The 121,896-nt window shown below is 36.9% G+C and overlaps 4 protein-coding genes and 1 long non-coding RNA gene across 8 annotated transcripts; 4 read left to right on the forward strand and 1 right to left on the reverse strand.

Annotated features, from left to right (window-relative positions):
* Positions 1-23,689: 23,689 nt before the first annotated feature.
* LOC140164590 (putative nuclease HARBI1) lies at positions 23,690-26,859 on the forward strand. The gene is made up of 2 exons (XM_072187903.1): positions 23,690-24,225; positions 26,363-26,859. The coding sequence occupies exons 1-2, from the start codon at positions 23,810-23,812 to the stop codon at positions 26,634-26,636; spliced, it is 690 nt and encodes a 229-aa protein (XP_072044004.1). The 5' UTR covers positions 23,690-23,809; the 3' UTR covers positions 26,637-26,859.
* Positions 26,860-42,648: 15,789 nt separating this feature from the next.
* Positions 42,649-47,937, forward strand: LOC140163961 (uncharacterized). Its single transcript, XR_011860444.1, has 3 exons — positions 42,649-42,771; positions 46,861-46,948; positions 47,810-47,937. It is a non-coding gene; the product is annotated as an uncharacterized lncRNA (long non-coding RNA).
* Positions 47,938-70,772: 22,835 nt separating this feature from the next.
* LOC140163566 (uncharacterized) lies at positions 70,773-77,983 on the forward strand (the record flags this gene model as incomplete). Its single annotated transcript, XM_072186880.1, has 4 exons — positions 70,773-70,966; positions 72,698-72,822; positions 73,710-73,822; positions 76,547-77,983. Coding segments are annotated over 4 exons (753 nt in total), but the record flags the coding sequence as incomplete, so codon positions are not given.
* Positions 77,984-79,694: 1,711 nt separating this feature from the next.
* LOC140163567 (putative nuclease HARBI1) lies at positions 79,695-88,790 on the reverse strand. The gene is made up of 3 exons (XM_072186881.1): positions 88,762-88,790; positions 84,567-84,944; positions 79,695-81,342 (listed from the first exon to the last, which is right to left on the reverse strand). Exons 1-3 carry the CDS (start codon positions 88,788-88,790, stop codon positions 81,105-81,107), a joined length of 645 nt encoding a protein of 214 aa, XP_072042982.1. The 3' UTR covers positions 79,695-81,104.
* On the forward strand, positions 86,679-121,112 carry LOC140164597 (cytochrome P450 1A1-like). 4 transcript variants are annotated; one of them, XM_072187913.1, is made up of 10 exons: positions 86,679-86,842; positions 89,101-89,282; positions 90,220-90,393; positions 91,285-91,378; positions 92,470-92,628; positions 94,934-95,142; positions 95,413-95,538; positions 98,215-98,454; positions 99,702-99,800; positions 100,143-103,105. In XM_072187913.1, exons 2-10 carry the CDS (start codon positions 89,117-89,119, stop codon positions 100,403-100,405), a joined length of 1,530 nt encoding a protein of 509 aa, XP_072044014.1. In that variant the 5' UTR covers positions 86,679-86,842; positions 89,101-89,116; the 3' UTR covers positions 100,406-103,105. The 4 variants fall into 4 exon arrangements, with proteins under 4 accessions (XP_072044014.1, XP_072044013.1, XP_072044012.1 ...); XM_072187912.1 differs by lacking the exons at positions 98,215-98,454; positions 99,702-99,800; positions 100,143-103,105 and adding exons at positions 118,743-118,982; positions 119,769-119,867; positions 120,595-121,112 and having other exon boundaries at positions 86,681-86,842; XM_072187911.1 differs by lacking the exons at positions 92,470-92,628; positions 94,934-95,142; positions 95,413-95,538; ... (1 more) ...; positions 99,702-99,800; positions 100,143-103,105 and adding exons at positions 114,342-114,500; positions 116,919-117,127; positions 117,399-117,524; ... (1 more) ...; positions 119,769-119,867; positions 120,595-121,112 and having other exon boundaries at positions 86,684-86,842.
* The last annotated feature ends 784 nt before the right edge of the window (positions 121,113-121,896 follow it).

The following is a 121,896-nucleotide window of genomic DNA, read 5'->3' on the forward strand; positions in this document are numbered from 1 at the left end:
TTGCCAGCCAGAAGGGACCTTAAAGTGGGATGTAAGGGTCACGACGCTTCTAATACAAAGGCTTTTGAGTGTACCAACTACACACAAGTACAAAGAAAGAATATCCAAGATTCATATTTTGGACTTGCTGATCTTCATCTTCAGAGAGCATGGATAAAGAGACACGTGCAGGTCACTTCTCCAAGTAAGAAAACAGGAAAACGTAAACCAAAAGGTCGGATGATGAATTATTACTTACCAAATCCAACTAGTGATGGTAAAGACAAGGAGGTCATTCTTGTATGCAAAAAGATGTTCCTGACAACCGTCGGTATCTCGGAGAGACAGGTTAGAACTACGCTTAAAAAAACCAACCCCAAAACTGGTATACTACAGAATGAAGGACGCGGGGGAAGGAATGACAAGATGGAAGATGAAAGGAAACCTGTAAGGCAAGCTATTCTTGACCACATCGACCGGTTTCCGCGAGTTGAATCTCATTACTGCCGAGCAAGTTCCACTTATATGTATCTAGCCCCAGAGCTGAATGTGGCTAAGATGCATCGCCTCTTCAAGGAGGAAAATCCTGATATGAGAGCATCTGAAAGTTTGTACATGAAAATCTTCCAAACTAAAAGGCTGAAATTCCATAAACCAAAAAAAGACAAGTGCGGGCTATGCGACGCATATCTCAAATCATCGGAAGAACAGAAGAGAAGGTTGGAGCATTCTTATAAGAGACATATTGAAGAAAAGGAGAGAGTTCGCGAAATAAAAGATGAGGAAAAGGCACGTGCCGACGTAACAAAGAAAGTAGTGGCCGCTGTCTTTGACCTCCAGCAAGTTATTTTTTGCCTAAATCGAACAGATCTGAGATATTTTACAAACGGAGGTTATCAAACTACAACTTCACCATATACGAATTATCATCCAGGAAAGGGGTTTGCTTCTTGTCACATGAGGGAATAGTGGGAAGAGGGGCTAACGAGATAGCCAGTTACCTATACACATTCCTACAAGAAAAAGAGTCAGAAGTTTGAAAAGCGGTTTTAGTTCCACATGTGTACACTCGTGTTCAATTATACCTTTCAATGCAATTTGCATGTTTACCAGGTCTTGAGATACCAATTGGGTGTTACTTAGGGGCTGTGCAATAATTATGAGCCCTGGGGAGGGTAAAATGGGGGAGAAATTTTGGCGAGCCGAAGAGGGGGGGGGCGCAAACAATTTTTGGCAAGCCGATTTTTGGCACACATTTTTGGGGCGCCTTTTAAATAAAACGCTCTAAAAAAGCTTAGGAAACGTACGGAAACGATTAAATATGCAAATTTTCCTGCTCGCTGCGCTCTCAACATGTATATAGCCTAGACCATTTAAGGTTTGTAAATTGGGATCCCAAAAATTTGGCATGTGCAAGGGGGTGGGCAAAGATTTTTTGGCGGGCCGAGAGGTTGGGGGGGGGGCAAGCGATTTTTGGCGAGCCATTTAGAAATTTTACCCCCGGGGGCTCATAATTATTGCACTGCTCCTTATACGTCTCTTCAGAGTCGTCATGGTCACTATCACTGTTTTTATACTTCTTTTGAAATAGCATATCCATTTATATAGAACTAGAAATTCAATTATCGCGATAGCCTTGCATGTTATTTCTGCAGTTCACTTCAGTATACTATACGTTATAAGCTACTTAATAAAGGTCCTGCAGTATCTCTTGTATTTTGTTTGTCACAAACAAAATTAAAAAGGTATCATTGAGTATACTATTTTGACAAAAAAAAAAAAAAAAAAACGGGGAGGGTGTGCATGGGTATATGTGTACATGTTAATACGGGTCACCATTAAACAATATTTTTATATCAAACTGCCAAAACTCAAATATCTTTGATTTATTTACTTATTTTATGACCTTCAATGCAATCAAGACAGACCGTGACCGATGACATTGACCGAACAAATACAATGCTGTATTTACAATGGGTTTAACTCCTAAAATACTGTGCATGTAAACATCTCAAAAAAAGTAACTAACCCCCCTTAAATAATGGCCATTATTCAAAAGGGGGCTATTGTATTACAAATCTGTAAAATGCGTTGGAAACAGAATTTATTATTGCGCATTTTGACACCTCATTTGATACGATAGCCCAGAAAACAATAAAAGACCGCTCAATTTAATGTAGTAAGGTCCCGATTTGAAAGTTGCACAGTTTACATACAAATTTTTACAATACAAAAACACTCAGATACCATTACAAAGATTTCCTTCCATTACATTGAATGCAAAATCAATATAATTTACTGCAACTTTCAAATCTTGGGCTGCATTGATTTAAATGTACGCTGTGACGTCAATGTTTAGTCAATTGCCACAAACGAGGTGCCAAAATGTGCATAAATAATAAATAAATTCTGCTCCCAATGCAATTTACAGATTTGTAATACATTTGCCCGTTTTTGAATAATGGTCATTATTTAAGGGGGTTAGTTAATTTTTGAGATGTTTATATCACTACACAGCGAGAATACCCCAAGCAGAAGCCCAAGAAGAAGCCAACGCTGTCACTTACAGAGGCAAAATAACATTCGCCGTACAGTTGGTAACTTAAATAGGGTAAGTTTGAGTTGTTTTGAGAATGCATGGTCCTATTCCCAGTTCCAGACAAATATAGCACTAAATTTTTTGAATTAAATTAATTATCCTGTGGCGTTTTTCACTATAAAAGATGTACGTAAGTATGGTTCCTACGTACAGTATTTGGCGTTACTTACGAACTGTCCCTAACGACTGATCGTAGCCACGTACTGTAAAAATATTTTTCACGTGGCTACGTTAACTGTGCGTGTAAATATGTTGATCATCAGTCTTTATATCATATTTCAGCTGTTGATCTACAAAATGAACACCCTTCCCACGCTTCAGACCATTTGGCCAACGTTTGATTACATACTAACGTATAGGTAGATCAGTCAACACTAATCTTATTTTAACGTTACTGGAATTTAACAGAATGATGTTTTATTGCCACATCTTGAACAAATTATATCAAATAGTTAAATGTCTGGGATCCATCCCCTTTAGGGATTTTTACTGGATCATAATTGCAGAAGTGACACTGACATCCTGAATTTTCAATATACCTGAACAGCCCTTTACAGAGCTACCATATTACAAGAATTAACCTTGAGTGCTTGCTTACATTTGGCACCCACAGGCTTATCACCATCACAATGTTGCTTAGTTTTGTGGAGACCATCTTTATATCCGGCAATGGAATGTATCACATTGCCGTGGTATTGCTTACCATCCTCGCATCCCTTATTTATTGGAGTATTCGGAGGCCAAACGGAATGCCACCCGGACCTACAGGACTGCCTATTGTTGGGAATATGTTCGGTAAGTTCATCGTTGACACAGGCATATTACTAGAATGATGAGACAGATCATCATCATCTTCTTCTTCTTCTTCTACTAACAACCATGCACTGCTGCCTTTCATAGCGTAGTGGGGTATAGATTCTCATTTGGTTCTTCTTCTTCTTCTTCTTCTTCTTCTTCTTCTTCTTCTTCTTCTTCTTCTTCTTCTTCTTCTTCTTCTTCTTCTTCTTCTTCTTCTTCTTCTTCTTCTTCTCCAAACAAAGGCGATACCTCCCATGCACACACGAGCACCCAACACACCCTCCTCATAAACCTCTAACTACCCAAAACACACATATATCCTTCGCATACAACCACACGCACACCCACATACCCTCCCCATTACCGCACACCCCCATAACATCCTCATACACCCACAACCACCCCACACACCCTTCACATACGCCCACATCAACACCCCTATATACAGACCATCCTCATACACCCACCCTCATCCTACACACACGCTCCAAAAAGAGATTTCAATTCTATAGATATAGCTGCAGCTAATTTGCCATCAACCGCCTGTAATTTTAAATATAATATGATTTTAAAATAAGTAAAAGTAGTAGCACGCATGATGTTCGAGGTAACAATAAATATTTCTGCAAGGTGTTTACTTTTAGCAGAATGTTACGAATTACTTTCGTTGTCCTAGGTAATAATGTAAAATAAACATTTAAGTGTTTGTTTTAATAAAAACCAATGGGGTTTCTTTCAGATTTCGCAGATAAACCTCATGTGAAATTTAAGGAAATGACAAAGAAGTATGGCAACGTAATAACCGTGAAAGTGGGACAGCGATGGATGGTAGTTCTCAATCAGATAGATATAGTAAGAGATGCACTGCTCAGAAAACCGGATGAGTTTGCAGGAAGACCTGACTTTTATTCATGTATGTATGTGTGTAAGGGTGGTTAAAATAGAGGCTAAAATAGTCTGAAATTGAAACTGATTTTAGTGCATATTTAAATATTTCTAATTTAAGAATATACGAATTTTGGTATACAAAAAGTCACCAAAAGGGTGATTTTTAAGTTGTAACCCAACGCGCCAAAATGTTATTTCATATGGATGGCGGATATCTTTTAAAGACACCTAAGATAATACGCCTAACCTTTCACGTCTAAGAATTTCGCGGTAGACTTAAATCAACGAATCACAGGGCCAGAAATCGCAAACAGCCAATCATCTTAAGCGTATTTAATTATTGACCAATGAAGTCTAAGACGCGTAAGATTTTACACGCCTAACATTTCTTACACGTCTAAGATTGATAAGTGTAGTGATGGACGTTAAAAAACTTTGAAGACCACTGGCAGCTCGTGCCGAAAATCATAATCATATTATTATCCGGCATAATTATGGCAAATCATAATGGGATTGGATTCAGTCCCTTCATTTAGAGACACTAAAAGTATATGAATTAATAAGACCAAAAAGTATGTCATAGATAAATGCAAAGTGATTCATAGACTAGATTTTTTAAGAATTGGTAGGTAATTTATATGGTATTGGAAAATTGAAATAGTATCAACATTAATATTATACACAAGTACGCTAGAAATTCCGTGTCATTTTTTTATATGGAAAACACCTAGCTACTCTTTTGATGTTTACTGAGGTATGGAGAGTGTGGCCTTCAACTCGTAAAATTGGGATTGTATTGTAAATACACTATTTTAATTAAAAATCCTTTTCTAGCGCATTTGTGTATAAATGATCTGTCGTGAATAAGGGATTGTTAAATAGATAGATATAAGAATTGATAATTAAAAAGGCACCACCGGGTGCGATCCTATTAACATGATTAATTAATGGTAGCAAACAACAGCAAAAAGTAGGTATAAAGAAAGTCAGCATCGCAAAGTCTACGTGGCACATCCCCGTACAATTTTTTGTAAGAACACAGAGTGGGAGCACTCCCACTTTGGAGGTGACGCGTATGTAGAGCTGTTAAGACCCCTTTTCAGCAGCACTGTCACCCAAATTCTATGATCACATGCTCTGTCACCCGAAGAAAGAACCCTTATTTTCTCTTTTGATCTGTCACCCAAAGAGCCTTATCAACAGCAATGAGTCGTCATGGTCATCTATCACTGCTTTTGATACTTCTTTTGAAATAACACAGCCATTTAGAACTAGAAATTCAATTTTCGAGATTTCTTTTGGCTCTCACCTAAAGACCCCAAAATGTAATATTCTCTTCCAATGCGCCTCTAATGTGAAAGTGCCAGCCCTACATCTACTGTATATCCATTTAATATTGAAGTGCACCCCCAGGTGCAGTGCATGCTTCATACGAAATAATTTCGATAAGTTAAACTGACTTTCAGCACAAAATTTGAATAAAATGTTAAAATTCAATTAACCTTGAAATACTTTTTACGAAAGACTTTTACGGACTAACTTTTGTTCTATTTTGCCCCACGGTTTTCCACACTTGGCGCTATAGCTGAAAGACAGTAAGGTAAGAAAATATCAGATTGTATATACATGTAAACCTGTAATTTCAGATAGAGTATCTCAAGCTATGCTCACGGCACTAGAGACATCATGTTAGTACGCCTGATATCAGCGAGAAATTTATCTGATTGTACCACCATTTTTCAAGTGGCACTCGCCTAAAGAGCGTCCGTCGGTACGTTTTGATCGAATTTGAGATACCGTCCATCACGGTCTTAAGAAATCTTAAGCGTGTAAAATCTTACGCGTCTAAGATTTCATTGGTCAATAATTTAATACGCTTAAGATGGTTGGCTGTTTCGGATTTCTGGCCCTGTGATTTAAGCCTACCGCGAAATTCTTAGACGTCTAAGATTGCATCTTACACCTCTAAGATTACATCTTAGACGCATCTTAGACATGTCAGGTTAGGCGTATTATCTTATCTCATGTACAAGATATGTAACAACCTTGTGGCAGTCAACCCAGCTCTTTACATGACTCTAATGCTTCCATCCTCTACAAGAGCCTACCATCCTACATGTAGTAAATTCAGTCCACTACCAGCCCGTATCCAGCTCCTCGAAGCTTCGTTCTTCCCGCGTACAGTCGCCTGGTGGAATACTCTACCAGTGAGCACCTTGTCTTCTCCAACTTACGAGGTGTTCAGGGGAGCAGTTACTGGTTCTATGTAATTCCAGGTCCATTTTTACTCGCACTTTGTATAATTTATATCGGCACCTTCATTACCTGCACTGCACGGGAGCAACTAGTCTTCTTCTTTGGCACTACAACCAGACTTATGGACCTTGCCAAGTATTTACGTAGAGGTAGAGGTAGAGGTAGGCGTCTTTAGAAGGCATCCGCCAATATAACCTAGGACATCGAAGATTGGATAGTAATTCGTATTATTCTGCTAAAATTTCTTTTACTAAACGGTTGTGCAAGTATGATCGTACAATTATAGGTGGTTGCTTGTAAATGCTCCTAGCGGTGTTTGTGCTCAAATATAAAGTAAAAATAAAGTCCCCACTCATAGTGAAACGTGTTGGTTCAACATGTGAAATTCTTAACCATATTATTTTACCCCGTGTGCATGATTTTCACTGGGTGAGGGAATTTAAAAACTTTACTTTACCTATTATTTGTCATAACTCAATAACTGCAATACATATTGAATATAAATGTGACCAGTGGCTTCCTTTGCTCACTTTCTCTAAGATGTATTATTCTGGAGAAATAAATTATTTGACCCAAATATATCCACTGAAGGCTTCGACTCGCCTTAATCAAACCAATATTGATATCCATTTTAATGCAATTTATTCAGTTGCCTTATTCAGCGAAAATCGCAACAACATTGTAGCAGCCGACTACAGTGCCAGATGGAAACTTCACAGAAAATTGAGCCATTCGTCAATAAGGTAAGCATGGTAAGATGATTATAAGTTCCAGGCAAAGTAATTTCTAGTTTTGATATCTTTCATGTAAAAATCCCCTTAATTTTCCTGAATTAAATTCCCAACATTCCGTAAAGTTTCGCCTAATTGGGCTCCCAACAATGATTTAGGGTCCGTGCCCATATTTGTGGTGGGAGTGTTACTGGAAGGTAGTTTTAATTTGTGCCTAAAATTCCAGTTTTAATGTCAAGGCAGCCCATATGCGCCATTAGGCGAGTCTTTACGGTATTTTACACGATTGAAATGTTCTGATAACAACGTTTGCACAGTATTTGTTCTAGGACATGAGAGCACATCAGATATATCGAATTACATTCTGAATACGAGTGATGTCCTTCTGATATCAAATATTCTTTTGAAATTCTCGATATAATACACATTTTATGGCAAATTATTAAAAATTGATATTTGTTATACTTATCAATCTAGTGATATGTACTTAAAGTGTGTGTAGCTGGGAGGAAAAACCGACAATCATTTCAATATTTTGACCTTTCATATTGAAGATGCACATTTGTTTTGCCAAAAACACCTAAACTTTTTTAGGCCTTTTGGGGACAAAATGTGTACCTTCACCACAAGTTCTGTTGGTCTTTCAGAACATAAGAATTTCCTCCCAGCTACATCACTTTAAGTACATATCATTAGATTAAAGGTTTACTTCGATGATTGTTTTAAAATGTCAAAAATATAAATATATCACATTTTAATAATTTGCCATAAAATTTGTATTATATCGAGAATTTCAAAAATCAAAATTATTTGATATCAGAATTATTTGATATCGTATTCAGAATGCAATTTGATATGTCTGATGTGCTCTCATGTCCCAGAAAAAACTGTTATACTGCTCATTGTCTCTCTACGGGATATTCATAACACATTGAACCAATGTACCTTATTACCGATTGACTGTGACACGTATTGGCGATATATAGGCACTGGAATGGAATAGGGATTTTCTTATGTTCGACCGCATTATTTGTTCATATATGTTCATATATTATATATGTATATGAAAACTAAAACATACGGTGGTAAGAATATGAAAAAATGTATTTCACGGAAACGTTACAATATTGCTTTGATATATTTCCAGAAATTTTGCGACTGGAAAAAAGTTGGAAAGTATCGTTCACGAAGTCACAGATCGCATAGGAAAACGAATAGATGAGCAGCATGGGAAGCCTATCGACCCTAAACAAGTGGTATGCCTGGGTATCTACAATATTCTGGGGAGGCTTTGTTTTGCACACAAGTAAGTGAAAAGATAAAACATGACAAGCCACAATAACATGCAAAACTCTCATCAGAAATAAATTGCCAGACCACATCTATAATAACATTATATATCATACCCAGAATGCTATGCGCGATGCACTTCCGATGTAAACAAAGACAAATCGGGAAACACCGGCAACTGAAGGCTAAATCGTCGCAAAGTAAGGAGGCAAATTCTGATGAAACGCTACCGGATAATATCGATAAATGGGTGATCAACCTCTCTGATAGACCGCTAAGGGTTCCAGAGAAGAAATTATTGTCTTAAGGCTTGAACTTTGCAGTCACCCCGCCGCATATCCCTGTGGATGATTTAATCGTGTGTACGGAAAACGCTGCTCGCATTCTGGGTCACAACAGTGACAAGTCTGCCGAATTAGGTGCCAAGACCACCGACATTCTCAAGCAAGCCAAACCTAGTACCTTCACCTAGCAACATTTCTCGCGAGGAACGCAAGGCTTTACAAGATCTGAAAGCGGACAAGTCTATTTCTATACTGCCAGCTGACAAGGGTAGAGCCTCGGTTGTGTTAAACAAGCAGGACTATATCAACAAAGTCCATCAGCTTTTGGATGATCAGACGACCTATGTTAAACTGAAAAAGGATCCTACCACCCAATATAAAAAGAACTTGATTAGTATCTTACAAAACCTGGAGAAGGAAAAGGTTATTACTAACATTGAAAAACGCAAACTGTATCCAAGATCGGAAGATACGCCGCGAAGTTTTACGGACTTCCAAAAATCCATAAAGCGAATGTTCCACTCCGTCCAATTGTGTCGTGCATTAGTTCAATATCATACAATGTAGCCAGACTGGTCGCGGACGTCATTGGTCCTTTAGCTGGTAGGACGACACACCACCTTCAGAACTCACAGGATAGGAATTAGTTGAAAAGCTTAGTGGAATTAGGTTAGATGACAATGAAGTGTTAGTCTCGTACAATATCTCGGCATTGTTTACTAGTACTCCGGTGGATGAATCCATAACGATCATTCATAAGCGGTTGAAGAATGATGCTTCTCTCGCGGAACGCTCAACGCTCAACACTCAACCCTGACCAGATCATCGAACTGTTAATTTTTGTTTGAAAACAACCTACTTCCAGCACGGTTGTTTGATGTATATAGAATTGACTTCATTATTAAGTAAATGCAACCTATAGGTGGCGCTAAACTGTGTAGACTCTCATTCATCTGGGTATGTTGAAATAAGATTTGATTTAAATCTGGTCAACCAGACATACCTATTTTGACGGACGAACCGACGTTGCGACTGAAACCTTCAGTCTTCAGCTGGGTTGTGACGCAAATGACCTTGAGTACCGGACACTTCCGGTATTGCTGACAATCGACGAGGAATGTCCTTTATGATTCGGTCCCAGCCGAATAGTTCACAGTGCTGAACGCAAATTGTTAAACGAGAGAGTTAGACAGGTTAATTTTACGATCAAGAATTTAAACAACAAGAAATCTGACATTTCCCGCGAGTTGGGTGCTCGGTTGCCAACGGAGATAAACAACAGGGTCACGCAGTTCACTGAGCATGCGCAGCTAGCACAACACGAAACAACAAAATCTAGACAGGTAGAGAAATTAGGCAGGCTTGCAGCGGTTTCACGTGCCGATAAAGATAGGAATTGGAGACAAAAGAGAGCTTAATTGATCATAACATCAAAGATAGATGGGTGAGAAATTTATCGGATAGAAAACTCTCGGTAAGTGAGCAAAGTTTACTTGAAAAGGGGCTTAATTTCGCGGTTGCATCTAAGCGAATTCATGTCACTGACATTATCACTGCCACTGAATCGGCGATCAGAGGAGCTTCTATCGGGCCAGATAAAGCGGAAGAATTACGTTCGCGAGTGAGTGCCAGTATTAAAAGTGCCAAACCACCTCAATATAATCTGAGCAAAAATGAATTTAGTGCGCTAGAAAGCTTAAAGAAGGATGAAAACATCACTATCCTTCCGGCTGATAAGGGCCGTTGCACTGTGGTTTTAAATAGCAAAGACTACGATCAGAAGGCTAAAGCACTGTTAGACGATGCTAAAACTTACACTCCTCTCAGAAAAGATCCAACGAGTGGTATAAAGCGGAAGTTGACTTCTAAACTTGGTGAGCTTGAGAAAAATGGGTCAATTGATTTCAAGTTAAAACATCAGCTTTACCCGACATCTGAAACCATCCCGGGTTTTTACGGTCTCCCGAAGGTTCACAAGGACACCATCCCCTTACGTCCGATCGTGAGCAGTATTGGCTCAGTTACTTATAACATCGCCAAATATTTGGCTAGAGTTTTGGGTCCTGTGGTAGGCCTATCGGACCACCATATTCTGAACTCTAAGGATTTTTCGGATAAAATCCAAGGCCTATCGTTGGTACCGGATGAGACTATAACATCTTTCGATGTTACCGCCCTTTTTACGAGCATTCCTCCGAAGGACGCAGTCTCAGCGGTTTGCGATGTTCTGACTCAGGACACTAATCTTCATGAGCGGACAGCCTTATCGCCTGATCAATTATGTGATTTACTTAGTCTCTGCCTAGACAATACCTACTTTACATACAGCGGCAATTTTTACCAACAACGTCATGGATGTTCCATGGGATCGCCGGTGTCACCGATAATTTCAAACTTGTATATGGAAAGATTTGAACGCATTGCTCTGTCATCGTTTCCTGGTATTGCGCCCTCTAGATGGTATCGATACGTGGACGATACATTCATCATAATTAAATCTAATGAACTTGACAGGTTTTTCAACCACATCAATCAAATTGATCCTCATATCAAGTTTACGCAGGAAGGTTTGTCGGACAACAAACTCGCTTTTCTCGACTGTCTAGTGTCCGTGGAAGTTGATCGCACCCTCACTGTGTCTGTTTATCGAAAAGAGACACACACGGACCAGTACCTACAATTCGGTTCCAATCACCCGCTAATTCGGAAACTAGGCGTGGTTAACACCTTGTTCCACAGAGCTGATTCCATCATTACTAAGGACTCCGACAAGATCACGGAATATCAGCACCTGCGCAAAGCTCTGGGTAATTGCGGTTACCAGGACTGGGCTATAAATAAGGCCCTGAACAAGGACAACACCAAAACAGCTGCCACGAGTTCGAATCAGACGGGGAAACCTACAAGCATCACTATCCCATACCACGGTGACTTGTCTGAGAAACTCAAAAGAATTTACCGCGACCACGGGATCACCACTCATTTTAAACCCACAAACACTATCCGCCAGTCCTTAGTGCATCCCAAGGACAAACAGCCTAAGGGTAGGATCAGTGGTGTGGTCTACGGGGTACGCTGTTCGGAGGAACAAGCCTGTCAGGACTCCTACATAGGAGAAACCGCCCAACCTCTTCACAACCGCATGCTACAACATCGCAGAGCCAGCTCAGGTGGTAACGACTCAGCGGTTTTCTGCATCTAAAAGCCAGGGGACACCATTTTGACACCAAGGACGTCCGTATTCTAGACCGCGAGCAGCGTTGGTTTGAGCGGGGTGTGAAAGAGGCTATTTGGGTGAGAGCGGAGCAACCATCTCTCAACCGCGGGGGAGGAGTCCGGGCCAAGCTGTCACACGGCTGGGACCGAATCATAAAGGACATTCCTCGTCGATTGTCAGCAATACCGGAAGTGTCCGGTACTCAAGGTCATTTGCATCACAACCCAGCTGAAGACTGAAGGTTTCAGTCGCAACGTCGGTTCGTCCGTCAAAAATAGGTATGTCTGGTTGACCAGATTTAAATCAAATCTTACATAGGTGGCGCTATTTATCCTAAATCATATTTCTTAATTTGCAAGGGGTAAGTGATCATTACTACCATTAAAACAGATGGAATAGGTGAAACAAACAACAAAGAAATTTTATAAACATATTTCATCAAAAAGTGAAAGGAATTATTTGTATTAAAAGCTTGAGCTAGAACTTGAACTAAGAGCTTCAAGTAATATCCAATAACTAAATAGCGCCACCAAATTTGGTCATAAATAGATACATTTTATTCCTTAGCTATGCTGGACACTAATATATGTAGACATCCGGATAGCTCATTGTCGTGTGTGGTATATAGGAAACGACCCACACGGATCAGTATTTAAACTTTAGATCCCATCACCCCTCAACACAAGTTAGGTGTCGTGAGAACATTCACGCACAGAGCAAATACCATCATCACACGGGATGAAGACAAACAAGAAGAACTGACTCACATTCAAGACAGCCTCCAGAAATGTGGTTACGAGCCTTGGGTGTTTAATGTAAATGACAATAAGCAGCAAGATCTTCAGAAAGCAAAGAATAAAAACAGACCACTTGCCAAGGGTAATGTAGACCTCCCTTACATCCTGGGGGTGTCGGAGGAGACAATGGCTCGCTTGTTCCAAGCTAAAGGCATCAGGACTCATTATAAACCCAAAGGACAAGACTAAAACAGGCACCACGTTTTTGTGGACACACCCTGTAGAACCAATGATGATGATGACTACGAGTAATTCTTGTTGAGAGTGATCAGTTCACACAAAGGACTGTAATACATACATTTGGTATTATAGCATTGCTCAATAAAAGCTATATGTGACGTGTCATGTCAAAAGCAGACACTTTTGGGCAGGTTATCAATTTTAAATAACCAGATATTTTGCTCCACAACATCGTTTTCCCCAATGTAACCAGACATTCCTAAGCAAAGATATTGAGTTCGTAAGTTATGGTATTATAAAATTGGAAATTGAGATATCGGCCATTGAGATATCGGCTTTTAAAAATCTTATTGACAATGTTGAGAGTAGGAATTACCTTAAAAAATGTCTCCAAAATACAAGATGCCAGTTATATTCCGATCTGAAATATGATCAGGCAATAATTTTAACATAAAAGCATCACAAATTCGCAACAAACACAAATTGTGAAAAAATCACCCGGGCAGATTTTTGGCTATTTCTCCATTTACGATCCTGCCCAAAAGTGTCTGCTTTTGACATGACACGTCACGTATGCCCTTTTCAACTGTACATCAAGGAGGAGTAAGTCTGGTTTTATATGAATAACATTAGCATAAAGCGGTGTCGAGTTGTAATTCAGCATGTTACCTGTAATTATCTTGTTTACATACACAATGACCTGAGGACGGGTATTGGTGAGTTCAGAATGAATGTGGTTAATGATCCTGCCGTGCCCCCGGGCTGTCGTGACGCTTGATGTACATGTTATTGAAAATCATGCAACCATTGAGAACATGAGAAGCAGTGTCAAATGGGTTGTTACATAGTAAGCATGTCTTGGGATAAATACGAGGATAATAACAGTGCAACAGAAAATTACATTCAAGAAGTTGCAGACGTGCCTTAAAGATGAACCTTACCAGATTAACATCGATAGCAGTATTGGTGAGATAATTGTTCGAGATTGCAAATTGATGCAAGGCGTGTTTGAAAGGCAAAACAAAACAGCAAACTGAAACAAAGCCCCCAGATTATTATGGAAACAGGAAGGTTTTGAAACCTTTCTTGAAACTTGGCAGAGAAACAGCAGTACGGAGTTCAGATGGAAGTGAGTTCCAGAGTGTAGGTGCGGTGAGAGAAAAACTCTTGTCGAAAGCTGATTGCAGGCCTTTAGGGTTGAATTTTGGTACAGAGAGACGTGTGGTGTCCTTTGCAGAACGCAAGTCAGGACGAGTTTGGTTGTACAATGAAATTGATTCAATGAGATAATTTGGTCCATATCCATGCAGACATTTGAACACTTAAATCATGATCTTATATAAAATTATCTGCTTCAGAGGGAGCCAGTGAAGTTCTTGTTAATACTGGCACACATGGTCATACTTAGAAGCAGCGAAAATTAATTTTGCAAGCGTTGTAATTTCATGATGTATGTTGTATCAGTTCCAGCTAATAGTAAATTCCCATATAATACACGTGACAGCACAAGAGAACGAAAGACATGGTTACATGTTTCATTATCAAGAAAGCGACGGATCCGAGTAATATTGCGTAAGTGATATGTGATGTTCTTTGACAATGAGGTTATCTGCGACAACATGTTCCTAACATCATCAAAGATAACGCCAAGGATTCTGACACTAGTGGAGGGGTGGACAATGTCATCCCCAATGCGAATGCTTACGCATCTGGCGTTTGAAGTGAGGTGATGATATAACCAAGAATTTTGTTTTGTCGCTGTTTAATTTCAAGAAATTAGATGTCATCCATGTTCTGATTTCTTTGATACAAGATGTAATTGATGACAAAGCAGTTTCAATTGATGATGGGTTAGATGGCTCAAAACTACAGAATATCTGTATATCGTCCACATACATGTGGTATGAAAGCGAGTGGCTTTTGAATATCCTGCCTATTTGAAATGTATATACCGTGAAACCTTGGGGGCCCAAAATTGAGCCCTGAGGAATTGTTATGTTCAATGTTAAGTTGGTGATGGACTTCAAATATTGTTTTTCTCCACTTCTTCTCATGCTTACGGCGGAGTCTACAAGCATGATGTTTTTCTGAGTTGTACCAAGGCTGTCTGATGCGTGCATTCCGGGTTCTCGTAACCAATGGAGCATGCTGGTCTAAAACTTCAATGACAGTTTTTTTTTTTTTTCAGGAAGTTCATCTACATCTGCAGCAGAATTGACTAATGATCTAAACCGGTGAGCAATGCCATTTTCAAAGGACCATTTGTCAATATTGCTAAACTTGCTTGCAGTAAATGTCTCAACGTTTTGAGTTGGTTTCTTTAAAGGCAGTTTACAACTAACAATGTGGTGATCGGATCCACATCTGATGTGCGTAGGGCCATTCACCAGCACCCGCAATGATAGCAAGGAGCTTAACAACAGCTGATTTAGCAGTTAACTCAACATGAACGTTAAAGTCAACAATGTACTTATCATTATTAAGATTTTCAAAGATACAAAACAATGTCTAAAATTTTCCATTTTGAGTGATCCTGCTTGCCACCTTAAAACGTGACGTAAGCTAAGATATTTAGGTTGAAAAATGCAGTTTTTGTGATTTTGTTAGAACATTGGGAAAATCCCAGATGGGTGATAAAACACAATGTTAATAATAATTCTTAGCAGACCTGTATCGATGTGATTGTGTGGTTGGTGTAGTTTCCTCTCAAAAATGAGAGCAATAATAATTAAGGTGGGTACTCAGAGAGTATTAAAAAGTGTGGCCATGGAGGATTCCTACAGAGCTACAAGTTCAGCCTTTGAGCGATGAAGATTATGTAGATAGATCTCGTCAAGTGCGGAAACCGTTGTTTGCCCACGCGGCAGTTGTTTTGTCCTCAATGACATGAAATTATGGTTATTATTTCGGAGCAACGAAAATGGACCAAAGTAAGACATAGGGTCTACTGCGGATTGTGTCGGACTTTATGGAAAAGGGTTACAATTATTACCATCTGGATACAGATCTGACAGGCTGCAATAGCCTTTATCATTGAGACAGTTTATAGTGTTGATCTGGGCTAGCTAATAAGCTTACAGTCCAATTCCTTCAAAGAAAGGAAATTGCAAACCAGAAATATTTTATGTAGTCAAAGTACTACTATTTGCCAGTGTTGTCGGAGAAGATCTAGAATACGTCAAAGAACGTACTTCTTCCAAGAAAGGAATATATATTCTTCTGTCGACTTGCTGAAGTCTGGTGTTTTGATTCAACGCAACTGCCAAAATAAGTGGGGACAACTGCATTGCAGTCCTGCTTCCTGAAGATATTGTGTGAAATGTGGAAATAGCACCATTTTTGGAGAAAGCAGCGCAAGGAGTTAAGTTTGGAGAAAGCAGCGCAAGGAGTTAAGTTAAGAGAAAGCAGCGCAAGGAGTTAAGTTTGGAGAAAGCAACACCATTTTTTGTGAGGATTTTACTCGCAAGGATATTTATCAATGCAAGTGTACAAAGGACTTCGCTAATTTTCGCAGGGCAAGAGAATAAGGATTATACATCAGCCGTCCAGAACATTGCAAGAACTCTTTATGATCACTAAGAAGAAGAATGCTGGCTAAGTACTAAACAGTTAAAGAGTGATTATATTTATTGTGTATGTGTATTTGTTTTCATATATTGTACCAATCATAACTTGCTTTCGATTAAAGACTTAGATTTTGTTAGGTTAATCAAACAGTGTATTTGTGTTGTGCATTCGTGTGAATTTGGGTAAAAGGTGATTTTGGCCTTGAGTCAAGTACGACTCGTAACATATTATTGCCAGTTATTAAAACAGGCATAACATTGAAAGTAAATAAAATATGAACTTCATATTTGCAGTGGAGAATACATTCACATGTATATTCAATATTCGTTGACAAAAATTCTTAATCCAATATTTTGGGTGAAATGCATTATTTTGATGATTTTGTTCAAAAAACTTAATTCTACAAGACACAAATTCGAATTTAAAAAAATTAAAATATTTGAAATAAAAAGTATACCAGTGCATTGATATGGATGTGTACATGAAAACAGTCGATCATGACAACTTCCTTAAACCAAAGTTTTTGGCATTTTGCTACCTGGGTTCTGCTCTCAATCCAAACACTGTGGCAATTCATATTTCCAGGTACGAATTGGATGATCCAAGGATTACGTGGTTCGTTCGTATGAGCCATGAGACAATTGAAGCTTTTGGAGTGGGCATGCTGGCTGATTTTATCCCTGTCTTGCGATTTCTTCCGACCCCTGGTGTCCGAAAACTGAAGCAGCTTCGTGGAGAAAGTTTTAGCTTTTTGTATGATGAATTGAAACTTCATCGCGAATCGTTTGATCCAGGTAGGTTTTTGATGTTAAAAATCGTATACCGGTATTCGTTGATCCTCTGTCTGCCCAGCACACTCTGCCAAAGGCATGATTTGGTGCCCTGTTCTCGACTACGTCTCGTCTAATATTTTAAAACTCAAAGCTCGACCAATACATATGGGCTCGATCGATCGAATTTTATATCAAAATATTGTAATGCATCCGGGAACTTTTCAAGAAATATACAATATAAATAAATAATAATAAATTTTGGATTTATAAAGGTCTCCAGATCTTAGAGGACTCAAAGCGCTGTAATTTCGCTGCAATGGTGAATCATCACAATCAGATCGCATCAACTAGGTTGCTGCCGACCGGCGCACACCTATCCGCATTTAGATTGTAACATCCACCAATTATCTGTGCAGCTCCCCAAATTCCATTGGGTGAAGGAAGTTTTTGATAACCAAACAACTAATCACCGATTTTTGCGATACAGGAGGAAACCGGAGATCTCGGAGGAAACCTGCGAGAGCGAGCATGGAATCGGGATAAAGCAAGTACACATGAGTCCTTGGGCCGCGCCGGGGCTTGAACCCGGGACCTCAGTGGTGCAAAGCGAGGGAATTACCGCTGCGCTAACTCGCCCTCCCAATACGCAGTCTTATTGTATTGCTCAAAAGCCTGATATGAATATTGTTGTTTCTGCAGGCAATATTCGCGACATATTTGATTCGTTGCTTCTGGCACAGAAGGAAACTATAGACGAAGGCAGCGATCTCGTGGAATCACTCACTGATACACACCTGGTAGGAACCATCAGTGATCTTTTTGTAGGTAAATATTGTGTCTAATACATGGGTACGAGCTGGTAAAATCCCAGAAGTAGGATTATAATACAGTGACAATTCATTAAGGGAGTACTACACCCCTTGATAAATTTGTGACTATTTTTTGCATTTTTCTTAAAAAATAGTAACACACTGGTAACAAAAGTTATACATATTACAGGGGCAAGAAACCCAATTATTTCACTGAAATTTCAGTGATTCAAGACAAGTGGTTCATTATATATGTTAAGAAATGAGGTACATTCTAGCGGAACCTCTTTTCTTATCTTAAATAACGTACCGTTTGTCTTGAGTCACTGAAATTACAGTGTTGTAACTGGATTCCTTGCTCCTATAATATACATAACTTTTGTTCCCAGTGTGTTATTATTTTTTGAGAAAAATGCAAAAATAGTCACACATTTATCAAGGGGTGTAGTACCCCCTTAAACTTGTGCGGGACACTTATTTTCTTTCTCAAACCGTAATGGGCCGCGATATATCACTAACCGCATAGTCCGAGGGTTAGGGTTAGGGTTTAAGGTTTAGGGTTAAGGTTAGAGTTAGGGTTTAGGGTATAGGGTTAAGGTTTAGTGTTTAAGGTTTAAGATTTAAGGCTCAGGGTTAAGGGTAAGGGTAAGGGTAAGGGAAAGGGTTAATTATATACGTAATTTGGTAATTATACTAGTCATAGTATGTCGTATGTATGCACTATATTCCGTAATCAATAAGTATGGTCCTCTCTGGCAGAACAACTCGTAGCATAGTTGTATAGACTGTGGAATATGGATCCGTAGATTGTGGGTTCGAATCCCCAGGAAAACCTGGTAGAATTTTAATTCCGATCAATTTATTTTTAATATTATATTAGGTAAGAGGAAATAATAATGGCAATAAAGCCGTGTTATATCTAGCCTCATATTCCTGTAATATCATGGTGTTATCGTATATCAGAAAGAAATTGCGCGTGCGGGACACCCTCGCTGTGGATTCAAAATGTGCACAGATTCCTCTTATGTTTACCGTATTAAGATTATTATAGAATAGAAAGATGAAGATTGTATCTTATCTACAATCATATACATGATATATACTTTCATAAATGGGCCAAGTTTTAAAAAGGGTGAAAAGCCACACAGGAAAGATTTTTTAAACTTGGCCCCTTTTTACGTTTTGAAACCTTTTTTTGTAGATAATTGAGGCTTTTTTTAAATTAAAGTTATTCTTGCTTTCTTGTCCTAATGAGCCCCTGGAGTGTTTAGTCGTCGTATGGTCGTCGCCGGTCTCGGCCCTGCGGTCTTGATGTTTTTTGTTGGGCACCCATTTCATACTTTTTCAATGAAATTATTTTTGTGTCAAAACTGAAGCATCCTTTGTATAAAAGAAAATATGAATATTAACTGCACATCATATATAACGTTTCGTGATACCCAATTGTGGCATATTTGATGTCGTTTAAGAGCCAAAGAATTTTATTTCAATTTTATATACGCCGAAATATTTTTTTTTTGATTAAGTGAGAATGACGATAGAAAAACAGTTGAAAATTCTATGTAAAGATTACATTCTAATGTGGATTTTTTTTATATATAGTGATAAAAACATCGACGTGTATACAAGAAAAATGGTAGGCTCCATATACTGACCCATATGTATTATACGAGTAGCGCACTTGCCCGGCGAGTCAAAATCGATGTGTATAGAGGCTCATTTATTTCTGTATGTAGAACACGCAGTTATCAACAATTGAGCGCTATCAATACACATTAATGTTTTTAAGCAAACAAAATCCCAAAATATGGTACTTTTTCTGACTTTGCTTGTCACGTGGTAAGCCTATGTTGAAGTTGCGATTATATGTTCAAATAAGTTTCAAGATGGATACCAACAAGTCAGGTAGCCGAGCGGTCTAAGGCACTAGGCTCATTCAGAATCCATGATAGCGGTGCGGCGTGAGTTCGAGCCCCACCTCTGCCGAACTTAATTTCCTTTTTTTAAATTTTATAATTACGATTGTTTATAGAGAAATGTGCCTGGGAGTAAGGGGTAAGATGCGTCGTAATGGACCGTACGACGCATCTTAGAACTTAGTGTAAGACGCATCTTACTCTGGGTTTCACAAAGACTTGTAAGACGTGTAATGGGTCGTAGCCCGTTCTCATTACGTACCATACAGGTCGTACCCTACGTCTAGTCTGAACAGGACGTAGGGACTGATCTTAATGTGATTATCATGTGACAAATTTCGCGCCAAATATTCAAAACAAGCAGAAATGGCCCTCCAACTCATGATGGGGGATCGTGTAGCCCGAGGGCTCCGCCGCGAACGAGTATTTCGAGATCGGCTTAACCCATTAGATCGATTTAATGATGATGAGATATACGAGAGATATAGATTTACCCGCAGAGGCGTCTTGCATGTAGGCCCTACTCGATATTTTAACACCTCATTTACGACACCAGACTAGAAGGAGTCTAGACTTGATCCACCAGTCCTTCAACTGCTTACGCACGGTCATCGGGTTGTGCTTGCAGGTGAGGACTGGTAACGATTGCGTTCGAAAAGTGTCGAGCGCACGCCCTCATGAATAATTAATTAGTTGTGATCACGTGGGTGTAATAACTTTTTTATGAATGAATTTACTACGAAATACGATGAATGGCAAACAAATAAACAAGATTTAAAAAAAAAACCCAAATAAATAAAGTGTTTACTATTTTAACCGTATTTTAAATAATATCATTTCTATTTTATTGATTAAAAAATAAAGTTACTTTTAAATAACAAACCAAGCAAATCAATTCAGTATCCCATTTTAATAAATTTCACTACTTTTTCAACCCGGTTTCCAAGAGATTTTTTTAAAGTTTTAGTTATCACCTTTGGCTAGTTCTTTGCCTTTGCCGTACGGCAAGTGTATGAGTACTATGACTATGACTATGTATGAATATGATCACAGATCTTTTTATGGTCTGTGGACTGTGGTATGACTCAATTTTAAAGATTGAACAATATTTTGCATAGGTTTGCATGATTTTTCAAATAATTATTGCATAGCCCCTAAGGGGGTCGTAAAAAAAATTAGCCCGCGATAGGGGTCATAAAAAATTTTTACTCCAGTCACCGACATATATGTGACCCCCCTTCCGAAGAAAATGACATCCCCCTTAGATTATACCGTTTGTAAGTCATGTATAAATGTGCAGTTGGGAGTGGGCCTAGGACTACGGTACGGGATTGGTAGTCAGTATAGTGTTACGGTACTGTAGTCACAATGTTACGCAACTTACGTCACACAACTAACGTGACGTAACTAACGTTACGTTGCATCGTTAATTTACGCAACATAACTTGCGTTGCTTTGTGCAACTTACGTTGCGTAACTTACGTTTCATTGCGTTGTTAAGTTATGCAACGTAAGTTACGTTATGCAACGTAACTTACGTTATGCAACGTAACTTACGTTATGCAACGTAACTTACGTTATGCAACGTAACTTACGTTGCGTTGTTAATTTATGCAACGTAACTTACGTTATGCAACGTAACTTACGTTGCGTAATTTACGTTGCATTGCGTTGTTAAGTTACCCAACGTAACTGACGTTGCGTCGTGCAACTTATGTTGCGTCGCGCAACTTAGGTTGCGTAATGTAAGTTTCGTCACACAACTTACGTCACACAACTTACGTCACACAATGTTACGCAACTCACAGCGTTACGCAACTTACGTCACAATGTTACGCAACTTACGTCCTAATAACAGTAGGATAACAGTAGGTCCACGGCTGTAGACTACAGCAAGTGTAACACCATGCATACATAACGATACGATGTGTGTATAATAGGCCCAGTCTTAGACTAATGTGTGTATGCGTAGACTACGGCGAGTATAATGCCTGCCCCTGACAGTACGGTACGATGCATGAGGGCCCAGCCATAGACTACGGTAACTTGTAATGCCTAAATGGTGAAATGTGTGCAAGGCCCAGCCGTCTTGGAAAAGGTTAGGTAAACAGAATTACATGTACCGTACAGAGTCATGGTACTACTACTACTGCTAGGCCTAGCAGGACCAGTATTTTGTCATACATTCATGCAAAACATATCATTCTTCTAGGCCTACTCACATTTGAATACTTTGTGGCTAAGCCTAAGCCATAAAGCCCGAGGCCTAGTCATAATTTTGGGACTCCGTTTTTGGATCGAGTCTTTGTCTTGTAAAATTGAGACTTGGAGATCCAACCCATGATTTGGCATGAAGACATGAACTTACCTTTTGTAACATGAAGAATACTATCCATTCGATTTCAAGTGCAGTGCAGCGTCTGATGTAGGAGACGTGCAGTTGCACAGCACAGTTCTCGGTGAGGCAAGTTACAATGTATTGACAGGTTGGCACTAAACTTTCACAGCGGGATTGACAGTCGTGCAGTGACAAGCATACTCAGATTCAGACATGACAAACACTGGGACATCGTAATGGTAATTTAAATTTGTAAACCAGCACCATCACGATCACACTGTTCATGCTAATGCTATTCCCCGGTGCTATTCATTCATTGTAGGCCTATTCATGGTTTGATTTAATATGACATGAAGACCTGGGCGGGTTCAAGAACATGACAACATTCTGCTCTTCGTGCAGCATATTTGTCAATTATGCATGTCTGAATCTGATGTACATGATTGATGCCATACTCAGGATACTATCTATCATGCCATGGTATGCAATCATCATGATCATTCATGCATTCATGACCATCACGACAATGAATTTTTTTGTCTGTCTTGAGACCGTGCATGACTGAGCTTTCTGTAGTACTTACATGCTTAGGTGCCTAGCCTGCACTGACCAATGAATAACATACAAATCACTCGGTGTGTTTACAATCCGTATAGTTGAATTTATCAGGCTGCTTGTTGACAGTGCACATCCAATTCATGAATTTGTAAACTAGAAAATGCCGATCGCCGTCTACATGGCACAAAAATGCCTCCTATTTTGCTCTAAAAGAACCCATGACTTCAGATAAACGGTCTAAAAGATAACAAGCAACGTCACCTTCAACTTCTCCAGCCAAAGTTTCACCATTGACAATCAGGTTTGAAATTAAACATATTTTGGTTTTTTTTCTATGCACTTTCACACAGACAAGCTGATGGCATCTCTCTGCTCTGATTTCACAAAAAAATTCAATTTCATGAATAATCATGTAATCATCTCTTTTACAAGCCCTTACTGGCCGTACAACAAGTATTGTACAGGCGTCAACGATAATACTGCTGATGAGTTTGACTAGTTTCTATTGAGCTACTGCGCATGCACCCCGGAATTCCGTCGTGAAAACAATAAAATACAAAAGAAATTTCTCGACACTTTTTTGCATGTTTCGTTCTCAGGCCCCGAACGAGAAACGGCCATTTTATTCCGCCATTTTGAATTGTTTCGAGGTCGGGGCCAAGGGACTCAGGCTAGAAGGAGTCATGCCATTGACCCCCGAATGCAAGTTTTCGTGGCGCTGAAGTTTTACGCTCAAGGGACGGTGCACAACAATCACGGTGATCACCATGGAGTGAGCAAAGCAAGCGCTTGTAGAATTGTGCGTCGAGTTACAAAAGTACTCACTGGAATGAAACGAGAATATGTCAAGTTCCCATCAACGCCAGAGGAAGTAGCGACCACTCAACAAGAGTTTTTGGATGTTGCTGGGTTTCCGCAAGTTGTCAGCGCCGTAGACTGCACACATGTACTGATGAAAGGTGCCAAATACGGAGATAACGCCTACGCTTACGTAGATCGGAATAGAAACAAGTCCATCAATGTTCAGCTCATGTGTAATTCAGCTTTTCGTATCACTAATGTCGTTGCCAGATGGCCCGGCTCATCCCATGATTCTCGGATTTTGCGCCACAGCACAATTGGGCAGGAATTTGATGCAGGACGAAGAGATGGGATACTCATTGGCGACGGTGGGTACGGGTTGAAACCATGGCTCTTAACACCAATTTCACAACCGCGTACACCTGCTGAATATGCGTACAACAGGTAAGCTCTTATTTGACAGTAGGCCTCTATGTATTTTGTAGGCCTACATTATGTTATTTGCTCTACCGTGAACACGTGGAAAAAAAAAATTCATCACGAAAATTTTTCGCCCCCCCCCCTTTCAGATCTCAAAATTTTCAGCCCCCCCCTTTTTTTGACATGAAAACTATGGGTCAAACCCATAGAAAAGCATATACTCAATTTTCCAGGGGAAATTTGTGGTCAATTTTTTCAGGCCCCCCCCCCCTTAGGAGGGTCAAAACTGTTAATGCCCCTCCCCCCATTTTGCATCAGGACCCCCTTACAAGTGTTTGTGAATGGTCCATAACTCACTTGCTTATTTACTTGGGCTTACATAGTACTGACTAATCTTTTGGTGTAAATGGAACGCTTAAGCAATACATCACTTACGGTCGGGAGGGTATCCATATATGACTTTTTTGTTTCAATAAGTAGATAATAATTATGTTTTTACAACTAGTTTTAACATATTAACTCCCATTTTATGCTTTGTTTCTTGTACTCAGTTCAAATACATACATGGTCATGGGGTTCCAGTTAGCTCAACAAATTGGGGTAAAATAAACAGTGGGGTGGGTAATTGGAACAAGGGGCATTAGCACTTGCAAGGAGACTACATTCATCGCTATTATTAACATTGAAAAGATATTCTATTTAACACATATTTTGTGACTAAACAAAAGAATATGAACAATAATTTTGTTTTCATGATTTTTTATAAACATGGTAAAATACCACGTAAAATGCACTTTCTCTAGGTACATAACAGAAAAATGTATAACATAAAATCAGCCATTTTTGTACTTCTACTGAAGATAGCTTTATATATCTGATAGCATCAATATTGCTTTCTACTGAAGATAGCTCATATCTGATAGCATCAATATTGCTTTCTACTGAAGATAGCTAATATCTGATAGCATCAATTTTGCTTTCTACTGAAGATAGCTCATATCTGATTGCATCAATATTGTTATCTACTGAAGATAGCTCATATCTGATAGCATCAATATTGCTTTCTACTGAAGATAGCTTATATCTGATAGCATCAATATTGCTTTCTACTGAAGATAGCTTATATCTGATAGCATCAATATTGCTTTCTACTGAAGATAGCTTATATCTGATAGCATCAATATTGCTTTCTACTGAAGATAGCTCATATCTGATTGCATCAATATTGTTATCTACTGAAGATAGCTTATATCTGATTGCATCAATATTGCTTTCTACTGAAGATAGCTCATATCTGATTGCATCAATATTGCTTTCTACTGAAAATAGCTCATATCTGATAGCATCAATATTGCTTTCTACTGAAGATAGCTAATATCTGATAGCATCAATATTGCTTTCTACTGAAGATAGCTCATATCTGATTGCATCAATATTGCTTTCTACTGAAAATAGCTTATATCTGATAGCATCAATATTGCTTTCTACTGAAGATAGCTAATATCTGATTGCATCAATATTGCTTTCTACTGAAGATAGCTTATATCTGATAGCATCAATATTGCTTTCTACTGAAGATAGTTTATATCTGATTGCATCAATATTGCTTTCTACTGAAAATAGCTTATATCTGATAGCATCAATATTGCTTTCTACTGAAGATAGCTCATATCTGATAGCATCAATATTGCTTTCTACTGAAGATAGCTTATATCTGATAGCATCAATATTGCTTTCTACTGAAGATAGCTAATATCTGATTGCATCAATATTGCTTTCTACTGAAGATAGCTCATATCTGATAGCATCAATATTGTTATCTACTGAAGATAGCTTATATCTGATAGCATCAATATTGCTTTCTACTGAAGATAGCTAATATCTGATTGCATCAATATTGCTTTCTACCGAAGATAGCTAATATCTGATTGCATCAATATTGCTTTCTACCGAAGATAGCTCATATCTGATAGCATCAATATTGCTTTATATATCTGATTGAATCAATACTGCTATCATAGATTATTATTTTTCTTTTTACTGAAGATGTGTATTAATTTTATTACTTTCAAATAAATATTGAAAAAAAAAAGAATTGTTATAAATAATGTTGTTATAATTCCTCAGTGTTATTTCTTTTGTTTGTTTTTATTTCCAACAGGGCTCACCCCAGAACGAGAGTGTTCATCGAGCAAGTAAATGGTCAAATCAAGTCTAAATTCATGTGTCTGAAGATAGGTATACGCTCAAGTCCGAAGGAAGCTTGCCGTACAATAGTTGCCTGCACAGTTCTGTTCAACATAGCCAAAGAATTGCGGGAACCATTCATCATAGACGACAATCTCCCTCCAGATCCACCAGTTGAAGATTTCCAGGGTCAACCTCCTGCAGATGGTGTAATAGTGCGTGATCAAATTGTTAGAGATTTCTTCTGAAACAGTAAACTTCTTCTGAAACAGTAAACTTCTTCTGAAACAGTAAACTTGCAGCAAGATGTTATTGGTTCCCACATGAAGTATTATCATCTCTGACTATGACTATTGTAAAACAGGGACGTGTTGACTTTCTAAACCAAAGGAACCCCATTCGATTAGAGGGTGTTTGAAGTTGAGGTGTTTTTTGTTTGTTTTGTTTTTTACTGCAGGCAGGATCCCTCAAAGTGGGAAATTTTAGATATTTTTTTGTTTTGTATCTTTAAAAGTAATGAAGATAAATACAAAAAAGTACACATTTTCAGAAAGGAAATGCATGAAAGAAATCCAACTAGCACAGCAGATATAAAGTAGCATTTTTTGAGAAAAGCACCAAATTTTCCATGCCAATTTTTTTTTTTGTCCACCATAACAATTACCATTAATACCGAATATGTACTCCACCTTGAGGTAAACAACTTCAAATATTTGGGCAAAAAAGAGATATTTTCTCTTTAAATCACAATAGTTTGTGGTAACGGAATATAATTAAAGGGTGCCTCACCCATTATTTACGTTTTTACTGCCTTGGACACATTGTTTGGGCATAAAGTATAATGCATTACCCTTTATTTCTTACATTACTGATTTCATTCATAGTTTGAGATTTATTTTAAGGAAAAATACCTTCCAATTCCTCTAGAAATCCTTGTAGGACAGGAAACTAAAATGGAATTGTGAGCTTCAGAAATTTGAAGACTACTAGTAATAAATTTTGTACAAAATAAATTTGAAAAGAAACAAGTTATTCAAGAAACTGTTGTTTATATTTTATTAATTAACTAGAATTACAATGGTATTGATATTATCAACATTAGAGTTAAAGGAGTATCTAGTGATTCTTATATCCCCTTTTGATAGTATGTTTTGGTAGATATCTACGGAAAAAAAACTGAATCCAAAAGTTTCAGTTGATTGTGATTTTGCATCTGCAAGTTATGCATGATTATCCCAGCAAACACAAAACGTTTTCGACATCATTCGCAAATGGTTATAAAAGGTTGTCAGAAAACGTTTAAATGTCGGGTTATATAAAGGGTATATTAAGAGTATAAAACGTTTTCATAACCTTAAAAAGCATTTTTTGATAATCTACTGCTCAGCAAACAAAAATGTTTTACAGAAAACATTTAAATGTCGGGTTATATAAAGAGTATAAAAACGTTTTAATAACATTCCAAAAACATTCTTGAAAACTTGATACAAAACATTCTAAACAGAATGTTATTTTGGGGTTGAAAAATATTTTGCAAAAATATTTGCCCAAAATATTTTCAATAACGTTTTAAAAACATTTTCATGACCTTTATATAACCCGACATTTAAATGTTATTAAAAGGTTTAAAAAAAACATTTTAAGAACATTTCTGTGTTTGCTGGGTTCAAATATTTTAACATAATGTTATTTAAGTATTGACACAATATTTGGCAAAAATAGTTTACAATAACATTTTTTGAAAACATTTCAAAATATTGTTGTAGTGTGTTTTCATACAAAACATTTTAAAACGTTATCAAGACCTTTATATAACCCGACATTTTAATGTTATTAAAACGTTTTTACCTAAACCAAAAGCCAAAATATAATTTATTTAAAACGTTTTTAAAACGTTTTTGTGTTTGCTGGGATGTGTATTATGATTTTAAATCCCACATAGAAACCCATTGTTAAAGGCCCATTCAGTGATTTGCTCATCCGGACGATCGTAAAAATCATCAAAATGCAGAATGGTTCAGCCAAAGAGTGGTTAACTGACAAAGAGTGGTTAACTGACAACAAGCTGTCCCTTCATCTTGGCAAAACCGAATCCATCCTCTTTGGTACTAAACAAAAACTCAATAAAGCTACTGATTTTGTGGTTAAATGTAATGATGAAGTTATTAAATGTGCGCATTCTGTCAAGTACCTGGGTATTTCTCTGGATCAATGCTTGTCTTGCGATGAAATTGCCTTCAATGTCATTAAAAAATCTAGTGCCAGGCTTAAATTTTTATACAGACAAGGTTCGTTTCTGAATGAAAAATCGCGTAAAACATTGTGTTCTGCCCTCATCCAATGTCATTTTGACTATTCATGCACTTCCTGGTACTCGGCTCTCTCTCAAAAACTCAAAATAAACTCCAAATTATACAAAACAAAATGGTCAGATTCATCCTGAACCTAGACTCCCGGACACATATAGGGCAACATGAACTTGACAGACTGCGCATGCTTTATGTAAAAGATCGGGTTACTCAACTTAAAATGAATCATGTTTTTAAAATGTTTAATGGCACCTCAGTTTCTTATCTTTCAGACAATTTCAAACTCTTTTCTGATATACATGGCTATAACACTCGTTCCAGTGAGTTTAATTTTATTCTTCCCCGTGCCAAAAGTCAAGCGTGCAATACTTTTTATTTTACCTCTATCCAAGATTGGAATTCACTCCCAAATCATATCAAATCCATCAAAAATCAGAATTGTTTTAAAAGTGCAATAAAGACCTACCTAAGTGAAATCAATTCATAATTTCATGGTATTTTTTTAAGTGTTTTCATATGCTTATTTTTCAATTTCTCTTTAAATATGTATATAGATTATTTCTTGATTCTGTAATTGAATTTAGTGTGCTTTTCTTATTATATAATATATGTTTTTATAATTGGACCCCAATGGAAATAAGCCCCCTTTTGGAGGCTTTCTTGGGTAATCCAAGATTTTAATTCAACATTGTTTGATACATTGTATTTGTAATTTAAAGTTATATTGTATATTCTGTTTTTTGCTGTAATTTTATGTTGAATTTTAATCGAATAAAATCAATCAATCAATCAATCAATCAATCAAGCCGTGTATTTAAGATAAAATAAGACACGAATTTGTAATTTAGATACTGACAGTATCTAAATTAGCTACATGTATTGAATTGGGCTTCAACTTCGTCAGTACTGCTGCTTTCTTCGTTTTTTGCCAAATTTGTCATTTCAAAAATACCAAATGACAATTTAAATGATTTATCCTTCACTTTTAAGCAATTTGTAAAATTTTTTAATTTTTTTACACTTGTGCTGGGATCACTGAATGGGTCTTTAAGTGGCTCAAAACTCACCAGTGAGTTATTCTTTCATTTTACCTCAATAGTTTGGCTTACAATGACCAGAAAAATGTCATGACAGTTGTTAGTGATAATATTAATTTACAATATTTGGCAAAGTAGAACAAAATTTGAATTTGAATGAGAATGCACAATGAGGCTTTAAAACTCTGGTTATATAGAGTTTTTTGTAAGTTTTATATCATGAAAAAAACAATACATGTAAAAAATGTTGTGAAAATGTTTTTGTAAAACATTCATGGCAAACATTTTTCCAAACTATTTTGTCAACATGTAAATGACATTATTGAAATATTTTGCTTCAAGTTTTCACAAATATTCTAGCATGTTTTTAAAACATTTTACACCCAATAACCCTACATTTAAATGTTTCAGTAAAACATTTGTGTTGCTAGGGTGTTGTAATTTCCTTCTGTTAACATAAAATAAATAAAATAAACTTGACCATATTTTTGCCACACGCATGAATCTGAAAGAAAATTTTGTGCCCAAACTATATGTAGCCAGAGTTTCCCCATGGTATAAAAAATGTGGTGGATGAAGCTGGTGATCACGAAATGCACCATTAAAAGATTATTATACAGGGTGTCCCTGAAAGAACTGTATGGTCAGGAACTGATTATTTTGGCTACTTTAAGGGAAGGGGTATGAACGTTTGGACAGTATTTATTGTGGGACATTAGAGCACATCAGACATATCGAATTGCATTCTGAATACGAAGAATGGCCTTCTGATATCAAATAATTTTGATTTTTGAAATTTGCAATGTAATACACATTTTATGGCAAATCATTAAAATTGATATTTTGATATTTAACAGTACTCAAAGTAAACTTTATAAATCTGATGATTTCTACCTAAAGTGTATGTAGGTGGGATGAAAAGCCGACGATCAATTGAAAATTTTGACCTTTCGTATTGAAGATATGGATTTTTCCCAAAACACCAAAAAAATTAGGTCTTTTTGGGAAAAATATCCATATTTTCAATATGAAAGGTCAAAATTTTCAATTGATTGTCGGCTTTTCCTCCCAGCTACATACACTTTTAGACTATATCATTAAATTTATAAAATTTATTTCGAGGACTGTTATATCTACAAAATGTGAAAAATATCAAATTTTAATAATTTGTCATAAAATTTGTATTATATCGTGAATTTCATAAAATGAAAATTATTTGATATCAGAAAGACATTCTTCGCATTCAGAATGCAATTCGATACGTCTCATGTGCTCTCATATCCCACAAAAAATGTTGTCGAAACGCTCATTCCAGTTCCCTTAACGAATAATCCAAATGTAACTAAATAACTGATGATGTTGAAGAACATATCAGCCATCACATATTATTGAATTTTGACAATTGACCGCTCCGTTTTTGAAATAAAAGAATTTTACGAAACTACCTACTAGTTTTCAACCGTTCCATGGAGTTATTATCTATCAATTACAAGTGGCGCATAATGCACTGATGATGCACAGTGATTAGGCCATCTCAATTTAATAGTTCGTCTCAAAGCCCATCCCAATTTAATAGTTCGTCTCAAAGCCCATCCCAATTTAAAAATCTAATACAGAATGCAGTTTTAATTATTTATTTTTTTAATTTGTTGTTTTACTTTAACTTTTTGTATCTATGACAAGAATAGACCTTTTCATCTCTCAAGTAGGTTGCACTGTGGTCAAGATGACAATATTTTTATTGAGATTTACGCTTTAGGTTATTTTGACGTCTGACAGATTTGTGTGTGGCGGATTGAAAAAAAAAATGAAACAGTGACAAAAAAAGTTTACTCAACCAAGCCGGAATTACATGAAAGAACAGGCAATTTTACTAATGTGTGCGGGGGCTTTGAGATGAATTATTAAATCAATATGGCCTCTGAAAATAGATCATCGAGTGTTATTTTAATCCGTGGAAAGGCTTGAAAATGAGGGAGTGTCGTAAAATTATTATATTTCAAGAACGATATGGTCAATTGTTAAAATTCAAAAGGTATGTGATAGCCGATTTATTCTTCAACAACACCAAGTATTTAGTTATGTTTAGTTGTGGCGTTAAAATACCCAGACAATTAGGTTTCCAACGATACAGTTCATTCAGGGACACCCTGTACCAGCTTATAACAATCATACTATATATTTATTTACTGCATTGAATTAAACAAGTCCATGGCTGAAGGTTGTAGATTATTAAGATCATTATGGATCTGCTTCAGCACTTCAGCAATGGTACTTAAACTCTTGGCTGATTGCTCACTGACAGCGAGTTTAGCCCTCTCAATATTGAACAATTCTTCATGTATTTCACACTGCCTTATTGAGGCCGTTTTGGTTGGTGTGCTACTGCTACATGTACTTTCTTCTTTATCTTCATTCCGCCTCTTCTTCCCAGATTGAGTTGGTGGTACTGTAGATTGAGTTGGCACTACATGTATATGAACCGATTCTGTGGAGCTTTGAGATTCCTTTAATATGCAAGAAAAATTTTAAAAGAGAAACAATTATTGTGATAATAATAACTATGCGCTATCTATTTTGAGGTCATTGCAGGACATTTGAAGCGGTTTGTTTGGGCCAAGGTAGTTTTTCCGAGGGCAGAGGCCCAACAATTTCACCTAATGACCGTAAACTCAGGCCGTAAACAGATAGTGCCAAGTTATAATTGTCATTGATTATCAGCATTTTACAAATTGTTTCATGAAAATTAAGCAATTTTTGCTTAAAGCTCTGGTATGAGCAATTGGACAGTATTTTTTGTTGGCCATGAGAGCACATTAGTCATATCGAATTGTATTCCCGAATACGAAGAATGTCCTTCTGATATCAAATAATTTTTTTTAATTTGCGATATTATAATACATGATTGAATCTCTGCCCACAACGAAAAGAAGCTAAAGATCGTCTAGAATGATTATTTCATGCCACTCAACCTTAGGCCTACAAGAAAATCAGTGATTTCTCTGTTGATATCACTGAACAATGAAACTACAAATAAAATGTAAACCAAGCAAGTTCCTGGCGTGACAAATTTTATGCGATCACACGTAACACATATGGGCGCTTCCGTTAACTTGAGTTTGTGTCACAAGTGACTGGAAAAGTGTGGATTCATCAACGTTTGGCTACTGTGCAAAGGTATGGGAAGAGTTGTTGAATTGAACATTTTGACCTTTCATATTGATTTTTTTCCCTAAAAGGCCTTATTTGTTTGGGTGTTTTGGGGAGAAAATCCATATCATAAGATTTATGAAGTTTACCTCGAGGACTGGTAAATATCAATATGTTTGATATGTACGGAGCCTCATGGGTGACATGTAACAAATATTTGTTGGAAAATAATCATGTTATCTCGGGATAATTATCCCGAGATAATCATGTTATCCCAGGATAATCAGGTTATCTCAGGATAATTATCCCGAGATAATCAGGTTAACCCGGATAATCAGATTATCCTGGGATAACATGATTATCTCGGATAATTATCCTGAGATAATCATGTTATCACAGGATAATCAGATTATCCCGGATAATTATCTTCTTCTTCTTCTTCCTTATAAGTGCCTCCCTCATATGTATGAGTATTATCGCACTGCGTACAGACAAGCTGTACCGGTACTAATTTTTTACTCTGGAACCTAGAGTAGATGAGTGTATTTTGAAGTACAGTCAACATGACCAGGATGATCCCCTGCTCTTTTCGAATAGCCTGTGACGTTCTTTAACGTGCACACTACATTAATGTGAGAAAATATGCATGTACACGGGACCGACAGCTTAAAGTGCCCTCCGAAGCACTAAGCAAGTAGAGTGAAGTGTCTTGCTCAAGGACACAAAGAGCCGGACCTGGGATTCGAACCCTTGGGTTCACAGTCCTAGGCCTTAACCGCTAGGCCACGCTCTCCTCTAAAACTACAATTATCCTGAGATAATCATTTTATCCTGGGATAATCATATTATCCCGGGATAATTATCCCGAGATAATCATGTTATCCCAGGATAACATTTTTATCTCTGGATAATTGTAGTTTTAGCGCTATGACGTAGGTAAATGAAGTGGACACTTTATCGTGCTCTCATCATACAATCACAATCACTTTGACAAGTTTGACATTAGCAACAATGAGTTGTACTATCACTTACCATAACAATGCTGCATAACAATATGCACGCTATTGTTCTCTTTTGGGAACAAAGCTCACACAGTAATTGTTACTATGCGTTTGCTTTGTAATATTTCATCCAACTGAAACTATATCATTGCAATATACAGGGAAATCAGATACATGAGTTTGTGGACTGACACGGTTTATATGCTAGTCTCAGATGAAATTCTAAGCTCAAATTATGTATTTATTTTTAGGCCTAATATTTCTCATGATATTGATATACATATGAATTGTAATATCACAATTGTCTAATATATAAAAAGAAGCGGCTGATTTTATCCGTATGTTTAAAAACCATGAAAGTTGTAATACTTAATTTGGATTTTTTTCTGTGAACAGCAACAGTATACGTTCTGTCCATCGAGAGCGTTTATAGTCCCTTTTCTCACAGCGGGCACATCTCATTTCATGACGTCACTGGTTTTCTAGGCCAAATCTGTCTCGTTCGAAGGAACTCACCGCTTAAGTTGTTTTTTGCAGAATATCAATTTTAAACGTAATAAATAAAAAAAAAAAGGAGTCATTTTCATTGTCCTCATAATATTAGCTTGCCAATGATATGATGTTGTTTTTGCTATAGACCTGCCCTTTAAGATCAAAGTTAAAGTACCTGTGAATCAGTCATGGATTCATCTTCAGGAAGAATACCGTGTACAGCTTCCACAGCGAGTATAATTGAGACTTCTTCTAGAACCTTGTTATAAGCCAATGGTGGTCCACCTCCTGAAATATACACACAAAAAAACACCTTTTTTTAAAATGTTTATGATGATGATGACCCTGTGTCAATCTTCGGTTAGCTTCCAGTCACACTGCCACACACTGAGACTATTCTAAAGGACCTGTAACTTATACTGATTAAACTATTACAAAAAAGTCTGTTTTACTTGTTTTCAGTTCCACTTTAATCTCCCTCTTTATGTCTTGAACCTGAAAAAGAATGAACATGATAGTCCATGGGTGATTTTTCAACATATTTGACTGTTGGATAAATATGGGTGCTGCAGCTTTGGAGCTAAGGCAATATGGTGCATTACTTCTGAAGTTGGTAATGGGTAAATTACACTGTGCACTGTACCAATATCAATCTCCATTCCCCAAATGTCAAAGAGAACTAGAGCTGCTGTGGATCAAGAGCCATGAATGTAAGTGGTGGCTTCTGGTTTTGATGACTTCTGCATGAGATTTGACCCCAACCATTAAAAAAAAACAACCTGATTATCTCGGATAATTATCCAGGGATAACCTATCATCGAAAATACAAGATTGGATCTTGTTGGCGCACATTTTATTGCGGATAAAAGTTCCACTGTTCAACTGTTGTGTTGCACAAAGTATGAAATTTGACCTCGGTTGAATTAGTGCGCCCACATGATCCCACTTTTTTTACTTGCTATCATTTATACATTAAGCCCCTCTATGACCTCAGATAACCAGAGTTTCATTTTTTATGGTCCACTCATATCAAAAGATTATCTTCACAAAGTTTAAGCTCATTTCGGCAAGCTTCAACACTTGACCTCAGCATGACCTGACTACACAACATTGAATTTCATAACATTCCATATATAACCATAGAATTTGTTCACACATTATATTGAACTTACCTGTCACTGGGGATTTGTAATTTCTTCCTAGAGAGGCCAAATCACGCCACTTTTGCGAATCTTCTGCCAGTCTCTTTCTGGGCCCCAACTGCTCTCAAAGCTATCGCAGCTTTTTTCCATGTTCTGGAAAGAACAACACAACACATAGTTTCTTTACATACATGTATTAGACTATGAGACATGGGCATTTATCTTTCACTTCTGTAGTCCACTCTTGGGCAGAACATAAAAACATAACAAATCAAGAGTAAATATATGTCTGAATTAATATCCAAAAAGTTCCCACGTTTTACTTTTACTAATTTAGGAGTTATTTGGGGTTAAAAATGTGTTTATCGTATTTTTTTCCATTTTGCCCAAAAATGTCAAATATTAAATTAGCTGTAACTTTCAAAATAAATTGAGTAGAAATTTCATTTCTATTGTAGATGTTACATATCACATGGTTGTCTAACACTGGTGAATAAAAATGTCACAGCACAACTCTAAAATATAAAAAATGGCAAAAACCATATTTTTGTGCTATTTTGGCTATTTTTGAGCTAAAATTTAATTTTGCATGGCGAAAAAAATAAATATATATTTTATTGATTTAAAAATATGTCATTATGTCAACCTAATTATTCTGAACAAAAAGTTAATGATGGTGAATGACTGTGAGCCTGAGTTTTTGATCTATGTCCCTTTCAAATTCACATGGACTAAAATAGCCCCGGGTAAAATAGCATGTTTTTGTCAATTTTTCCAATATTAGGCTGAAAATGGTCCTTTTTGTAATTTTAACAAAATTTTCAGTGTTTGGAAAGTGGGAACTTCACATATGGCCACGTGTTTTGAACTCGCCACCCTTAGCGTTACATCACAAATATTATGAATTTTTACACCAATCAAGTTTCAAATTAGAATATCTCCACAACTATCAACCCTAAACTAGCAAAAGTATACATTTTTGGAAAGCTGAAGGCAAAAGCAATTTAAATATACACATTTCAACTCACTGTACAGGGTGACCTTGAAGTTATACAGGGTGGAATAAAAAAAATTCAAATAAAAAATGGGTCATTTAATGCATTGCTTATTACTAACTTGCAGTTATAAACTGAAAGTAAACAACATTGATTTGGTTAGAGGTTAGGGGGAGCCAACTGACTCTGGAAGAAAAAAAATCACAGCTGTTTGGTAATCTCGGAATACAGGGTGTCCCAAAATATGTTCAAATTTTTTTTATACCCAATGACACCCTTTTCAACATATTACACCCATTGACCCCCTTTTTCATATTGTTTGAACCCAATTACCCACCCCTTAAAATTGGCGCCTATACCCCCCCGCTAGAATATCTTAGATGCAGGGAGGTGGGAATGGCATCGGCATTATGATATTTAAATAAATCCATAGAAATAAATTGGATTTCACCAAATATTGGCATGAGTCATTTATTTGGATAGTGGAACACATTTACTATGGTTGGTAGAAAATTTAAATTACACTTTCAAATTAACAGGTCTCATGATGATGAACCCAAGTGTACATTTATAAATATGCACATACCTTGCTTTTACCTTCTCCTCTTTGCTGCTACCTTTCCCACCATTGCCAAAAAGCAAAGGCTTATTTGCTTCCACAAATTTCAACAGCGCCTGAACTTCATTCTCGCTATAATCCTTCCCTTTGATTCTTTTGCCATGGCCCTGTTTGTCTGACTCTGAAGCTCTCTTATCCTGAAATTTAAATTTATAAAAGAAATAAATTTAAAAAATGATATAATAATAGATAATTATAACATAAATAATGAATAGCTGCCCCAATGATACTGAGGGAATATATAGGGGGAAAAACCTGTTTAATTTTGCACCTTGCAGATGAATTTTTGGCAATAGATAAATTGACATCATAGAGGTATTTTAATTGTATCCAAAAGATGAAGAAATATTAGGAATGTTCAAACAATCAATTTAAGAAAGTATCAAAAATGGTAAAAAATGGAAAAAGTTGATTTAAAAAAGAAAAAAAAAAAAAAATCAAGTGATTTAAATTGTGATTTAAATCAATGATTTCAATCGGAGTGATTTAAATCAAGGCGTTTTGGCAAATAAATAAAATGATTGGATCACACTTGCTGCCGATATTGGGAAGTTAGCCGGGACTTGGCCGGGGATGTACAGTAGATCATACCCGCTATACCGGGCCAATCATTCATGTTAGCGGGGGCTTTTGCCGGGGTGTACACTTTTTTTTTCCCGCACTGCCGGGACATAGCGGGACTTTCATGAAGAAGTCACACCATTTAAAAAACATCAGTATACCACAAGTATTTTCTAGTAGGCCTACTGCAGCTGCCGGCACCATCTGATCTCGATTTTATTACACTGTATGATCCAGACATGCCAAGTAGTATACGGATTTTCAGTATTTTGTAGGGAAAAAGATGTAAAATATGGGAGTAGGCCTATGTTTTTTCCGCCGATTTACCCGTCTTTCGCAGTTGGTATCTAGGCCTAAAGAGGAAAATCCTGCTTGGGTGGTTGATGGAATATTTCCATAGGCCTTTGCATGTTTTTACCAACGGATGTCTTGCTGTGTACAAAATAAAGACACAAAAATACACTGGTCTCATCAGGTGGCGAGCCGGTTTTTAAAACAAATCACGCCCTGTTTTATAATAGTAGGCCTACCTGCATGTAGAAGTTTGGTTATAAAAAAGCTCGTTATTAAAATACATAAAAAAATAGTAAGAAATAGCATTTTGCGTGACTGTGACAGCTGCTGTGCGCATTGCGTGAAATACCGATGCTTGCCATTCGGCTAAAAATAAACCAAGAAAAAAAATTGAAGTTTTATTCACAAAAGTTGAATAATTTATTATTGTACTGAAATCCATTGTGTCAAATGAAATTACTTTTAATACAATCGTCCCGACAAAAAACTCATCCCTAAATTTTTGAGAGTGCATCTTATTCATGGTTGCTTTTCATTCCGCTATTAAGCCCCTTAGCCCCCTGACGTCACACGGCGGCAGTACTGTTCTTGAAGTAGAGGCCCCATGACAGGGTGTAATTCCCATTATTCCAGTAATTCCTAAATGTTCCCTGTAAGTCCATATTATTCCCAACTAATTCCGAATAAGTCCGGTAAGTCCCTATAAGTCCATATTATTCCCAAATATTCCTGTAATTCCGAGTAACTCCAAATAAGTCCGGTAAGTCCTTATAAGTCCATATTATTCCGAACTAATTCCAAATAACTCCTAATAAGTCCAATAAGTTGATATAAGTCCATTTAATTCCCAAGTATCCCTCTAATTCTGAGTAACTCCAAATAAGTCCGGTAAATCCCTGTAAGTCCGTATTATTCAAACAATTGAACTCCTAATATATCCCGTAAGTCCCTAAAAGTCCATGTTAATTCCCAAATATTCCAAATAAGTCCATATAATTCAAAATTTTGAATCCCAATGAGTTTAGGGACCGTTCATTTTTTCCACCGGAGGGGGGGGGCGGGAGAATACATGGGGGGTCAGATGGTTTTGGTCAGGCAAAAAGGGGGGGGCGGAGGGTTTTTTAGTTATTGAAAGGGGGGGGTCAGATGGTTTTGCACCTCAAATATCCTGAGCTTCCGGGGCTTCGCCCCTGGACCCCATCTGGAACATTGCCCCTGGACCCCTGACCATTAGATTTGCGCTTTGCGTGTCGGCCGACACTTTGGTCCTAGTGCGCAGCGGACTTAAGTCTGGCCTCGGAGGAATCTGCTTGTTTTTTACCTGCCGCAGTGTGAATTCACATAAATTTGCACCAAAACTACATGATTTGGATGTATTTCTGTGTTAAGTTCACAGTTACAGTGTAACTTACACCCACTTGGCATATTATATTGTAAGCTAATTATAAAATGTCAATTTTGGCAATTCAATTGCAAAATTTGACCAAGCTGTATTACATTTCAATACTAGGCCTACATGCAGTTAAGTTATATAATTACATGGCAAATGGCAAATGATAAGAGAGTCCGAGTCCAACATAAATAAGACCCGAGTCCATGCCCGGGGTCCATGCCAGGGGAGGGTGTTAGGGGTCAATCAAGTTTCAAATCTACAATACAAATTGGCTTAAATAAGAGAATTTTGAACCATATTTTATAAATATACATACTGCCATTTTCGTTATAGAGAATTAAGAATAATCACGCTGCTGCACAGAATTGCTGTGGTCAGACTATGTTCTTTCACAATGAAAAGAGACAGCTACACCACCCCACACCGCTCCCCCTATACACATCCACTATCAAACCCCACAGTAGGTGTCATTTCCATACCCTAGTTACACTACAAAGACTCGCCCAAACCACCATGACATGACAGTAACTGAACAGGTAACTCTGAAGGTAAAAACTACATGTATCACATGTCAGCAGTCATGTGGGGTATTTGTGGAGTGGGGTGTGTGTGTGACACACTACATGTAACTCACAGTTGTGCCCAGGGCCAGGGACTAGAGAAGTGTCACTAGTTAACTGAAGAGCAATCCCTTACGAAAATGCAATCACCAAAAAAAGCTTGCGCAACCTTGCAGCAAGCATGTACACGCTTGCTGCAAGCTTGCGCAAGTAACAGCGAAGCATGCACAACCTTGCGCAAGCACTATGCAAACTGCAAACACTGCAAGCATTGAGCTTGCGGATGCATGCAAGAGCTTGCGAAAGGTTGCGCAAGCACTATGGAAACTGCATGCACTGCAAGCATTTAGCTTGCGGATGCATGCAAGTGCTTGCGAAAGGTTGCGCAAGCACTTGCAAACTGCACACACTGCAAGCAAACCAGCTGCATGCATCCTGCAAGCATCAATGTGCTTGCAAATTGTAATCGCAAAACAAGCTTGCAATGCAAGCACCTGTCTGCTTGCATGCAGCAAGCACCTGCCGCGATATGCAAGCACATAGCTGTCAGACCAATTACTGTTTAATTGCAGAACTTTGCACTGAACAAAATTTGGAAGCACAATCCGGGCGGAACAATCTAATAAATTGTAATGCCTCGGGCACGTCGCAATTCAGAGAATAAAATTAATGCTCCACCTAAAAAAATCAATGCAACAAATGAATAAAATAAAATGCAAACATTTTGTTCTTTAGATTATTTTTTTTACTGCAAATTTTGTTTCTTCAGATTTGTTTCCACCTGCCAAAATTGCTCCCCCTGTCCATTTTGTTTGCCCTAACCAATATTGAATTATCCCCTCATGAGTACAGGGGCATAATTAGCCCCTAAGAATCTTTTTCTCTGAATACCACTCCAAATTCTTTCCAACTGATGTCCATTTTTCTAGCTACTAATAATAAATAAGTCGGTATTTTTTAGGAAGTACCGTACAAGAATACAAAATGGGCATCTGAGGCAACTAAGGGGCTGTACGGTACAATAATTATGAGCGGGGGAGGGTAAAATTTCCGAAAGGCCCGCCAAAAATCGCCCCTCCCCCACCTCTTGGCCTGCCAAAAATCGATTGCCCCCCCCACCTCAGTCCCCGCCAAAAATCTTTGCCCCTTTGAACATGCTAATTTTGGGATCCCAATTTCCAAACCTTAAATGGTCTAGATATATGTTAAGAGCACAGCAAGCTGGAAATTTTGCATATCAAAGCGTTTCCATACTGTTTTCCCAAGCCTTAGCGTTCCTAGTAATTAAAAAGGCGCCCCCAGCTTGCCAAAAATTGCTTGCCCCCCCCTTTGGCTTGCCAAAATTTCTTAGCCCCCCCCCCGAAATATTACCCTCCCCAGGGCCGTAGCAAGGTATGAAATAGTGGGGCAGCCATATGGCGGGGGTCTGGGGGCCGGCTGAGGCCCCCAGCGGGGGTCAAGGGGCAGAGCCCCTTGTGGGGGTTCAGGGGGCGAAGCCCCCTGAAGCTCTCGCATTTTGAGGTACACAATGTGCGTAAAACCCGGTATGTGAATTGAAACTACTCACATCATTTGTATGAATGTAAATGTACATAAAGTGCTAAAAACTAGTTTTAGGGGTATCAAAACTTGTATCGTTTTTTTACTGCCATATGGTCAAAAATTGGCCTATTTCATTTAGATGTTTTTAACCTTAAAAAAAATTCATGCATGAAAGATTTTTTTTGTATTTCCAAAATTCTTTGGAAGGTTTCTCCTTTATTTTATTAGCAATATAAATCGAGTAATTTCAATGAAATGAGGCTGAAGAAATTAATTAAAACACAAATTGCATATTCATGCATAATAACACTAAAGATAGGTTAGCCAAAGTTTTTTATATTAGGGAAATTAATTTTTCTTCCAATGATTATTTACCTGGGGGGGGGGGGTGCTGGGGGAGGGTCAAGGATTTGTATAGTTCAGGGTTAAGCCTGTATGGTTTTTTTAATGAATGGTTAGGACAAAAAATAAAACAATTATTAATTATTGATAGGAGCGGCACGGGCCAGCCTGAAAATGAAGAAATCGACTAGACATGGAGTCTAGTGAGGTGTCCCTAAACTATAATAGTCTATGATCTGATGACTATTTCTCATTGATATTTGGTTGCATAATATTTTCTTCTTGGGTGGAATTGAGAGGCTGGTACCGTGCAGTGCACGCCCCCCTAAAAAAATTTAAAAAAAAAATTTAACATTTTTTTTTTTTTTTTTTTTTTTTTTTTTGATTTTTTTTTTTGACAAAAAAGTGGGGCGGCCATGGCCGCCCAGGCCGCCCTGGTTGCGACGGCCTGCCCTCCCTCTCCCTGGGCTCATTATTACTCAGTTCCCCGGGCTCAGTCCCTAACCACCCCTTTTTAAAGGGAATTTTTGTTCATATTTTTAAACATGAACAAAATCACAAAATCTGCATGGTGCTCCTAGAAAAAAAAGGGATCTGCAACCGGAAATACCATGGCAGCTTACACATTCAAACAGTCATGGCAGTTGGAGCTGCAGTTTTTGTCAAAATTTTGGGCCAAATTTTGCGTTACAGATAAGGAATTTTATTGGGTTCACTAACAATTGAGCCCGAGTATCGCCATCAAGACAAATATGATAGTGACACAACGTAGTAAAGCTTTAAACAACAGATTCTGAGATTGTGATGATGCAAGGACAACCGTTAACCATCCCAAAATCATGAAATGATCCATGCAAATGCATGATAGACAACTTGGACATATGCATGACGATATCGGCTGATGAGTGGCAGCTCGAAGTGTGTGTGTACCTGGGGTGTGTAAACTGTAAGTATATACAGTCGACATTTTGATTTAATTTTTCAAATCAAATTGATAAGCTTAAAAGCTTACCTATTCATGTGACATGTAGTTAATTAATACTGAAATAAAATTTTGGCATGATATGTACAGTACGGTACATGATGACGCGTGACGATGATGTACCATACTCACAAGATGCACACTGCACAGTTCATGAGAGTATGCACAGTGTTACTTGACTTGAGCATGTTGAGAACTACTAGTTTGACTACAATTTAAGAGACTAGCAGTAGCATTGAAACTGTCGCATGATCGGGGTTTTTTTCAGTAGGTATCGGTACGGACTCGATGAGAACTCTTGCTTCGAATTTGTACACGATACTCATTCGATGCCGAGTTTATAATATGTTGCTATCGTTTTTTGGTCGAACAGCGTTGACATTTTTACTAGCAACGGATGATATTTATTCTGTTAATTTTTAAACTTGGATCCAAAGTACTGTCGACCGTCATAATTAAAATGGCCTATTTTGAAAAGTCTAAATTTTTGATGCGATCGCCCGTTGTGATCAGCTGTGTTTACTGAAGTGTACTTCCATTGCTTTTAAATACACAGACATGCTTTAGCGAATCTGTCTCTCCAGTCTCTAGCAACGAATGCAGGGTTGTAGCCGCGCCGGTCGGGGCCAACCGGCACTAAAAAACAAAATTAAAAAAAATAAAACTTTTTTTTATATTTTATTTTAAAAAAAAATTGGGGGGGTATACCCCCTTTCCTATTCCCAGATCCCTCATGTTCGCTAAAAAGATTGTGCCCCGAGCCAGCACTCTAATTTGATAGTAAAATTAGCCGGCACTCAACTTGGTCACTCTAGCTACAACCCTGAAACGAATGTGAAGCTATCGGTGAGCAAGGTACGGTAGATCACCGATTTTGGGTCACCGGTCTAATTTTTCTGTCATGCACTGATTTGGGTACCAATGGTCATATTTGGAAATCTATACACCCTATGATAGTAAAAGTATACATTTTTGGAAAGCTATTGGTCCAAGGAATCTTAAAATGGTATCAGAACTATTAGGCCGTATAAAATTAATATTTTGGTTCTCGTCCAGAGGATTTTCATGAATTGATGAGGGAGGGAGGTGTTTTTTGTTGTTTTTTTTTTTTTTTTTTTTTCAGTGTAAAATCAGCATTGTCTGTAGTTTTCGGTCTTTTCCAACAGTGCTCGAGGAAACGATGAGGCACTTTTTTTTTTTTTTTTTTTTCAAATGTGAGATTCTGAGGTATAAACTCCCTAGAGTACCACAAAAAGACTTGGAAGTGGTCCTTGTTCTCTGATAAACTTATTTATATGTATGAAAAATTCATAAATTGTTCCAAAGTCTAAAATAATTGAAAAATCTAAAAAAATATAAAAAAATCTGACAAATCCCAGAAATTGAGGAGGGAGGGGACGAGAACCAAAACATTAATTTTATACGGCCTAATGTAGGGTGTATGTGGAAAGAAATAATGTAAAAAATGCAAGCATTTTTTTTTTTTTTCATTTTAGATGAAGCTTACTTTGGTTACTGGTACTGATTTTCATTCATGTGTAGGCCCCCTACCCCTTAATTCTTAATGCAGTTTTGAAAAGTTGAGACCATTACTATTAGCTTTCTAATGATATGGCCGCGTGTCATAAGTTGGGAACCTTTTGCGTGACACTGACAAAATTCAAGAAATTTACGCCTTTTTTGATTCAAACGTTTACTTCGCAAAAACTAAACATCTCACCCTATTAAAAGTATACATATTTTTGAAGCTTTTGCTCCAAGGAATTCAAAAATGACATTATTTTCTTGATAGGGATAAGGGTTAAGAAGTTACAAGTACAAATATCGGTGATTTTTCCATAAAAAAGTGTACGAATCAAAAAATTTGGTCCACTGATGAGATACATCCTAGAGTAAAATCTATGCCAGAATTGGATTATTCAAGGCAAGAGCATTCTAAATATGTATAGTTTTACAGTTATCCCTATAAAGGTAATCGTGATACATGAGGATGAAATTTACCTTCATAAAATTTGCTGTAAAAATCGTCACATTGTTATTTCAGCATAACATGTAGGAAAATCATGTCCAGAGTGCTTTCTGGTTATACACACATGCTCTCTAAACATCAAAAATACATGTTATATTTATAACTATGAGCCTGTCTAACACTTTAATCCTCAGTTTTTACCCATCTTGGCTGTCCTAGCTGAATCAAAGCGCAGTCACGATAATGAACACAAAATGTCTTCATGGTCTGCATTTTGAAGAACACAATAATTTGCATTTTTCTTGCTCTATGAAAGGTCAATACCAACATAATATTGTACAATATTTTGCTTTGGTACAATGGCTGGTCTTTCATCTACTTTCAAACACCCTTCTCTTGTAGTCACTTGATAATTATGAGTGAAATTCCATAGCCGTGGAGTGGCTGCTTCCTGGCTTGATCTGCAATCGACATTTTTAATGTATGGTTATACTTATAGTCAGAATGAACAAAAGCTACTTCATTGACTGTAATAATGCCTTCTGATGCAACTTTTATCATATGAATCACTTGATGGTTTAATGGCAATTACTGATCCTTGGCAATAAAGTTTGCCATTTCTTCATTTTCAGTGACACTTTTTTGTTGGTGCTTTAGATGTAGAAGACTTGATCTTTGCAAACTGTTATGAGCCATTTCCGTACTTTAAGTTCTTGACACTGTGTCAACTCTGCTCCTTGACTTAGATTATGATAATTAAATTATCAGTTACAAAAAAACCAATATTGCATTTTATTTTTAATATTATTAATTGCTTAACAATAACAGCATAATGTTTTGACCTGTAGGACAATGTAGTTTTTCAAAATATTAGTAGTTCATACAATTTCTAATGATCAGACTCGTTTTTGATGGCAAAATTATTTTAGACTTCAAATACTAATTAACAACTCATTATGTGTCATTAATCTAATAATTTAGAACATTACAGGCCAACGATTTGTTTAATTCTTTATTAATTTCTTGCTTCTAAATTACAGCATTAATGAGGGGTGGATATTTGACCTCGTATCACAGTGGTCCAACACAATTTCTGAATGTCAGAGCTTTTGTCGCATCATCGTTTTACTCTTAATTAGCAGCTCGTTAAGTGTCATTAATCTGTATAATTAAGGTAAAATTTATAAAATATTACAGCAGAACTATTAGTAAGTCCATTCAAATATATCTATTAACCACACAATATTTTATTACTAAAAATTTCAAGTGGATCATACTGTAGTTGGTACCTATAAAAATTCATTTTTCCCATAGAGATTACATTGTACCGTGTCCGAAGATCCGTGTCCGTGATCCTCCCACTTTGCACTTCGTTAACTTATTGGTCCGTAAAATTAATTAGCAATGTCATATTACTTATCTTTTGGTATCATATTCAAGCAGAATAAATTAGCTTTCAAATGAATGTAAACTTGAAGGATTATGATGCTGTCTTCATAATTTAATTAAAGAGAAAAGTTGAAATTTTCAGTCAAAGTGTCACACCTCCCACTTTTCCAGGGTCCCAAGTCAAGACACACGGCCATATAGAGCTGAACGATAGAAAAACAATGTTGTATTTAAGAAAATGTCTGGTGGATTTTTATACCATTTCAACCCATTGGTGTAAATGTGTTGAAAAATATTTTTTAGGGTATCACGCCTGTAGACATTAAACTAATTTTAAGGGTTTTTTGGAATCCTTGGGCCAAGAGCTTTCCAAAAATGTATAGGCCTACTTTTGCTATCCTAGGGTGTTACTTTTCAAAATACAGCGATGGTATTAATCTCAATATTGCGCTTGAAAATTTTTATGTGACTTACATGTAGTCATGTACCTGTCACTACCATTCGCAAGAACCTGTGAACTACCAAATAGCAACAGTTTAAAAAAGTAAAACAACCAAAAAAACAAATGCTCTGTGCATGGTCTGCAATTAATATCGGGTTTTTTTAATGACTGCATCTCCGCCACCCAAAACTTACGCTCAGACGTACAGCTTGTCAAATACCATTTTTAATTTCATGCATTTTTTTTTTCACAGGCAACCGTGATGCTTGAAAAGTACAAGACTCAATGGATATATCATACACACTGTCTAGAGTCTGGAGGAATTCACTCAAATACCAAAGGTACGGTAATATGTTGATTATGTTCCAGCGGTTTCGATATAAATTTAACAAAAATGGTTACAACAGTTCCCCATAGGATAGTACATGATGCACTTCCGTTCGGTGTGGTAATCCCAATTCCCTACATTTTTGTTCGTACCATCAAACAAAACTTTAATATCTCGAGCAATAAATTGTAGTACGGTACAGTGGAAACTCATTAACACAAAGTTGTGCAGAATTCAAATTTTACTTCTTGTTATCAGGTGTTCATGTTATCCAGTTCTAATAACATGTGAAATGTATGCTTGGGAATGTAAAACATACTTCTTGTTATCAGGAACGTCGTGTTAAGAGGGTTTGTGTTAACGAGTTGCCACTGTATTAATTACTAGTATTTTACTTGGTTATGAGAAACGAGCTTTCTTCTGATACTGGCACCAACATGTCACTTTTGATGAAGAAAAATGGGGCTATGCTTAATTCCCGTACTCATTAAAATGTAAATTTGTATCCTTCACTGCCCTGGTGGAAAAAGCCCTGGTGGGGGAAAAAGTGATGTGGAAATATCTGACCCGCCATACATTTTTTGTAGACCCTGACTAAAATTTTAGAAGTGTAAGATTTTCCTTATTAAAGTTTCCTGACCTTTGTCATAAGTTGTCAAAATTCCATTTTGAATGTTCACCAAAACAATTTGTGTTGGTTTAATTGATGAGGCTATATTAAACTAAATAAAGTGAAAAACTTTAATGATCATAATTTCTCACCGACACAAAATATTTTTTCTGAGCGGTGTTGTTTCAGATGTGTAATGGCGGGAATATTCATTTTGCTAATTGAAGTGTAACTAACAGTAACTTATCTACAATTTGCTTTCAGTTGCTGCTGAAATGTGACCCTACTGCAGCAGGAATAGACTTCCAACAATGGCAACGCACCAAGAAGAAAATGCTCTACATAAATCAGCCATGCAAAATGACGAGTTAAGATGTTACACAAAAAAGTCATGTGAAAAAAGAAATTTCCTGCCCGGATAATAGGATTAGCGGGCGGGACTCGAATTCCCGGGACTCACTCACACCCTTACAGTGTATTATGTAACATCATTTAAGCCACATTAACCAGCCTTTTATTGTTTGATTTTAAATTGACAATTTAAAAAAAAAGGAACATTTGAGTGTATTTGCTGGATGACTATACCATTTTTCGTCCTAATGTGACAGTGACGTTAACGCGTTGAGAAAGCTGTTTCGCTTGTGTATCTATGTAGCGTCTTTAAGCGTGTACACCAGCGCTTTGAGCGAATGATAGCGATTTGAAGCTGATTCGCTCAATAAAATACGCACTGATTTCGCTGCCACATGGGGGTGAAAAATGGTAAACCTATTGCCAATGATGCTTATTTATTATGTAAATTACATTTGGATAGACTTAAAATATCTATACTGCGAAATGAAATCAGTAATCAGCATGATCATGTTTTGAATCTGTCATACCACCGATCGAAACCAAGCAGTTTTAGCAAGAAGACAGTTTTTTAGCATGGTTTTTGATGGTTTAAATCTATTTTAGTTCTTTATTTACCAACCAAACCTGCTGAACCTGTTGCAATATGCGAGGGGTATCCAAAAGTTTTGACATCACCCAGAAGTGAAAAGAGCTAGGCCTATACTGATGAAATTTGTCATTGTAATCACTGGTCCTTATGTACATTATGGTCCAAAAATGGTCTCATAAGTATGTTTACTTTCTTCACAGGTGGCGCTAGATGGGAAGTAGGCACATAACCTTTTCATGATAAGGTCCTCCACTTTCTTGAGTTTTTTTCACTGTGGCGCATCATCCGTAAGTGATGGACGTCCCACTTCTTGGCTCATCTGTGAGGGACATATGGCCAGTTTGGAAATTCCTTTTTCAAAAAGCAATAGTGCCATATGATAGGCAATCATCACCGTAGATTGCTTTCATTTCATCATAGATTTTCTGAGCATTGTAGGTCTAACCCTTCAAATGCAGGAACTTAATCACGCTGCGTGCCTCAATTTTCACCATCTTGCAGGTTATCGCCTACTGCCCATCTAAGCGCCACCTGTAAAGAAAGTAAACATACTTATGAGACCATTTTTGGACCATTATGTACATAAGGACCAGTGATTACACTGACACAATTTCATCGGTATAATAGCTCTTTCACTTCTGGGCGATGTCAAAAACTTTTGGATGTACCCCCTCGTATATGATCAGTATTTTTTTGGAAAATGTGTTGCTCCTACGTATCGTAGCTATGAATTATGTAAAATGATATGAAATGTTTCCAACAATTATTGATATTTTTAATCCAGTATGTCTTTCATTCTTGATTAGTTAACAGCTTAGCTTCAAGGTGTAAATGGGGAACCAAAAACATGTAGCAGTGAACTAAAACAACTACATGTAGAATGCAAAATCAATGTTTAAGGTACAGCCGGGTGAAATAACTACACATGTAGAAAGTCATATTATTTTGCAAGATTGTACTGTAGTTACTTGAAAGAAGAATTTAATTGCCAAGCACAACAACCAGATGTGAAGTGTATCATTTTGTCTGAAAATATATCCAACTATAACATGTTACTAAACATTGTAAACAAGTCTAGAAAAATTATTTTGTATTATCTGTATTATTTCCTTGGAAGAGCCAAGTTTTAGAACTGTGTCATGAAATTTGTTCATAGGCTCTCAGCTTGCTGCCATCTCAATAGACAAAAATATGAAATGTAATCAGAATTACATCACAATGCATTCACTTGTTCATGGATGTAAACATCAGTTAAACTGCTCTAAAGTATGTGTACTTTAGTAAAATATGAAGCGAAAAGATGGCAAAAACTGATGTATCTATGAATAAACTGCTGCAGATTGAAGAAACATGAATGTTGTGTAAAAATGCGAATTAGTAGGTTTACAGTTACAGGCTAAATCACGTATATTTGTAATTAAATTGGACCTGATGTCTATATCGCCCCGTGCTCACACTTAGCATGCGCATTGCAAGCTTGCACATGCGTGTTGCGAGCTTGCGCATGCTTGTGAAAGATGGGCTTGTTTGCGCAAGCATTGGCCAAGACACTGCGGGTGCTTGCAGTAAAAGCTTGCGCATGCCCATATTGTTCCAAATAAAAGCTTGCGCAAGCTCTTGTATGCCTCGCCAAGCATGCAGAAACAAGCATCGCGGTGATCGAGGTCATGCAGGGCGCAAGCACGCTCAATGCAAGCATGCAACAAGCAAACTGCTTGCAGTGCATGCATGCGAATTGCAAGCATGCTTGCAATTGCAAGCATGCAACGGACCTATTTGCCTGCTTGCGCATGCCCGTATTGTTCCAAAAATAAGCTTGCGCAAGCTTGCAGAATTGTTTGCACAACCTTGTATGATGCAAGCATGCGCAACCACTTTGCAAGCTTGCAAAAATGCTTGCCATTTTCATAAGGGATGTATTCAAATACATTATAGAAAAATAACGTCATCATCATCATCATAATCATAATCATCATAATAATAATATTAATTCTAAAACATCTTTTTAAAATTAGACAAATGTTCGGGACATTGAATGTGCAGTGACTGCCAGTGAGTAGTGAACACACACAAACCGCAGACACCCTAGCCTTAGGATGGGGTGTACAGGGGTGTGTGCATGTTTTCGCAACTCATTCATTATGCACCAAAGGGGGCAATGTACTGCACCCAGTATCACAGTATCAACATGTATACGGTACATAGAGAAGTTGATGCATATTTACAATTAAAGAGACTGAAAATCAATAAATCAGCTTGATAGTTTGATAAATGAAGAAATTAAACTTAATATTTGATTTTTTTTTTATAAATTCTGTATGATTTGATTTAAATTACAACCTCTTTACAAAAGAAATTTTGAAGTCAGTGATTTAAATTAAAAAATTAAATTAATTCATTAAAAGTAGCATTTCATCCAACTCTAAATTGTCAATCAATTTACAGCCATTTTAGCCAAATTACATAAAACTAATGAATTATAATGATATTGATCCCAAGTTTCCACCTGCCACTTGAAAGATTGTTCTTGGTGCAAAAAAATTGTAACTTTAATCACTCAGTTTAATGGAATAATATCACTGTGGTTTGTTCAGGACCTGTAGTATTGAAGTACATGTACTAGCTGGAGCACAGGGTGGCAGTTTGAACCAAAAACTGTGTACATGCATGTGAAACAAATAATAAAATAATAAAAGTTAAAATACCCTGTGGAGTTCTACCTGCAGTAGCGTAGCCAGCAGGGGGAAGGGGGTGCAGAATACCCCATCATGACAAAAAATGATAGAAAAAAGTACCCCTCTGACAAAATTCAGCCCAATCATGGGCCAAAATAGTGTAAAATACAAAATTCTTGAGTGCTATATATTCGCGCACATTGTAAAGATAAAGCCATTTCTATCCTGATAATGGCCAAAAATAGTGTAAAATACCAAATTTTCTGCGCGCTACACGCACACATCGTCCAAATAAAGCAGTCTGTAAGTATTGTATGATGTATGTGCCCCCCGAAATTTTTTATTTTGCCCTCCCATGACCAAAAAGCTGGCTACGCCCCTGTCTACCTGGTTGAAGGTACTTGGTACTTGGTTGTGCTTCCTCCTGAATACTCCAAAGAAGAGTTTTAACTGAAGGTATATGAGGATGTGCCATGATTTTGGGGTCCTTTTCAGTGATAATGGTATATTGATGGGTGGCTATTCAGTAGAGACCAATATTTGGGGGAAAGTGCCCAATTACTGCAATTAGGGTAAATTTAGGTGCTTTTTGTGAAAAATTGATAGCGAATTGGCAAAAACAGCAAGAAGTAAAGGCATAATTTTTCAGCCTGGTATGTGGCAGTGGCGTAATGCGTTGAGGCAGCTGATCCGACATGCGCGCATCTATTAAGCATCATTACATGACTTTGTGTGCATACGGCAGCACTTTTAAGCGTCCGCTAGCTACTGTGCCTAATGAATGCACACTGACATCACTGCTACATGGTGAAAAATGGTACAGAGAAAGTCAGCATTCAAAGGTCTGCGTGGCACATCCCTGTAAACCAAAATTACAAAGACCCCACTACTCCACAGCAATACCCTTTCTTTTTTTGTTGGTGGGGGGGGGGGTCATATGATTTTCATGTAGCTCGGAGGGGGTCATATGGTTTTATTATCGGAGAAGGGGGTCACATAGTTTTCGGCAGTGACTTTCTGTCTGCTCCCGGCCCCCCTCCGGTAGAAATAATGAACGGTCCATTGGGCAATTTAAACAAACCATCACAGGGACATCATGCACCCCTAAACATACCCAGGGACATGGGCCCAAAACACTCACCTCCCCCACTTGTCACCCCAACACCGGTCGCACGTACCTCACACCCCCCACATACACACATACATCCATCCCACCCGTCACCCCAACAGACAAGTTGACAACCCAACACCCACTCCACACACACAAACATCATTTAAAGTATCTTTTATTTCTGAAAAATGGCACACTTTCAATTATCTCTGTATGTTTATTGTGATTAAAAATTCAAGCTGACATGTCATATAGGGGTGCACGCGCACAACCCTGTACACAAAACATCCGGGCACCCAAAATGACACACCCAGCCATGCATAAAGCATTTCATGTTCTGTATTATTCCCCCAAGGAGGTTACGGTTACACTGAAATATTCATTGATAGGTCTAATTCAATGGGATATCGTACCCCTACCCTGCACAACCCATCAACTTACGACACTCCATCAACAAACTCACATACCCGAACCTCACACACCACAAAATATACAAACAGTACACATGTGCGCTACACCCGCCCGCCCCCTCACACCCAACATTAACATACGCACATGTTTAAAGAGTGATAGAGTTACGCAATCTGCTGTTTAGTTATCAATTAGAACTTTGCAGAGAAACATGACAAGATAGCTTTTCACTGTACCTGATTGAAATACCAAAAAGTATGTCAATATTTTGGTGCACTCTTAGCTATAATTTTTGCTTTTTGCAAAACATGCACATGGAGGCCGGATTATGTGGTTTTATATTAAAATTCCACTCAGCCAAAATTATTCCTAAAATATATAGGAATATCGAATAGACACGAGAGGTTCTTTAAATATTTTAAGAAACTCGTTGGAAGCTATTGTAGGACGCGTTTCGATTAACTGTGATCAAATTAATTTGATCTATTTTGGTTAATCTCATCAGCTACATTTTGCTGTGTTTGATCTTAGGATAGATGCCCATTTTAGGCTGTTTTGTTGCACATATATACCAAATGACCGTCTAGCTTTTTGATATTCAAATTGGTAGATGTGCGGATCAAACACAAAAGCGTGTTATATTTTAATCTTCACTACTTATATGGATGTATCTGGTCTTGATAAGACTAAGAAAACAAACCGATATAATGAACAAGTTTGAAAATACAACATACTTTGGTTTTGTTGGTTGAAACTATGATTATGAGCCCGTTTTAGGCATGTTTTATAAAGTTCTATACATAGGCCTACAGTGCAGCGTTATAAATGTGCATATAAAAGAGCCTTATTATGAGGACCATATGATTACCCGATTGGGTGTGGTTTTATTATGGTTCATTATAAGGTCTATATATTTAAAATAACATGTTAACATGCAGATCAGGTACGTATAAGAACAATGGAACTAGTGTAACCAACTAAAGTGTCAAGGAAGCTCGTAATGAAACATTCATGAAGATAATGTGATGATAGATAATTAATTTTCATCTAATAGATCCAACAAATCTCTCAGTGTAGGAGACATAGGGCAAATTCCGGTTTTGGAGTTAGCATCCGCTATACTTTGCAAAGTCGGAGTCAAAGATATATTAGGGTTTTGGTCTAAAGTTATCTTTGCTCTGATAAGACGCTCTCCTATGTTTTGAGTGCGTCTTAAAGCTAGTATAGGGGGGCAAGGGAAGAGTTTGCACAGGTTATGATTATTTGATATAAAATGCCAGTTCCTGAGAAGTGCCTTTTTGATTTTTGCATTACCTCTTTGGGGGAAGTGATGCGTGCAGAAAACTAGAGGTATTTCCTCACGTTTTTTTGGAACATCCTCTAAGTAAATATTTCGTCTATTGTATGAAATATCTGCTAGGCATGCGAGCACTTCTGGTTTCTTATATCCTCTTGTGAGAAGTTTTGAGATAAAGAAATCAAGTTTGTGCTCATATTCTGTCTCCGAGCTGGAGTTTCGAATATATCTTATAGCCTCACCCTTAACCATGCCACGAAAACACGAATTTGGGTGAGACGAATCTCTTGAAAGATATTGAAATGTGTCACAGGGTTTGCTGTAGCATTTTATATCTAAGATCTGTTTGTCATGAAATCTTTCATCCTTGTATAGAGTTAAGTCTAGAAAATTAAATTCTGTTTTTGACCACTCATGTGTGAATTTCAGAGTCGGGTGCATAGAGTTGATACGACTTATGAAATTAGCTAACTCGTTTTCATCTCCTAACAAAACATAAGAATATCATCACGATAACGGAACCATTTGAAGATTTTATCGCTAAGGAAATGAATTTCTTTTCCAACGAATGGAACATTATGTCACATAGTTCTGGGGAGCATTTTTGTCCCATAGCTACGCCTGTCGTTTGCAAATAGTATTTTTCATTAAATGAAAAACAGTTTCTATGCAAAATCAGTTTTAATAATGCTTCCATATGACGGATATGTGGCATTCTAGGAAAGTACATTCCTGGATTAACTTCTGAAAAAGTCTTTAAAACTTCTTTTTCAACTTCATTTTGAAGAACATTAGTGAACATTCCAATGCAATCTATTGTAACCAAAAGACATTGGGCTGGAAGTTTTAATTGCTCAATTTTTCTTATGGCATCTTTTGTGTCTCTCCAGTATGTGTTTTGTTTTTGAACGAGAGGGACTGCAAAAAGTCGATAAATTCACCAATTTTTTCACATGGTCCACTAACATTACTGACTATAGGTCTTCCAGTAAAGACCCGGCCAGTAGGGGTGGTTTTGTGAACTTTGGCAAAAAGTAGCAAGTTGGTGTTCGAATTTTATGTTCTATCGGATACAGATAGTCGTGTGTATTTTTATCAATACTTTGATCCCATAACATGAGGTTAAGCTGTTTTTGAACCAATTTTACCGTATCAAATGTCATGTCTGCATCGATTACAGTGTATTGATTACCTTCCAGCATGATTTGGCCTTCATGTATGTAATCATTTTTATTGATTACGACCACGCCACGAGATTTATCCGGTTTTTGGAAAACCAAATGTTTCTTTTCCTTAATGATTTGAGAGCTTGACGTTCGGGTTTTGTCAAGTTATCGTTTATGTTATTATTCTTAATTTTAGAAAGCTCTAACCTCGTGGATTCTAAGTAGTTTTCTAGATCCAAGCAAGGTGTAGACAAAGGGTGCCAATTAGAAGCTCGTTTGAACTTGTGTGTTCGTTTTGCTTTCTTATTGGACATTAAATAACGAATGCGCATTATTCTCATGAATGTTTCTGTATCCCTATCAAGCATTTTTGCTTTAGGATCTTTTGGGATATCTACAAATTTCAAACCTCTCCCTAGTACAGATAATTCTGCATCAGAGAAATTTTCGTTTGCTAAGTTTATAACGAACTTTTTGTTCGCATTGGCTAAGTCCTTTATTTTTTTGGACTTCTCTGATTTTTTGAGGGTTTGGGAATTCAAATGGCAAGTTCTAGACTTGATTTTGTCCTTAGTTTGCCGTTTGATACTCTGTTTACGGAACTTCCTGTTTTTTGCCATTATATTAACTGTGTATCAAAGGAGTACATGTACTGTGTTTTAATTGATACCAAGCATAGTGTAATGACGGCCTAAGATCATCTCTCTTTTTAGAAGATATGGGTGGCCTTAAAAAAGGCCGTTTGGTTTTTGTACCGGCTTATATTTTTAGCCGGCGGTTGACTGCACCTCTTTGCTTCTTGAGATTCTTCACTCGGTGTTTGTCTGTCTTAGTTGATCGTTTGGTGATCTTCCCAGATGATGCTGCCTTTTTCTTTTTCCTCTTCTGTTTCTTCATAGATTGGTCAACTATGTTGAAAAGCGTTAGACCCTTCTCCAATTCATCAGATGGTAGCGCTTTTTGAAGTCTAGTGTGGCTTTTGAGCCATGTCCGATGCTAACTCGTCCAAATCTTTCACTTTCTCGGTTAGCAGATAGTTAGCTGTGGTGTCCATCAGCTTTTGTGAGCATTCTCTCAAAATGTTCTCCCATTCTGATTGGAAAGCCCAACTCAGAGCTCCCCAGGTAACTGGGGAAGGTGTTTTGAAATGGAGAACATAGGAAGAATAACTTTATCTGCTGTAGCTTGCTTGATATCCAATCCGAGAAAATGAACATTGGACGCATTAGATCGGACATGTTTGATTTTGCTCAACTCTCCCCACACCATTTTCTTAGCGCGATCAGTCAGATGACTTTTTTCTCTCTTGGTGCTGGTAGCAACTCTCTGTCCAGGGGTGGGTTGGCTGTCATTGGTCTCCATCATCTCCGGTGACTTCAGTAGCTTCGGGATGCGGTATGCAGCTAAGTCGAGGTTTTTTCCCGGAGTAGAAGGGGATGTTAGATCTAGCGAGGAGTCGGAATCAGATAACGCCATGGTAGAACGGAGGAAGAAAGCAAAATGATGCAGTCTCGGGTTTCTCTATATTAGGTTTTGAGAGGGCCCAGACGAGATGACTTAGTAAAGCCGTAGTAAACAAGTATTAGATCACCGAACCATAAAGGCACATGCGCATCACAGTTTGTTTGTTTTCAAAAAGCAATTCCATAATGCACAATAGTAGCAAATTGCTGAGTATGCGAGTGGGATGGCAATTGACATTTTGATTTAAGCGCCACTGCTTCCAAGTATGTTGGACGCTGGGGCTGCCTGACGTATGCGTGATATAGAGCAGAGTGCAATGTCTTGCAAAGGTCGTGGGTCGGATCCGACCGGGAGTTTTCAAAAGCAAGACATGATTGATATATCTATTATAATATTGATATATACCAGTGCACGGAAGAAACTGTTCTCATTTAAGGCAAATAAATATGTCATTGCCATGTTTTAATAAGATGTAGTTTAATAAAGATGAAGAAAGTGGCACACCTGGTTGTCCATTTATTTCTTCATATCACGAACGAGCATTGACCTTATTTACCCCTCAGAAATTAAAACCACTTTTGTCTTTTTGTGGATTTAATGTTTCTCTTTATCTTATTTAGATAGGGTCTAATTAATACGTTTGTGATAACAAACAAACAGAGATTCCTTCGCTAATGAAATAAAGAGATCATTAGGAGAGAATTCAACGCGCACTGTCTATCGGGTGTTCCATGTCCAAAACGAAGGAGCACAGAACGGTACTAAATGTTTAAAGAGTGATAGAGTTACGCAATCTGCTGTTTAGTTATCAATTAGAACTTTGCAGAGAAACATGACAAGATAGCTTTTCACTGTACCTGATTGAAATACCAAAAAGTATGTCAATATTTTGGTGCACTCTTAGCTATAATTTTTGCTTTTTGCAAAACATGCACATGGAGGCCGGATTATGTGGTTTTATATTAAAATTCCACTCAGCCAAAATTATTCCTAAAATATATAGGAATATCGAATAGACACGAGAGGTTCTTTAAATATTTGGTTGAAACTATGATTATGAGCCCGTTTTAGGCATGTTTTTATAAAGTTCTATACATAGGCCTACAGTGCAGCGTTATAAATGTGCATATAAAAGAGCCTTATTATGAGGACCATATGATTACCCGATTGGGTGTGGTTTTATTATGGTTCATTATAAGGTCTATATATTTAAAATAACATGTTAACATGCAGATCAGGTACGTATAAGAACAATGGAACTAGTGTAACCAACTAAAGTGTCAAGGAAGCTCGTAATGAAACATTCATGAAGATAATGTGATGATAGATAATTAATTTTCATCTAATAGATCCAACAAATCTCTCAGTGTAGGAGACATAGGGCAAATTCCGGTTTTGGAGTTAGCATCCGCTATACTTTGCAAAGTCGGAGTCAAAGATATATTAGGGTTTTGGTCTAAAGTTATCTTTGCTGTTTAAAGAGTGATAGAGTTACGCAATCTGCTGTTTAGTTGTCAATTAGAACTTTGCAGAGAAACACTGTGATGATAATACCAATTTTCATCTAAAAGATAGCTTTTCAGAACTGGCATTTTATATCAAATAATCATAACCTGTGCAAAATCTTTGGTTGCCTCTTAGCTATAATTTTTGCTTTTTGCAAGACGCACTCAAAACATAGGAGAGCGTCTTATCAGAGCAAATATTAAAATTCCTCAGACCAAAACCTTATTATATCTTTATAAGGACTATTGCAAAGTATAGCGGATGTTAACTCCAAAACCGGAATTTGCCTCTATGGAAGCTACACTGAGAGATTTTTGGATCTATTAGATGAAAAATTAATTATCTATCATCACATTATCTTCATGAATGTTTCTTACGAGCTTCCTTGACACTTTTAGTTGGTTACACTAGTTCCATTGTTCTTATACGTACCTGATCTGCATGTTAACATGTTATTTTAAATATATAGACCTTATAACCTATGAACCATAATAAAACCACACCCAATCGTGCGGTAATCATATGGTCCTATATTTTAATCTTCATAAGGCTCTCTTTTATGCACATTTATAACGCTGCACTGTAGGCCTATGTATAGAACTTTATAAAATACATGCCTAAAACGGGCTCATAATCATAGTTTCAACCAACAAAAACCAAAGTATGTTGTATTTTCAAACTTGTTCATTATATCGGTTTGTTTTCTTAGTCTTATCAAGACCAGATATATCCATATAAGTAGTGAAGATTAAAATATAACACGCCTTTGTGATTGATATGCACATCAACCAATTTGAATATCAAAAAGCTAGACGGTCAATTGTTATATATGTGCGACAAAACAGCATAAAATGGGCATCTATCCTAAGATCAAACACAGCAAAATGTAGCTGATGAGATTAATCAAAATAGATCAAATTAATTTGATCACAGTTAATCGAAACGCGTCCTACAATAGCTTCCAACGAGTTTCTTAAAATATTTAAAGAACCTCTCGTGTCTATTCGATATTCCTATATATTTTAGGAATAATTTTGGCTGAGTGGAATTTTAATATAAAACCACATAATCCGGCCTCCATGTGCATGTTTTGCAAAAAGCAAAAATTATAGCTAAGAGTGCACCAAAATATTGACATACTTTTTTGGTATTTCAATCAGGTACAGTGAAAAATATCTTGTCATGTTTCTCTGCAAAGTTCTAATTGATAACTAAACAGCAGATTGCGTAACTCTATCACTCTTTAAACATTTAGTACCGTTCTGTGCTCCTTCGTTTTGGACATGGAACACCCGATAGACAGTGCGCGTTGAATTCTCTCCTAATGATCTCTTTATTTCATTAGCGAAGGAATCTCTGTTTGTTTGTTATCACAAACGTATTAATTAGACCCTATCTAAATAAGATAAAGAGAAACATTAAATCCACAAAAAGACAAAAGTGGTTTTAATTTCTGAGGGGTAAATAAGGTCAATGCTCGTTCGTGATATGAAGAAATAAATGGACAACCAGGTGTGCCACTTTCTTCATCTTTATTAAACTGGATCTTATTAAAACATGGCAATGACATATTTATTTGCCTTAAATGAGAACAGTTTCTTCCGTGCACTGGTATATATCAATATTATAATAGATATATCAATCATGTCTTGCTTTTGAAAACTCCCGGTCGGATCCGACCCACGACCTTTGCAAGACATTGCACTCTGCTCTATATCACGCATACGTCAGGCAGCCCCAGCGTCCAACATACTTGGAAGCAGTGGCGCTTAAATCAAAATGTCAATTGCCATCCCACTCGCATACTCAGCAATTTGCTACTATTGTGCATTATGGAATTGCTTTTTGAAAACAAACAAACTGTGATGCGCATGTGCCTTTATGGTTCGGTGATCTAATACTTGTTTACTACGGCTTTACTAAGTCATCTCGTCTGGGCCCTCTCAAAACCTAATATAGAGAAACCCGAGACTGCATCATTTTGCTTTCTTCCTCCGTTCTACCATGGCGTTATCTGATTCCGACTCCTCGCTAGATCTAACATCCCCTTCTACTCCGGGAAAAAACCTCGACTTAGCTGCATACCGCATCCCGAAGCTACTGAAGTCACCGGAGATGATGGAGACCAATGACAGCCAACCCACCCCTGGACAGAGAGTTGCTACCAGCCCCAAGAGAGAAAAATTCATCTGACTGATCGCGCTAAGAAAATGGTGTGGGGAGAGTTGAGCAAAATCAAACATGTCCGATCTAATGCGTCCAATGTTCATTTTCTCGGATTGGATATCAAGCAAGCTACAGCAGATAAAGTTATTCTTCCTATGTTCTCCATTTCAAAACACCTTCCCCAGTTACCTGGGGGAGCTCTGAGTTGGGCTTTCCAATCAGAATGGGAGAACATTTTGAGAGAATGCTCACAAAAGCTGATGGACACCACAGCTAACTATCTGCTAACCGAGAAAGTGAAAGATTTGGACGAGTTAGCATCGGACATGGCTCAAAAAGCCACACTAGACTTCAAAAAAGCGCTACCATCTGATGAATTGGAGAAGGGTCTAACGCTTTTCAACATAGTTGACCAATCTATGAAGAAACAGAAGAGGAAAAAGAAAAAGGCAGCATCATCTGGGAAGATCACCAAACGATCAACTAAGACAGACAAACACCGAGTGAAGAATCTCAAGAAGCAAAGAGGTGCAGTCAACCGCCGGCTAAAAATATAAGCCGGTACAAAAACCAAACGGCCTTTTTTAATGCCACCCATATCTTCTAAAAAGAGAGATGATCTTAGGCCGTCATTACACTATGCTTGGTATCAATTAAAACACAGTACATGTACTCCTTTGATACACAGTTAATATAATGGCAAAAACAGGAAGTTCCGTAAACAGAGTATCAAACGGCAAACTAAGGACAAAATCAAGTCTAGAACTTGCCATTTGAATTCCCAAACCCTCAAAAAATCAGAGAAGTCCAAAAAAATAAAGGACTTAGCCAATGCGAACAAAAAGTTCGTTATAAACTTAGCAAACGAAAATTTCTCTGATGCAGAATTATCTGTACTAGGGAGAGGTTTGAAATTTGTAGATATCCCAAAAGATCCTAAAGCAAAAATGCTTGATAGGGATACAGAAACATTCATGAGAATAATGCGCATTCGTTATTTAATGTCCAATAAGAAAGCAAAACGAACACACAAGTTCAAACGAGCTTCTAATTGGCACCCTTTGTCTACACCTTGCTTGGATCTAGAAAACTACTTAGAATCCACGAGGTTAGAGCTTTCTAAAATTAAGAATAATAACATAAACGATAACTTGACAAAACCCGAACGTCAAGCTCTCAAATCATTAAGGGAAAAGAAACATTTGGTTTTCCAAAAACCGGATAAATCTCGTGGCGTGGTCGTAATCAATAAAAATGATTACATACATGAAGGCCAAATCATGCTGGAAGGTAATCAATACACTGTAATCGATGCAGACATGACATTTGATACGGTAAAATTGGTTCAAAACAGCTTAACCTCATGTTATGGGATCAAAGTATTGATAAAATACACACGACTATCTGTATCCGATAGAACATAAAATTCGAACACCAACTTGCTACTTTTTGCCAAAGTTCACAAAACCACCCCTACTGGCCGGGTCTTTACTGGAAGACCTATAGTCAGTAATGTTAGAGGACAAAAAAAAAAAATTGGTGAATTTATCGACTTATTTTGCAGTCCCTCTCGTTCAAAAACAAAACACATACTTGAGAGACACAAAAAGATGCCATAAGAAAAATTGAGCAATTAAAACTTCCAGCCCAATGTCTTTTGGTTACAATAGATTGCATTGGAATGTTCACTAATGTTCTTCAAAATGAAGTTGAAAAGAAGTTTTAAAGACTTTTTCAGAAGTTAATCCAGGAATGTACTTTCCTAGAATGCCACATATCCGTCATATGGAAGCATTATTAAAACTGATTTTGCATAGAAACTGTTTTTCATTTAATGAAAAATACTATTTGCAAACGACAGGCGTAGCTATGGGACAAAAATGCTCCCCAGAACTATGTGACATAATGTTCCATTCGTTGGAAAAGAAATTCATTTCCTTAGCGATAAAATCTTCAAATGGTTCCGTTATCGTGATGATATTCTTATGTTTTGGTTAGGAGATGAAAACGAGTTAGCTAATTTCATAAGTCGTATCAACTCTATGCACCCGACTCTGAAATTCACACATGAGTGGTCAAAAACAGAAATTAATTTTCTAGACTTAACTCTATACAAGGATGAAAGATTTCATGACAAACAGATCTTAGATATAAAATGCTACAGCAAACCCTGTGACACATTTCAATATCTTTCAAGAGATTCGTCTCACCCAAATTCGTGTTTTCGTGGCATGGTTAAGGGTGAGGCTATAAGACATAATCCGGCCTCCATGTGCATGTTTTGCAAAAAGCAAAAATTATAGCTAAGAGTGCACCAAAATATTGACATACTTTTTGGTATTTCAATCAGGTACAGTGAAAAGCTATCTTGTCATGTTTCTCTGCAAAGTTCTAATTGATAACTAAACAGCAGATTGCGTAACTCTATCACTCTTTAAACATAAACGACAAGAGTCCATTTTCAAAAAATCAGAAAAATATGAAGATCAAGAGATCCCAAGCTAATTTTTTCAGTTCTTGCAGAGAATTACCTCTTCTTTGATGAAATCCTATTCGGAGAGTCAGGTGACGTTGGCGCGCAATAATACAGGCGTGCAAAAATGTGCGAAAATAGGAAATTTTGACCTTTGACCTCTGTTAACTCTGTGCGCCAACGAAATCCCAAAAAATTTTTGCTGAAAAATGAAACTTGCCTTGGAGGTCTTTAATTTCAAACTTGTTCGGACTTGGGATCTTGATGGCGCAGCCCGTTATGATGCTTTGAAGTTTGCACGAGGGCGCTTTTCATCAAATCATTGGATTTGCTGATTTTGTGCGCCATCAAGATCCCAATTTTTTTCTTGGTTTTTGTAATGTAACCATTTGGTACTTTAAAAAATGCAAAATGCAGGTTGGGATGATGATGGCGCACGATGTTATGCACCTCCAAAGTTTACCATTTGCAAGTAAGGCTCAGAGAGGCTGAAATTTCAAGAATTTTTCAAGCTGAACGAGGGCGCTGTGCACGCTCATATTTTACATGTGAGTTGTTGGTGCTAATATGTACCAAAATTATTTTTTAGAGACAATTCTATTTTTTTTGTATCGCAAATCCGTACATAATAAGGGAGATTGGCTCTTAACCTAAAATCTAACCCTATCCTTTAGCCCTTATCTAAAATCGGACTAGCGGTGGTTTGGACTGATGGTGTTTCGGACTGAGGGGGAACCCCATATTGTTTTCAACTGTACAAACATACCTTTTGTTCCATCGGACAAAAGCTTTATTTTTTCCAACATTTTGTTTTAAATAGGGCCTAACTACATGAACTATTTCAATTCTGACGTAAAAAGAGCTTCATGCAAAATCATTTGTAATACCAGCTCCGAAGCTTTCGCGCAGCGACTCGAGCGCATGATGATGTACGCGAGTCAGGATCGCTGTAGCTCGCCATACAAAGGCTAGACGCGAAGGGCCATGTACAATCAGTACATGCATGCATGGATTGCATGCATGCAATGAAGACATCGGTACGGTAAACATGCATGGTAAATAAACTTAAACTTTTGATCACCAAGATCACACATTTAAAATCGAAACAAAGTTTACTATTTGACAGTCATTTTTTCTCACAACTGTCTTCTACTATATCTACATTAACTTGCGAAAGTAAATAATATCATACCTTCCCCATTCTCTTCTGTTATTAGGCAATCAACTCAAAAGCAGTACAATAAGTAGTCAAATCAGACAGTAGCACTCGAGTCGACCAGACTGCAAAACTTTTAGATGAGGTCAAAGGTCACAAATATCTGACTCGTAAGTCTCAAACTCAGAGTTAAATTATTTTGTATACGTCGTAGACAGGACTTATTTAAGAACAGTTTTGTGAAACACAAAAAGCTCGTATTAGAACGTGAGTAAGACCCAGTCTTAGTGTACGACCGATCTTTTGACTCGTAAGAACTGTTCCATTAACCATGCGTTTAGTGAAATCCGATTTTAGATAAGGGCTAAAGGATAGGGTTAGATTTTAGGTTAATACATGTAGCGTTATGCACATATGTCAACGTATTCCCCCAGCCCTGGGGACCCGGTACTGGTGGGGACTTCCCCGGCAGCGTGACATCCCCGGCACTGACCTCATTAAAGTCCCTGCCTACGGGGCATAAATTTTCTGTTCATCCCCCGCTATGACTCTGCCCCTGCTAGCCGGGCTACAGCAGTAGTCAGTATGACAATCCCGGCACAATTCCTTTCAGGACCCCATGGGCCGGGACTTGTGTCAAAACAATGTACAATCCCGGCTATGCCCCGGCCCATCTGGCAGAGTTTAATAAACGGTACGGTATACGGAAATTTCTTTGTTTGTTTGGGGTTTTTTTGTGTGAAATGCTACTCAATTTTGAAATAATATCATCAACACATACCTAGATAGAAATATGAAATATATAGACCTATCCTGATCCATCACAAAATTTTTCATCTATTAATGTCAGCAAACCATTCGATGACTAGCAACAGGAAAGTTATGAATCTTTTTTACATCAATCTCGAAGGACAATTTCCAATGGTAGTAGGCCTACTCTTAAATAGGTATGTTCATAAAATTTTGAAGTTCAATATTTTTAGCTGAAAGATCTTTCATTTGAAAGAGAATCAAATTACCTAAGGCCGTATAAAATTAATGTTTTGGTTCTCGTCCAGAGGATTTTCATGAATTGATGAGGGAGGGAGGTGTTTTTTTTTGTTTTTTTTTTTTCCAATGTAAAATTAGCATTGTTTGTAGTTTGCGGTCATCTATAAAAGTGCTCGTGTTAACGATGAGGCCCTTTTTTTTTTTCAAATGTGAGATTCTGAGGATAAACCCCTAGAGTACCACAACAAGACTTTGAAGTGATGCTTGTTCTCTAATAAACTTATTTATAGGTTTGAAGATTTCATAAATCATTCCAAAGTCTAAAAAATTGAAAAATCTAAAAATCAAAAAAAAATCTGACAAATCCCAGAAATTGAGGAGGGAGGGACGAGAACCAAAATATTAATTTTACACGGCCTAAACAATAAGGGGTCAATCATGTTTCTAGTGCATAGGCCTATACTTTTGAAGTTACAGACAAAAATGGTGTCATCAAATTGTTCAAAATTTTGTGTGTGAAATTGTGACAGCAGGCACATGTACAATGTACACTACTGTATGTGACCCCAGATGACCTCCTATTCTTTATTGTAAGAAAGCTGTTTTGGATGGCCTTGATTTACACACAAATTGCTTTTGCGCTTTAACGAGTGTCCACTTGGTGGAATATAGATTGCACTATGTGATAGCTTATGAATTAGATTGCACTATAGATTGCATATAGATTGCACTATTGTGATTGCACTATTGTGATAGCTTATGAATTATGTATTCAATGGTCTACGGTTTTTAATCACATCCTTTTTGTCATACCGTGCTTTGTTTACACCACATTACCATGATTCGACTACCAGCTTTGCCTCATATCATTGATCATTGTCACATCAATCCCTTGCAGTTCCAACTTTACTTAATTGGTGCCCTTATTATAAATATTGTTCTCATCGATGTATTTATCACGGCTTTCATTATCCGTGTTGATTGCGGTCTGTTCTGCCTTGTTATATTATGATTTGGGCATATACCTAATTTTATTATATTAAGGGTCTCTGAACATATTTGAGTGAATTTACTGTAATTCGATGTTCATGATCTCAGTGCTTTTGTATTCAATATCATGTCAAGATTATAAAGTCCTGTGTTTCAATGTTCACTCCTGTGCCTGCTGTTACCCGTGATCTTAATATGAAATAAATGCACATATATACCGGAGAGTATGTTATGTGGAAACTAGATCTGTTCTCTTGTACACCTACTGGTATCTGGTCTGCTGCTCGTACCACATTACCCTTTTCATCTGCTCTATTCTGATATCACATATGTGTACACGAGTTCAAATCCTCACTTCCCATTCCCATCCCCCCATTAGCTCTGCAAATATTCTTTGTCATTTACATCAATATTTTTGATTATTTTGGATGTATTATTATACATGTATAGTTGTTTTATCCGTACAAACATATTTCAGTGAATTAACTGTATTTCAATCGCCATGATCTTACTACTTTCTGTATTCTATATGCTTGTCATGATTAATAAGTTCTGTGTTTTAATGTTCTGAGGTTCACTCCTGTGCCTGCTGTTTTCCATGGCCTTGGTGTAAAATAAAAGCACATAATACCAGAGACTGTGTTATGTGGAAACCAGATCTGTTCTCTTGTATACCTACTGGTATCTGGTCTGCTGCTCGTACCACATACCACATTACCATTTTCATCTGATCTTTTCTGATATCATCTGTGTACATGAGTTCAAATCCTCACTTCCCATTCCCATCCCCCATTAACGCTGCAGATATTCTATGTCATCCACATCATTTTGATTATTTGTTTTATCTGTACAATTTAATACCTATATATGACGTCATGATTCGTCAGATTATTACTTCATTATATTTCTGTTATTTCATGACTGATCTGACTATTAGAATTGTTTTCATATTTCTCTAAGTCGAAAGGTATTATTAACATGTGCTTATTGTTTCATCTTTTGCATTTTGATACCAAAATAGTTTGATTTACTATACCATGCTCACATTTGAGCTATATTTGTTTTTTTTTTTTGATGATTTGGTTATTGCTTAAATTATTCAGTTCACTTAATTGGTTTTTTATTCAAGTTCGTTTCGTTCATATTTTACATGTATATTTGAGTCTGAGAGCTTAAGAGACTGGTGCATTTTTTTTTTTTCATCACTGGGCACAGCCTCTCCCGCTTACAAATTCACATGTAAATGTTGGATTTAGGCCTCTGATTTGCTAAATTGCTCATGCATACATGTTTTGTTTTCAAGGTTGTAGGCCTATATCCAATACTTGTTACATTTACAACCCTTACGAAAATGGCACACAGTTTTTGAACGCATGCAGCATGCAAGCAGCATGCGTGCCGCACCGCATGCAGCACGCGTGCAGTTGGTAGCGTGCGGATGCGTATATTTGGAACGAGGCACGCATGCAGGGAAGCGTGCAGATGCTTGCTGCATGCGTGCAGGTCATGAGCGTGTGCAGTTTGCATGCAGCATGCAAATCCATTAGCGTGCACTGCATGCGTGCAGCACATACTGGCCATATATATGCGAGACAAAATCATGAAAAAAAAAAAAAAATCAAAAATAATGGTTAACAGTGTATACTGTCCTTACAATTAGTCTTACATAACCTGGCTATCCATTTCACAATGAACTAAAATTGCCTAGCTTAATTTTATACAAGTCACTTATCTAACTTAACCTACCTGATTTTGAACCTGGGACCTTCTGCATGGGAGTCTGATGCTTTACCATTTGAGCTATTGGGGTATACACATTTGATTAAGTGTTTTAAGTTAATATAAGCAATATTTTGATGACTAAACCGGCCAAAGTGCATCATTTTATGAATATTGATCAAATTTACTGTGAATATTGATAACATTCACTATAAAAATGTTGAATTTTGTTTTGATTTTTGCAGTGCCAATTAACTGTTGATTCATGAATGGCATACCAACATTGGCCCAATGTTGCAATGCCAACTATCGAAAAAATGGCATTCCAACATTGGGCCAATGATGCAATGCCTACTATTGAAACAGGAATGGAATTCCAACATTGGCCCAATGTTGCAATATCAACTTTCGAAACAGGAATGACATTCCAACATCGGCCTAATGGTGCAATGCCAACTATCGAAACAGGAATGGAATTCCAACATTGGCCCAGTGTTTCAATGCCAACTATCAAAACAGGAATATGGCATTCCAACATTGGCCCAAAGTTGAAATGCCAATTATCGAAATACGAAATTTGCTTGCCCTCCCCTCTAGACCTGCCAAAAAATGCTTGCCCCCTCCCCTGTTGGCCTGCCAAAAATTTCTTGCCCCCCCCCCTCTTGGTCTGCCAAAAAATCTTGGTCTGAAGGTTAAATACTTAGAAAATTTTGGTCCGAAGACTAACTTATTTATTCATTGTAAACATTTAAATATTTTCACTTCTAGATCATTGCCAAATTGTGACTTGATGTTAGTTGTGTAAAGGTGAATTAGTCATTGAAAATCCTGCATGCATGCAGCATTTTACCTTTACTGCTTCTGGAAACCCTGTATGCGTGCAGCATTCTAACTTTGTGATCTGGAAATCCTGCATGCATGCAGCAATATGCGTGCTGCATGCAAGATGCGTGCAATTTGCATGCGGTCCTACAGTCCGCACACAAGTGTAGTCTGCACGTAATTTGCGTACAGATTGGTAGTCTGCACGCAGGTTCTGCAAGCAAATTGTGTGCGCGGTGGATATTTGTGTGCGGTGCCTGTATGTACACAGCTGGTTCGCACGCACGAACACGCTACCAGCAGGCCTTGCTTGCATGCTGCACACATCTGCACGTGTGCTGCACACTGCCGCACGCGTGCTGCATGCTTCCGCACACATTTTTCATTGCTTGCATTTTCGTAAGGGAATACATCTTTTTCATGTAATATTTTGGAAATTGCCTAAAATGACTTAATATTCTAGATATGCCTACTGGTTATAAAATTATTTCTTATTTGTATGCATTGTATACTTTGAATTTTGCATTGGTAAATCTTGTATTTTCTCTACTTACAAGGCTTGTTTGTCTTTGTTCGTTTTTTTTTCCTAATGTATTAAATTTTGTTTTGCTTATTGTAAAATTGAAACACTATGTATAGGGTGCCACGTCATCACGCTGTGCGTTTGGTGGCATCCTCATCCTCTGTTTCTCATACTTTTGTCATATAATTTAAAATGTTCCACACTGTTTTATACAAGAAAATATTATTCTGTATTATGTTAACATGTATTTTGAATGGATGAAATAAACTGAACTGAACTGAACTGAATCCATTATTATGCCAGTACCAACATAAGTCAACATCACTTAGGTTTTGGTTGTCAAAATTAATTTTTAGTAATTTTTTCCATTGAGCCCCATAGTAAAGCCATTTTTGGACCGTACAGGCACATTCCACTTCCCTATGGACGAATAGCGCCACCTATAGTATGTGATGTGAGCCTGACTATCTTAAATGGTCAAACACAAAATTGCGAGCCCTATGATTCTCCAATGGCGAATCACTTTCAGCCATCTTGGACTACTTCAAGAACAGTACTGCCGCCGTGTGACGTCAGGGGGCTAAGGGGCTTAATAGCGGAATGAAAAGCAACCATGAATAAGATGCACTCTCAAAAATTTAGGGATGAGTTTTTTGTCGGGACGATTGTATTAAAAGTAATTTCATTTGACACAATGGATTTCAGTACAATTATTCAACTTTTGTGAATAAAACTTTTTTTTTCTTGGTTTATTTTTAGCCGAATGGCAAGCATCGGTATTTCACGCAATGCGCACAGCAGCTGTCACAGTCACGCAAAATGCTATTTCTTACTATTTTTTATGTATTTTAATAACGAGCTTTTTATAACCAAACTTCTACATGCAGGTAGGCCTACTATTATAAAACAGGGCGTGATTTGTTTTAAAACCGGCTCGCCACCTGATGAGACCAGTGTATTTTTGTGTCTTTATTTTGTACACAGCAAGACATCCGTTGTAAAAACATGCAAAGGCCTATGGAAATATTCCATCAACCACCCAAGCAGGATTTTCCTCTTTAGGCCTAGATACCAACTGCGAAAGACGGGTAAATCGGCGGAAAAAAACATAGGCCTACTCCCATATTTTACATCTTTTTCCCTACAAAATACTGAAAATCCGTATACTACTTGGCATGTCTGGATCATACAGTGTAATAAAATCGAGATCAGATGGTGCCGGCAGCTGCAGTAGGCCTACTAGAAAATACTTGTGGTATACTGATGTTTTTTAAATGGTGTGACTTCTTCATGAAAGTCCCCGCTATGTCCCGGCAGTGCGGGAAAAAAAAAGTGTACACCCCGGTAAAAGCCCCCGCTAACATGAATGATTGGCCCGGTATAGCGGGTATGATCTACTGTACATCCCCGGCCAAGTCCCGGCTAACTTCCCAATATCGGCAGCAAGTGTGATCCAATCATTTTATTTATTTGCCAAAACGCCTTGATTTAAATCACTCCGATTGAAATCATTGATTTAAATCACAATTTAAATCACTTGATTTTTTTTAAATCACTGTTTTAAATCAACTTTTTCCATTTTTTACCATTTTGATACTTTCTTAAATTGATTGTTTGAACATTCCTAATATTTCTTCATCTTTTGGATACAATTAAAATACCTCTATGATGTCAATTTATCTATTGCCAAAAATTCATCTGCAAGGTGCAAAATTAAACGGGTTTTTCCCCCTATATATTCCCTCAGTATCATTGGGGCAGCTATTCATTATTTATGTTATAATTATCTATTATTATATCATTTTTTAAATTTATTTCTTTTATAAATTTAAATTTCAGGATAAGAGAGCTTCAGAGTCAGACAAACAGGGCCATGGCAAAAGAATCAAAGGGAAGGATTATAGCGAGTATGAAGTTCAGGCGCTGTTGAAATTTGTGGAAGCAAATAAGCCTTTGCTTTTTGGCAATGGTGGGAAAGGTAGCAGCAAAGAGGAGAAGGTAAAAGCAAGGTATGTGCATATTTATAAATGTACACTTGGGTTCATCATCATGAGACCTGTTAATTTGAAAGTGTAATTTAAATTTTCTACCAACCATAGTAAATGTGTTCCACTATCCAAATAAATGACTCATGCCAATATTTGGTGAAATCCAATTTATTTCTATGGATTTATTTAAATATCATAATGCCGATGCCATTCCCACCTCCCTGCATCTAAGATATTATGTATTAAAATGTCCTGCTTATGCTAATGAAAGAAATCGCTTATTGCCAGAGTGTATTCCAAATTTCAATTATTTTATTACTCTATTTCAGTCTAGAAATCAACAAACTATAATTTCATTATCAAAATTTATTTTAATGCTCATAAAATCAGGCAAACTCTTTTGCCCCCTGGTGATGGGTAAATATATTGTACTGTACTTTATTGTATTGTAAGGCCGAAGGCCTATATATACTGAGAAATAAAATCTCTCCATATGGAGAGAACTGAACTGAACTGATATTCTAGCGGGGGGGGGCAGGGGTATAGGCGCCAATTTTAAGGGGTGGGTAATTGGGTTCAAACAATATGAAAAAGGGGGTCAATGGGTGTATAATATGTTGAAAAGGGTGTCATTGGGTATAAAAAAAAATTTGAACATATTTTGGGACACCCTGTATTCCGAGATTACCAAACAGCTGTGATTTTTTTTCTTCCAGAGTCAGTTGGCTCCCCCTAACCTCTAACCAAATCAATGTTGTTTACTTTCAGTTTATAACTGCAAGTTAGTAATAAGCAATGCATTAAATGACCCATTTTTTATTTGAATTTTTTTTTATTCCACCCTGTATAACTTCAAGGTCACCCTGTACAGTGAGTTGAAATGTGTATATTTAAATTGCTTTTGCCTTCAGCTTTCCAAAAATGTATACTTTTGCTAGTTAAAGGGTTGATAGTTGTGGAGATATTCTAATTTGAAACTTGATTGGTGTAAAAATTCATAATATTTGTGATGTAACGCTAAGGGTGGCGAGTTCAAAACACGTGGCCATATGTGAAGTTCCCACTTTCCAAACACTGAAAATTTTGTTAAAATTACAAAAAAGGACCATTTTCAGCCTAATATTGGAAAAATTGACAAAAACATGCTATTTTACCCGGGGCTATTTTAGTCCATGTGAATTTGAAAGGGACATAGATCAAAAACTCAGGCTCACAGACATTCACCATCATTAACTTTTTGTTCAGAATAATTAGGTTGACATAATGACATATTTTTTAAATCAATAAAATATATATTTATTTTTTTCGCCATGCAAAAATTACATTTTTAGCTCAAAAATAGCCAAAATAGCACAAAAATATGGTTTTTGCCATTTTTTTATATTTTAGAGTTGTGCTGTGACATTTTTATTCACCAGTGTTAGACAACCATGTGATATGTAACATCTACAATAGAAATGAAATTTCTACTCAATTTATTTTGAAAGTTACAGCTAATTTAATATTTGACATTTTTGGGCAAAAATGGAAAAAAATCACGATAAACACATTTTTAACCCCAAATAACTCCTAAATTAGTAAAGTAAAACGTGGGAACTTTTTGGATATTAATTCAGACATATATTTACTCTTGATTTGTTATGTTGTTATGTTCTGCCCAAGAGTGGACTACAGAAGTGAAAGATAAATGCCCATGTCTCATAGTCTAATACATGTATGTAAAGAAACTATGTGTTGTGTTGTTCTTTCCAGAACATGGAAAAAAGCTGCGATAGCTTTGAGAGCAGTTGGGGGCCCAGAAAGAGACTGGCAGAAGATTCGCAAAAAGTGGCGTGATTTGGCCTCTCTAGGAAGAAATTACAAATCCCCAGTGACAGGTAAGTTCAATATAATGTGTGAACAAATTCTATGGTTATATATGGAATGTTATGAAATTCAATGTTGTGTAGTCAGGTCATGCTGAGGTCAAGTGTTGAAGCTTGCCGAAATGAGCTTAAACTTTGTGAAGATAATCTTTTGATATGAGTGGACCATAAAAAATGAAACTGTGGTTATCTGAGATCATAGAGGGGCTTAATGTATAAATGATAGCAAGTAAAAAAAGTGGGATCATGTGGGCGCACTAATTCAACCGAGGTCAAATTTCATACTTTGTGCAACACAACAGTTGAACAGTGGAACTTTTATCCGCAATAAAATGTGCGCCAACAAGATCCAATCTTGTATTTTCGATGATAGGTTATCCCTGGATAATTATCCCGAGATAATCAGGTTGTTTTTAATGGTTGGGGGTCAAATCTCATGCAGAAGTCATCAAAACCAGAAGCCACCACTTACATTCATGGCTCTTGATCCACAGCAGCTCTAGTTCTCTTTGACATTTGGGGAATGGAGATTGATATTGGTACAGTGCACAGTGTAATTTACCCATTACCAACTTCAGAAGTAATGCACCATATTGCCTTAGCTCCAAAGCTGCAGCACCCATATTTATCCAACAGTCAAATATGTTGAAAAATCACCCATGGACTATCATGTTCATTCTTTTTCTGGTTCAAGACATAAAGAGGGAGATTAAAGTGGAACTGAAAACAAGTAAAAACAGACTTTTTTTGTAATAGTTTAATCAGTATAAGTTACAGGTCCTTTAGAATAGTCTCAGTGTGTGGCAGTGTGACTGGAAGCTAACCGAAGATTGACACAGGGTCATCATCATCATAAACATTTTTAAAAAAAAAGGTGTGTTTTTTTTTGTATATTTCAGGAGGTGGACCACCATTGGCTTATAACAAGGTTCTAGAAGAAGTCTCAATTATACTCGCTGTGGAAGCTGTACACGGTATTCTTCCTGAAGATGAATCCATGACTGATTCACAGGTACTTTAACTTTGATCTTAAAGGGCAGGTCTATAGCAAAAAACAACATCATATCATTGGCAAGCTAATATTATGAGGACAATGAAAATGACTCCTTTTTTGAGAAAATAAGACGTTTAAAATTGATATTCTGCAAAAAACAACTTAAGCGGTGAGTTCCTTCGAACGAGACAGAGTTGGCCTAGAAAAACAGTGACGTCATGAAATGAGATGTGCCCGCTGTGAGAAAAGGGACTATAAACGCTCTCGATGGACAGAACGTATACTGTTGCTGTTCACAGAAAAAAATCCAAATTAAGTATTACAACTTTCATGGTTTTTAAACATACGGATAAAATCAGCCGCTTCTTTTTTATATATTAGACAATTGTGATATTACAATTCATATGTATATCAATATCATGAGAAATATTAGGCCTAAAAAATAAATACATAATTTGAGCTTAGAATTTCATCTGAGACTAGCATATAAACCGTGTCAGTCCACAAACTCATGTATCTGATTTCCCTGTATATTGCAATGATATAGTTTCAGTTGGATGAAATATTACAAAGCAAACGCATAGTAACAATTACTGTGTGAGCTTTGTTCCCAAAAGAGAACAATAGCGTGCATATTGTTATGCAGCATTGTTATGGTAAGTGATAGTACAACTCATTGTTGCTAATGTCAAACTTGTCAAAGTGATTGTGATTGTATGATGAGAGCACGATAAAGTGTCCACTTCATTTACCTACGTCATAGCGCTAAAACTACAATTATCCAGAGATAAAAATGTTATCCTGGGATAACATGATCATCTCGGGATAATTATCCCGGGATAATATGATTATCCCAGGATAAAATGATTATCTCAGGATAATTGTAGTTTTAGAGGAGAGCGTGGCCTAGCGGTTAAGGCCTAGGACTGTGAACCCAAGGGTCAAGGGTTCGAATCCCAGGTCCGGCTCTTTGTGTCCTTGAGCAAGACACTTCACTCTACTTGCTTAGTGCTTCGGAGGGCACTTTAAGCTGTCGGTCCCGTGTACATGCATATTTTCTCACATTAATGTAGTGTGCACGTTAAAGAACGTCACAGGCTATTCGAAAAGAGCAGGGGATCATCCCGGTCATGTTGACTGTACTTCAAAATACACTCATCTACTCTAGGTTCCAGAGTAAAAAATTAGTACAGCTTGTCTGTACGCAGTGCGATAATACTCATACATATGAGGGAGGCACTTATAAGGAAGAAGAAGAAGAAGATAATTATCCCGGGATAATCTGATTATCCTGTGATAACATGATTATCTCGGGATAATTATCCCGAGATAATCATGTTATAAATAAATAAATAAATTTTGGATTTATAAAGCGCCTTTCTCCAGATCTTAGAGGACTCAAAGCGCTGTAATTTCGCTGCAATGGTGAATCATCACAATCAGATCGCATCAACTAGGTTGCTGCCGAACGGCGCACACCTATCCGCATTTAGATTGTAACATCCACCAATTATCTGTGCAGCTCCCCAAATTCCATTGGGTGAAGGAAGTTTTGATAACCAAACAACTAATCACCGATTTTTGCGATACAGGAGGAAACCGGAGATCCCGGGGAAAACCTGCGAGAGCGAGCATGGAATCGGGATAAACCAAGTGCACATGAGTCCTTGGGCCGCGCCGGGGCTTGAACCCGGGACCTCAGTGGTGCAAAGCGAGGGAACTACCGCTGCGCTAACTCGCCCTCCTTATCCCAGGATAATCTGATTATCCCGGGTTAACCTGATTATCTCGGGATAATTATCCTGAGATAACCTGATTATCCTGGGATAACATGATTATCTCGGGATAATTATCCTGAGATAACATGATTATTTTCCAACAAATATTTGTTACATGTCACCCATGAGGCTCCGTACATATCAAACATATTGATATTTACCAGTCCTCGAGGTAAACTTCATAAATCTTATGATATGGATTTTCTCCCCAAAACACCCAAACAAATAAGGCCTTTTAGGGAAAAAATCAATATGAAAGGTCAAAATGTTCAATTCAACAACTCTTCCCATACCTTTGCACAGTAGCCAAACGTTGATGAATCCACACTTTTCCAGTCACTTGTGACACAAACTCAAGTTAACGGAAGCGCCCATATGTGTTACGTGTGATCGCATAAAATTTGTCACGCCAGGAACTTGCTTGGTTTACATTTTATTTGTAGTTTCATTGTTCAGTGATATCAACAGAGAAATCACTGATTTTCTTGTAGGCCTAATGTTGAGTGGCATGAAATAATCATTCTAGACGATCTTTAGCTTCTTTTCGTTGTGGGCAGGGATTCAATCATGTATTATAATATCGCAAATTAAAAAAAATTATTTGATATCAGAAGGACATTCTTCGTATTCGGGAATACAATTCGATATGACTAATGTGCTCTCATGGCCAAAAAAAAATACTGTCCAATTGCTCATACCAGAGCTTTAAGCAAAAAATTGCTTAATTTTCATGAAACAATTTATAAAATGCTGATAATCAATGACAATTATAACTTGGCACTATCTGTTTACGGCCTGAGTTTACGGTCATTAGGTGAAATTGTTGGGCCTCTGCCCTCGGAAAAACTACCTTAGCCCAAACAAACCGCTTCAAATGTCCTGCAATGACCTCAAAATAGATAGCGCATAGTTATTATTATCACAATAATTGTTTTTCTTTTAAAATTTTTCTTGCATATTAAAGGAATCTCAAAGCTCCACAGAATCGGTTCATATACATGTAGTGCCAACTCAATCTACAGTACCACCAACTCAATCTGGGAAGAAGAGGCGGAATGAGGATAAAGAAGAAAGTACATGTAGCAGTAGCACACCAACCAAAACGGCCTCAATAAGGCAGTGTGAAATACATGAAGAATTGTTAAATATTGAGAGGGCTAAACTCGCTGTCAGTCAGCAATCAGCCAAGAGTTTAAGTACCATTGCTGAAGTGCTGAAGCAGATCCATAATGATCTTAATAATCTACAACCTTCAGCCATGGACTTGTTTAATTCAATGCAGTAAATAAATATATAGTATGATTGTTATAAGCTGGTACAGGGTGTCCCTGAATGAACTGTATCGTTGGAAACCTAATTGTCTGGGTATTTTAACGCCACAACTAAACATAACTAAATACTTGGTGTGGTTGAAGAATAAATCGGCTATCACATACCTTTTGAATTTTAACAATTGACCATATCGTTCTTGAAATATAATAATTTTATGACACTCCCTCATTTTCAAGCCTTTCCACGGATTAAAATAACACTCGATGATCTATTTTCAGAGGCCATATTGATTTAATAATTCATCTCAAAGCCCCCGCACACATTAGTAAAATTGCCTGTTCTTTCATGTAATTCCGGCTTGGTTGAGTAAACTTCATTTTTTTTTCCACTGTTTCATTTTTTTTTTCAATCCGCCACACACAAATCTGTCAGACGTCAAAATAACCCAAGCGTAAATCTCAATAAAAATATTGTCATCTTGACCACAGTGCAACCTACTTGAGAGATGAAAAGGTCTATTCTTGTCATAGATACAAAAAGTTAAAGTAAAACAACAAATTAAAAAAATAAATAATTAAAACTGCATTCTGTATTAGATTTTTAAATTGGGATGGGCTTTGAGACGAACTATTAAATTGAGATGGCCTAATCACTGTGCATCATCAGTGCATGATGCGCCTCTTGTAATTGATAGATAATAACTCCATGGAACAGTTGAAAACTAGTAGGTAGTTTCGTAAAATTCTTTTATTTAAAAAACGGAGCAGTCAATTGTCAAAATTCAATAATATGTGATGGCTGATATGTTCTTCAACATCATCAGTTATTTAGTTACATTTGGATTATTCGTTAAGGGAACTGGAATGAGCGTTTCGACAACATTTTTTGTGGGATATGAGAGCACATGAGACGTATCGAATTGCATTCTGAATGCGAAGAATGTCTTTCTGATATCAAATAATTTTCATTTTATGAAATTCACGATATAATACAAATTTTATGACAAATTATTAAAATTTGATATTTTTCACATTTTGTAGATATAACAGTCCTCGAAGTAAATTTTATAAATTTAATGATATAGTCTAAAAGTGTATGTAGCTGGGAGGAAAAGCTGACGATCAATTGAAAATTTTGACCTTTCATATTGAAAATATGGATATTTTTCCCAAAAAGACCTAATTTTTTTTTGGTGTTTTGGGAAAAAATCCATATCTTCAATACAAAAGGTCAAAATTTTCAATTGATCGTCGGCTTTTCATCCCACCTACATACACTTTAGGTAGAAATCATCAGATTTATAAAGTTTACTTTGAGTACTGTTAAATATCAAAAATATCAATTTTTAATGATTTGCCATAAAATGTGTATTACATTGCAAATTTCAAAAAATCAAAATTATTTGATATCAGAAGGCCAATCTTCGTATTCAGAATGCAATTCGATATGTCTGATGTGCTCTAATGTCCCACAATAAATACTGTCCAAACGTTCATACCCCTTCCCTTAAAGTAGCCAAAATAATCAGTTCCTGACCATACAGTTCTTTCAGGGACACCCTGTATAATAATCTTTTAATGGTGCATTTCGTGATCACCAGCTTCATCCACCACATTTTTTATACCATGGGGAAACTCTGGCTACATATAGTTTGGGCACAAAATTTTCTTTCAGATTCATGCGTGTGGCAAAAATATGGTCAAGTTTATTTTATTTATTTTATGTTAACAGAAGGAAATTACAACACCCTAGCAACACAAATGTTTTACTGAAACATTTAAATGTAGGGTTATTGGGTGTAAAATGTTTTAAAAACATGCTATAATATTTGCGAAAACTTGAAGCAAAATATTTCAATAATGTCATTTACATGTTGACAAAATAGTTTATAAAAATGTTTACCATGAATGTTTTACAAAAACATTTTCACAACATTTTTTACATGTATTGTTTTTTTCATGATATAAAACTTACAAAAAACTCTATATAACCAGAGTTTTAAAGCCTCATTGTGCATTCTCATTCAAATTTTGTTCTACTTTGCCAAATATTGTAAATTAATATTATCACTAACAACTGTCATGACATTTTTCTGGTCATTGTAAGCCAAACTATTGAGGTAAAATGAAAGAATAACTCACTGGTGAGTTTTGAGCCACTTAAAGACCCATTCAGTGATCCCAGCACAAGTGTAAAAAAATTAAAATTTTTTACAAATTGCTTAAAAGTGAAGGATAAATCATTTAAATTGTCATTTGGTATTTTTGAAATGACAAATTTGGCAAAAAACGAAGAAAGCAGCAGTACTGACGAAGTTGAAGCCCAATTCAATACATGTAGCTAATTTAGATACTGTCAGTATCTAAATTACAAATTCGTGTCTTATTTTATCTTAAATACACGGCTTTTGGCTGAACCATTCTGCATTTTGATGATTTTTACGATCGTCCGGATGAGCAAATCACTGAATGGGCCTTTAACAATGGGTTTCTATGTGGGATTTAAAATCATAATACACATCCCAGCAAACACAAAAACGTTTTAAAAACGTTTTAAATAAGTTATATTTTGGCTTTTGGTTTAGGTAAAAACGTTTTAATAACATTAAAATGTCGGGTTATATAAAGGTCTTGATAACGTTTTAAAATGTTTTGTATGAAAACACACTACAACAATATTTTGAAATGTTTTCAAAAAATGTTATTGTAAACTATTTTTGCCAAATATTGTTTTTTTTTTTTGTCAATAATTATATAACATTATGTTAAAATATTTGAACCCAGCAAACACAGAAATGTTCTTAAAATGTTTTTTTAAAAACCTTTTAATAACATTTAAATGTCGGGTTATATAAAGGTCATGAAAATGTTTTTAAAACGTTATTGAAAATATTTTGGGCAAACATTTTTTGCAAAATATTTTTTCAACCCCAAAATAACATTCTGTTTAGAATGTTTTGTATCAAGTTTTCAAGAATGTTTTTGGAATGTTATTAAAACGTTTTTATACTCTTTATATAACCCGACATTTAAATGTTTTCTGTAAAACATTTTTGTTTGCTGAGCAGTAGATTATCAAAAATGCTTTTTAAGGTTATGAAAACGTTTTATACTCTTAATATACCCTTTATATAACCCGACATTTAAACGTTTTCTGACAACCTTTTATAACCATTTGCGAATGATGTCGAAAACGTTTTGTGTTTGCTGGGATAATCATGCATAACTTGCAGATGCAAAATCACAATCAACTGAAACTTTTGGATTCAGTTTTTTTTCCGTAGATATCTACCAAAACATACTATCAAAAGGGGATATAAGAATCACTAGATACTCCTTTAACTCTAATGTTGATAATATCAATACCATTGTAATTCTAGTTAATTAATAAAATATAAACAACAGTTTCTTGAATAACTTGTTTCTTTTCAAATTTATTTTGTACAAAATTTATTACTAGTAGTCTTCAAATTTCTGAAGCTCACAATTCCATTTTAGTTTCCTGTCCTACAAGGATTTCTAGAGGAATTGGAAGGTATTTTTCCTTAAAATAAATCTCAAACTATGAATGAAATCAGTAATGTAAGAAATAAAGGGTAATGCATTATACTTTATGCCCAAACAATGTGTCCAAGGCAATAAAAACGTAAATAATGGGTGAGGCACCCTTTAATTATATTCCGTTACCACAAAATATTGTGATTTAAAGATAAAATATCTCTTTTTTGCCCAAATATTTGAAGTTGTTTACCTCAAGGTGGAGTACATATTCGGTATTAATGGTAATTGTTATGGTGGACAAAAAAAAATTGGCATGGAAAATTTGGTGCTTTTCTCAAAAAATGCTACTTTATCTGCTGTGCTAGTTGGATTTCTTTCATGCATCATTTCCTTTCTGAAAATGTGTACTTTTTTGTATTTATCTTCATTACTTTTAAAGATACAAAACAAAAAAATATCTAAAATTTCCCACTTTGAGGGATCCTGCCTGCAGTAAAAACAAAACAAACAAAAAAACACCTCAACTTCAAACACCCTCTAATCGAATGGGGTTCCTTTGGTTTAGAAAGTCAACACGTCCCTGTTTTACAATAGTCATAGTCAGAGATGATAATACTTCATGTGGGAACCAATAACATCTTGCTGCAAGTTTACTGTTTCAGAAGAAGTTTACTGTTTCAGAAGAAGTTTACTGTTTCAGAAGAAGTTTACTGTTTCAGAAGAAATCTCTAACAATTTGATCACGCACTATTACACCATCTGCAGGAGGTTGACCCTGGAAATCTTCAACTGGTGGATCTGGAGGAGATTGTCGTCTATGATGAATGGTTCCTGCAATTCTTTGGCTATGTTGAACAGAACTGTGCAGGCAACTATTGTACGGCAAGCTTCCTTCGGACTTGAGCGTATACCTATCTTCAGACACATGAATTTAGACTTGATTTGACCATTTACTTGCTCGATGAACACTCTCGTTCTGGGGTGAGCCCTGTTGGAAATAAAAACAAACAAAAGAAATAACACTGAGGAATTATATTAACATTATTTATAACAATTCTTTTTTTTTTCAATATTTATTTGAAAGTAATAAATTTAATACACATCTTCAGTAAAAAGAAAAATAATAATCTACGATAGCAGTATTGATTCAATCAGATATATAAAGCAATATTGATGCTATCAGATATGAGCTATCTTCGGTAGAAAGCAATATTGATGCAATCAGATATTAGCTATCTTCGGTAGAAAGCAATATTGATGCAATCAGATATTAGCTATCTTCAGTAGAAAGCAATATTGATGCTATCAGATATAAGCTATCTTCAGTAGATAACAATATTGATGCTATCAGATATGAGCTATCTTCAGTAGAAAGCAATATTGATGCAATCAGATATTAGCTATCTTCAGTAGAAAGCAATATTGATGCTATCAGATATAAGCTATCTTCAGTAGATAACAATATTGATGCTATCAGATATAAGCTATCTTCAGTATAAAGCAATATTGATGCTATCAGATATGAGCTATCTTCGGTAGAAAGCAATATTGATGCAATCAGATATTAGCTATCTTCAGTAGAAAGCAATATTGATGCTATCAGATATAAGCTATCTTCAGTAGATAACAATATTGATGCTATCAGATATAAGCTATCTTCAGTAGAAAGCAATATTGATGCTATCAGATATAAGCTATCTTCAGTAGAAAGCAATATTGATGCTATCAGATATGAGCTATCTTCAGTAGAAAGCAATATTGATGCAATCAGATATTAGCTATCTTCAGTAGAAAGCAATATTGATGCTATCAGATATAAGATATCTTCAGTAGAAAGCAATATTGATGCTATCAGATATAAGCTATCTTCAGTAGATAACAATATTGATGCTATCAGATATGAGCTATCTTCAGTAGAAAGCAATATTGATGCAATCAGATATTAGCTATCTTCAGTAGAAAGCAATATTGATGCTATCAGATATAAGCTATCTTCAGTAGATAACAATATTGATGCTATCAGATATAAGCTATCTTCAGTATAAAGCAATATTGATGCTATCAGATATGAGCTATCTTCGGTAGAAAGCAATATTGATGCAATCAGATATTAGCTATCTTCAGTAGAAAGCAATATTGATGCTATCAGATATAAGCTATCTTCAGTAGATAACAATATTGATGCTATCAGATATAAGCTATCTTCAGTAGAAAGCAATATTGATGCTATCAGATATAAGCTATCTTCAGTAGCAAGCAATATTGATGCTATCAGATATGAGCTATCTTCAGTAGAAAGCAATATTGATGCTATCAGATATAAGCTATTTTCAGTAGAAAGCAATATTGATGCAATCAGATATAAACTATCTTCAGTAGAAAGCAATATTGATGCTATCAGATATAAGCTATTTTCAGTAGAAAGCAATATTGATGCAATCAGATATGAGCTATCTTCAGTAGAAAGCAATATTGATGCAATCAGATATAAGCTATCTTCAGTAGATAACAATATTGATGCAATCAGATATGAGCTATCTTCAGTAGAAAGCAATATTGATGCTATCAGATATGAGCTATCTTCGGTAGAAAGCAATATTGATGCAATCAGATATTAGCTATCTTCAGTAGAAAGCAATATTGATGCTATCAGATATAAGCTATCTTCAGTAGAAAGCAATATTGATGCTATCAGATATAAGCTATCTTCAGTAGATAACAATATTGATGCTATCAGATATGAGCTATCTTCAGTAGAAAGCAATATTGATGCAATCAGATATTAGCTATTTTCAGTAGAAAGCAATATTGATGCTATCAGATATAAGCTATCTTCAGTAGATAACAATATTGATGCTATCAGATATAAGCTATCTTCAGTATAAAGCAATGTTGATGCTATCAGATATGAGCTATCTTCGGTAGAAAGCAATATTGATGCAATCAGATATTAGCTATCTTCAGTAGAAAGCAATATTGATGCTATCAGATATAAGCTATCTTCAGTAGATAACAATGTTGATGCTATCAGATATAAGCTATCTTCAGTAGAAAGCAATATTGATGCTATCAGATATAAGCTATCTTCAGTAGAAAGCAATATTGATGCTATCAGATATGAGCTATCTTCAGTAGAAAGCAATATTGATGCTATCAGATATAAGCTATCTTCAGTAGAAAGCAATATTGATGCAATCAGATATAAGCTATCTTCAGTAGATAACACTATTGATGCAATCAGATATGAGCTATCTTCAGTAGAAAGCAAAATTGATGCTATCAGATATTAGCTATCTTCAGTAGAAAGCAATATTGATGCTATCAGATATGAGCTATCTTCAGTAGAAAGCAATATTGATGCTATCAGATATATAAAGCTATCTTCAGTAGAAGTACAAAAATGGCTGATTTTATGTTATACATTTTTCTGTTATGTACCTAGAGAAAGTGCATTTTTACGTGCCTATTTTACCATGTTTATAAAAAATCATGAAAACAAAATTATTGTTCATATTCTTTTGTTTAGTCACAAAATATGTGTTAAATAGAATATCTTTTCAATGTTAATAATAGCGATGAATGTAGTCTCCTTGCAAGTGCTAATGCCCCTTGTTCCAATTACCCACCCCACTGTTTATTTTACCCCAATTTGTTGAGCTAACTGGAACCCCATGACCATGTATGTATTTGAACTGAGTACAAGAAACAAAGCATAAAATGGGAGTTAATATGTTAAAACTAGTTGTAAAAACATAATTATTATCTACTTATTGAAACAAAAAAGTCATGGATACCCTCCCGACCGTAAGTGATATATTGCTTAAGCGTTCCATTTACACCAAAAGATTAGTCAGTACTATGTAAGCCCAAGTAAATAAGCAAGTGAGTTAGGGACCATTCACAAACACTTGTAAGGGGGTCCTGATGCAAAATGGGGGGAGGGGCATTAACAGTTTTGACCCTCATAAGGGGGGGGGGGCTTAAAAAATTGACCACAAATTTCCCCTGGAAAATTGAGTATATGCTTTTCTATGGATTTGACCCATAGTTTTCATGTCAAAAAAAGGGGGGACTGAAAATTTTGAGATCTGAAAGGGGGGGGGCGAAAAATTTTCGTGATGAATTTTTTTTTGCCACGTGTTCACGGTAGAGCAAATAACATAATGTAGGCCTACAAAATACATAGAGGCCTACTGTCAAATAAGAGCTTACCTGTTGTACGCATATTCAGCAGGTGTACGCGGTTGTGAAATTGGTGTTAAGAGCCATGGTTTCAACCCGTACCCACCGTCGCCAATGAGTATCCCATCTCTTCGTCCTGCATCAAATTCCTGCCCAATTGTGCTGTGGCGCAAAATCCGAGAATCATGGGATGAGCCGGGCCATCTGGCAACGACATTAGTGATACGAAAAGCTGAATTACACATGAGCTGAACATTGATGGACTTGTTTCTATTCCGATCTACGTAAGCGTAGGCGTTATCTCCGTATTTGGCACCTTTCATCAGTACATGTGTGCAGTCTACGGCGCTGACAACTTGCGGAAACCCAGCAACATCAAAAACTCTTGTTGAGTGGTCGCTACTTCCTCTGGCGTTGATGGGAACTTGACATATTCTCGTTTCATTCCAGTGAGTACTTTTGTAACTCGACGCACAATTCTACAAGCGCTCGCTTTGCTCACTCCATGGTGATCACCGTGATTGTTGTGCACCGTCCCTTGAGCGTAAAACTTCAGCGCCACGAAAACTTGCATTCGGGGGTCAATGGCATGACTCCTTCTAGTCTGGTGTCGTAAATGAGGTGTTAAAATATCGAGTACATGCAAGACGCCTCTGCGGGTAAATCTATATCTCTCGTATATCTCATCATCATTAAATCGATCTAATGGGTTAAGCCGATCTCGAAATACTCGTTCGCGGCGGAGCCCTCGGGCTACACGATCCCCATCATGAGTTGGAGGGCCATTTCTGCTTGTTTTGAATATTTGGCGCGAAATTTGTCACATGATAATCACATTAAGATCAGTCCCTACGTCCTGTTCAGACTAGACGTAGGGTACGACCTGTATGGTACGTAATGAGAACGGGCTACGACCCATTACACGTCTTACAAGTCTTTGTGAAACCCAGAGTAAGATGCGTCTTACACTAAGTTCTAAGATGCGTCGTACGGTCCATTACGACGCATCTTACCCCTTAGTGAAACAGGCGCCTGCTGATTAAGCATCAAATTGTGTCTTTTAGTGTGATATTTTTGATTTTTATAGGCCTTGAATTCGCCTGCGAGCTTTTTACGGAATTCATGTTTTAGCGTCTCAAACTAACATAGTTTGCTAAAGAAAGATATTTCCCACCTCTGTAAAGCACATCGTGTGGGTCTATATGTTATAGTTTTGTCAGAATTTCCGTTTTTGTTTTACCCTTTTTCCATTCAGTCTCCGAAAATGTCAAACTAAGTAAAAGTAGGCAATGGTGAGTACTTTTATCTCGAGAGCAACCAGCTGAAATAGTCGATATTTCCTTTGTTGTTATCCAGGTCAATTTTTCATTGAAAGCAAATTGCCCGACCAGCGATTAAATCCCCAATTGGGTGTTCTGGTTAAACATGATCAGTAGGAGCGCTATAGGTCTGGGAATTTCTTTGCTATATTGAAGTTCTGGCAACACTATAGCCATGCCGGTATTCCTATTAAACCCAGGGATATCCATCCACAATGCTAGTACTAGCCTTTAGATTTCACGTGTTGATTTAGAAATTTTTTCAGCCCACAGTGAAAGATGGTGAAATCAAAACGGAAATTCTGACAAAACTATGATATATAGCTCACGGTGATGTGCTTTAGAAAGTTGGGGAAAATCCTTCATTAGCGAACTATATTACTTTGAAAAGCTAAAAGGTTGATCCAAGAAAAAGCTCGCGGGCCGAGCTGAAGCCTATAAAAATCGAATATCTTACACTAAATGACTGAATTTCAGGCCTAAGTTTAACACCAGGATTTAAAAAAAATCAGTATCAAGCATTATAGTTTTTCCAGCCATTTACTGAAAAAATGAAAATTATTGCTTTTCATTTGGCTGAGAAAAAATTTTTACACTGAAAAGGTGTAACTCAAAATTTTGCTCATTTCAACACCAATTTCGATCGTTTGTATTGCCTCATTAAATGACTGAGTGAGCCTTGCAGAACAAAAGAATCGGTTGTGCAGGTACCTGACTGGGCGGCAGACTGTTAATGCAATAACGATCGGTAGACCGTGACACATGAACTTGATCGAACAAATATAATGCTGTATTATACTAATGCGGTATTATATTCGGTAGGTAGGAATATTAACAATTGGTATGACTGCTAATACACTGTACATATGCATATGACTATACAACGATCATACCCTGATGTCATAATAAACAGGTGTCTACTATACATGAAGCCCAACGCTGTCACGTACAGGTTCAAAATCGCCATTTTGTTGGTAACTTAATAGGGTAAGTTTTAGTTATCTTTGATTTTCGATTATTAAGAATTTAATCTTACTCTGGATTCAAAACAAATACGGTACAGCACTTTTTAAATTTAAAATATTAACATGCCTATTATGTTAAAACATTAAGTTATTGGAACTGCAAAGGACGATTCCCCTCCCCGCTAGTAGTAGTATACCAATAAAATAATTTATTTCTTAAAAGTGAAAATCGCAACTTAATCAATTTAGGGTTAGGGTTACAATGAAAGATAATTACTGAATCATTATAACGTGTCTGTCTAACAACACGTACTTTAATACATTGTTGTGATGTTTTAAAGTCTTACCCACTTTAGACACAGATGTCCTCGAATTCGGTATTCATTTTGCGCGTTTGCTGGTGAAGGGTGATATATTTTTGAAAGGCATTTTTGGTTCCACGTGTGTACACTCGTGTTCACTTAAACCTTTCAATGCAATTTGCATGTTTACCAATTCTTGAGATAGCACACGAACGCCATAGCCTTACATGTTAGGGAGTGTTCAGAAATACTTTGATGGGGGTGGGGGCTGGGAAATAAAACAATAGGATTCTGAATGGGGGGATTAAAAAGGTTTGGGTATAATAGAAAATAACGCAATAATTGCCCTCTGCAACCTTTTTAGCACGTCGGAAAGCACCACTAGTGTTTTGAACCCAAATAGGGTAAAGTCAAATTTTGCGCTTCGCGATCACACGAACTGTCACATCAAATAGCACACCATTTCTGCAGCCTGCCCCCTGACAATTTTTTTTTTTTTTTTTTCCCTCTGACAAAAAATGACAGAGAAAATCTGGAGGGCAAAGGAAAAGAAAAGGGGACAGGACTAGCCCCTTTTCCACTCAATTCACCCCGACCATGAATGGGCGAAAAGTACAAAATAAAAATACAAAAATTTTGCGCGCTGTTCGCGCGCATTGTCACAATGAAGGCATTTTTATCCCCATCATGTGCGAAAATAGTGTAAAATACAAAAATTTTGCCCTACACGCGTACATCGTTACTAAAAATGTCTTTTTGGAAGCTCAAATACATGTACAGTCTGTGCCCCTGTATTTTGGGCTAAAATAGTCTAAGATTTCAAACTACACGCTTCGACTCAACAAAAGTCCCAGTAAAACCAAATATACCCGTATATTTTAGCAGTACACTTCAGTATATACTATATACGTTACAAACTGTCAAAACTTAATATCTTTGAATGTCTATTATTTTATTTACTTACTTATTTATTGCCTTTAATGCAATAACGATAGACCGTGACCTATGAAATTGATCGAACAAATACAATGTTGTATTTAGAATTGGTATAACTGCTAACATACTGTGTATGTATATCACTACATGGCGAGCATACCATAATAAACTGCCTACAAGAAGCCCGACGCTGTCACTTACAGAGACAAAATAACATTTCGTCGTTGATAAAATATTAAGAATGCACGGTCCTATTCCCGATTCCAGAAAAATATAGCACTGAATTTTTTGGATTAAATTAATTATCCTGTGGCGTGTTTCACTAAGATGTATAGGGTTCCTACGTACAGTATTTGGCGTTACTTACGAATTACGAACGGTCTCTTACGACTGATTGTAGCCACGTACACATAAAATCCCAGCAAACACGAAACGTTTTCGACATCATTCGCAAAAGGTTATAAAATGTTGTCAGAAAACGTTTTTTGCAAAAAATATTTGCCCAATATATTTACAATAACGTTTTTGAAATGTTTTCACGACCTTTATATAACCCGACATTTTAATGTTATTAAACGATTTTACCTAAACCAAAACCCAAAATATAACTTTAAAAAAAAACTTTTAAATTTAAAACGTTTTAAAAACGTTTTTGTGTTTGCTGGGATTATATTTCAGCTGTTGATGTACAAAATGAACTAACCCATCCCATGCTTCAGACCATTTGGCCATCGTTTGATTACATACTAACGTATGGGTAGATCATGCAGTCAACACTAATCTAATTTGAACTTTACTGGAATTGATTGATTAACAGATTGATGCTTTATACGCCATATCTTGATTTAAATATATCAAATAGTTTTGTCTGCATTGAACATCTTACATAATGGGATCCATCCCCTTTAGGGATTTTTACTGGATCATAATTGCAGAAGTGACACTGACATCCTGAATTTTCAATATACCTGAAAAGCTCTTTACAGAGCTACCATATTACAAGAATTGACCTTGAGTGCTTGCTTACATTTTGCACCCACAGGCTTATCACCATCACAATGTTGCTTAGTTTTGTGGAGACCATCTTTACATTCGGCAGTGGAATGTATCACACTACCGTGGTATTGCTTACCATCCTCGCATCCCTTATTTATTGGAGTATTCGGAGACCAATCGGGATGCCACCCGGACCTACGGGACTGCCTGTTGTTGGAAATATGTTCGGTAAGTTAATCGGTGACACAGGCATATTACTAGAATGATAAGAAAGATCACTTAATGTATGCTAACAACTTGGAACATAATAAAGTAGAAGAAGATATTGGGTGTGAATGTCCCAACTGCAGGAGAAAGGATAATTAATTGGCTCTTCTTCTTCTTCTTCTTCTTCTTCTTCTTCTTCTTCTTCTTCTTCTTCTTCTTCTTCTTCTTCTTCTTCTTCTTCTTCTTCTTCTTCTTCTTCTTCTTCTTCTTCTTCTTCTTCTTCTTCTTCTTCTTCTTCTTCTTCTTCTTCTTCTTCTTCTTCTTCTTCTTCTTCTTCTTCTTCTTCTTCTTCTTCTTCTTCTTCTTCTTCTTCTTCTTCTTCTTCTTCTTCTTCTTCTTCTTCTTCTTCTTCTTCTTCTTCTTCTTCTTCTTCTTCTTCTTCTTCTTCTTCTAAAGTCCTAGTTGGTAAATTATAGTATTGGTATTCTGACATCCTGCCTCTATTTCTCTATCGATACTTCCATCCTCAGAAAGTTTCTACATGGACCAAACAGAGGCGACACCTCCCACATACGAACACCCAACACACCCCCTCACACACCCCTACCTACCCCAAAACACACACATATCCTCCGCATACACCACACGCACCCCACACACACACCCCTACATATAGACCATTCTCATACACCCACCCAAACCACACACGCGCGCTCAAAAAAGATATAGATATAGCTGTAGCTAATTTGCCACCAACCACCGGTAAATTTAAATATGAAAATATGTAAAAGTAATAGCACACATGATGTTCGAGGTAACAATAATTATTTCTGCAAAGCCCTGTTGAAAGGTGTTAAATTTTTAGCAGAATGTTACGAATTACTGTCCAATCTTCGATGTCCTAGGTTATATTGTAAAATAAACATTTTTTTAATAAAACCAATGGGTTTTCTTTCAGATTTCGCAGATAAACCTCATGTGAAATTTAAGGAAATGACAAAGAAGTATGGCAACGTAATTACCGTGAAAGTGGGACAGCGATGGATGGTAGTTCTCAATCAGATAGATATAGTAAGAGATGCACTGCTCAGAAAACCGGATGAGTTTGCAGGAAGACCTGACTTTTATTCATGTATGTATGTGTGTAAGGGTGGTTAAAATAGAGGTTAAAATAGTCTGAAATTGAAACTGTTTTAGTGCATATTTGAATATTACTAATTTAAGAGCATACGGATTTTGGTATACAAAAACTCACCAAAAGGGTGGTTTTTAAGTTGTAGCCCTACGCGCCAAAATGTTATTTCTTATTGATGGCGGATATCTTTTAAAGACACCTAAGATAATACGCCTAGTAAGGTATTGAAAAATTGAAATAGTATCAACATTACACAAATATTATACACAAGTGCTCTAGAAATTGCGTGTAATTTGTTGACACGGAAAACAGCTTGCTACTCTTCTGATGTTTACTGAGGTATGGAGAGGGTGGCCTTCAACTCGTAAAATTGGGAAGGCTATTTAGCACAACAAAGTGTTAGTTCCCGATACACTGTAGAGCAAGGAAAGTGGTTATTTAGATTGTAAATACACTATTTTAATTAAAAATCCTTTTCTAGCGCATTTGTATATGCAAAATTTGAGGAAAAATGAACTAGTCCGTTTTATTTTAGGGACATTTGTCTATAACTGGTTATTACATGTAGCCCTATGGAGAGAGTGCCCGTTGTGGAGCTATAACCCCCATTTTAGGAACAAAAATGTAATTTTAAAAACAATGGACACGAGCGAATTTGATTAAATTTTCAGAGTATGTAGTATGAACATGTAGAAATATAATCAAGTAGTTGCCATACCTGCACTTCTCCGAAAAAATAAAAAGTCCTATACCTCAATGATAATGAAAGCTAGGTATATTCTGCAGAAATAAATTATTTGACCCAAATATATACCCTGAAGGCTTCGACTCGCCTTAATCTTAAATATCAAACCAATATTGACATCCATTTTAATGCAATTTATTCAGTTGCTTTATTAAGCGAAAATCGCAACAACATTGCAGCAGCCGACTACAGTGCCAGGTGGAAACTTCACAGAAAATTGAGCCATTCGTCAATAAGGTAAGCGTGGTAAGATGATTATAAGTTCCAGAGAGGCAAAGTAATTTCTAGTTTTGATATCCTTCATGTAAAAACTTCATTATTAATTTTCCTGAATTAAATTCCCAACATACCGTAAAGTTTCGCCTAATTGGGCTCCCAACAATGATTAAGGGTCCGTGCTCATATTTGTGGTGGGAGTGTTACTGGAGGGTAGCTTTAATTTGTGCTTAAAATTCCAGTTTTAATGTCAAGGGAGCCCATATGCGCCATTAGGCGAGTCTTCACGGTATTTTTATACGATATAAATGTCCTTTATGCGCTCTGATAGCAACGTTTGCACAGTATTTTTTCTAGGACATGAGAGCACATCAGACATATCGAATTACATTCTGAATACGAGGGATTTATTTCTGATATCAAATATTTTTTTGAAATTCGCGATATAATACACATTTTATGGCTAATTATTAAAAATTGATATTTGTGATACTTATCAATCTAGTGATATGTATGTGTGTAGCTGGGAGGAAAAGCCGACAATCATTTCAATATTTTGACCTTTCATATAATTGAAGATGCACATTTGTTTTGCCAAAAAGACCTAAACTAAAGTGTGTTGCACCTTGCATCCCTTGGATAGAAACCAGCTTCACGTCATTAGTCCAAGATATTGGTGGACGTCCTCTTCCTCGTCAGCCTTCCACAGTCCCTTGCGAAATCTGTTTATCTCACAGAGTACTACAGAGCGCGTACCACCAGTCAAAGTCTCCGCCTCATCCGATAATGAGGGCCGATTGTTCCGTGAAATGCGACAGGCGAGACTGCTACGCAATTACTGCGTATTTTCATGGTCTATCGCGTAATCGCGAAAGCACGCAACGCTCTATCGCGTATACGCGAAGGCACGCAGCGCTGGCGTGATTGTTAGACAAGGCACGATCGAACAATCGGCCCTTATGAATATGCGAGAACTTACACCATACAATACACGGGGACTTTGACTGGTGGTACTTTCTCTGTTTATCTCTTTCCTCTATGGTTTATCTACACCTCCATGTTTCTTACAAAAAACGTTACAATATTGGCTTATTGCTTTGACATATTTCCAGAAATTTCGCGACTGGAAAAAAGTTGGAAAGCATCGTACACGAAGTCACAGAACGCATCGGTAAACGAATAGATGAGCAGCATGGAAAGCCAATCGACCCAAAACAAGTGGTATGCCTTGGTATCTACAATATTCTCGGGACGCTTTGTTTTGAACACAAGTAAGTGAAAAGATAAAACATGACAAGCCAAAATAACATTGGTCCAAAAGTAACATTACCCAACTTTAATGTTCATTTCTCGGAGTTAAGAATCGCTATTCACAATGTTTAATAATATTTGGTGACAAAATTTAAGAGAAAGAATTTAAATTAACAAAATGGCATGGACAATCAAATTTGGCGCTTTTTCAAAAACGTTTTAAATTCCTTGCATCATTTTCTTGCTGAAAGTGTATACTTTTATGTACATACATACACACATATTTCAAATATTTATTAGATAACTGCAATTATACACAAATACAAAGAACGCCACATAAAGCTCGCAGAGCAGGCGGCAAATTTAAATTTTAATTACAAGCAAAAACTGAAAACCATGGTAAACACATAAAAAGCAAACCATGGCGAGGAGCAAACCCATAGCCAAGCAAATGGCAACCAGAAGGGCGAAAACAAACTAGCGTTGTGCATGACCGCACCGCGCCGACACGCATTAGCCACACAATTTTGAGCCAATCGCAGCGCTGATGCTCAAATACTTAGCAATGGCTTTGCTCCTCCGGGTATCAAACCCAAGTATTTTTAACCCAGGCACCACGTTTTTGTGGACACACCCTGTAGAACCAATGATGATGATGACGATTGTGCATGAGTAAATTCGTGTCGAGAGTGATCAGTTCACACAAAGGACTGTAATACATAAATTTGGTATTATAGCATTGATCAATAAAAGCGTCGTACGGAGTTGAAACTTCAACTCAGGGGCGTAGAAAGCGGGGGACAGGATGGACGAATTCTATGGGCCCGAGGGTTCAAGGGCCCCAAGCAAAAGAGCAATTGAAATAAGCGCTAATTAAGGAGATGCTAAAACGCAGGGCCGAATTGACGGCCCCAAACTCGCCTTGAAGAAAGCATGTGCACTCAAAAGGCCAAGTTTGGTTTACAAATTGGGAGCCTAAGATCAGCAGTGGTGGCAGAAGCATTGCAAATTTAGAAAGATAAGTATATTTTGTTCCGATCTTACTAGGATATTTTTTATTTTAGACCATTTTAGTTAAAAATGAAGGTGAATTTTGCTATGCAAAATGGTTAATAATGCGCGAAGCGCGCAAAATTATGCCATTTTATCGTATTTTGGTCCAAAACATGGTGTTGTCGGGCTAAGAACATCCACATGGTAATTTTGGGAGCCCCTCTGACCCAATGGTAAATTCGGCCCTGCTAATAGGGCCCGCACTGTTTCTTGTCCATGGGCACCTGAGTCTCTTGCTACGCCCCTGGCAGCCATTCTGGAGGACAGTTCTAAAGTCGTGTTCACACAGTCGGATTTAAGTCACTTAATACCGGTAATAAGTCACTAATACCGGTTATAAGTCGCTTATTACCGGTAATAACTCACTTATATCTGACTGTGTGAACACGACTTAAGAGAACTTAAGACAGAGGTACAGGTCTCTAGATCGATTCAACAACCATTCATACCTATCACACGTTTTATTGTACTATCATGCGAATTTTCCCGTGGTACCTTATGGAGGACAGTATTTTATTTAAATGAGGATGACTCTGTTATGAGTGACGTCGTATAGCATACCCTCTATTTAAGCCCTTTTCAACTGTTTATCAAGGAGGAATAACATTAGCATAAAGCTGTGTCGAGTTGTAATTCAGCATGTTACCTGTAATTACCTTGTTTATATATACAATGCACTGAGGACTGGTATTAATGAGTTCAGAATGAATGTGCCCCGGGCTGTCGTGACGCTTGATGTACATGTTATTGAAGCAGTGTAATATAGGTTGTTACATAATGAGCATGATTTGGGATAAATACGAGGAAAATAAAAGTGCAACAGAGAATTACATTCAAGAAATTGCGTCTTAAAGATGAACCTGACCAGATTATCAGCGATAGCAGTATTGGTGAGATAATTGTTCGAGAGTTGCCAATTGATGCAAGGCGTGTTTGAAAGGCAAAACAAAACAGCAAACTGAAACAAAGCCTCCAGATTATTGTGGGAACAGGAAGGTTTTGAGACCTTTCTTAAAACTTGGCAAAGAAACAGCAGTACGGAGTTCAGTTGGAAGTGAGTTGCAGGTGCGGTGAGAAAACCCTTGTCGAAAGCTGATTGCAGTCCTGATTTTTTGCTACAGAGAGACGTGTAGGATTAGCCCCAGGCTTCAGTAAAATGTTTGATCTATGACCTATTAAAAATCGAAGGTCAAAATAAAATGGCCGTTTTTGGCAGTTTGGCTTCCCGGGTTATGATGTCAATACAAACACTGTGACAATTTATATTTCCAGGTACGAATTGGATGATCCAAGGATTACGTGGTTCGTTCGCCTGAGCCGTGAATCACTTGAAGCTTTTGGAGTGGGCATGCTGGCTGATTTTATCCCTGTCTTGCGATTTCTTCCGACCCCTGGTGTCCGACGACTGAAGCAGCTTCGTGGAGAAAGTTTTAGTTTTTTGTATGATGAATTGAAACTTCATCGCGAATCGTTTGATCCAGGTAGGTTTTTGATGTTAAAAATCGTATACCGGTATTCGTTGATCCTCTGTCTGCCCAGTACACTCTGCCAAAGGCATGATTTGGAGCCCTGTTCTCGACTACGTCTCTTCTAATATTTTAAAACTCAAAGCTCGACCAATAATATGGGCTCGATCGATCGAATTTTATATCAAAATATTGTAATGCATCCGGGAACTTTTCAAGAAATATACAACACGCAGTTTTATTGTATTGCTCAAAAGCCTGATATGAATATTGTTGTTTCTGCAGGCAATATTCGCGACATATTTGATTCGTTGCTTCTGGCACAGAAAGAAACTATAGACGAAGGCAGCAATCTCGTGGAATCCCTTACTGATACACATCTGGTAGGAACCATCAGTGATCTTTTTTTAGGTAAATATTGTGTCCGATATAGGGGTACGAGCTGGTAAAATCACAGAAGTAGGATTATAATACAGTTTATTCATTAAACTTGTGCGGGACGCTTAATTTCTTTCTCAAACCGTAATCGGCCGCAATATATCACTAACCGCATAGTCCGAAGGTTAGGGTTAGGGTTTAAGGTTTGGGGTTAGGGTTAGAGTTAAGGTTTAGGGTATAGGGTAAGGGTTTAGTGTTTAAGGTTTAAGATTTAAGGTTTAAGGTTAAGGTTAAGGTTAAGGGTTAGCGTTAATTATTATACGTATTAATTGGTAATATATACTGGTCATAGTAAATCGTATGTATGCATTTTATTCCGTAATCAATAAGTATGATCCTCTCTGACAGAACAACTCGTAGCATAGTGGTATAGACTGTGGAATATGGATCCATAGATTGTGGGTTCGAATCCCTAGGAAAACTCTGGTATAATTTTATTTCTGATCAATTTCTTTTTAATATTAAATTAGGTAAGAGGAAATAATAATGGCAATAAAGCCGTGTTATATCTAGCCTCATACTTTACTATCATAGTGTTATCGTACATCAGAAAGAAATTGCGCGTGCGGGTCACCCTCGCTGTGGATTCAAAATGAGCACAGATTCCTCTTACGTTTACCGTATTAAGATTATTATAGAATAGAAAGATGAAGATTGTATATTATCAACAAGTATAACTTAATATACATGATATACGTCTTAAGACACTTTCATAAATGGGACCAATTTTAAAAAGGGTGAAAAGCCACACAGGAAAGATTTTTTAAACTTGGCCCCTTTTTACGTTTTGAAACATTTTTTGCAGATATTGAGGCTTTAAAAAAAAAAGGTTACTCTTGCTTTCTTGCCCTTGCACATTGGGGTCCCACCTGGAGTGTTTAGTCGTCGTATGGTCGTCGCCGGCCTCGGCCTTGCGGTCTTGATGTTTTTTATTGGGCACCCATTTCATACTTAACGACAGCCCGGTACCCATTTAAACACTTTTTACCCCATACTTTCCCTCATTCTCCTGGCCCTACACTATATAAGGGGCTAATTATAGTTTAAGCTTGTTGGATATCCAAATTTTGCGGTAAGTGGTTCTTTGTAGCCCTGCGGGACAAACTGGTTGGATATTCATATTTCGCGGTTAGTGGTTTTAACACCCCGTAACCACCGAACCAGCCCCATACCTCATCCAGCTATTTTACTTATTAAAATACTAGTTTCTATGTTCTATGGGGTCAAATATTTATTAACGTTTAAACAGGAAGCCCCACTTGGCTAGTTCACAACAGTATAACTGACTTACACCTGTTACTTCGATGACACACAAAGCAGAATGTACATGGATACATTTTAACTTTGACTAATTCCCTAAGGAATTTGGACCAAAAGTGGGGTTTCATTTTTTTAAAAACATTTTAAGAACATTTCTGTGTTTGCTGGGTTCAAACATTTTAACATAATGTTATTTAAGTATTGACATAATATTTGGCAAAAATGATTGTAAAAATAGTTTACAATAACATTTTTTTAAACATTTAAAAATATTGTTGTAGTGTGTTTTCATACAAAACGTTTTAAAACGTTATCATGACCTTTATATAACCCGACATTTTAATATTATTAAAACGTTTTTACCTAAACCAAAAGCCAAAATATAACTTATTTAAAACGTTTTTAAAAAGTTTTTGTGTTTCCTGGGTATGTATATTGTATTTTCCAAATTACAACAATTGAATATAAAATGAAATGAAGCTCTGACACACTGACACACAAATACGTGCACCCGACATACTTGAACAAAAATTGCTTATAATGTATATCTTACCACTGTCACCCACTCCTCTTTTCGCGAAACGCCAAGAGTTTCTAGAATGCTGTTAAAATAAGAACATTTTTAATGCTAATTTATTGCTCATTCTAGGAAAGCGTGGTTACCTTTTTGAAATAGCCGAGTTAGAGGGTTTTCAATGAAATATGTTTTTAATTTAGTGACAATGACGATAAAAAAACGTTGACAATTCAATGTAAAAATTACATTAGACTCCGCCAAAGATTACTGTTTCGTTTTTATGGTAATCTAATCTTTTATTTCCTGAAATAAAATGTGGGGTCTAATGTGGATTTTGTATATAAATTATAAAAACATCGACGTGTATACAAGAAAAATGGTAGGCTCCATATGCTGACCCAGATTACGAGTACCGCACGTGTAGCCCGGCGAGTCAAAATCGATATAATGTATTGTGAATGTATCATGTGTATATAGGCTCATTTATTGTCGAATTTCTGTATGTAGAAAATGCAGTGATTGTTTTAGACGTTGGCAAAACTCAACCGATTTTTCTAATTTAGCGCATTTTGTATTAAACTCCTTTTAGTAAATATAGTATAGTGTGTGGGGGTGGGGTGAGTGGGTGTGTGTGTAGCTGCTTTTCACACCTGTTGAAGAGCTGATTTGCAAAAGGGCTTACATCCATTTTTTGACTTTTTGAGAAAAACAGCTGTTTTTTAATTGTACCATTATTACTTGTTCGATTTGATTCATTTTGGTTTTGGATAAAATGGTGATGAATAGAAACTTAACTAAAAGAATAGGTTTGGTGCAATTTACAAATTTCCATTATTAATGTATGTCATACTTGTGTTTATTTACAATCAAAGCCGGAACAGATACAACTATCGTTACACTCCACTGGACACTGGCTATTATGGCAGAATATCCTGACATACAAAAGAAGGTGGCGATGGAAATCGACGAGGTCATAGGTCATAAAAGACTGACCTCTTTGGAAGATAGAGGGCGCCTACCATATACTGAAGCAACAATGATGGAGGTTTTACGCTTTAGTACTATCGTTCCAATGGGTATACCACACGCAACAACATGTGATGTTATGTTAGGTAAATATCAGATCATGTCTGGGTCAGACATATTAAGCCGATATTCCCACAGTGATATTTTTTCTTTCTGTTTTTACTATTTAAATGCAAAGGTCGCCTAAACATTACAAAGGATAGAGCATATATTATATTTATTATGGTATCAAACAAAATAGCACGGAATAAATTGTAAAACTAAAACAGCACCAACTGCATAACTAAGACCCGACTCTTGTACAGTGCCTAATAGCCGGTTCCCGGGGTACTTGCAGATAAAGAAACGCGATTCGCGAAATACAATTAAAAGGGGTCATTTATCAGGGGTGCACAAAGGGTGCTCTTAATTCACCAATGACATGTAAATCATCAAACCTTCATATAGTTTCATTATTCGGTTCATTTACAAATCCCAGTTTCATTATGGGTGGTGCAATAATTATGTGTACCCCGGGGTAAATTATAGGGGGGCAAAGATTTTTGGCAGGCCAAAAGGGGGGCAAGCATTTTTGGCAGGTCAAAGGGGGGTCAAGCGATTTTGGCAGGTCAAAAGGGGGGGCAAGCAATTTTTGGCACAGATATTTTGGGCACCGTTTCTATATTACGCCCTAAAAGGCGTAGGAAAACGTTAGGAACACGTTCAAATATGCAAAATTTCCTGCTCGCTGCGCTCGCACTATATGATAAGACAATTTAAGGTTTTAAATTCAGGTTCCCCAAAATCTTGCATGTGTAAGGGGGAGGGGCAAAGATTTTTTTGGCACATCAAAAGGGGGGGCAAAGGTTTTTGGCACGTCGAAAGGGGGGCAAAGATTTTTGGCACGGCCAGAGGGGGGGGGGCAAGCGATTTTTGGCAGACCATTTTGAGAATTCACCCCCCCCCCCCCGGGGGACACATAATTATTGCCCCACCCCTTATTGGCGTTGCATAAATTATACGTTGCATACAACAGCGAGTGCCGCGCATTAATTTGTGCGTTTCCATCAAAAAGGGGTATATTAAAAATATTGTTCGCGTTTTAGCGAAAAGAGGGGCATGGTAGGGCAAGGACAAAAATCGCTAAAAATAGGGGTGTTTATATCCTGAAAAGTTCGCGAAATGATATTCAAAAGGGGATGTTTTCAAAGTTCGTCGACGAGCATGAGTACCCGCGGATACACGGAGTGCCGGAACCGGGACCTAATATTAGCACTTTAGCAAGGAGACTAGGTTGGTCCAGTATATGAAGAAGCCTCAGCTGCCTGTTCACTTATTATGAATATATTTTCAGGTGACTTTCATATTCCAAAGGACACCGTTGTTTCCATTAACCACTATGCGCTGCATTATGATGAAGAGATTTGGGATGAACCGAAACTCTTTAAGCCAGGTACGTCACAGACACATTCATATAAATATGTTGTATATGCTGTATTAAAGATCAATCGACGATGCAACGAATAATTATAGTATAGTAGGCATAGAAGAGAAAGTGCTCTTTCTTGGTATGTAAAATTAAAATTAAATCACAATATAGTAGTCAATTTCACACCTGTTTTAGTTTGTTTGTTTGAAGCTTTCTAAAGATCTTTCCTGTGATCTTTCATGTACTTGAACGTCAAAAGTGTGTATGCTGTGTTCACTCTTTGTGTTGTATACCTAATAGTAATGTAGTGTATATATAGCATGATTATGAGTTTGGCTGATTTTTTAATAACCTCGTCTTTAACAGAACATTTCTTGGATGATTCTGGTTCAGTACGTCAGCATCCCAATAGTTTCTTACCATTTTCAGCTGGAAGAAGATCATGTCTTGGAGAGTCTCTGGCAAAAGCGGAACTGTTCCTGATTTTTACCTGGTTCCTTCAAAACTACGAGATCTCAAAAGCACCTGGAGACAAAGGAGAGTCTTTGTTAGGACGCATTAAGTTAGGGGGAAATTTTCTGCGGGAGTTGGACTCCTATGAGGTCATCATGAAGAGACGTACATATTAATTAAATGGGTGTATTATTAGCTAGTCGTATTCGTACTATATCATTTTGTGTACAGATATTTTTACCGGGTTGTTGGACACACGCACAACGTCATTATCAATATCTCCTTAAGAAATTGCCATGATAGTAGGGCAAATCCACTAGTTCTTCCACGCATGGCGAATTTGTTCCACCGTGTTTGTACTTTCTAAGGCTAAGCACACCACCTGTGCGATATATAGATACGTTTCTTTCCCACTACGAATGTGCCGCTGCCATTCATCAGCTGAAATGACTCAATTTTACGATCCGCGCTGGTTAATAACGCATCTTTAACATTACCAAATTAAGAAATTTCATTTTTGTCAGTTTTTGTATTCAAAGCACAGCATGGAAGTTCAAGCACATACAGGAGCTTTACCGTATTCTTTCAACACATATATTCAACTGCAAATCAATCAATAGGTTTTTACAAATACCAAATATAACGGGATATATTCAAGGACTTGAGATCCTATATGTGACATGATCAAGGGGAAAAAGTTTTTTACACCATTTTCTGGCAGTTTATAAATGCTTCATTTTTGATGCTAACCTCATCAAAGTCGGACATCTGGTTACCGAGTTATGAACAATTATAAATGGCTGAAAACAATATAAAACATAAGAATTTGAAAACTGTCTTTGCCAATATCTCAGAAACAATGTTAGCGACATCTGACTCATTCCCGTTGATCATTATCACATATATAATATATGGTCGAATCCAACCAAAAGTGTCCACGGGCCAAAAATAAAAGTCCGAAATAAACATGTCTCCACAATCTTTTCCTTTTGCCCATTGATTGATGACATATTGGCCTTATAGGAACCAAAAGTGCCATTACTAATCTTGAAAAATAAATCCAGGACGTGTGATAGTAAATGTGATATCAAAACCCAATGTTACCTACGAATACCACTAGGATGCTTTCACTATCGCAATACTAATCAACCTAAAACAAATGGAATATTCCCATTAACGCTTTTTTTCGTGTAATGTAGACCACAGGGTGTCAGGAAAATGCTAGCTCAACCAGAAAATATTTGTTTTTATTTTTATAAACGCGATCAATATGATCTTAGTCAATTAATGCTAGTTTATTTTTGAAAATGAAGTTTAGGTCAGTTGCTGTATTTTATTTATCAAATGAGTATGAATCAATTTACACATTGTATAAGAACGAGTAGGATATATGTTTTCAAGAATATTAGGAATTATACGCATACACCTAACGCTTTATGCAATGAAAAGATGAAGAAACCCGGGTATTCGTAGGTAACATGAGCGATTTAACAATATCTATATTGAGTTTAGAGGTTTAAATTTTGCTATTATGGTAATGAATTAATAAAATGGTAGTTTTAGATCTCTTTCAGATGGTACGTCCAAATGAATAAATGCTATTACCTTAGATCAAATTTTTTTTGATGCTTTTAGCAAGATTTTGACCACTTCATTTTGATATACAAGTAGTTAATCAGCCATTTTACATAATAAATAATTGTTGAATGAATCCGTATATGGGTAATAATAGTGTCTTGGGGTACCGCTTAAAGTTTTGACAATTAATTTCCATTGGTAGGGACACTTCATTACACATGTCATGTATTATGCTGTATTCGTAAGTAACATTTCAGTATTTGTAGGTAAGAATTAGACTTTTGGTGGATATCGCAATCAAAACTTCATTTTATAAAGCACTTTGAATGTATTATTTTCTTTATGTGCGTTTATTGATACTTTAGACCCTATCATGTATTAATAATATCGGTTCACAGCGGTTGAAAGATGATTGAAGTAAGAAACAAAGGCACTAAAGTGACTTTAATTTGCTTAATTGCACACAAATCGCTTAAAACCGTTATTGCAGACTTGTGAAGTCCATCTTGGAGTCAGTTACGTCTTGTGGCCTTTCGTTTGAGGGCAACTACAATTAGCTTTATACCAGGGTCCATCACTGTGTTGTCCAGATCATGAGACAATGAGAACAGTTGTTTTTTTCCATGGTATTCGGAGGTAACCTTAGCGAAAACGTCAAAAGTTACCTTCGAATAAATCAATTTGGACACAAATTAATCAGAAACCTGAAGGTCGGTTAACATTTAAAGTGAAGCACACATGACAGTTGACAAATCCAAGTATGTATCCCCTTCTAATCTTCTTTGAATCTGATTTTTCTTTCAAATGAGCAGACCGTCGTCTATTTCAGTACATATTTTTCAACAATTAAGCCGTATTCACTTTTGCATGGTGGGCATGTATGTGAATTCGCAACTTTCATTGACATATGATTTGATAGCAAACATACAGGCCTTCGTTATGTACCAATATGGGCATTGGCATGAATGGCGGTGTTTCACAATACTGTCATGATGTCAAATTGTATTCGTAGGTAACATTCGGTTACCGAAATTTACCTACGAATACTTGCTTTTATTGTTGACATCTCAGAAATATTTAAACGCAGGCTATTGAAACTTGGTAGAAATAAAGAGTGTATTACCCTGCACCTATTGCTTAACTATTGTTTACTATTCTCTCACTTTGTGGAAATGACACAGCTTTTAACATGTATTCGGAGGTAATGCATATTTTTTACCAAACCTACCTTTGTGCCATTTAGAATTTCTGGCAGCTAAACACAATAATAAAGATGTCCGAATGCAATGCATTTCAGTATTGGCCATATCAAAGCTTGTATCAATTGCGCATTTATTAGTGATTTCCATTTTTAAAGATATATCTAGTGCTATGAAAAATTGTATTCGTAGGTAATGTAAAAAATACCACTCAAAAAATTATCACAAAAAATTCATAATTATGTACAAATATGTGAAAAATTGAACAGGCAATCTGTAAATACACACCTTTCAGGAAATCAATTTAGATTCAATCCAATGACTTCTTTTCATAACTCACTTAGATGTTTTTAAAAATACTTTAAAAATATTTTGAAAAATGGGTAAAAAAGCATGTTTTGGGGTCTCTGTGTCTAAGTTTTTCACAGAAGGGGGTCTTATTATATATGGCGCGAAGCGTATGATCAAGGCGAATAAACACAATACAAAAACGAATGCCAATTGATTAATACTTTATATAATAAGTTATGGCCCTGAACATGCCGTGTACACTTTTCGTTGGATTCGACCATATACCTAGGAATAAAAAACCAGCAATGATTTCAAGTGGCGGTCACGCAATTCATCTCAATGCAACTATGTTCTTTAGGAATGTGCTCTTATTGTCACTGACTTTTCAATTCTATACAGATAATAGAAACACCATTATAAATACAAGCTTTATTGTCCGACGTTGAACAATTGGATTTTGCCAGGATATTTTGAAAGACTACTCATAGCTGAATTTATTACATCGCTGGTTTTTAGCCAATGAGTTAGCACTCAGGGAAAATCGAGATACCTTGTTGGTCAAATACCAATAGCTCTCCTAGCGCGGAGTATAAATTTTGTAACGTTTCGACGTTTGAGTCCTCGCGTGTACCTAAAAGTATAAGCATGTTGGCCTAGAAATTAAAGAAAATGCAGATATGGACAAAGGTTACCCAATAACAACTTTAACTGATGTCTAAGCTTTGAGTAAAGGAGGAAGTACAGATGTCTTATTAGGAGTATGAGACAGGAAGATGAGAGGTCATAAGGGTAATGTCGGCACCCAGGTCAAAGTACTGGGAAGAGATGTTGTACCACCACCATGACCACGGCCATTTGGTTTATTCTCACGTTTCTAGTACAATTCGATACAAACTTATTTTGATGTTCAACACAATGCAACAAGGAGGTACATACCCGTAAATAAGTTCATCAGGCTTTTCCATAGATATTATTTGCAAAATTTTTTGTATACAAAATTAAGTTAATATTTGAGTAAAATGGTGTTAAGACATACCTAATGATGATCATTTTACCCAATATTCACTTGGATTTGTTTACATGAAATTTTACAAAAGGAGGTACATGAACATGATTATAATTATGTATAGTTGTGCCACACAACAACTGTGTTGAAATAAGTGACATGTTTTGTAACTATTTCTTCCAAGATCCGTAGATCCCATCGTCTCTGATCAACGAGATAGATGATCTGATTCTATATACTTACTACTGTTTTTGCGTACAGGAGGATTTACGTTTTGGAGTAAAAATGGTAGCGTAAACAATGACTGACGCGATCCATCAAAAAATTAACATTATAACGTCAAAAAAGTTTCAAAAATACGTACCATTGTCTTTTTTTGCAAATATGCGCTTCTTAAAATCCACGCCAAGTGACTGCTTTCCCCTTTTTTATATCGATCAAAGAAATAATGTAGCCATCGGGACGTCCTAAATTCCGGGCCGTCAAGGTTGCTTAACCTAATCGACTAGTATGCGGACGTGATTGTAATCACCATATTGCATTAACTATATAGTCGATTTGAAATCAAGACGTTGCGTAGGTTGGTAAAAATGGTTATAGCGATGGTCTATGAATCCTTCTTGAGAAAACATGGGTTCGAGTCTCTGTGTGGTTGAATTTCTTTCTTGTCTTCTTTTCTCTTTTCTCTTCTCCTCTCCATTTCCATTTTTTATTTTTTTATTTTTGCTGACTGTAGTAATTAATTGTTTTTAATTAATTGTTTTTTCATTATATAGTCTTGTACATAAATATATAAATTCGATTTACAAAAATGTGTTGTTGTTATTGTTGTTGTATTTATTGTAAGCTAATAACCTTAAGCATATTATATCTCATCAATCACTGTTATATTTCATCGATTTACTATAGAATATTTTGTGTAATCTACTTATAATATAAAAATTGTAATGTTAACAAATGTATTTTCGTATTACCACGTAGTCCGACGAATAGGACCTGGTTTTTTTCTCACTATCACTGCTCAGGCTCTGATTGCTCAAGAAAGATTGACCGCGAAAGTCCAGTGACCGCGCGGTCACTGGACTTTCGCGATTCGTCTTTCTTGCGCCATAGATATGAGATAGTGGTCATAGTCTGAGGTGAATATTGTCTGGTAAATAAGAAAAAAAGGTCCTACACGTCGGACTATTACCACGCGTGAATAATATCATGTAGGAATAACTGACCTATGTCAATTCAATTGTAATGTACATGATGCAGTCATGTCTACAGTAGAACTCATCACTCATTGAAAACAGCTCAACTGATTAAATCAGATCTTCTCTGGTTAAATCCACACTACACATGTTTCTGTTTTACCTGTGCGGTATCGCAATGAGCTGGTATTATAGTTTCAGTTGGATAACCGATTATAAAGCAAACGCAAGGTAACAATTCTATGTGCCTTTGTTCACGAAATGAGACAATGGTCTGCTTATTGTTAACCAGCATTCTTGAAAATGAGAAACATAATCCTTGTTGACTTAGCACGGTTTGTAAATAATTTCTTCATATTTTTTGGTGTTAACTGTCGTTTACATATCCTTCCTAAAACACAGAAGTGCGAATATTTCCAAACACCTAAATTAGCTAAAAATGTAGGACATGTTACAAAACTATATTTTCTAGAATTTCAAAGAATACTTCAAATATTGGCTGGTTATTTTTCACACAGTGACGTTAACTAGGCAATGTTCTATTACCTATAACATACACTAAAACACCAAAGTGCGAATATTTCCAAACACCTAAAAAGTTTAGGACATTATTTTCTAGAATTTCAGAGAATACTTTAAATATTGGCCGGTTATGTTTCACACAGTGACATTAACTAGGCAATATCCTATGCTTCTAACATACTCTATTTGTAGAGGTCACGCGTCAATGGTGAGAGCACTGTGTATTGTGTATAGGAAAATGGACAGTAACTGCAGTATGACTTATAATATACCTTGCAAATATCAAGACTTTATGTGACAAAGTCAAAATCCGACATTTTGAATAAAACGACTCAATAATAGAACACTGTACGTCATTGCCGTGTTTGATCGAAAAAGGACCAACATCTGTCACGCTCGACAAAGTGACTCGGATAGGCAATATGCGCTGATATAAAAATAGTGATTTTCTATGTATTGTCTCATACGTATGTTAGTGCCAATATTAAACGAGGACATCTGATAGTGAAAAATAACATTTTGTGGAAAATCTTATTTCTTTCAACAATATTTTTTGTGGAAAATGACAGAACTAAATATTTCTGATTCTGAAACCCCAACGACAGGCCAGTGTACATCAGTAGACGCATATCAGACATTTCGTACGGCATGGAAGCATTTAACGACGCGGCACCAGTATACAACGACGCATTAAGATCCAGTGGATACTCCGAAAACATATCCTACAAGAAAACAGACCTAAGAGGACGCGAAACCGGAAACGCAACATCATTTGATTTAATCCACCGTACAGCAAGAATGTCGCAACCAACATCGGCCAATCTTTCCTAAAGCTCATCAACAAACACTTTCCCGAAGGATCCCAGGTCAACAAAATATTCAACAGGAACACAGTTAAGGTAATTAGTTACAGCTGTATGTCCAACGTAGCCAGCATTATCAAGTCTCACAACCAGAAGGTTTCATCCAAGAGAGAAGACCAGAAAGGAAAGACAGGTAAGTTATGTAGTTGCCGCAAGAATACAACATGTCCCCTACAAGGTAAGTGTCTGACCCCAGCATTATCTACAAAGCAGAAGTGAAAGCAGCCAACGAGGACAAGACCAAGGTCTACATCTCATGTCGCCCTCTACAACAGACCAAATGTGTCTATCACGTCCGTATTAATATGATAAGGCCTACGGTAGGTAGCGTATAGCCCTCAGTTGTCTGATGATCGCATTAGCGTGAAACTCAAAGTTACAAATTTCGTTCCACAAGTTCAACTCCTATTTATTTATTTTTATTTATTTATTTATTTATTTATTTATTTATTTATTTATTTATTTATTTATTTATTTATTTATTTATTTATTTATTTATTTATTTATTGCCTTTAATGCAATAACGGTCAGTAGACCATGATACATGAACTTGATGCTGTATTATATTCGGTAGGTATAGGAATATTAACATTTGGTATGACTGATAATACAATATACATGCATATGTGCAATAATTATGTGTACCCTGGTGGTGAATTATAGGGGGGGCAAAATTTTTTGGCAGGCCAAAAGGGGGGGAGGCAAGCATTTTTGGCAGGTCGAAAGGGGGCAAGCGATTTTTGGCACATATATTTTGGGCACCGTTTCTATATTAATCCCTAAAAAGGTGTAGGAAAACGTTAGGAACACGTTCAAATATGCAAAATTTCATGCTCGTTGCTCTCGTATTATATGATAAGACAATTTAAGGTTTTAAATTTGGCTTCCACAAAATCTTGCATGTGTAAAGGATGGGGGGGGGGGCAAAGATTTGTTTGGCACGGCAAAAGGGGGGGGAGCAAAGGTTTTTTGGCATGTCAAAATGCGGGTGACAAAGACTTTTTTGGCACTGCCAGGGGGGCAAGCATTTTTGGCAGACCATTTTGAGAATTCACCACCCTGGGGGTACACAAAATTATTGCACCACCCCATATGACTATACAACGATCATACCCTGATGTCATAATAAACAGCTGCCTACGATGAAGCCAAACGCTGTCACGTACAGGTGCAAACTCGCCATTTTGTTGGTTTTGTTAGTTTAATCCCTTTTTGCAGTACACTTCAGTATACTATATATTACACGCTTCGTCCTGCCGTTGTAACCTCTTGTATTTTTGGGTACAAAAAGAATGAAAAGGGGGTCATTGAGTATACTATTTTGAAAAAATGGTGGCCATGGGTATATGTGTACATGTTAGTCATTGTTAATACGGATCACCATTAAAAATATTTTTGTGCCAAACTCTCAAAACTCAAGTAGCATTGAATGCCCATTTATTTATTTACTTAATGCAAGAACGATAGACCGTGACCTATGACATTGATCGAACAAATACAATGCTGTATTTACAATGGGTATAACTCCTAAAATACTGTGCATATATATCACTACACAGCGAGAATACCATAATAAACTGCCTACAAAGAAGCCCTACGCTGTCACTTACAGAAGCAAAATAACATTCACGGTACAGTTGCTAACTTATAAATAGGGTAAGTTTGAGTTGCTTTTGAGAATGCACGGTCCTATTCCTGATTTCAGACACATATGTGACGTGTCATGTCAAAAGGAGACACTCTTGGGCAGGTTATCAATTTTGAGGTTTTTCATAAATATAGAGATATTTTGCTCAACAGCGCCGTTTTCGCCAATGAAATCGGACATTACTAAGCGAAGATATTGAGTTCGTAAGTTATGGTATTATAAAATTGGAAATTGAGATATCAGCCTTTAAAAATATTATTGACAATGTTTAGAGTAGGAATTACCTTGAAAAATGTCTCAAAAACACAAGATGCCAGTTGCATTCCCGTCTGAAACTATCAGACAATATTTTTAACATTAATAACATCACAAATTCGCAACAAACCCAAATTGTGAAAAAAATCATCCCGGGCAGATTTTAGGCTATTTCTCCATTTACGATCCTGCCCAAAGGTGTCTCCTTTTGACATGACACGTCACATATAGCACTGTATTTTTTGGATCGAATTAATTATCCTGTGACGTGTTTCACTAAGAGGGTTCTTTACGTGCAGTATTTGGCATTACATACGAACTGTACCTTATGACTGATCGTAACCACGTACTGTACGTAAAACTATTTTTTACTACATGGCTACGATGAGTCGTAAATCGGTGTGTACGTTAACTGTGCTTGTAAATATGTTGATCATCAGTCTTTATATATTTTAGCTGTTGATCTACAAAATGAACACCTCTCCCACAAATCCTTGCTTCAGACCATTTGGCCAACGTGAAATCACGTCTAGAATACCAACGTATAGGTAGATCAGTCAACACTAAATACATTTGAACTTGACTGGGATTTAACGTACAGAATGATGCTTAATATACCATATCTTGATAGTCAAAATGTCTACATAGAACAACTTATATAATGGAATCCGTCCCCTTTAGGGATATTTACTGGATCATAATAGCAGAAGTGACACTGACTTACTAAATTTTCAATACATGTTCGCTTACATTCTGTACCATAGGCTTATCTCCATTACCATGTTGCTTAATTTTGTGGAGACCATCTTTACATCCTGCAGTGGATCCATAACTGTGGTATTGCTTACCATTCTCGCATCCCTTATTTATTGGAGTATTCGGAGGCCAAACGGGATGCCACCCGGACCTACGGGACTGCCTGTTGTTGGGAATATGTTTGGTAAGTTTATCGTTGACGCTGGCATATTACTAGAATGATGTGAAAGATTACTTTGTGTATGATAAAAACTTGGGACACATAAACTAGGTGAAAGAAGATATTGGGTGTGAATGTCCCAACTGGTGGACAAAAGGTTAATTAATGGGCTATTCCATAATTAATTCTCATTTGGTTATTATTGTTCTTCTTTTTTTATCCACCACTGTTGCCTTCCATAGCGTCGTGGGGAAATGTAACCTTCTTTTCTGGGCGAGTCGTATAGTTTCACTCATCATGCTCATGGTAATCCCATGTCTTTCGAGCACTTCCTTTACTCCATCTGGTCACACCTTCCTTGTCTTCTTGCCCTAGTTCCTGTTGTTTAAGTTATATAAGTTCTTGCTGCAGATTGGATAGGGGCCATTCGCATAAGGTGACCAAACCATCTAACTTGTTGTTTTGCAACATATTCTGTGATTGATGTAGAACCCACCATCTTTCTGATATTCTCATTCCTGATTGTATCCCTCCTTGACTTATTAGCCGCTCTTCTTAGGTATCTCATTTAACAGGTAATGAGCTTTTGGGTTGTTCTTTTGTTGAGAGTCCATGTTTGGCATTGGTAGCAGAGTGTTGGGAAAATATGGCATTAATCCATCGGCATTGCAGGATGTGTAAGGAGTGGGTCTAGTTGCGAAATCATAGTATTGGTCTATTGACATCCTGCCTTTATTTCTCTATTGATACTTCCATCCTCATCAGAAAGATACATACTGCAGTTACTGTCCGTTTTCCTATACACAATACACAGTGCTCTTTCCCATTGACGCGTGACCTCTACAAATAGCCCTACGTTAAAAGTATGGGGATATGACTAGTTAACGTCGCTGTGTGAAAAATAACCGGCCAATATTAAAAGTTCTAGAAAATATAGTTTTGTAACATGTCCTAAATTTTTAGCTAATTTAGGTGTTTGGAGAGGTCGCACTTTTGTGTTTTAGGAAGGATATGTAAACGACAGATAACACCAAAAATATGAAGAAATTATTTCCAAACCGTGTTAAGTCAGCAATCATTATGTTGCTCATTTTCAAGAATGCTGGTTTACAAAAAGCACGCCATTGTCTTATTTCGTGAACAAAGGTACACATACCATTGTTTCCTTTCGTTTCCTTTATAATCGGTTACCCAACTGAAGCTATAATACCAGCTTTATTGCGATATCGCACATGAAAACAGACACTTGTGCACAACCAGAGAAGATCCGATTTAATCAGTTGAGCTGTTTCAATGAGTGTTATCTTGGTTTAATAGCTTTTAATGGGGTTTAAGTCCTGCAAAGGTCGAGATGAATTCTACTGTAGACATGACTGCATCATGACTTGGTTATCAATGTTATCAATTCTACATGGACCAAATAGAGGCGACACCTCCCACTCACGAACACCCCACACACCCTCCTCATACAACCACACCCACCCCACACACCCCACACCCCCCTCATACATCAACCACCCCGCACACCCACATACCATCCTCATACACCCACATCGACCCCCATACCTCCTCATACACCAACATCCACAAACCCTCCACATACGCCCACATCCACCCTACACACCCCGACCCTAATTATACACTCACCCTACACACACGCTCCAAAAATAGATGTCAATTCTATAGATATAGCTGCAGCTAATTTGCCACCAACCGCCTGTAATTTTAAATATAATATAATTTTAAAAGTAAAAGTAGTAGCACGCATGATGTTCGAGGTAACAATAAATATTTCTGCAAAGCCCGTTGAAAGGTGTTTACTTTTAGCAGAATGTTACGAATTACTGCCCAATCCTCGATGTCCTAGGTTATACTGTAAAATATACATTTACGTGTAAGTTTTAATAAAACCAACGGTTTTTCTTTCAGATTTCGTAGATACACCTCATGTGAAATTTAAGGAAATGACAAAGAAGTATGGCAATGTAATTGCCGTGAAAATGGGACAGCGATGGATGATAGTTCTCAATCAAATAGATGTAGTCAGAGATGCACTGCTCAGAAAACCAGATGAGTTTGCAGGAAGACCTGACTTTTATTCATGTATGTATGCTTGTAAGGGTGGGTAAAATAGAGGCTAATGTAGTCTGAAATTCAAACTGTTTTTAGTGCATATTCAAATATTTCTAATTTAACAATATATGGAATTTGGTTTACAAAAAGTCACCAAAAGGGTGTTTTTTTAAGTTGTAGCCCTACGAGTCAAAATGTTATTTGTATAATACGCCTAAGCTTACACGTCTAAGATGCAAGTTTAGACGTCTAGGAATTTCGCGGTAGACTTAAACCAACGAATCACAGGGCTAGAAATTCCAAACAGCCAATCATCTTAAGCGTATTTAATTATTGATCAATGAATCTAAGACGCGTAAGATTTTACGCGCCTAAGATTTCTTGCACGTCTAAGTGTAGTGATAATAAGTGTAGTGATGGACGGTATCACCAATGTGATAGCTCGCAAAAACAGCTTGAACTACTTGAAACTACTGGCAGCTCGTACTATAGATACCATGATCATAAAGTACGGTGGGATATCATATTATTATCCGACATAATTATGGCAAATCATAATGGGGTTGGATTCAGTCCCTTCATTTAGAGACGCTAAAAGTATATGAATTGATAAAACCAAAAGGTATATCATAGATAAAATAAAAAAATTCAAATTTGTTAGAATTGGTAGGTTACATTATACTGGTATAATATATTGGTAGAATTTCAGTTAGAATATCTCAAGCTATGTTCACGTCAGAGACATCATTACGCCTGATATCAGCGAGAAATTAATCTGATTGTGTGACCGCCAATTTTCAAGTGGCACTCGCCTAAAAAGCGTCCATCGGTACGCTTTGATCGAATTTGAGATACCGTCCATCACTACTCATGGTAAACATGGTAAATGATCAATCTTAGACGTGTAAGAAATCTTAGACGTGTACAATCTTACGCGTCTAAGATTTCATTGGTCAATACGCTTAAGATGATTTTCTGTTTCGGATTTCTGGCCCTGTGATTTAAGTCTACCGCGAAAGACGTCTAAGATTGCATCTTACACCTCTAAGGTTACATCTTAGACGTCTAAGATTGCATCTTACACCTCTAAGGTTACATCTTAGACGTCTAAGATTGCATCTTACACCTCTAAGGTTACATCTTAGACGTCTAAGATTGCATCTTACACCTCTAAGGTTACATCTTAGACGCATCTTAGACGTGTAAGGTTTGCCGTATTATCTTAGGCGTCTATCCGAGCTTATCCGCCATCCATAATTTCTTTTAGTAAACGGGTGTGCAAGTATGATCGTGCGATTAGGTGGTTGCATAAACTAGCGGTGTTTGTGCTCTAATATTGAGAAAAATAAAGTCCCCACGCTTCGGGAAAGGTATGGGTTCAATACATAATATTCTTAACCATATTATTTTCCCCCGTGTGCATGATTTTCACTGAGGGGGGACTTTTTGTTTTGTTTTTACCTATTACTTGTCATAACTGAATAACTGCAGTACATATTGAAATATAAATGTGACCAATTCTTTTTTTCGGTAAATCCCATAAGCCTTTGCGAGTATACCTGAGAATTCGTCGTTTGACGTCACGCCGACTTGCAATGCGCAGTAACGATGTTCGATAAACGATGTGCGCATCGGCGCAGATAAGCGTGACGTCAAATGACGAGTTCTCAGGTGTACTCGCAAAGGCTTATGGGATTTATCGAAAAGGTGAATGGCTTCCTTGTACTCATTTTCTCTAAGATATATTATTCTACAGAAATAAATTATTGGATCCAAATATATCACCTGAAGGCTTCGACTCGCCTTAATCTTAAATATCAAACCAATATTGACATCTGTTTTAATTCAATTTATTCAGTTGCCATAATCAGCGAAAATCGCAACAACATTGCATCAGCTAACTACAGTGCCAGATGGAAACTTCACAGAAAATTGAGCCATTCCGCAATAAGGTAAGATGATTAGAAGTTCTAAATGACTAAAATACTTTCTAGTTTTGATGCCCTTCATGTAAAAATTCATTATAGATTTTCCTGAATTGAATATCCAACATACCGTAAACATTAATGCCGCGCATAGGCTCCTTTGCTTTAGGGTCAATTTTACGTACAAATAGAGTTTTCTCCTCTGAAAATCCCAAAAATGATTAAGGGTCCATGCCCATATTTGTGGTGTAAAATTCAAGTGATGTCAAGGGAGCCCATATGCGCCATTAGGCGAGTATTTACGGTATTTTTACACGATTGAAATGTTCTTTATGGACTCTGATAGTAACGTTTGCACAGCATTTTTCTAGGACACGAGAGCAAATCAGAAATATCGAATTGCATTCTGAATACGATGTCCTTCTGATATCAAACAATTCTTTTTTAATTCGCGATATAATACACATTTTATGGCAAATTATAAAAAATTTCGATACTTATAAATCTAGTGTTATGTACTTAAGGTGTGTGTAGCTGAGAGGAAAAGCCGACATTCATTTCAATATTTTGACCTTTCATATTGAAAATGAAAAAATATATTTCATGGAAACGTTACAATATTGCTTTGACATACTTCCAGAAATTTTGCGACTGGAAAAAAGTTGGAAAGTATCGTTCACGAAGTCACAGAACGCATAGGAAAACGAATAGATGAGCAGCATGGGAAGCCCATTGACCCTAAACAAGTGGTATGCCTTGGTATCTACAACATCCTCGGGACGCTTTGTTTTGCACACAAGTAAGTGAAAAGATAAAATGGCAAGCCACAATAGCATATGTCCAAATTTAAAGGTTCATTTCTCGAAGATCTGTATATCGTCCGCATACATATGGTATGAAAGCGAGTGGCTTTTGAAGATCCAGCCTATTGGAAATGTATACACCGTGAAACCTCGGGTCCAAAATTGAGCCCTGAAGAAGTCCATAGTCCATGGTCTTTTCCATTGAGTAGACACCATAAATCACAACAGTTGCTGTTCTACCTGTGAAGTAGGACCTCAACCAGTCAAGAGCAATCCCTGTCACCCCGATCTCATGCGACATTCTACTCAGCAGAAAATCGTGGTTCACCGTCAGTGCCGCCGATAAGGGGTGTTAAGGGGGTGCGTTGAGGCCCGTTAAAATAAAGAAATGGGCACATAAAGCAAAGAAAAGAGACCTCACCAGGGGGCCGTTATAAAGGGGCCCTGACGTTCATTTTACCCCCGGGCCCGCAATGGCTCTCGGCGGCACTGTTAACCGTATCGAAAGCCGCACTGAGATCAAGTAAGACGAGGAAAACCCCTTTCTGGTTGTATACATGTCCCATGATTTCATCCTTCAATTTCAACAGTGCAGTTTCGATGCTATGGACACGCATATCGGCGGATTACAGTTATTCATCAAGATGATGTTTCAACATGTGGTTGTTGATGTTGTTTGAGAGGAAAGGTATGTTTGCAACCGGTCGGTAACTTTTCAGTTCACTCTGGTTCAAAAACAGCTTTTTGATATGGAGGTTTATGACAGCATGTTTCAGTGAGCTGGGAAAAACACCTGTTTTAATGATACAAGTTATTACAGGTACAAATACAGACATGTTGTCTTTCAGTAACCAGGTAGGAATAGGATCTAATAAGCAACTTTTGTATAAGATCTCTACCATCATAACATGATCATAAACAGAAAGTTCACATACATTAGAAACATATATGTCAGTGTTTACACTTACTGTGCCAGTGCAACTTCTTGTTCTAGATATGCATATATTTTAGCCACTTTGTTTTGGAAATATGTGGCAAACTCATTACTCATATCTTCAGCTGACTTATATACAGGTATAAATATCTTACATTTACTATTTTAACAAACTAATTACGATCTTATACATGGTCTTTGTGTCATTAGCACCCTGAAACTTCGTAGCATAATTACTTTTTTAGCCTTTTCAATTAGACTGTTAACAGTTTTGTTATGTTCAATTTTGTTTTTCTCCACTTCTTCTCATGTTTACGAGCATGATGTATTTCTGAGTTGAACCAAGGCTGTCTGATGCGTGCATTCCGGGTACTCGTAACCAATGGAGCATGCTGGTCTAAAACTTCAATGAGAGTCTTTTCATAAGCTTCTGAAAGTTCATCTACATCTGCAGCAGAATTGGCTAATGATCTAAACTGGTGACCAATGTCATCTTCAAAGGACCCTTGTCAATATTGCTAAACGTGCGTGCAGTAAATGTCTCAACGTTTTGAGTTGGTTTCTTTAAGGGCAGGTCCAATTTCATCCGGGCGAGCAATGATTAAATCAAGGGTGTGCCCGCTGATGTGCGTAAGGCCATTCACTAGTTGACAAAACCCAGCACCCTCAATGATAGCAAGGAACTTAACAACATCTAATTTAGCAGTTAACTCAACATGAACGTTAAAGTCACCAATGTACTTTTAAGATTTTCAAAGATACAAAAAAATATATAACATTTTCCATTTTGAGTGATCCTGCGTGCCACCTTAACATGCTTAAAATGTTTTATATACTTTATATAACCCGACATTTCAACGCTTTCTGTAAAACGTTTTGTGTTAATAAAGATTAGTAGCTAAAATGCATAATTCACATCCGTTGAAACTGGGGCCCGGTTAGGTGTTTTTTTTTAATTAACCATTGGAGTCTCATCTTTCTGTCTAACCCGGCTGGCATTTCTGAAAAGTGATGTGAACTAAGATATTTAGGTTGTAAAATGCAGTTTTTGTGATCTTTATTGTTATTGCCAATTATTAAAACAGGTATAACATTGAAAGTAAATAAAATATGAACTTAATATTTGCTGTGGACAATACATGTCACATGTAGGCCTATATTCAATATTCGTTGACAAAAATATTTCTTCTTTATTATCTTAATGTACTATTTTGATGAAAGCATTATTTTGATGATTTCGTTCAAAAAACTAAATTCTACATGCTACAAAATGGAATTTAAAACAATTAAAATATTTGAAATAAAAAGTATTGATATGAATGTGTACATCAAAACAGTCAATGATAACAACTTCATTAAACCAAAGTTTTGGACCTATGACCTCTTGAAAATCGAAGGTCAACATAAAATGGTCGTTTTTGGCATTTTGCTACCCGTGTTCTGCTCTCAACCCAAACACTGTGGCAATTTGTATTTCCAGGTACGAATTGGATGATCCAAGAATTACGTGGTTCGTTCGCCTGAAACGGGAATCATTTGAAGCTATTGGAGTGGGTGCGCTGGCTGATTTTATCCCTGTCTTGCGATTTCTTCCGACCCCTGGTGTCCGAAGACTGAAGCAGCTTCGTGGAGAAATTTTTAGCTTTTTGTATGATGAGTTGAAACTTCATCGCGAATCGTTTGATCCAGGTAGGTTTTTGATCATATACCGGCATTTGTTGATCCTCTGTCTGCCCAGAACACTCTGCCAAAGGCATGATTTGGTACCCTGTTCTCGACTACCATGACTACGTCTCGTCTAATATTTTAAAACTCATAGCTCGACCAATAAATATGGGCTCGATCGATCGAATTTTATATCAAAATATTGTATTGCATCCGGGAACTTTTCAAGAAATATGCAATACGCAGTTTTATTGTATTGCTCAAAAGCCTGATATGAATATTGTTGTTTCTGCAGACAATATTCGCGACATATTTGATTCGTTACTTCTGGCACAGAAGGAAGCTATAGACGAAGGAAGCAACCTGGTGGAATCTCTTACTGATACACATCTGGTAGGAACCATCAGTGATCTTTTTGGAGGTAAATATAAGTCCAAAACATGGGTACGAGCTGGTAAGATCCCGTAAGTAGGATTATAACACAGAGACCATTCATTAAACTTGTGCGGGACACCATCGCTGTGGATTTATTTCCATTAAATCATAGTAAGATTATTATAGAATAGAAAAGATGAAGATTATACAGGGGGTCCCAAATAACAGAACCCTCATTTCGCGCTTTTTTTCTTCTATTTCTGAAAAGTTGATCAAATATAATTATTTTGGTATGTAAAGAAACCTTTATTCGTTAGCTTTAATAAACCGAAAGAAATATTTCAATTGGCTCACAAGATTATGCTCTTTTTAAGAAATGTACCCGTTTTTCACTCTGTCCAAAATATTGAAAAGGAGTACACGTGCTGTCCAAGGAGGAGGTTTGGCTACTTCAAAGATTGAAAAGGAGTTCACGTACAATGCAATGAATGCATGAATATCAAGCATTCCTCATCCGTGGACAGAGTGAAAAACGGGTACATTTCTTAAAGAGGACATATCTTCAAAAATTGTGAGCCGATTGAGATAATTGTTTCGGTTTATTAAAGCTAATTTAAGGTTTCTTTACATACCAAAATGCATTTGATCAACATTTCAAAAATAGGAGAAAAAAGGGTTCTGTTTTTATTGGGACACCCTGTATATTATTTAGGGCCTTTTGTATTAAAATCTTTTTAGTTAGTATACATGTAATATAGTGTGTGTAGTTGCTTTTCACAACTGTTGTGTGAATTATTCATAACCGATCGATAGCTTGACTCATTTTGTAGATCGCAAACCAGCGGAATTCGCTATAGACTTACGGTGCTAATAGAAAAACTGTGAATTTTGTGGCAGCCCTCTAATCAGCCCCCTGATTTCAGTTATGTACAACTTTGACTGTGTGAATTACATCTCAAAATCTCAAATATTTATCACAAATCTAGCTCCTATGAATTTGTATATGCGGGGTGTGTTAATTACGTTTCATAAACTGATTTTTACTTTCCGAAGAACTTTCTGTAGTTCCGTGTGTAGCAGAACGACATTGATCCCGCATTGATACGTCCGAATATTCCCATTCACAAAAACTCCGTGACCCCAAATGTGGTCCCGACCAAGGTGGACGTTGGAGTAAATCGAGCGAAAATATAACTGCTTAACATTAAATTTCCATTATTTGTACACTAATGTATGTCATACTTGTGTTTATTTGCAATCAAAGCTGGAACAGATACAACTATCATTACACTCCACTGGACACTGGCTATTATGGCAGAATATCCTGACATACAAAAGAAGGTGGCCATGGAAATCGAAGAGGTCATAGGTCATGAGAGACCGTCCTCTTTGGAAGATAGAGGGCGCCTACCATATACAGATGCAACAATGATGGAAGTTTTACGCTTCAGTTCTATCGCTCCAATGGGTGTGCCGCACGCAACAACATGTGATGTTATGTTGGGTAAATATCAGATCATGTTTGTGAGTGGGGGTAGGGGTGTGGGTCAGACATATCAAGTCGACATTCCCACAGTGAAAGTATTTATTTCTATTTTTTCTATTTCACCTAAACATTAAAATATAGTATATTTATAAATTGTAAAACTAAAACAACATCAACTGCATAACTAAGACACGAATCTTGTACAGTGCCTGATACCCGGTTCCGGCACTTCGTACGTGTATCCGCGGGTACTCATGCTCGTCGGAAATTTCGCGAAATTAGGGGGTACTTGCAGATAAAGAAACGCGATTCGCGAAATACAATAAAAAGGGAAGGGGTAATTTTTCATACACTTGTTCGCAAAATTAAAATGGGTGCTCTTTATTCACCAATCACATGTAAATCATCGTAGTTTCATCGTTTCATTTACGAATCCCAGTTTCATTATTGGCGCACATTACATTAGATCACATAAATTATACGATGCATACAACCGCGAGTGCCATGCATTAATTTGTGCGTTTCCATCAAAAAAGGGTATATTAAAAATATTGTTCGAGTTTTAGCGAAAAAAGGGCCATTGTAGAGGGCAAAATCGCTAAAAATAGGGGTGTTTATATCCTGAAAAGTTCGCGAAATGATATTCAGAAGGGAGTGTTTTCAAAGTTCGCCGACGAGCATGAGTACCCGCGGAAGAGTGTCGGAACCTGGACCTAATATTAGCACTTTAGCAGGGAGACTAGATTGGTCCAGAATTATAAAGAAGCCTCAGCTGCCTGTTCACTTTTATGAATATATTTTCAGGTGACTTTCAAATTCCAAAGGACACCGTTGTTTCCATTAACCATTATGCGCTACATTTTGATGAAGATATTTGGGATGAACCGAAACTATTTAAACCAGGTACGTCACAGATACATTCATAAATATATTGTATATGCTGTTTTGAAGATCATTCGACCATGCAACAAATATATAATTTAGTAGGCATAGAAGTGAAATTGAAAATAAAATGGCAAAATTTGGAAAACACACTGGTCAAAATCATGTGGTGAACGCCACGAATTCGTTAAATTCAGTTGGTTTCCGTTGTCAACCGTGTACTAGTAATTGAATGGGATTATTTTGAAACTTTAAAACGCTTAAAATATCACACACAAGTAGGTATATGTTAATAAATAAAATTATACAAGCTGAAACCGTTGGGGTTCGATATTGAACCCCACAAAACTAACCGAGTGTATGGAAAATTGAATATCCGCACGCTTTATTGATCAACATCAAGTCCGAATTCTAATGTGTATTATTGTCCATAACACAACAATGCTCTGTTTTCGTAATCGGACCTATCAGGTAGAATAAGTGCTCTTTCTTGGTATGTAATTATAAAATTACATTAAATCACAATGCAGAAGTCGATTTCACACCTGTTTTAGTTTGTTTATTTGAAGTTTTCTAAAGATCTCTCCCGTGATCTTTCATGTACTGTTTCATCTTTCATGCACATGATGAACATCAAATGACGTGTGTATGCTGTGTTCATACTTTGCGTGGTATACCTAATAGTAAAGTAGTATACAGCATGATTATAATGAGTTTGGCTGATTTTTAATAACCTCATCTTTAACAGAGCACTTCTTGGACGATTCTGGTTCAGTACGTCAGCATCCAAATAGTTTCTTACCATTCTCAGTCGGAAGAAGGTCATGTCTTGGAGAATCTTTGGCAAAAGCGGAATTGTTCCTGATTTTTACCTGGTTCCTGCAAAACTACGAGATCTCAAAAGCACCTGGAGAGAATGGGGACTCCTTGTTGGGACGAATTAAGTCAGGGTCAAGTTTTCTACGGGAGTTGGACTCCTATGAGATCATCATGAAGAGACGTACATATTAAATGCCCTGAGCCTACGGGTGCCTCCCTAACCTTTTTCTTGTGTATGAAACTTTCATCAAATGTAATGACTTCGGTGATGCAATTTTACTTGCTGTATTGGCACAAGGCGCATATTCCTGATTATTTGCGTATTTTCGGACTTTCATTAAGGGATCTAAAATGAGCGTTTATTGTGTTTCGACAGTATTTTTGTGGGACATGGGAGCACCTCAGACCTATCGAATTGCATTCTGAATACGAAGCATGTCTTTCTGATATCAAATAATTTTCATTTTTGAAAATCACAATATAATACAAATTTTATGACAAATTATAAAAATTTGATATTTTTCAAATTTTGATATATAACAGTCCTCGAAGTAAATTATATAAATCTAATGACATATTCTTAAAGTGTATGTAGCAGGGAGGAAAAAGCCGACGGTCAATTGAAAATTTTGACCTTTCATATTGAAGATATGGATTTTTTCCCAAAAGACCTAATTTTTTTGGTGTTTTGGGAAAAAATCCATATCTTCAATACGAAAGGTAAAAATTTTCAATTGATCGTCGGCTTTTCATCCCACCTACATACACTTTAAGTATAAATCATCAGATTTATAAAGTTTACTTCAAGTACTGTTAAATATCAAAAATATCAATTTTAATGATTTGCCATAAAATGTGTATTAAATTGCGAATTTCAAAAAATCTAAATTATTTGATATCAGAAGGACATTCTTCGTATTCAGAATGCAATTCGATATGTCTGATGTGCTCTAATGTCCCACAATAAATACTGTCCAAACGTTCATACCCCAGCCCTTAATGAAACCCAAATTATTCCTTTTGTTAATTAAATTGACGCTAATTGCATATTAAATTGTCCCATCACTTCTCTTCCAAGTTATTGTGGATGCGTCTGCATTTGTGGTATGCATTATGCAGCGGAAAGTAGACGCATTTCTGCAATGAGGACGGAGAGATGCAGCGATATATGTGAGACGCACTTTTGCGTCACCAGCGTGGGCCAGCCAATCGCTGCGCAACTTCACTTATG

Source organism: Amphiura filiformis, chromosome 11, assembly GCF_039555335.1.
Source record: "Amphiura filiformis chromosome 11, Afil_fr2py, whole genome shotgun sequence".
NCBI lineage: Eukaryota > Metazoa > Echinodermata > Ophiuroidea > Amphilepidida > Amphiuridae > Amphiura > Amphiura filiformis.

Excerpts from the sequence above, each read along its gene's own strand:
- LOC140164590 (XM_072187903.1), top strand. The coding sequence starts at position 23,810 with ATGAAACGAGAATATGTCAAGTTCCCATCAACGCCAGAGGAAGTAGCG. Across the intron at positions 24,226-26,362 it reads GCTGAATATGCGTACAACAG|GGCTCACCCCAGAACGAGAG; the intron begins GTAAGCTCTTAT and ends TATTTCCAACAG.
- LOC140163567 (XM_072186881.1), bottom strand. The coding sequence starts at position 88,790 with ATGGCCAAATGGTCTGAAGCATGGGATGG. Across the intron at positions 84,945-88,761 it reads TGGTCTGAAGCATGGGATGG|AGGAAGTAGCGACCACTCAA; the intron begins GTTAGTTCATTT and ends CATCAACGCCAG. Across the intron at positions 81,343-84,566 it reads GCTGAATATGCGTACAACAG|GGCTCACCCCAGAACGAGAG; the intron begins GTAAGCTCTTAT and ends TATTTCCAACAG.
- LOC140164597 (XM_072187913.1), top strand. The coding sequence starts at position 89,117 with ATGTTGCTTAGTTTTGTGGAGACCATCTTTACATTCGGCAGTGGAATG. Across the intron at positions 89,283-90,219 it reads TGTTGTTGGAAATATGTTCG|ATTTCGCAGATAAACCTCAT; the intron begins GTAAGTTAATCG and ends GTTTTCTTTCAG. Across the intron at positions 98,455-99,701 it reads AACATGTGATGTTATGTTAG|GTGACTTTCATATTCCAAAG; the intron begins GTAAATATCAGA and ends ATATATTTTCAG.